This window comes from Coptis chinensis, chromosome 3 (genome assembly GCF_015680905.1).
Source record: "Coptis chinensis isolate HL-2020 chromosome 3, ASM1568090v1, whole genome shotgun sequence".
In the NCBI taxonomy this organism is placed as follows: Eukaryota; Viridiplantae; Streptophyta; class Magnoliopsida; order Ranunculales; family Ranunculaceae; genus Coptis; species Coptis chinensis.
Genome location: NC_141458.1, coordinates 40,871,754 through 41,015,932, shown reverse-complemented (window position 1 = coordinate 41,015,932; position 144,179 = coordinate 40,871,754). Strand labels below are relative to the sequence as shown.

At 37.2% G+C, this 144,179-nt stretch overlaps 7 protein-coding genes, 2 long non-coding RNA genes and 1 pseudogene across 10 annotated transcripts; 6 read left to right on the top strand and 4 right to left on the bottom strand.

Annotated features, from left to right (window-relative positions):
• Positions 1–41,743: 41,743 nt before the first annotated feature.
• On the bottom strand, positions 41,744–41,836 carry LOC147509630 (small nucleolar RNA R71; annotated as a pseudogene).
• A 16,286-nt stretch (positions 41,837–58,122) lies between these two features.
• On the top strand, positions 58,123–72,190 carry LOC147509629 (HAD-superfamily hydrolase, subfamily IG, 5'-nucleotidase). Its single transcript, XM_086597866.1, is given in 16 exon segments — positions 58,123–58,500; positions 58,570–58,706; positions 58,779–58,928; positions 60,408–60,509; positions 61,590–61,754; positions 61,910–61,955; positions 61,958–62,018; positions 63,931–63,988; positions 64,080–64,177; positions 64,898–65,021; positions 69,215–69,304; positions 70,448–70,492; positions 71,472–71,759; positions 71,762–71,785; positions 71,788–71,799; positions 72,026–72,190. Coding segments are annotated over 16 exon segments (1,650 nt in total). The 5' UTR covers positions 58,123–58,283; the 3' UTR covers positions 72,059–72,190.
• A 2,967-nt stretch (positions 72,191–75,157) lies between these two features.
• Positions 75,158–78,960, top strand: LOC147509628 (DEAD-box ATP-dependent RNA helicase 35-like). The gene is given in 3 exon segments (XM_086601904.1): positions 75,158–75,751; positions 75,753–76,154; positions 77,931–78,960. Coding segments are annotated over 3 exon segments (1,824 nt in total). The 5' UTR covers positions 75,158–75,197; the 3' UTR covers positions 78,799–78,960.
• Positions 78,961–80,128: 1,168 nt separating this feature from the next.
• On the bottom strand, positions 80,129–84,125 carry LOC147509627 (uncharacterized). 2 transcript variants are annotated; one of them, XM_086601902.1, is made up of 6 exons: positions 83,750–84,125; positions 83,449–83,688; positions 82,418–82,529; positions 82,046–82,221; positions 80,688–80,928; positions 80,129–80,611 (listed from the first exon to the last, which is right to left on the bottom strand). In XM_086601902.1, the coding sequence occupies exons 2-6, from the start codon at positions 83,467–83,469 to the stop codon at positions 80,316–80,318; spliced, it is 846 nt and encodes a 281-aa protein (XP_086458028.1). In that variant the 5' UTR covers positions 83,470–83,688; positions 83,750–84,125; the 3' UTR covers positions 80,129–80,315. The 2 variants fall into 2 exon arrangements, with proteins under 2 accessions (XP_086458028.1, XP_086458029.1); XM_086601903.1 differs by lacking the exon at positions 83,449–83,688 and having other exon boundaries at positions 83,750–84,019.
• A 4,366-nt stretch (positions 84,126–88,491) lies between these two features.
• LOC147509626 (putative chromo domain-containing protein LHP1) lies at positions 88,492–92,837 on the bottom strand. Its single transcript, XM_086601901.1, is given in 7 exon segments — positions 88,492–88,878; positions 88,967–89,027; positions 91,220–91,505; positions 91,508–92,085; positions 92,167–92,253; positions 92,324–92,349; positions 92,459–92,837. Coding segments are annotated over 7 exon segments (1,314 nt in total). The 5' UTR covers positions 92,687–92,837; the 3' UTR covers positions 88,492–88,830.
• Positions 92,838–93,031: 194 nt separating this feature from the next.
• Positions 93,032–95,005, top strand: LOC147509625 (uncharacterized). The gene is made up of 3 exons (XR_015218537.1): positions 93,032–93,195; positions 93,272–94,170; positions 94,249–95,005. It is a non-coding gene; the product is annotated as an uncharacterized LOC147509625 (long non-coding RNA).
• A 7,258-nt stretch (positions 95,006–102,263) lies between these two features.
• Positions 102,264–103,959, top strand: LOC147509624 (MADS-box protein SOC1-like). The gene has a single exon (XM_086601899.1). It carries the CDS (start codon positions 102,307–102,309, stop codon positions 103,066–103,068), a length of 762 nt encoding a protein of 253 aa, XP_086458025.1. The 5' UTR covers positions 102,264–102,306; the 3' UTR covers positions 103,069–103,959.
• On the bottom strand, positions 103,794–116,194 carry LOC147509623 (histone acetyltransferase HAC12-like). The gene is made up of 3 exons (XM_086601900.1): positions 114,129–116,194; positions 105,747–105,964; positions 103,794–104,048 (listed from the first exon to the last, which is right to left on the bottom strand). The coding sequence occupies exons 1-3, from the start codon at positions 114,234–114,236 to the stop codon at positions 104,009–104,011; spliced, it is 366 nt and encodes a 121-aa protein (XP_086458026.1). The 5' UTR covers positions 114,237–116,194; the 3' UTR covers positions 103,794–104,008.
• Positions 114,369–120,382, top strand: LOC147509621 (sequence-specific DNA binding transcription factor). The gene is made up of 3 exons (XM_086601898.1): positions 114,369–114,924; positions 119,569–119,846; positions 120,107–120,382. The coding sequence occupies exons 1-2, from the start codon at positions 114,369–114,371 to the stop codon at positions 119,838–119,840; spliced, it is 828 nt and encodes a 275-aa protein (XP_086458024.1). The 3' UTR covers positions 119,841–119,846; positions 120,107–120,382.
• Positions 115,409–118,712, top strand: LOC147509622 (uncharacterized). Its single transcript, XR_015218535.1, has 2 exons — positions 115,409–115,539; positions 118,114–118,712. It is a non-coding gene; the product is annotated as an uncharacterized LOC147509622 (long non-coding RNA).
• Positions 120,383–144,179: the final 23,797 nt, after the last annotated feature.

Below are 144,179 nucleotides of genomic sequence, written 5' to 3'. Positions count from 1 at the left end.
TTAGGGTTCCAGTCCGCTACTCCTTTCATTCCAACAAGGTTTTTCGATAATTTCGGAATTTTCGAGACTTGTGTTCTGGACCACTGGGACCCAGTAGCTAGAGATGACATTAAGCATGATAACGTACCTCCTCCTCCCCCTTCACCACGCTACAAGGTACGCATAACACTTGTCACACATGCAGCTCGATTATTCTATCCATATTCTATTACTGAGTTATAATCATCATTTCTGAAATTACGTGTAAGTCTAACTACCCTGTAAAACTTTCCTCCGTATTTTCTAACATTAAACCATCTCATTAATTGTATTTGGATATCTGACATGACAAAGACTTACTGTGGATCCCCTATGATGCTGTTCATAATCACATGGGTCATTAAATACACTTGGACTCCAGATTGGTACAGACTCATAGATTGGCTATATATCTCTTCTTTTTCAGCCATTCTTATTCAAACAATTTTCCCTATCCTTCCCTCAGTAATATTACCAATGGATCAACCAAGAAAAATAACGGCAGAGAAAGACTACCTGAAAACTTTCGAAGATGGCCGGTTTTCTCCTTATTTTGACACCGAAATCATACATCGCGGATGGACGCCTCTTCTATATCATTCAAGAAATTTGGTTATTCGAGAATTGGTTTTGATGTTCTACCAATTTAGCGGATCTGAAAATGGAAAATTCTACTTCAATGCCTATGGACAACGATCGTAATTGACTAAGGAAATGATCTCCGACATACTTCAAATCCCAGTGAATGCCCAGGGGTCCCTTTTTCAAGAGTCATCATTTAATTCCGCCAAAACTTTACTACGAGCTACCGTATCTCATGACGAAGTCGGAAATACACATCACATTGTTCTTCAACGCTCTTTGAAACAGAATCAACGTGTTGTGCTCCACTGGTTGGGACAACAATGTGGTAGGTACATCACACCAATCAGAAGTCACAAAGCCTCAACTTCACCTAATTTGGATTTTGCAGACTCAAAGAGATGACTTTTGTCTAATCCAACACCTCTGGAACGTAATCACCAAGAAAACAAGAAGGTCAGCACCCCTACCCACTTTACTAACGCAGATTATGATGTGTTGGGGTTATCCAGTAATTTCTCCAGAGACACCCCTTCAAAGAGCACAAATAAAAGTACTCCAAACAGATTACTCCGTTGGTTTTTGGACTCCTGATACTCTGATAGAGGAACAGAACAACCCAAGCTCAAATTCTGACCATTTATTTGATGAAAATGCCATGCTGAACATTATTAATCCCATAGAAGGCATTAAACTTCTTCATCATGGTTTGAGGGAACTACACGCTCGTCAGAATATCATCATCACAACTCTTCAGGATTTTAAAGATCGTCAAGCAATGCATGATGTTGAATAGGAGGAGATCTTGGAAAATCATTCTCAGTCCTTACAAAATCACGCTCTCCTAATGCAAAATCAAATTGTACTCTCTGCCAGCTAAGGGGACATTCAGATGCAACTCGGCCAACAAATGGAAGACCTAAAGCGATGCGGTGCACGATATGCGTCTCCAAGATCAACATAACAATCCATAATTTTCTACTATTACTAAGTCCATAAATAAATACTCATATATGTTATTACATTTTTCGTCGTATTATGAATTTTGTCTTACTTTTGTGTCTTCTTTTGTATGAAATGCTTAAAAGGATTGTCATCATTTGCGTTGTCACTAATATAATTTAACATGTGCTTACAGGAGGGTCTATTCTCTTATCCATCCAATTTGCCTTTGTCGTTACCTATTTCTTTACTTCATCCACTATGGCGTCTTCATCAATTGCATCTTCATCAAACATGGTACCTCCCAAACTCATTCCTGAGCAATCCTTTCAGTCTATGATGGATTCCAATACCTATGGCCATCTCTTCCGTGACTACATTACAAACATCGGATGGTCTTCCCTAATTCTTCAACCTGACCAAACTTATTCTCCGAGTTTGGCTGCATACGTTTATGCTAATGTGGAAGACACACCAGCATTCAACCATGCACATAGTTTCTACTTAGACGGGTTCACAATCCAAGTTGGTGACACACCTCATATCTTTTCTGAACAACAACTTGCACTAACTTTGGATCTTCCATATCACAATCCTGTTGCATCATGGCATTACATCTATCATAATTCTTACCGTGCCTTTCAGTGGCAAGCGTTTCGTGAAACTTATGGTGATGGTCTTGGGATTAAACGAGAAGGAAATGGCCATGTGGCATGGCGTGACGTCACCATTCCCTTAGCAAGCATGACCATGAACATGGGGACTGCGATGTTATTTGTACTCCTGAACATTATGGGAGATTGGCATTTTTCTACTGCCAATGAGGCTGCTTGCGTTGTATTCGATGCCCTAGCTCAAGGTCATACTTTTTTTAACATCACAGGTTGTGTTATCTCCAACCTAAAATGAGCTCGCACTTTTCAGGATAAGTATATACTCTTACCGGTCACCGCTTGTCGAATCATGAAGACACATTTCCCACAGTTTGCAGCTACTTTTCATGACTGGGTCAAGGTAGATTCTATGTGCCCAGCAAACAGAATCATTCATTCATTGAGGTTTAGGCAATGGAAGCATCCCCATTTCGATTACACGAGGCATGTTCGTTGTTACCCGAAAGATGAAAATATGAAGACACATTTGAGGAAAGCTGGAAACGAAGAATGGGCAGAAATTTGGCAGACTATTATTTTTTGGCAAGATGCTAAGGAAATGCATTTCCTTCAAGAGGACGCCAGAACTTCACATCCTGCTAGATGGTAAACTTGAGTTTGCCATTGTACATATATCTAGCTAAACCTTATGTTTGGTGTGCTATAAATGAAGTTTGTGAGTATCTTCTCTGGAAAACTCTCACGAGGCTATAACTCGTCCACTAGAGAATTCCTAGTGGTTTAAGGCCTTGTTGCACATAGTCAATGCAACCGCACTCTGCGAAACGAGACTTAGTTAGGACTACACATTTTTGGCCACTTATCTGTTTTAATGTCTTTTCTTTGCTTGAGGACAAGCAAAGTGCTGTTTGGGGATAGTGTGATAAGCACCCAAAAGTGTATTATGAAACCCCATTGAGACATATAAATTTGGTTAACTATGTGTTTAATAATCATGAAATAAATATGTTTTCATACTTTTGCAGGTATTCGCAGTAAACATGGAAATATGGTTTAAACCTGCGATAAAGCACGAGGAACGACATATATATGAATTCTTCCAAATCCTCACAGAAGCATCAAACTTCGAAGCTCCTACCTCTTGAACCAGGACTCCGAATGCGACAAGTGAGCTGCTCAGACAATCAGGGCGATGAACTCTATGCATAGGCGGGAAGTTGTAAAATTGCCCAAAGACCGGACCGCCACTGGACTACACATAGGACCCACTATGCGGGCCCACAAGATTGGATGAGTCATCAATCATGGAGCATGTCAAGACAAAAATGACAAATTATTGGTGCAAAGTTGACACCTTGCATGTAATTAATTAGATTAGGTGTTAATAGTGAAAAAAAGGCAAGGTGTCACTTTGTTTTAATGTGGTGGATAAAAATGAAGTAAATGTGGTTTGATGTTTCACATGGGAGGAAATGAGATGTCTCTCAAATTGAGAATAAAACAAAACAAGGGGGGGACACTCCATTTACTCCCTTGACTTATTTTCCTTTCCTTGTATTATTTTAGTTCCTTAGCCATTTTTAGTTTTTAGTTTTAGTTTTTGTAAGAAAGCTTGTAATAGTTTTTAATGGAGGAAACCTTAGCTTTCTTCTAAAAAATAAAAAGCAAGCGAGTTTAATTGGTTTTTCTTCTTCTTCTTTTTCTCTCTTTTGTTCTTCTAGCTTGTAATTTATCATCCCAAGGATCATGAGCTAACTTCTCTTTTGGGGAGTAAATCCATCTCATGTGAGGGAGAATATTTGTGGTTGGCTTGGCAGGTTGTTAGGAAGAACAACTAGACCTGCATCCTATCCCAAAATGATAGTTGGTGTAGTGCCTAGTTAGGAATCAAAGTAATGAGCTTAGAGATAAGTCATTGCTTGGTTCCACTTGCTAGCATGTATGAACTCTTTAATGAGCCATACATGCTAGGGATCAAGTTTTCTTCCATTAGGGCTTGTCTATGAGTCTAGGAAGAATCAAATGCACCTGTTCAAATCAACAACTAAATGTTATTTTCACATGAGGAGGATTAGCTCTCCACCTTTTTTTTAGTAAATTGAATTTTGTATTAATTGCATGATTTCAAATCTTAATGTTTTTTTTTCTTTAATGTTTGTATAGGAAAGAAACCTAGCAGTAGTAGTAAACTTACTCACTAGTTCCCTAAGAGTAACAACCAATTTGTAGCTGTCCTGGACTTTAGGTTGGTTCGAATCCTTATTCCAACTTTACGAAACGAAGATCGTGAGTAAAGAACTTTGAGTTCGCTTTCGCATCAAATTAGAGAGTCAAATCTCTAACGTAGTAAAAAAAGCTAATATCACACGCACTTTGAGATATTTTCCATCTTCTTATATGTCACCCACAGTTAGAATAGAGTGTTTGATGGATCATTGGATTGGAAATTCTCTACTGATCGTTTCCATAGCTCATTCGCAAAAATCGAACCGGTAACGAGTCAGGAATTTTAGTTTGAAGTTGCGCGAAAAAAAATCGAAAATTTTTGGAAATCGAATTGGGGTTGGGCCAAGTCAACAATACGAACCAAGAACGCATCACGTTCTTCTTCTTCCTCACTCCATATTTCGTCATTACCAAATTTTAAACCCTAGAAATAAAAAAGAAACCCTAAATACTACCATGCCAATTAGGATTCCCCCACCCCAAACCTTCCCCACAACATCCCCACCACCATCTCCATCAATTTCAACCACCAAAACAGTAAATTTTAAAAAAAAAACTCAAACCACCATGCCACCACCGCGCCACCGCCCAAACTTTAAGTGAGTTTGATTTAAACTCCATCCCCACATTGCATTTAAACCCTCAAATCGTTTCAAAGTTTCAATGGCGCAAAGACAGAGAATTTTGCCGGAACAAGCTTTTACGGCTGACCGCTTCGCGCCGTTTTACAATGACGAGATGATTAGGAGGGATTGGAATAGGTTGTGGTATTTGACAGATGATTTCTATCACTCCGATTTGGTGGAATACTTCTATAAGAAGAGGGAGTTGGATGGGAATAGAATTTTTATTAAGGTGGCTTGGACGAGGAGAGAAGTATATCTAAGAGGTCTTTGGTCGAGATTTTAAGCATTCCGCTTAGCGCCATCTCGGACGCCACATTGCAGGAATCTAATTTGGTGGGATCGAAGTCTTTGATGAGCGAGGCGGTTTTGGAGAGAAACTACAATGCGAGCTCGCATTGTGTTCACCGATCGTCTCTGCTTGAACCAACCACCGGTTGTAGCTCGATGGATTGGTCGGAATGTCTTTGAAAAAGAAGGTCAAGTGACATCATCGGCGAGGCTGTCTTCACGTTCTATGGATACTCCAAGAGCGGAAGTATGAATTCTGTATTCTTGAGTTTTTGATTAATATGATTAGGGGAATTGGTGATAAGTGCTCAAAAGTAATGATTTATAACCCCAATTATGTGTATGTTAGTCTCTATTTTATATTTAAATATTCTAATATGATGCAATTTGAGTTTTTGCAGGTCAAAGAACCTAAATGTGAAATATTAAGGGAAAAGAAGGCAAACAAGTCAAAAAGGAGTCACTGGGAATTACAACTAAAGGCCTAGAGCAAAAACGTCATATTTGTCTCTATAAGTGCCAAGCCTAATGGGACTCTAAAAGAGGATAATAAGTGAGTTAGAAAAGTCTTAAATCTGATCTCAAAGCCTTAATTTCGACTTCATAAAAAGAGAAGATCAACATGGAAAAGAAGTCAGAGTTTCACAAGAATTAGGAAACTGAAAGCTGTCAGAAGCTGCAGCTTGGGAAATAGCCTGCAAAACAAAGTGGGCCACATCCAACTTTGGTCCAACCGAATTCAACTCTGTAAGGAATGCTTCTAGAAAGATTACAGAGAGTTTGACACCAAATAAATATAGGATTCAGATCTCTATCCAGACGAGCATGTAAGCCAATATATAAGGCACAAAAACCTCAATTTACATCATCTAGGTAATTTAGTGTTTGCATCTTAGATCTAGAATTAAGAGAGAAAAAAGTTCAGACCTTTTCACCATTAATAGCTATAAAGATGATTCCTTTTCATATTGTGTTCATAACATAGTATGAGGGGCTAATCTCCCTTCTCTTGGGAGGGGAGATGAAGCATTTTTCGTATGTTTTAGTTTAGTTCTTCTTCTATCATGTTTTAGTTTAAATCCCTCATTGAGTTTCTTCTTATTCGTCCATTGATCTAACGCTCTTGTGGAGGTTAGGAGGTCTTAGGGAAATTTAAGATTGTGTAGAGCCAAATACCACAAACCCTAGATTCTTTTCTTCTAGTTTTTAGTGTTCTAGTGTGATGATTGGATTCTTTATGGCACCTCAATTAGTTGTATGGTTAATGCCATATGTGGATTTCCATGGCACCTAGAGTTGTATATTGAATGGCAGTTAAAACACAATTTGGTTAGATAAAAGATATTATTAGAGATTTAAGAAGTATTTAATGGAAAGATAGAAAGCACATTGAAAGCCACATATTATCATTATGGTTATGAGCATAAGGTTTGTAGGTATGGTGAGTTTCTATTGGTGATTTATATTAAGCATGATAGGTAGATCTATTAGACTAATTCTATGATTTTGGTGGATTCATCTCTCCCAAGATATTCTCTCTTGATTCATATTAATATATTTAATTTAGTTTAGTTTATGCTTATTTTACATCTCAAAATAAATCAACTATATATTCGTCATTACTTAGCCACATCTTTTACTTGCATCCATTAGAGTAACTTAGATTAGGAATTTCTATTATCATCACTTAGTTATTTAGAGTAGGATTGATACCTTGCTTGCCACTATACTAATCAATATTTAATAGGCTAAGTAAGATTTGCAAAAGATACGTAACACAAACAACGACACAAATAATTACATGTTGCGTGCTTTTTCAGTTGGGAAGAGTATTGTACCTCTCCCTGTTTTGATAACAAAGATCATGATGAGTTTGAGAGCAACCCAAAACCGAGCTGCGTACTATGATTAAGTTGCATACGAATGTCATAGCGTATACGGACTGTGTTTAGAAGGTTTGGAGGTTGCCTGGAGAGAGGGTAGTGGAAGAGACTAATTCGGATGATGATGAGGAGGATACGACATGTTTTGATGTCGATGCCTTGGAGAGGTGTACTTCTGATGCAGAACACATGTCGGTGCTTCATCGTGGCATGTGTTCTCTTAATACAATTTGTGAAAACCTTCGGACTCGCCAGACTGTCATACATCGTAACTATGAGACTCGTGCCCAGCATGAGGATGAGCATTGGGAACAGATGAAGGCAGAGATGGATGCACAGCGCAAGTTCCGAGAAGATATGCTTGAACGCTTCCCACCCCAAGGGGGTTCTTCTTTCGAGGGCGATGCGGGCCGCAGCAGCATCGTTAAGGAAGGGCCGGATAGCTTCGGCCCATCAGGAACTCAGGCCTAATCGTCATCTCATGTTCCATCCTTAACTAGTAGCGCGTGGTTTAGGGAGTTAATTGATTGATGTGTTTTTATTAGTTCGGATGTTAAGATTTTGAATTCAGTAGTTAAATTTGAATTCGGTAGTTAATTGTATTTGAATTTGAATTTGAATATAATTTGGTTCTTTTCAAATTATGCGTTGATTTTAGTGTTAATCCCACCTTCCCGAATTGTTTGGGGATGGTATTATTTCTTTTAACATGGTTTTTTATATGATCCAAAATTTATTATGTAATTTTACGATGATTGTTGGGAATGTTGTCGATATTGGCATGGCTATGAGTAGATATTGTGGTAGGATGAAATCTCAATGAGTTAGGCAGTTACTATCCTAAATTCAACCTAAAAGATATTAGGTTTGTTTTGGAATAGAGAATATAGGTTGTTTTCATTTTTGGTTTTGGAAATATTTTGTTTCCGACAATTGCCTTAAAACTTTTTGGCAACTTGCCGATTCGTTTTGGAAACTCAAAACATATATAAACTTCTTTCATTCTACACTCACAACCCACACTACATCTCACTTTCATCTCTCACCTTTCACTCCCAAGTTTCCCTCTTTTATTCTTCACTTCAGCACTCCAGCTCTACGGAGCGCGCCCTGCGCCTCAGTTGAGCTCCACCTGTAACTCGATTCAGTGAGGAGCGACCTACGTCCTACCCAGACCAAATTTGAGCAGGCCCCACGCCCAAAACACTGTAACTCGAAATTCACCTGAGTACATCCCGCGCCCATCCCAGGCTAAAAGTGAGCGCGGCCTGTGCCTAAGTGCCTGGAACTTGATCATAGCCAGAGCGCAACCTGCGCCCATACAAGGCATAGTTTGAGTGCCCCGCCGCTTTGACATCCGTAGGCACGAAAAATTCCAATTTTTGGTGGGTTGTTCCAGGATCGTTTGGAGCTGTTCTAGAGAGTAGTTTTGTGATGACATCTCCTATAATCATACTCGAGCAGTCTTTCGAAGACTTGTTGGGAAGCGAGACTTATGGAGGTTGGTTCTGCGATAGGATCTTGCAGTTAGGATGGCGGCATCTACTGATAAGTGATGACGACTCGTATTCACCTCAACTTACTGCATTTTTCTACAATAATATTACTTTCTATTGTAACCAAGACGGAGAACAAAAATTTTCCCTTGCAATTGAAGACACGACAATGGAATTCAGTAAGTCTTTAGTAGCGTTAGTTTCGAGATTGCCATTGCCTGATCCTATGCACACGTGGGGATATATGACTGATAATGCATACCTCTATGAATATATATATTTCCATGAGTATTATGGGGGAGGGGTGTTTCGTATAATGGACCAAGGGCGTTATAACATAGCCCTTGGTAGCCTGTCCCTGAATGTAGGCACCACCATGTTATTCATCCTGATGAATATTTTAGGGGAGTGGTAGTTTAATTCTGCAAATAGTATTGCTGGTGTTTTCCTTGCTTTAGCTGAGGGACGTCGCCGATATAACATTCCCCAAGTATTAGTGGCTAGTCTTAAGAGAGCCCAAAGCATGGGGCATAAATATCTTCTTATGCCTATTTTGGTTGGTCGCATCATGCATGGTTGTTTACCTGAATTCTGTACCCAGTTCAAAAGGGTTGAAGTCATGAGACCTACCAATTGGTTGATTCATTCATTTCGAGTTATGACTTGGCCGGGATGGCAGGTGTAACCTCATTTGGTTGCTCTTTACACCCCATCAGACCTAGCAACACTCGACAGGTTAGTACGAGTTGATGGCACACGACAGTAAGCTTGGCAAGTTATCATGGCATGGTAGGGCGCGAAGGAACCTCATCTCTTTGAAGAGGAAGATGAGGAGGATGATGATTAAACGGGAAATAAGGTAAATTTTTAGTTTCAGTTAGTGTCTGTTTATGTCCCAAGCAATTTAATTCTTGTTAACCCCATAATGGGTGGAACTCCTATAGAGTTGCATAAGTTTTTATTTCTTTATTAGTATGTTTTAACCTTGTTTTGCAGATATTCCAGAATTTCAGGCGTTCTCATGATATTTTTCTACCCTTTTTATTTAAATACTTTGAGGACAAAGCATGCTTCTTGTTTGGGGGTGGCATAGAAACACATGTAATTAAGGCATCTGTTAGGATATAGATATGTACAATATGCACTTGTTTTCTAGTAAAAATTTCAAAAATTAAAAAATATAAATAAAAAGGTTATGCTATATACTTAGGAATATTGGTTTTGTTTTATTTCTTTATGCTCTCAATAATCTAGAAGTCTCACGTAGCGTTTGCATTAGAATAGTTTTTAGAAACTTAGGTTAATATGTAAATAATAATCTTTGCATCTTTCTGTAAATATATTGCATGAGTATCTATGATTGTTTGGTAGTAAGTTTTTGAAATCTAGGCTAGAGTACTTATTTTACAAATCCTGTGAGAATATAGCCTAAAGCCTTATATGAGTGAAACATTTGAGAAATGACACAAGGGAGAAGTAAAATCCGGATAGAGAAATTACACGTCCACTTGCTTGATCACTATACCATATCCTAAGCGAGAATTTAGGCCCTCTTTGGATCGATATAGCCAGAAATTCAAACATTATGAAAGTATTTTCCGCTAGTTGCCCCTCTGAGCCTTTCTTTAGCCTTTCATAAACTGCAAATCCTTTAACCTTTTATAAAACAAAATAAAAATAAAAAAATCAGCCTACCCATTCTTTGAATGAGTCTGAGAATATATATGAAGAATAGAAAAGAGAAAGACCTTTGAAATCAAGAGTTGTTAGTTGCTTCAAATAAGAAAAGAAAGTTTCCATCCAAATAAAATAATAAAAAAATAAAAAATAAAATAAAGAGTTAAAACTCCAAAAGAATCAAATGAGTCAAAAGCCAAAGAAAAAGAAAAATATGGCTAAGGATGGAAACAAAGTGTAGAAACAAAAGTAAGAACAAGGTTTTCTCTAGTTACATAATATGAAGACTCTATTATCTTAGACTTTTCCTTTTTGAATATCCATTTTCTTCCTTCTTAAACCATCTCCTAATCCCCGCAACACCTAATAAAGACCTCTAGCTCAATTAGGAATAGGTTAGTGTGATAGTAAGTGGCAGATGTGTTTGATCGACTCCGGCTTCCTTGTGTGTCATTGAGATTGTAAGGTAAAGTGTGCCCACTGCACACTAGAGTATGGAAACTTTAGCAGAAAAATCAGAGTGGTTTTTGTCTTGACATTTATGTGAGGACCTACTTAAGGACGATATTCCAAGTTTTTAGAAACGGACCTGCTAGTGCATTTCATAGAATTACTCATTGTATATATGTGTATTCGTATATGATTGATTATTATGCATATATTAGCTTAGGTTTCGACATGATTATTCTGTATTCATTGCTAGTGAGATATATAGATAATTGGGAGAATAAATAAGAAAACAATAGCTTTATTTCTTAGTCGTTGTAGTATAGATGAAGTTTGTGAGTACCTTCACTGGAAAACTCTCATGAAGTTATAACTCGTCCACTAGGGAATTCCTAGTGGTTTAAGGCCTTGTTGCATATGGTCAATGCAATCGCACTTGGCGAAACGAGAGTAGTTAGAACTCTATTTTTGGTCACTTATTCTAATTTCTCATATTTGTTTGAGGACAAGCAAAATGCTGTTTTGGGGTGGTTTGATAAGAGCCCAAAACTGTAGTTTTAATCCCCTAACAATAATACTTTTAGACCAATTATGCGAGTAATAAATAAGAGTTAATGCTGATTACGTCTTTTTATGTATTTCAGGCATTGGAGTCGATTATATGCATAAATGTGTCACTTTTGCGAGATAAAGGAGCAAAGGTTGGTGTCTAAGAAGTTCTGTGATTACAGGCCAAGATTCAAGGAGAAAAAGCCTTTTTAAAGCCCGGTCAAAGCTGAAAAGTCAAAGTCAACGTGGGCAGAAACAACGCACAAAAGTGAGTAGAACTTCCAAAGGCCGTATCTTTGGACTTAGACCTTGGAATTGGGCCTACCTTATGTCAAAACGACCGGCTTGGAAAGAGCTTTCCAATGCTCTAAACCTGGACCTAATCAGAGGAGCGAAAGTGGACGAAAAGTCTATTGAAAAAAAATCTAGCTGATATGGCTCTGTGGACTGAAGAAATTGGGTTTTGGGCTCGATTTTCCAACCCAAAACATGGCTCCTCAGCCCATGTATGAAAATGTGGATCTTGTCTCCTCTATTTAAAGACACAAGACTTAACTCTTAAGCATCTAGTTTTTTAGTTAGCCAAAAAAAAAAATAGTTTTAGATATAGTTTTCTTTACATTCAATTAATTAGTTAGAACAAAGTAGATTATTATTTTAGAATCAGTATTATTATTTATTCATTAGATCAATAAAAGTAGTTAGTTATTCATAATTTCAAGTTTTGGTTTGTTAAATTACTTAGATCTAAATTCAGTTATTAGTTGTTAATCATTTCTTAGTTGTTAAGTTAGCTTTGAATTCTTGAGTAGATCAATATAGTAAAGTTATAATCTTTATATCATGTCTTGCTTAAATTCATATAGAAATGATAGATAGTTTTATGAATCAAGGCTAAACCCCCATTAGAGGAGTTTGAGGAAGCCTTGATGAAAACTTGATTGTGTAGTGTAGAAATAGTTGTAAGATTCTATTCCACTCTAGAAGGTAGTTGATTCGCCATGAGAATGGGTAGAACTTCCTCACATGCTAGTCATTAGTTGATAGAGATTGCCATGAATGATTAGGGATTAGAACGACCAATTCTTATCGTAAGAACGTAAGAATTTGATTACAACAATCTATGCTAGTTTATTAAGTTGGATTTAAGGTGGAATCAATCCCCCCTAATTTTTTATCTAGATTCAAATTTTAGTATTTGAATTCCATCATTTCATTATTCGTATCTTGTTAGTATAATTTCCACCGTAGTATAAATTCTCCATCGTACTCTCACTGACTTTGGTAGAACCGATAATCTTAGTAAACGCTAATTCTAAAGAACTAGGAGTGGAATGAATTCTCTACTCTAAATGTATTGCATTGATAAAGAGAGTAGAAAACTTTGATAATATATAGAACCAAGTCTAGTTTTAGTTTTACTTGCGTTGGGTTTTCGTAACTTATTCGTAGGTAAAACTATCGTTTTTACCTTTATCAATTGCGTTCTCCAGATGTCGAAAAGACTCTTCTCAAAGATCCAGTCTACAAAGACTAAAGATTCGCTGATGTCTTTCTTTTCAGGTGTTTAAAACAGGGAAAGTACACCATTGAGAAGAATTTTGAAAATCTCTACAATTCCGGGATGTTCTATCCATTTTTCGATGAGGAAATTGCTAGTAGAGAGTGGGAATATCTATTGCATCGAATTCCAGCCCAGTATTTCGAAGATTTAGTGTGGAAATTTTACAACAATGGAGGTTTCCGGGGTGATGAATTTTGGATTACGGCGGATGGGTTGGAACGTGAACTCACTTATTTGGAGTTAATATCGAATACTGACACTGATTCCAATAAACTCGATAGTCCGACTGTTGTTGTCTGAATATCCGACTACGAGGGACTTAATGTTTGACACGCTTCTCGAGGGAGAGTACAATGATGCCTCGAATTGCGTGTACCAGCACTTGCTCAGATGAAACCAACTAGCCGTCACTCAATGGCTGGCTTGCAACGTCATTGGAACTTCAAAGACGTCTGACGTGAACAAGATATTCTTGCACCTGATGTGGATCCTCCAGGAGAAGAAACACACTTTCTGTATGGTCTATTTTCTGGGCCATATTCTTACGACCGCGTCAAACAGGTCAGCTCCTCTTGCTGTACTTGTTACTCAGCTTATGATTAACTTAGGGTTCCAGTCCGCTACTCCTTTCATTCCGACAAGGTTTTTCGAGAATTTCGGAATTTTCGAGACTTGTGTTCTGGACCACTGGGACCCAGTAGCTAGAGATGACATTGAGCGTGATAACGTACCTCCTCCTCCCCCTTCACCACCCGACTATTTTAATGAGGCTACCATGCACCGAATCAACGCTCCCATGGAAGCCTTGAGACACATGAACACTAGTATGCGCAGGATGTTTCTTCGTCAGCAAGAGATGCTTACTTCCCAAAATGACTTCCAGCAAGAAATGTGCAATCACCAAGGCCGTTTCCAAAGAATGATGATGGCAAATCACCTGCAATTCCAAGATCAATTGCTACAGTCTATAGGCCACATTCCAGACCAGTCAGCTCAGCCAGAAGTTCGTCATGGCCGACGACGTAGAAACCCGGGTTCATCTTCTGCTAACCCGGAGGATTCCCAGTAGCTATTTATTTCCCTTATGCATTGCATTTCTAGTTTTCTTGTGATACAAACATTATATATCAGTTGATTTCTCATAATTTTGTATCTCCAGACAGTTTGAATGAGAAATTATTTATGTTATGCAATTATTGTAATTCCTACTATATTAGTTTGTCCCTTAATGCATTAGGCCTACTCTCAAAGCCCAATGGTCAGAACCAAACGGACTGATCAAAACGGTCAGATACCCAACGGTCAGAAATCAAGTTATAAATACAACTTTCCTTTTCCACTTTCACTCATTCCCTTCTCTCCCTCTTCACAAATTCTTCTTCACATATTCTCAATTTCTTGAACATAATGAATCAAATAGAGCGATGGGAAAAGGAGCAACGCGAATGGGCTATCACAATATTCGTGATAACAGTGTTTATCATTGTTCTGCTGTCACTCATGCATAACATGATCCAGAACATCTAGATCTATGTAACTATCTCTCTTTCCATCAGTCGTTTTGTATATTAGTATGGTGTGTTAAATAATTCTCACACATTTGTACGGGTTACGTATTAAATGGAGAAGTTTAGTATTAAATATTTATATATATTAGTTGTCTTTTACTCTCTAAAAAATAATAATAATAATAATAATAATAAATAAATAAATAAAACCATAATAAAGAAACACCATCCCAAACTTACCAAAATAATTAATTGATACACATGGTGTTGAGAGAAGATCGCACACGCTACAAGGTACGCATAACACTTGTCACACATGCAGCTCGATTATTCTATCCATATTCTATTACTGAGTTATAATCATCATTTCTGAAATTACGTGTAAGTCTAACTACCCTGTAAAACTTTCCTCCGTATTTTCTAACATTGAACCATCTCATTAATTGTCTTTGGAAATCTGACATGACAAGACTTACTGTGGATCCCCATTGATGTTGTTCATAATCACATGGGTCATTAACTACACTTGGAATCTAGATTGGTACAGACTCATAGATTGGCTATAAATCTCGTCTTTTTCAGCCATTCTTATTCAAACAATTTTCACTATCCTTCCCTCAGTAATACTACCAATGGATCAACCAAGAAAAATAACGGTGAGAAAGACTACACGAAAACTTTCGAAGATGGCGGTTTTCTCCTTATTTTGACACCGAAATCATATCGTCGTGATGGGCCTCTTCTATATCATTCAAAGAAATTTGGTTATTCCTGAGAATTGGTTTTGATGTTCTACCAATTTAGCGGATCTGAAAATGGAAAATTCTACTTCAATGCCTATGGACGACGATCTGAATTGACTAAGGAAATGATCTCTGACATACTTCAAATCCCAATGAATACCCAGGAGTCCCTTTTTCAAGAGTCATCATTTGATTCCGCCAAATCTTTACTACGAGCTACCGTATCTCATGACGAAGTCGAAAATACACATCACATTGTTCTTTAACGCTCTTTGAAACAGAATCAACGTGTTGTGCTCCACTGGTTGGGACACAATGTGGTAGGTACATCACACCAATCAGAAGTCACAAAGCCTCAACTTCACCTACTTTGGATTTTGCAGACCAAAGAGATGACTTTTGTCTAATCCAACACCTCTGGAACGTAATCACCAAGAAAACAAGAAGGTCGGCACCCTACCCACTTTAGTCATGCTAGATTATGATCGTTGGGGTTATCCGATGAATTTCTCGAGACACCCCTTCAAAGAGCACATATAAAAGTACTCCAAACAGACTACTCCGTTGGTTTTTGGACTCTTGATACTCTGATAGATGAACAGAACGACCCAAGCTTAAATTCTGAACATTTATTTGATGAAAATGCCATGCTGAACATTATTAATCCCATGGAAGGCATTCAACTTCTTCATCATGGTTTGAGGGAACTACACGCTCGTCTAAATATCATCATCACAACTCTTAAGGATTTCCAAGAACGTCAAGCAATGCATGATGTTGAATAGGAGGAGATCTTGGAAAATCATTCTCAGTCCTTGCAAAATCACGCTTTCCTAATGGAAAATCAAACTGTACTCTCTGCTAGCCAAGGGGGCATTCAGATGCAGCTCGGCCAACAAATGGAAGAACTAAGCGATGCGGTGCACGATATGCGTCTCCAAGATCAACATAACAATCCATAATTTTCTAATATTACTAAGTCAATAAATAAATACCGTATATGTTATTACATTTTTCATCGTATTATCAATTTTGTCTTATCTTTGTGTTTTCCTTTTGTATGAAATGCTTAATAGGATTGTCATCATTTTGCGTTGTGACTAATATAATTTAACATGTGCTACGGGGAGGGTCTATTATCTTACATACTCATTTATCCATCCAGTTTGCCTTTGTCGTTACCTATTTCTTTACTTCATCCACTATGGCATCTTCATCAATTGCATCTTCATCAAACATGGTAACTCCCAAACTCATTCCTGAGCAATCCTTTCAGTCTATGATGGATTCCAATACCTATTGACATCTCTTCCGTGACTACATTACAAACATCGGATGGTCTTCCCTAATTCTTCAACCTGACCAAACTTATTCTCCGAGTTTGGCTGCATACTTTTATGCTAATATGGAAGACACACCAGCATTCAACCATGCGCATGGTTTCTACTTAGACGGGTTCACAATCCAAGTTGGTGACACACCTCATATCTTTTCTGAACAAAAACTTGCACTAACTTTGGATCTTCCATATCACAAACTTGTTGCATCATGGCATTACATCTATCATAATTATTACCGTTCCTTTCAGTGGCAAGCGTTTCGTGAAACTTACGGTGATGGTCTTGTGATTAAACGAGAAGGAAATGGCCATGTGGCATGGCGTGACGTCACCATTCCCTTAGCAAGCATGACCATGAACATGGGGACTGCGATGTTATTTGTACTCCTGAACATTATGGGAGATTGGCATTTTTCTACTGCCAATGAGGCTGCTTGCGTTGTATTCAGTGCCCTAGCTCAAGGTCATACTTTTTTTAACATCACAGGTTGTGTTATCTCCAATCTAAAATGAGCTCGCACTTTTCAGGATCAGTATATACTTTTACCGGTCACCGCTTGCCGAATCATGAAGACACATTTCCCACAGTTTGCAGCTACTTTTCATGACTGGGTCAAGGTAGATTATATGTGCCCAGCAAACAGAATCATTCGTTCATTGAGGTTTCGACAATGGAAGCGTCCCGCTCGGTACCTGAGGCATGTTCGTTGTTACCCGAAGGATGAAAATATGAAGACACATTTGAGGAAATCTGGAAACGAAGAATGGGCAGAAATTTGGCAGACTATTATCTTTTGGCACGATGTTAAGGAAATGCATTTCCTTCAAGAGGACGCTAGAACTTCACATCCTGCTGGATGGTAAACTTGAGCTTGCCATTGTACATATCTAGCTAAACCTTATGTTTGGTGTGTTATTGTTTTTCATGTTTCGTATGCTATTGTTTTTCATTATTTCATGTGCTATGTTTAGTGTGCTATTGAATATTTTATTGTTCTTTCTGAATAATATATTATATTATGTTCTCCAACCTTTCTGTTCCAGCAATCTAGCCTTAATTTTGCTCACGGTTCTCAGGTACTTTCTCTCTTTATTTATTGATACTTCGAGGACTAAGCATCATTCTCTTGGGGGTGCTTTAACCTTGTAGCAAATATTAGGCAAATTGTAACCTGTATATAGTTTTTATTTTCATGTTAATAATTGAACTTAGTGACAAAGTTTTGTTTCCTTTTCAATGATGAAAATTGTCTAGAAATCTCACATTAGTATCCGAATTAGGATTTGTTTTTAAGAAACTTAAGATAATACGTATGCAATAGTTTATACATCTTTTCATGAACATTCATGTACTGAGTATCATCGATTGTACATAGCAGTAAGTTTCTGGAACAAACGGTTAGTTACTTAAACTATCAATCCTGTGAGAATCTAACCAAAAACCTTGACATGAGTGATTTGTGTGTGATGACACAGAGGAGTAGTTTTTCCGATTAGAGAAAATCATGCATCTACTTACTTGATCACCACCCGAACCCTAGGCGAGAATTTAGGCCATCTTTGGATCGACGTAGCTAAAAATTCTTACTTGTTACAGATTTTACCACTAGTCACTCCACTGAACCTTTCATCAAACCTTTCACTTTCAAAAAAAAAAAAATCCTTACCCATCTATTAAACCAAATAAAAGAACATACCTAAGTGATGAGTATGAGAAATAGGATGAAATGTGGAAAGAATAAAGAGAAAGACTTGTCCCAAATAAAAGTCAGTTACTTGCTTCAGGAAAGAAAAATAGAATCATGTTTTTAAGCCATCAAAAAAAAAAAAAAAAAAAAAAAAAAAATCTATTAGAGGCTTAAGAACAAGGTTGGAAAACTCAGTTAGAAGAAAGAAAGAAAACAAGGATTTCTCTAGTGTAAATATATGAAGACCCTATTCTCTCATACTCATAAATTTTGATTATCCATTTCCATTTTTTTGTACACTATCACCTAAGCCCCACAATACCTAATAAAGACCTCTAGCTCAATTAGGAGTAGGGTGGTGTGATAATAAGTAGTAGACGTGATTGATCGACATCGGCTCCTCCCATTTGTCATTGAGATGTGAGGAAAGCGTGTGCCCATTTGCATTAATGGAGTTAACAAAACCTGAGTGGAAAAATTTTGAGTGAAATTATGTTTTGACACATACCTGTGAGAACCCATTTAGGTACACTCTCCAAAGGATTCAGAAACAACCCTGCTAGTACATTTCAATGAAAAGTTCACTGCATGCATGATCATATGTAGATGTTTTAATTATTGAATACATATTAACTTGAGTTTCAAAGAAATCAATCCTCGTTCCCTGCTAAGGAGATGTATGGATTTCTGAGATTAATTTAGGAAACGAGTTTCTGTCACTGAGTCGTTGTTGTATAAATGAAGTTTGTGAGTATCTTCTCTGGAAAACTCTCACGAGGCTATAACTCGTCCACTAGGGAATTCCTAGTGGTTTAATGCCTTGTTGCATATGGTCAATACAACCGCACTCTCCGAAACGAGAATTAGTTAAGACTACACATTTTTGGCCACTTATCTGTTTTAATGTCTCTTCTTTGCTTGAGGACAAGCAAAGTGTTGTTTGGGGGTAGTGTGATAAGCACCCAAAAGTGTATTATGAAACCCCGTTGAGACATATAAATTTGGTTAATTATGTGTTTAATAATCATGAAATAAATATGTTTTCATACTTTTGCAGGTATTCACAGTAAACATGGAAATATGGTTTAAACCTGCGATAAATCACGAGGAACGACATATATATGAATTCTTCCAAATCCGCACAGAAGCATCAAACTTCCGAAGCTCCTACCTCTTGAACCAGGATTCCGAATGCAACAAGTGAGCTGCTCAGACAATCAGGGCGATGAATTCTACGCATAGGCGGAAAGTTGTAAAATTGCCCAAAGACCGGACCGCCACTGGACTACACATAGGACCCACTATACGGGCCCACAAGATTGGATGAGTCATCAATCATGGAGCATGTCAAGACAAAAATGACAAATTATTGGTGCAAAGTTGACACCTTGCATGTAATTAATTAGATTAGGTGTTAATAGTGAAAAAAAAGGCAATGTGTCACTTTGTTTTAATGTGGTGGATAAAAATGAAGTAAATGTGGTTTGATGTTTCACATGGGAGGAAATGAGATGTCTTTTATATGGAGAAGAAAACAAAACAAGGGGGAGACACTCCATTTACTCCCTTGACTTCTTTTCCTTACCTTGTATTATTTTAGTTCCTTAGCCATTTTTATTATTTAGTTTTTAGTTTTGTAAGAAAAGCTTGTAATAGTTTTAATGGAGGAAACTTTGGTTTTCTTCTAGAAAATAAATAAAAATCAAGTGAGTTTAGATAGTTAGTTTTCTTTTTCCTCTTTCTCTCTCTCTTTTTGTATTTCTAACTAGTAATCCTTTGTCCCAAGGATTATGGTTGTTGTTGGGTTGGTAAGTTGTTTAGGAAGAACAACTAGACCTACATCCTATCCCAAAATGATAGTTGGTGTAGTGTCTAGTTAGGAATCAAAGTGATGAGCTTAGAGATAAGTCATTGCTTGGTTCCATTTGCTAACATGTATGAGCTTAGAGATGAGCCATACATGTTAGGGATCAAGTTTTCTTCCATTAGGGCTTGTCTATGAGTCTAGGAAGAATCAAATGAACCTATTCAAATCAACAACAAAAAGTTATTTTCACATGAGGAGGATTAGCTCTCCACCTTTTCTTTAGCAATTTGTATTTTATCTTAGTTTCATGATTTCTAATATTAATGTTTTTCTTTAAATGTTTGTATAGGAAAGAAACTTAGTATTTGTATTAACTTACTCACTAGTTCCCTAAGAGTAAAAACCAAATTGTAGTTGTCCTAGACTTTAGGTTGGTTCGAATCCTTATTTCAACTTTATGAATACGAAGATCGTGAGTAAGGAAACTTTGAATTCGCTCGTTCGCCAAATTAGAGATTCAATCTCTAATGTAGTAAAAAGTTAATATCAATGAGCATGTGGTGCGCTCGTGTTTTACTCGAGGTCCAGGCACTTGGGCGCAGAGTGCACTCTGGTTACGCCTTGGGAGGGCGCAGGTCGCGGTCAGGTCCAACTCGAGTTCTAGGTGCTTTAGTGCGGGGGGCGCTCGAACTTTGCCTTGGTAGGGCGCAGATCGCGCTCAGGTGAAACTCAAGTTCCAGGCGCTTCAGCGCGGGGGGCGCTCGAACTTTACCTTGGTAGGGCGCGGGTCGTGGTCAACCTTAGTGGATGTCTAGTGTTTTGGGCGCAGGGTGCGTTCCGTGTATTCCTGCGAGGAAAAATTCAGTTCTTAAACAAACAACCACAGTTAGAATCAAACACGGGTGGGTGGGTTTAATGGGACTTTGGGAAGACTAACAATACTAAAGAAAACAATACTAAAGGGAACTAAGATGGCAGCGGCGCCATTTGATAAACGTAAAATGTTAGTTTTACCTACGAATAAGTTATGAAAATTCAATGCAAGTAAAACTAGAACTAGCCTTGGGACCATATGTTATCAAAGTTTTCTACTCTCTTTATCAATGCAGTACGTTTAGTGTAGAGAATTCGTTCCACTCCTAGTTCTTTAGAATTAGTGTTTACTAAGATTATCGGTTCTACCAAAGTCAGTGAGAGTGCGATGGAGAATTTATACTACGGTGGAAATTATACTAACAAGATACGAATAATAAAATGACGGAATTCAAATACTAAAATTTGAATAAGATAAAGAATTATGGGGGATTGATTCCACCTTAAAACCAACTTAATAAACTAGCATAGATTGTTGTAATCAAATTTTTACGTTCTTACGATAAGAATTGGTCGTTCTAATCCCTAATCATTCATGGCAATCTCTATCAACTAATAACTAGCATGTGAGGAAGTTCTACCCATTCTCATAGCGAATCAACTACCTTCTAGAGTGGAATAGAATCTTACAATTATTTCTACACTACACAATCAAGTTTTCATCAAGGCTTCCTCAAACTCCTCTAATGGAAGTTTAGTTTTGATTCATAAAACTATCTATCATTTCTATATGAATTTAAACAAGACATGATATAAAGATTATAACTTTACTATATTTATCTACTCACGAATTCAAATCTAACTTAACAACTAATAAATGATTAACAACTAATAACTGAATTTAGATCTAAGTAATTTAATAAACCAAAACTTGAAATTATGAATAACTAACTACTTTTATTGATCTAATGAATAAATTTTTATTGATCTAATGAATAAATAACAATATTGATTCTAAAATAATAATCTACTTTGTTCTAACTAATTAATTGAATGTAAAGAAAACTATATCTAAAACTTTTTTTTTTTGGCTAACTAAAAAACTAGATGCTTAAGAATTAAGTCTTGTGTCTTGAATTGGAGGAGACAAGATCCACATTTTCATGCATGCGATGAGGAGCCATGTTTTGGGCCAGAAAATCGAGCCCAAAACCCAATTTCTTCAGTCCACAGAGATCTTTTCAACTGGATTTTGCTTCAATAGACGTTTTGTCCACTTCAACTCCTATGATTGGGTAAAGGCTTGGACCATTGGAAAGCTCCTTCCAAGCCGGCCGTTTTAACATAAGGTAGGCCCAATTCCAAGGTCTGAGTCCAAAGATACGGCCTTCGGAAGTTCTGGTGACTTTTGTGCGCTATTTCTGCCCGCGTTGACTTTGACTTTTCAGCTTTGACCGTGCTTTAAAAAGACTTTTTCTCCTTGAATCTTGGCCTTTAATCACAGAACTTATTAGCAACTAATCTTTGCTTTACTTTATCTCGCAAAAGTGACATATTTCTGCACATAATCGACTCCAATGCCTGAAATACATAAAAACACGTAATCAACATTAACTCTTATTTATTACTCGCATAATTGGTCTAAAAGTATTATTGTTAGGAGGTTAAAAGTTAAAACTACAGTTTTGGGCTCTTATCAGCAACTCATGATAATGTGTAAGGCGTTGGCCATTTACTTGAAATTCGCTGTCATCGTTTAAATTTTTCAAAGAGATAGCCCCATACGGGTTGACAGCAGAGACAGTGAAAGGACCAGACCATCGAGTTTTTAATTTTTCTAGAAAAATGTGTAATCTCGAGTTGTACAGCAAAATTGTTTGACCAATTTTGAATTCTTTTCTTAATATGTACTTGTCATGTACTCTTTTCATGTTGGCTTTATAAGATTTCGAGAGATCATAGGCATCACTCCGAATCTCATCAAGCTCATTTAACTACAATTTTCACTTCTCGCCTGCCGCATCGGTATTATAATTTAGGCTTTTGATGGCCTATAGAGCATGATGCTCAAGTTCAACCGGAAGATGACAAGGTTTACCAAAAACGAGGCGGTAAAGGGACATGCCTATAGGTGTCTTAAAAGCCGTTCTATATCCCTAGAAGGCATCAGATAATCGAAGAGACTAGTCTTTTCTAGATGGATTAACTGTCTTTTCTAAAATTGATTTAATCTCTCTATTAGAGACTTCTACTTGGCCACTGGTCTGAGGATGATACGGAGTTGTCACTTTGTGAGTGACTCCATATTTATTTACTAATGATTCAAAAATTTTATTACAGAAATGTTTTCCCCCATCACTAATTATAGTTTTGGGAACACCAAATCGAGAGAAAATATTTTCCTTTACGAACAAAACTACCGTTTTATGATCATTAGCACGACATGCCAATTCCTCAATCCATTTTGACACGTAGTCAACAGCTACCAGTATGTATAGGAAGCCATGACTATTTGGAAAGTGACCCATAAAGTTGATGCCCCATACATCAAAAATTTCTACAATTAAAATTGGATTTAAGGGCATCATATTGCGTTGAGTAATGCGTCCTAACTGCTGGCAGCGGTTGCATGATTTGAAATGCTCATGTGCGTCTTTAAACAGCGTTGGCCAATAAAATCCACAATGTAAGACCTTAGCTACAGTTTTCTTACCACTGAAATGACCACCACAAGATTGTTCATGGCAAAAGGATAACACGTCATTATGTTCCCAGTCGGGAATGCAACAATGTATCAGTTGGTCGGAACAATACTTGAAGAGGTAGGGATCGTCCCAGAAATAAAATTTCACAGTGGATAAAAACTTTTTCCAATCCATTCGAGTCCAAGATGAAGGGACCTCCTCGGTAACTAGGTAGTTTACTATATCAGCATACCAAGGAGATGAAAAAACGGAGTACAAGTGTTCATCTGGAAATGAATCGTAGATTGGTTCGGCATCATTATCAACATCATTTATGAGTCTTGATAAATGGTCTGCTACCACATTCTCGCAACCTTTTTTTATCTCTAATTTCTAGAGTAAACTCTTGCTAAAGGAGGATTCATCAGATCAACCTCTGTTTGACATCTTTCTTTGCTAATAGATAACGCAGCGCCGCATGGTCAGTATAGACTATTGTGGAAGAACCAACTAGGTAAGGACGAAACTTATCCAGGACATATACAACTACAAGAAATTCTTTTTCAGTGGTGGTATAGTTACGTTAAGTGTCATTAAGAGTTTTACTAGCACAGTAAATGACAATTGGCTTGTTCTCTCGGCGTTGCCCTAGGACAGCTTCAATAGCGTAGTCACTCACGTCACACATTAATTCAAAAGGTTTAGACCAATCAGGTGGTTGAATTATCGGAGTTGTAGTCAGGGTGGACTTTAAGGTCTCAAAAGCTTATTTGCAATCAAAAGTGAAGTCAAATACGACATCTTTAAGTAACAAATTTGTTAAAGGTCGGGCAACCTTTGAGAAATCTTAAATAAATCTCCTATAGAACCCTGAGTGTCCTAGAAATGCATGTATGTCTCGAACTGAAGTTGGTATAGGCAAGGAAGCAATTTTTTCAATCTTTGCTTTATCGACTCCGATTCCGTCCTTTGAAACAATATGACCTAGAACTATTCCTTTTGTAACCATAAAATGACATTTTTCCCAATTAAGAACTAGATTTTTCTCTTCACAACGTACTAGAACCTTTTCAAGATTTGATAAACAATTATCAAAAGAATTTCCATATAATGAGAAATCGTCCATGAATACTTCCATAAAACGTTCAACCATATCACTAAAAATGTGGTGCATACAACATTGGAATATACCTGGTGCATTGCAAAGGCCAAAAGACATTTGTTTATATGTAAATGTACCAAAAAGATAAGTGAACGTTGTTTTTTCTTGGTCAGCAGGATCTATGATGATTTGAAAATATCCTGAATAGCCATAAAGAAAACAGTAAAATGCATGACCCGCTAACCGTTCAAGCATCTGGTCAATGAAGGGAAGTGGAAAATGATCCTTACGAGTGACTGCATTAAATTTTAGATAGTCAATGCATATTTGCCACTTCACTGGAATGCGAGCGGAGATGCATTCATCTTTATCATTTTGCATAACTGTAATGTCAGACTTCTTGGGAACCACATGTACGGGACTTACCCAAACACTATCGGAGATGGGGTAAATAATACCTGCATCAAGTAACCTTAAAATTTATTCCCGTACCACATCCTTCATGATGGGATTTAGACGACGTTGCGGTTCACATGATGTCTTGGCATTTTCTTCAAGATGTATACGATGGGTGTACACATTAGGGTCAATGCGTTTAATGTCATTGAGAGACCATCCAATAGCAGAACGGTGTTCTTGAATGACCTTAATTAAACGTGATTCCTGATTGGTAGTCAATTGTGATGATATGATAATTGGGTGACTACTATCTGGATCTAGATATACGTACTTTAAATACGAAGGAATAGGCTTTAAGTCAGGGGTAGGAGGAGTGGATATTAAAGATTCTTGAGGAAAGTCATCTTCCAGAGAGAAAACAGATTGATGTTCGTCCAAGTTGCTTGATAGGACGGTAGTAGAGTCAATTGGTGGTATTGACTCTAAAAACTCGAGTACCTCCTTTGAATAATCATCAACATCAAATTCAGAACCACTAAAAGAATGGAATTTGTGTACTTCATCTTCAAGAAAAGAGTTTGTGAAATATTTTTGTACAAGAGTGTCAATCATATTAATCTCACCATCAATGTCTTTCTCTGGAATTTATTTCATCAACTTGAACACATTAACCTCGGCCGAAAGATTTTCGAAAGACATGGTCATGGACCCATCCCTACAATTTATGAGAGTATTAGCAGTTGCAAGGAACGGACCCCCTAATATGATAGGAATGGAGTCATAGGCAACTTCTGTATCCAAAATGACAAAATCGACGGGATAAAAGAAATCTTGAATTTTTACAAGGACATTTTCTATAATACCTTTTGGATACTTAATGGATCGATCGGCTAATTGTAGAGTCATCGTGGTAGGTTTAAGCTCATGTAGACCTAGCTGTTTGAATAAGTAATAAGGAAGTAAGTTCACACTAGCTCTTAGGTCTAGTAATGTCGTGGTCATATATTTGTCACCTAATTTGCATGGAACTGTTGGTCTAACAGGGTCCTTGTATTTTACTATACCATTGTATTCAGTGATGGGTGGAAACTGTTCGGTAAGGAAGGCCTGTTGAGGCACATTTGTTCTTCTTTTTGTGGTGCACATGTCTTTCAAAAAATTTGCATGTTTTGGTAATTGTTTTAAGGCATCGAGAAAGGGTAAGTTTATTGTTAAATTCTTAAAGGTTTCTCTAATTTCATCAAAGTTTTCATAATGTTTATTCTTTGCCAACCGGGCAGAAAATGGTGCCTTAGGGCGGAATTTGGCATAAGGGTCCACTTTCTCGTTTTCCAATTTTTTAGATGGTGACATTGTTGAACTTGGTGTTTCCATCGTAGGTTCATTCTCTGAAATAGATTCATTGGAACCTCCGGTATCTTTTGTTTGATCATCTGACATACATATTTTATTGTCAACGGTTTTTCCAGATCGAAGAGTAGTGATTGCATTCACCTTACCTTGGGTTGGAGCATTTGTACCAGGTGTATTGGTGAGTTCAAATGGCTTATGGTTCAGAACTGCTTGGCCAGGAAACACGCCTTTCTGACTCTTTTCTTGCGCTAATTGTTGAAGTGATTGTTGGATAGACGTTAGGATTTGTGATTGTTGGTTCATGTAAGCGAAGAAAGTCTCGTTTGTCCTATCAGTAGCGAGAGGCATAGGTTGTGCAACAGGGACGAGTTCACGATTATTGCTTAGAAGTGGTTGATTATAGCCAGAATTTGGATTGGCTGGAACAAGGCTGCGGTTGTTTTGATAGTTAGCATTGGAATTACTTTGAAACGGATTTGGACTTTGTTGGTATTGCTGATTATTTCCTTGGCGGTATGGAATAAAATTGTTGATTGGTCGAACAGGTGGATTGGTGAAACCTGAAGGAGCCATTTGTTGGTTATTCGGGCGCCAAGCGAAATTCGGATGTTGTCTCCAAGCTGCATTAGGAATGTTGAATGCACATGCCTCCTCCTGTGTTTGGGTAGGGGAAGTATGTAACAAGGGACAATAAGCATCGGGATGGTCTGGACTAAGACATAGAACACATGGGAAAGTGTTAACGTTCATCGCCTGTTATGGAAGTTGATCGTTTACTTGAATTGCAAGAGCATCTACTTCTTTAGTGAGGGATTCTATCAATTTTTTCAACTCGGGATTGGGTTTTACCTAAAAAATAGACGTAGCTTTTGTAACACTATCCTTAGATGACCTAGAAGAATCAGTGTTACCCCAATGTGTACCTTTTTTCGCTTGTTTTTCAAGAAAAGTATATGCTTCAGTAGCTCATTTGTCCATGAAGCAACCGCCGTTCATTATATCAAGCGTTTCTTTTTGATAATCTGAAAGCCTATTAAAGAATGAACGAACAAGTACAACTTTGTCTAGTTGGTGATGAGGACATTCTAAAAGAAGATCAGTAAAGCGACTCCATGCTTCCGTAAAGGATTCATGAGGATTTTAACGAAAGAATTGAATTTTCTGAAGCATTTCAGTAGTTTTCTTCTGAGTATAAAATTGAAGTATGAAAGCTTAAACAAGTTTATTCCATGTGTCTATGGATTGTGGTTGTTGTCGTGCTAGCCAGATTGACGTTTTATCTGCTAAAGTGAATGGAAACAGCTGCAGCAAGAGTTGTTCCTTAGAGACGGCTGGATGGTGAAATGTTGTGGCCACTTGTTGAAGCCTACGAAGGTGATTGGACGGTTTTTCATGATCCAAACCATGATACACAGGTAACAAACTAAAAACGTTTGGCGGAATTCGAAAATCACTGACAATGTCCTCGAGTTTGATGCAGGAAGAAGGTTCTTCCTGTAATGCTGTATAGAAGTCCGAAAGGGGCTTCTCAGCTGGTGGATTTTCGCCAGCCATATGAATGATGGGAATGGTGACAAGGAATCTGGTTGATTTGGATTAATAGATGAAGAACTTTGTGGAGGTGAGAACTTACGCAAATGCTTATCGTATTTTCTCCTACGATAAGTATGTTCAAATTCTTTAGTAGAACCAGACCGTAATCTCATGCATGCATAAAATTAGGTCTATTTGACAAAATGAACTTATTATTACTTGAGCTTTATGATTATCTTTAAACATTAGAGTTTAACAACGTAGGCCTAAGTTGCTGCTAACGTAGTAGTAAAGCTAGGATACGTGCGCATAAACCAACAGCCAGGTCACAAAAAAGATATGAGGGAGGATTTCTGTGCAAGCATGGTTCTAATTAAGTAACCTCAATCTTTCAAGTTTCCTAGACACCGTTGGAATATGATTAAGATATATGGAATTAAAATTTATGCAAGGTCTTAATTAATTTTATTTTATTTTTATTTTTATTTATTTTTTTAATATTTATGCAAGGGTTAAAGTAAAATCTTGCCATCATGGAAATATAACTCTTACGTATATAATTGGAGTCTAATCATGCAATTATAACTGACTCATACATTATCAGATACCGTAACATGTGAGGATACTCTACTTATACGTATAGTAATACTTATAGACAGTGTTGTATCGTTAATAAATACGTCGATATGTACAGGCAAATACACATTAGTAATACATATATGTAGGCTAATTTGTAAATATATATTATGTAGACATATATCTACAGTAACAGGTAAATTGGAATTACTCATACGTATTTAGATATAGTAGCATGTGAAAATATTATACGCACGCGTATATATACTACTAAGCAAATACGTAAACTAGACATGCAATGTATTATACATAAATTAAAATATGACTATTGTATTGCAAAATAATTTGATTTCGTCAATACTCATTGAGATTGCGAATGTCGTATAGAGAGCAGCTTTACCCCGCAAGGTTTAGAAACAACTTACCCAACTCGGATTTTAACCCTCGTTGGAATGTTCTCCTCTTTCATTACAAAATCGACTTATTAAACAAGACATTTTATTTATACGTAGATAAATACTAAACATGCAACAACAGTCACTTATGCATATAGATAGAGATAACCATGCAGAATATTACCATTTATATGTATATATACATTAATATGCAATTCGTAACTACATAACCGCATATATATATTCACACGGGTATTGACATGATTCATGCATATTATTAACCTAATACGCAAGAGATAGTCCATTAATTACGACATAGTAACTATCTATGTACATGTGAATCATGCAAAGCTATTTTAAAAATTGGAACCTGCAGCGTCCCGCAAAGCCGCCAAGAAATGAAACTTTCATTTCAACCCGTAGACATCTTGAACACCAAGAGGAATTTTCAGTAACTGGTTCAAGATCAGAAACTTAGGCCCTTCACTAGAATGAACTAGACCAGTAGATGTTGCTGATGAAAATCGAGCAGGTGAAAGTTACCACCACTCGCGCGCACGAGGGATGATGGTGGACGCTAGTCCAATACCGCACACGCGCAACTATTCAGTACAAATGGCTCAAATTTTCACAGTAGTCTTACAGCAATATATAGATGATTTTCCAGGTCCTAACTTTTGGTTCCTGCAAGTGCCACGAAAAATCCGATATTGGTCAGGTCCAAAACGCGGGAAAAAATTCAAAACGACAAAACGTAGAAAAATAGAAAATTGAAATGATTGAAATGATTGAAAGGATGAGAGTGGGGGTTTCCCCTTGGAGCATTTCCAGTTTGCAAGCACAGGTCTTTGGTTCTTTAGAATGGCAGCGGCGCCATTTGATCTATACACTTCTGCGGTCGAAAGATACGAAATCTCGTTTCCGTTCGGTGTAGATTCAAGTCCTTACTCACGTCTTTGTGTGGCTAATTCGAGAAAGGATTCGAACCAACCTAAATACTAGGACAGCGTACAACTTTATTGTGCTCTCAGTAGGGAACTAGTGAGTAAGATTCAATTTTTGATTACTAACTAGGTTTAGTTATGTCATGTAAATCCTAACGAATGTTTAAACACGGGAAATACAAAAGACGGTAAAAAACTAAGATGTTTCATAAGATATTCAAAGAGAAAGAGGGGGTGGAGAATCAAGCTGCTCATGCAAGGTCATATTATCCTATCTTAGTATAAGATTATCACCATCTCTAAGTTGTTTGGGGTTCATTATCAAACCCGAACCGGCTTGAGTAGCGATCCCTAGCGAAATGGACTAATCTCTAAGTCCATTTCCCTAACTTAAGAAGTTGAACTGGGGTTTCATCTCTGAAATCCCATCTCAACTCCTGGACTCATAGAACTTAATCCTGTCAAATCTGGAAACAAGAAGCTAACTAAGACCAGCGCGCGCGGCTAGCTCAAGTATAGAAAGGGAGGCACACGCGAGTCTTCCTTCACTTCCAGGCCTCAAGTTTGGTCGGACACTACCATTTTGGGGTAGTATGTTAGATGAGTCCTTAAGTCTAGGCAATGAATCCTACTACTAAGAAATCTATACGAACCCTCATGTGAGCATCATTAACCCTCCACCTTGGAGGGTTTTAGCTCATGATCCTTGGGATTAATTAAGATGAAAATTACAAAATAGATATGTAAAAAGAGAGAGAGAGAGAGAGAGAGAGAGAGAGAGAGAGAAAAGATAAACAAGATATAACAACCTATTTTTTTTTACTAAGGAAGAAACAAATTTTATTCAAGACTAGAAAGTGATGTCCACCATTAACATGGAGCAAGAGTCAAGGGAGTTAATGTAGTGCATCCCCCCTTGTTTGTTTTCTTCTCTACTTGAGAGAAATCTCATTTCCTCCCACGTGAAACAAAAAATCCCATTTACTTCCTTCTTACCCACACAATCCAAAAACTTGACACCTTGCTTCTTTTTTATTATTAGCACCTAATCTCATTAATTACATGCAAGGTGTCACTTTGGCACCAATTATTTGCATCTTTGTCTTGACTTGCATGATGACTCATCAACTCTTGCGGCCCGCATAGTGGGTCCATGTGCTGTGTCTAGTGGCGGTCTAGTCTTTTGGCATTTTCGCAACTTTCTGTCACTGCATAGAATTCGCCGCACTGATCGTCTGAGCAGCTCACTTGTTACATTTGGAGTCCTGGTTCAAAAGATATAAGCTTCGGCAGTTTGATGCTTATGTGCACGTAATCCCGTTTCTGACTGGATTATGTACTGTTTGAGTCTTTGGGCTTTAGTCCGGATTTGTTGGGCTTCACATGGGCTTGATCGGAAGGCTTATGTATACTCTCTATTCCGTGCTTAAATGATGGTTTTATCATCATTTTTACATTAGTTGCTCTAACCTGCAAAAAGCACGAAGATGCGATTATTTCATGATTATTAAACACAAAATTGACCGAAATGTTACGTCTCTACGGGGTTTTATAATACAATTTTGGGTGCTTATCAGCAGACGCATGGTACACAAGCTTAAATTATTTGAAGACGGAGGACATCAAGTGGAAATGTGATTGGCTCTTGTGTTAGAGAAATATTTATCTACATATTCCAGGTCGACAAAGTCTTGTACTTGTTGGCCTTCATGGTTCCACTCCATATGTGCCACTTCGAGTACTACGCCAGTTTGGCTATGTTCCATTCAATCCAACCACCAATGATCTTGAAAATGACCGTGTTGATTTTACTTCATACTCCATGAAGAAATAAATTAGATATGTCAAGACATGGGACCAAAGTCGTCAATCTATTTTTTCGTTTATTCAAAACAATACCTCTACTATAAGTGAAGTAAATCAACTTGCTCCAAAGCGTAGCAGAGAATTTGAAGGAGATCAAGAAATCCCAAATAACAAGATGTCTGTTTCGACCCCCACTTATGTGGCAAACGTCCATTGGTAGGGGTCTCTACTTTATTCATTTAATCGATAAGGCTAAAGCCCAATTTGCAATACCATGAATTAATGTACATGCCCATTAACTCATGTGTCTAGGGTTGAACCCTAGCCACATGGCTTGCCACTTACGTACATTAATTTATGTCAAGATTCGTTTCTTATCAAAGAGATAATTATCAATTAAGAGTTATATTCAATTATAATTACTTGAGTTACAAGAAGTCTCTACTCTACACATATAAATATGAAATTATTTTTCATAAAGAACTACGTTTGTTAGACTTGATCCCATCAATAATTTGGGTACGTAGGCAACCGAAAGGTACAATCTCATCATTCTCTCAATCACCATCACTTTTCTCATTACTTTTCTACATAATTCATCTCTTTCATCACCACTTAGTGTTTTGATCATATTTGGGTGAAAGACGAAGCTGGAAACAGTTTGGGTGGTGCAGCAATCCGAGCAGAAGGAGCTTAGCGATCTGAAAGCTTAGCTCACTTCCGTGACGCTGGAGAAAATGGTCGCGGTTAATGAGCTGAGCAATCTGAAGGGAAAGTTGGCCACGGTTAACGACTTTGCTGAAAAGTGTAAAGCGGTCGCCCTCCAAGCTAAAGACGCGTACAATTCGATGTGCACCGGCCTAGACGAGTTGGAGTAGAAGCATGAGCAGCTCAAGGAGGAATATGCTCATGTGGTTATGTGTGGGAGGGAGGCGCCCTCAGTCGTAGATGCCAATGCCGCTCTTTCCCTTGTACCTATTGTTGCTGCTCCTGTTGATAACCTTCCTGTTGATAATGAACTGGACACTAGTGTTGTGGATCCTCTTGCTGTGACTCCGACCAAACTTGTCTCCCCACCGAACTGGACCCTCTTCAGGTTTTAAGCATGTTAATTGAGAAAGTTGTATAAGTAAGATTCCTTTCATTGGCCTTGGGCCCAAAACATTAGAGCTGGTTTCCCGGGTTTGCCTGGGCAGTTTGCCTTATTCTTGGTTGTATGGCATGGGCCATATACATTAAGAGCTGATAACCTGGGGCGACCTGGGCAGTTCGATTTATTTATGGCTTTACTTGTGAGATCTGAACGAACTAGTTTCCACATAAGTGGTAGTTCGGTAAATTTAAAGAATTGGTTTCCTGAGTGTGTTCAGGTAGTTTGTATTTTTCTCTTATGAAATGTTTGTTTACTTTGAAGTATGCTCTTACTTTTCTCTGAATGCTTGTAGCATGTTGCTTTCATATCTCAGTAGGAACTTAACCTAGAGACGTATGTTCTGTTGTCTAAGAAGACTTAGGCTACCGTGAACCATTTTAGCTCAATTGAGTAAGTGTTCTGCGATAAGTTGATCCTTGAGTTGTAGGTATCCAACTAGCGAGAAGTGTCCAGGCTATATAGCCTTTGAGCTCAAGTGAGCGTCTTGCTCTTTGATAACGTTCTTCACTAAGTCGCATCTAGCGTTGTAGGCTTCCACTAGTGAGAAGTGCTGAGACTATGTAGCTTATGGGCTCGAGTGAGCGTCTTGCTCTTAAAGAACGTTCTCCATGTTAGAGCGTTCTACTGAGAGAGGACTTTAACACGTGTTTGGCACGTGTGAGGAGGCAAAACGTTTGTGAGCAGAAATAGTAACCGCATAGTTGTGGAATTTGAAAAGATGATGAGTCATGTGGCACATCAAGGGTACTGGTTCGTCATCTCCCTCAAGCTGTTTTCCAAAGTTCTAGAGCGCTTCAAGTTAGCTTCCAACTTCTTTCCCTTTCTCTTCTTTTATAATAGGTAAGTTTTGTATGCTTATTTTGCTGAATGTTGCGTTGTCAATAAAGTGTAGGATGGCTAGGCTAAACGGTGATGACGATGGAATTTCGGTCTTTCCAACGGGTAGGGTGAGGGAGGGCTCTCCCCTCGTTTTAGATGAGATCGATTTCTTGCCGCGTCGTAGGGCCGAACTGGATAAGCGGAAGGCTATTACTTCTGACTTGAGGACCACTAAGTGGTCCAAACCTGTGGGTTGCTTTAACTCTGGTTCGCGCAGGTGAACTGGAGGTGTGGTGTTCAGGTACCCGAGCTCTACGGGTGGGGTCGACCTGAGTGCTCACAACTGTGGTGTGGCAGGCAAGGGAAAAGTTGTTGCTGGAGAAAATTTTGATACTAGCTCGTTGGGGAGGTGGGGTGGCAACCTGGGAAACGACTTCGTCTATACTGGGAAGATGGGGAAGAAGCATGCAGTGAAACGATCTGACTGCAGCTTCGGGTCGGCATCCATAGCTAATTGTCTTCTAGAAGGGATTGTCTTGGAAAGTGATAAGGAAGAGCTAGAAGGCCGAGATTTGGACAAGACTTTGAAGACCATGGACACGGCTTGCTGTTTGGTAAGTTTTAATCTTCTCTGGTCTCTTTTTATCTTATTGGCAAGAGTAACATTGTTGTTTCTATTTGTAGTTTCTTGCTAGATATTAGAAATTGAAGCACACGATCCAAGTTATGGAAGCTGAGGAAAATGATGTGGGCAAGGTAAAGAAGGAACTGGAGGTTTTAAGGAAAATGCATCAGAACGCTGCATTTGAGAGGACCTCGATGGTCAGTTCAATGCTTGACTTGTAGGAAAGACTGGGTGCAGTAACGGAGTACGCCAAGCACTGCAAGTCGGTTGCACAAAAGGCTCAGCAGGCATATGACCGAGTGTGCCAAGATTATTTGTTGCTGGAGGAGATGTACTTTCAATTGAAAGAAGAGCGTGAACGTGAGGCTCTAGGCACAAGTGTGATTGTCGTACCTGGAGATGCTAGTAACGCTCCATCTACCAGTATTGTTCCTGCTTAGCGAGCTGACGTGCCTACGGATGATAAGCATGTTACTCCTGGTGCTTAACCATTGCTTCTAGATTTCTTCTTCTTTTGTGTAAGTTGTGTGGTTTTGAATATTTATCTATAGTTTTAGATTTGTAAGTGGTTGTAAAATAATAGAACTGGTTTCTTGGGCTTGCCTGGGCAGTTCACTTTTGAAATGGTTGGGGCATGGCCCAAATACATTAAGAGTTGATACCCTAGGAAAACCTGGACATTTCATGTTATTGATAACGTAGCGAACTGGTGTCCACATGAGTGGCTGTTAGGTTATTTTGAAGAACTGGTTTCCTGAGTGTGTTCAGATAGTTCATTTGCTTTGCACGTTATGGAACGCATGATGTTTACTTTCATCGGAATGCTTGTTGCATATTGTTTTGACATTTTTGTAGGAATTTGACCTAGAAATATATATCCGATTGTCTAGGAAGACATAGTATGCTATAAAGCGTTTGAGCTCGATTGAGTGTACTGCTCAGGAGAGCGGTTTGACTATTCCAGAGAACGTTCTGCACTAAGTTGATCCTAGAGTTATATGTATTCAACTAGTAAGAAGTGTTGGAGCTACGAAGCCCTTGAGCTCGAGTGAACGTTGTAGCTTAAGTAAGTGTGTTGCTCTTAGAGAGCATTCTACACTAAGTTAATCCTTTAAATGTAGGTTTTGAACTAGTGAGAGGTGTGTGAGCTACGTAGCCTTGAGCTCAAGTGAGCGTTTGGTCATTCAGAACATTTGAGCTTTGGAGAGGGTTTAAGTTCGTTTGAATGTTTTGCTCTTAGAGAGTGTTCTGCACTTAGTTGACCCTAGAGTATAGGTCTCTAACTAGCGAGCAGTGTTAAGGCTAAGTAGCCTATGAGCTATGTAGCCCTGAGCTCGAGTGAGCGTTTTGATGTGGAGAACATTTAAGCCCTGTAAAGCGTTTTAGTTCGAGTGAGCGTTCTGCTCTTAGAGAGTGAGTTTTGAGTCGACTTGATAACATTGAGGGATTGCAGTGCATTGATGCAAGAATAAAAATTGTGTGTATAAATACTAAGAGTAAGAACTCATGGAAATGGAATTTTTTATTGATAAAATTTCTTTAATAAGAAAGTATTCCAAATACGTGGAAATGCCTATCCATCTTGGGTTTTGATCCAATATGTTCCATTGCCAACGACTCGTTCCACTATATAAGGGGCCTTCCCATGTTGGTGCTTGTTTTGAGTCATCCTTAGTCTTTTTCAAAACTAGGTTGCCAGGTTGAAAACTTCGAGGGTTAATTCGCTTGTTATATGTCTTCTTCAGAGTTTGCTTGTAGGATGCCACTCGAATGGCTGCTAGGTCGCGTCATTCTTCCAATAGGTTGACTTCTCTTGCAAGAACGGCATCATTCTGACCAGTTTCAACAATCTCTAAGCGGGTTGTTGTAACTGTTAGCTCAGTAGGGATGATGGCCTCAGTCTCATAGCATAGTGAGAACGGTGACTCACTTGTACTAGAACAAGCTGTCGTTCTATGGGCCCATAGAATGTTTTCTAGCTGCATTGGCCACTAGCTCTTGTTCTTTTCGATATTCTTTTTCAAGTTTTCCAGAATTACTTTGTTACTGGCTTCTGCTTGACCATTGCTCTGAGCGTACTGGGGAGTGGAGAATGTGTGAACGATCTTCCACTTAGCCAAGATTTCTTTAACTGTTTTTCCTTTAAACTGGGAGCCATTATCCATCACTAGTGTGTGGGGGAGGCCAAATCTGGTAATGATGTTGGTCCAAATGAAGCTTCTAACATTAGATTTTTTGACATGAGCCAAGGGAATGGCTTCTAGCCATTTGGTGAAGTAGTATGTTATGGCTAGGACGAACCGAAAGCCTGTGTTTTTCTGTAGAATGAATGGACACATGATGGCCAAACCCGACATATGAAATGGCCAAAGGCTAGCAATGTTGATCAGTTCGCAAGCTGGCTAGATGATGTTGTGGCCAAATGTTTGACACTTAATGCATTTGAGGACATACTTTTTGGCATCAATTTGCATTCTTGGCCAGAAGTATCCTTGTGAGATAGCTTTATGAGCCAAAGAACGACCTCCTGCATGATTACCGCATTCCCCCTCATGGATCTCTATGAAAATCATCTGACCTTGTTCTGGGCTTATGCACCTCAGATGAGGTCCTTCGGCGGACTTTCTAAATAGTTTGTCATTTACTAGGCAGTAGCGACCTGACTGGTAGTGAACTTGTCTGGCCTTAAGTCAATCTTCTAGTGCTTTGCCTTGTTTGACACAGTTTATGATAGGTTGCATTCATGTTTGGCTCATCTAAGTTTCAGAGAGTGGGCATAGGTTATTGACTTCCAGGACGTGCTCATTTTGGTAAGTGGGTCTATTGATTACTTCGATGAGTAGCTTCCTAGGGTCACAGTTAGGTGTTTGGGTCACTAAGTATGCCAGGCTGTCTACGTGGCGATTATCTTCCCGTAGGAAATGGTGTATGGTGACTTTCTTAAAAGAATGCAGTATTTGATTCACAATTTGAAGATACTTAGAAAGGTTACCTTCATTGGTGGTGTACTCGTTGGCGACCTTGCAAACGACCACTTGTGAATCGCTAAAAATCTTCAACTCCTGGACATTGAGTTCTAATGCCATGCAAAGCCATAATCAGGGCTTCGTATTCAGCTTCATTGTTCGAGGTCGCAAAATCAATGCGAACTAATTTTTCCACCATGTTGCCATCTGGTGGCACTATGATTACACCCACTCTGCTGCCACCTGGGTTGCTTGTTCCATCTACAAAAAGTGACCATATAGATGCATCATGTTGTTTAGAGGTCGGGATGTCGGCCAGTGGTTCCCAGTTGAGATCATCGACTGGAAAATCGGCTAAAAAATCTGCAACGGACTATCCCTTCTGTGAGGTTCCAGGGGTGAACTCTATGTGGTGTTCCCCGAGTTTTTCTGCCCATATTGCCATGCAAGTTGCTTTGTTGGCTTTGAGAAGGATCTTCTTCAGAGGTAGATTAGTTAGAACTTTGATTGGATACACCTGGAAGTATGGCCTGAACTTTCTTGCGAAATAAAATAGTGCCAATACTACCTTTTCAATTGTGGAATAGTTCTTTTCAGTTGGTAATAGCGTCTTGCTAGTGAAGTAGATCAACTTTTCAGCGTTCTGTTCCTCTTTGAAGATAACCGAACTAATGGTGAAGTCAGAGATGGCCAAGTATAGCCCCATTGTCTCTCTATCAATTGGTTTTGCTAGTACGGGTGGTGTTGTGAGGTAGTCTTTGAGAGTGGAGAACGCCTAGTGGCATTGCTCATTCCATGAGAACTATTCACCCTTTTTGAGAATCTATAGGAAGGGTCGACATTTGTCAGATGCTCTCGATATGAATCGGTTTAGAGCTGCAACCATCCCAGATAATTCCTGTATTTGCTTCTTTGTTTTTAGATCTGGCATATCCAAGAACACTCGAATCTTATCTGGGCTTGTTTCTATCCCTCGTTGAGAAACCTGATATCCAAGAAATTTCCCAGAGGACACTCCGAAGAGGTCTCGGGGTTGAGCTTCATCTGAGTTCGCCTCAGTCTAAAGAATGCTTGTTTGAGATGACCCAAGCTATCTCCAGATTTCTTGCTTTTTACCACCATGTCGTTTATGTAGACCTCCATGGTATCTCCTAACATGTCTTGGAACATATCGGTGACCAATCGTTGGTAGGTCACGCCCAGCATTATTTAGGTTGAACGGGAGGACGTTGTAACAGTATATGCCTTGCTCGCTGTTACTAATGAGGTTTTTCTTTGTCTTCTTCTGCTCGTGGGATCTGGTTATAGCCACTGTAGGCGTCTATGAATGACAGGAGTTCGTGGCCAGCGGTTTGGTCTACGAGTTGGTTGATTCTTGGTAAGGGGAAGCCATCTTTAGGGGTTTCTTAGTTGACATTGGTGAAGTCGACACATAGACGAACTGTGCCATTCTTTTTTGGGACTGCTACAATGTTAGCAATCCACTCAGGTTATTCTACTTTTCTAATGAAGCCTACTTTTTTAAGATTGTCGACCTCGTCGTTTATTGCTTTTTTGAACCTAAGAGATAGTTTTCTAGGTCGTTGGCGAACTGGTTTAGTATTTGGGTTAACATTTAACTTATTGCATGCAATATTGGGGTCAATTCCAGACATATCGATGTACGACCAAGCAAAAATATCTTTATTTAATGATAAAAAGCTTACAAGTTGTGCCTTGAGAGTAGGATCAATGTTAGCTCCTACATAAACAAACTTGAGGTCATCCTCAGTTCCTAGGTTGACATTTTGCTTCAGCTCAGTCTGAGCAGCCCGTCTCAGTGGGCTGGGCGACCTCTAGGGTCTTAGTCTCTGGCGGTGTCTCCTTTTGGAAGGGGGGGCGAACCCCTCGAAGTCCGAAGCTACGGAGGGCGTTTGGATCGATCCCCCAGTGTTCTCCTTTGTCAGTTTGCTTTGGGGGGCCTTGGTAAGGGTCTTGACCTCAGAGATAAAGTCTTCTACCAGCTTAGTGATAAGAGCCCAAAACTGTAGTTTTAACCCTGTAACAGACATACTTTTAGACCAATTATGTGAGTAATAATTAAGAGTTAGCACGCGACGTGTTTTATGCATTTTCGGGTTGCAAAGTCCATTATATGCAGAAATGTGCCACTTTAGCGAGATAAAGGAACAATGGTTGGTTGCTAAGAAGTTCTATGATTAAAGGCCAAGATTCAAGAAGACAAAGCCTTTCTAAAGCCCGGTCAAAGCTGAAAAGTCAAAGTCAACGCGGGCGTAAACAAGACTCAAAGTCGTGAGAACTTAGAAGGACGTATCTTTGGACTCAGACCTCGGAATGGGGCCTACCTTATGTCAAAACGACCGGCTCGGAAAGAGCTTTCCAATGCTCCAAGGCTTGACCCAATCAGAGGAGCAGAAGTGGACGAAAAGTCTGTGGAAGCCAACTGCAGCTGAAGAGGCCTTTTTGGACTGAAAGAATTGGGTTTTGGGTCTGATTCTCTGGCCCAAAACATGGCTCCAAGCCCATGCACGATTTTTGGATCTGGATGTATAAAAACAAAAGCTTAGCTCTTTGTTAATGGTAGTTAGTAAATAGTAGATAGTTAGACCTAGATTAGAATTAGATTAGTAGCCTCCATTAATGGATTATAGATCTAGTTTTTCATATAGATTAATTAAGTTTAGTTCCATTTCAATTATTATATTAGATTAAACCTTTGAATCTTGTTCTTCATTTTGATTAGATCAATAAAGTAGTATTTTTAGTAACTTCAATTTTTGTCATTTCCATTTCTAGATCTAATTTCAATTCCTGTCCTTATTGCATTTTAGTCATTAAATTAGATTTCATTATTGTTTAATTAAGTAAATTTCAATTCTTTATATCATGTTTAGTTTAAATTTAATCGGAAATGATTGCGTAATGATTCTCGGCTAAACCTCCATTAGAGGGGGTTGAGAAACCTTGATGAAAGCTTGATTCCAATTATCGTAGATTTGTCGTAATTTCCTTTCCACTCTAGAAACGTTTAGTTCACCATGAGAATGGGTGTAATCGTTCACATGCTAGTTATTAATTGGTAGAAATGCCATGTGTAATTAGGGATTAGGAAGAACCAATTGTTCTGCGCGGCAGATTCGATTCAATTCGGATTACGATTAAATTCTGGATTAATAGGATTAAGTCGAGTTAAGGTGGAATCAATCCCCCTCTAACTCCTTATCATCGAATCAACGTAGCATTCCCTTAGTTATATTGATAACCGACTAGTTGCATCTTGTGGGTAGTTGCATCGTAGTCTAGTTGCCTTGTTCGTAAATCTCTCATTGACTTTAAGTAAGAGTACTTATATTTAGAAAACACATCATGCGGAGGGACTAAGAGTGGAACGAATCACTCTACTCCACTATATCTCATAGGATTGAGAGTAGAATCTTTGATAAAATATAGGCACACAATACATAGTTTTAGTTTTACTTGCGACATGAGTTCATCGCTTTATTTCGTAGGTAAGACTATTCAATTTTTATGTTTTATCAAATGGCGCCGCTGCCGTCTTAGATTCACTTTCGTATTGTTTTCGTAGTATTAGTACTGTTCTTAAAGTCCCATTTCACCCACCCACCCTTGTTTGATTCATCTTTGTGGTTGTCCATTTTGAGTTGAAAATTCGGGCAAAAATTACTTGGCTGTATCGCTCTCCTTTGAGCGACCGCCCTAACTCATCGGACACGAGCGACCCACCCCCATGTGGAGCGTGACCCGCGTTATAACACTGTAATTTGAAAATTACTTTCGAGAGCGACGGCGCCAATGCTAGCTTGGAAGCCACCAGGTTAAAAAATTCGGATTTCGGCGGTTTGACTCGAACTTTGCTCTTTTTATATTTTTTTCAGTGTTCTAACATGCTATATACACCGAACAAAGCGTAAACAAGACACTATTCATAAGCGAAGCAAGGCAAATCAAGGTATTCCTTTCTTCCACACCTCGCGATCTCTCGTTAGAGGTTTATACTAGTATATCAGAATTGTTTGGAGTGTTGGCGTGTTTAGCTAAGTTGGTCTTAGCCTTGTATGAGGTTAAGGTCGGCGGGCCGAACAAAACACCGAACGTAAATACACAACAACATCAACAATCAAGTCTATCTAGTATACCACACACTACACCTCTAGCTACTATTTCACACACACCACCGATATAATGGTGAAGAAAGAGAGACTCCTCTCTCGACTTCTACAAAGCCTTGAGCGATAGCCCCAAATCTTGCATCGTTCTAGCGGACCGGTGGGGATTTCGAATCCCTCCAAATATATTTAATTTGTTACCCGCTTTTCATGGATTAGACCATGAAAAACCTTATCAGCTATCGTAGGATTGAACAAGTCCTAACAACATTCCACCATCCTACGGTTGGTACGGAACAAATTAAATTAAGGGTATTCCCTTTCACCTTAGCCGATAAAGGCGTCTTGGTTAAGCGCCCAAAGCGCTTAATTCGTGGACTCATGGGCTAAACTTGTTCAACTGTTTATGGAACATTTTACCCACCCCTAAAGACGGATGAGATGTTTTCCAAGATTCATTTCTTTTCGACAAAATCCTCATGAAACATTTTGAGGCTTGGAATCGTTTCACCGATCTCCCGATAGAGTGTCCACATCATAACTTAGTGAAAGACACGTTAGTTCGTGCCTTTTCAAAGGACTTCTACACCACCATAAAGAAGTCCTAGACATCATGAATGGGGGTAGTTTCTTAAACAAAGGAGCCTCTGAGGCTTATAAATTTTTAGAGGATCAAACTAAGCTTAAATAACAACGGGGGTAGTGGACGATTACTCCCGGCTCCGCTAGTTCTTCTTCCACAGTTAAGGCTACTAGTATGTTTGAGGTTAAATCAGATCCCCGAGCTTAAAACTCTAATTGAATCCCTCACAAAAGGTAGAGGCCATTTCACGTACAACAAAAGCCAATCCCGTCATGAATGTAAATTCAAATCCATGTAGTTTTCGTTGGAGCCACGAGCATCCGACTCTTAATCGTCCCTATAGCCTATGAACAGGCTTGTTCCATTAATAGTGAACCTAACCGCCTTGGAGACAAAATCCCAACCCGGTTGGAGAAATAACCAAAACGTCACACCTTAAGGGTACAATAATCAATATGTTAGGCCTACGCACAGCTTTAACCAAGGCCCACTACGACAAGGACAGGGTCAGGGAAATTTTAATAATTATAACAACCAAGTGCAACCTCGACAAGGTCAAGCACAAAGTCAAGGTAGTTATAATAATTATAATGCTAATAGAGGTATCGTTCCGGTAAATAATAACTATCAAAATCCACCCATAAATAATTCACGGGAAATAGTTCCAGTCACACCACCCGTGAACACTACACCCACACAACCGGATCGTCTTGACACCTTCATACAAGTGAGCCAAAAACTTTTCCAAACCATGGCTCAATCCAACCAACAGCTTCTACAATCCGTTAATAATTTAACCCAACAGTTGGCTCAAGATAAAGCCCAACCCAAAGGTGTGTTTCCAGGTAACGCAATACCAAATCCTAAAACAACAAATACAGCCTTTGAGGTAACAGATAATACTAGTAATGAATATGAAGATCTAGGTGAGCTAAAGGCTATCACCACTCTCCGTTCTGGCAGAGTGGTTGATAACAAAGTAACTATGCCTATAGTTACCCCACCAGTAGCCCCTACACCTGCTATATTACTAGATACCGAAATAGAAACTGAAGAGCCTACCACTGTAGAGGTCCCAGTTACAACACAACTTAAGAAACAAAAAGCCACGGTTAAACATCCAGCTGATACTATTGCTACATATAGACAGAAACCACCGTTTCCACAAAAATTAGCCATGTTAACTAGGGATACTAATTATGAGGAGATCAGGGATGTTTTCAAGAATCTAACTATAAACCTTCCCTTCCTCGAAGCTATAAAAAAGCTACCACACCATGCTAAGTTTCTTAAGGAGTTGTGTACTACTAGGCGTAAGACCAATATACCAAAAGGCGCTTTCTTAAATGAACAATTCCCAACTCTATCCGAACATAATGGAATTGTTAAGTACAAGGACCACGGTCGATCCCTCTTGCACAATGCACCTTAGGAGATTCCTATCACGACAACCGTTATTAGACTTTGGGGGCTAGTGTCAACTTACTCCCGTTTTATTTGTATAGACAAATAGGTCTAGGCGAGATGCAACCCACTAAAATGGCGTTGCAATTAGCTCGATCGATCTATTAAGTATCCTAAGGGTGTCGTCGAAAATGTTACGGTAAAAATTCAGGATTTTTACTATCCGCTGATTTTGTAGTCCTCGATACGAAAGTCGCTAATGACTCTGTCGATCATCTTAGGGCGCCTTTTTCCGGCAAACCGCCAATGCGCTCATTAATTGCCGTGATGGTTCAATGTCCATGTCTTTTGGCCATCTTTACGTTGAAGTCAATATTTTTAAAACAAAGACACGATTACCCGATTAGATCTATGGATGGAGAGGTTAACATGATCGAGCTTTGCTCGAGATTATTTCAACAACACGTTCCCTGATAATCATATGCCCAAATTTCTCTCCTTTGGAATTTCAGACTCCAACATTTCCATCCCTACACTAGTCGATACACATATTATGGATGAGGATGAAATAGATGACTTTCTCAAAGATGTAGAGAACTATCATAGTAACGAGGATATGACCAATCTAGATGAGCAATTCGATGAGTTTCTTCGAACAGGTGATGAATCACCCTATCCAGAACTACCTTGCACAACATCCACCTCGACTCCCCTCCTTCCACCCTTTCAAAGGAATCTCGAGTTTGCACTCGATCCTTTTGTTTCTTCTGTGCTTCATAATTTTTTAAATCCACCTAGTAAACAAATACTTCAGAAGGACAACCCATTTGACACCTTCATTTTCAGACTTGAGACAGTCCCTACACACACAATGAATGAGTTTTGTGCTAAAACCACATCCTCATTGTTTACGGATCGTCTTTTCTACAACTTATCCATATCCACCATATTCTCCACAACCATTCATTTTTCCACACTTATTTACTAGAACACCCACTCATTCAAAAATGAAAAAGAATGTGCATGCTAGGTTAAGTAATAGGGTTATCCGACTTCGCTTTTATTTTACTAAGTTGCGTCATAGGAAATCTTGGTGCTTGATTGTGTTTGAATATATTTTCTGTGATATTTATTTATGGAATGATCCACAACTATTTCAGTTGTTGATATGATATATGATAAACTGCATATTCATACATATGTTTAGATAAAGTCTCGAGTATCTGACTATAAACGACTCAACTTTTGTGTTTGGTGCATTTCCTTTCATTTCCATATATTGGTGAGTGCACCATTAAGGTAACGGGGGCCTCCCTATGGAGTGTGTGTGGTAAGTAAAGTACGGATCACGAAGTCCACGTTTGACATAATTCACGTTTTCCACTCTTGCATGTTTTTCGGATTTTTTAGTCATGTTTCTCTATGGGGTGAATTATGTCTTTATTGTTTATTGTTTTTTTTTTTTAAATTACAAATAAATATATATATATATATATATATATATATATATATATATATATATATATATATATATATATATATATAAACATATATAATATAAAGGAAGTAATATAGGAAGTCTCGAATCGACTTTAAAAAGACCATCGCTAAAACAAATTTTCTAAGCCGTTGTAAAAAATTTGTTTGGGGGTCAGGGTGTTAAATGTTTCCGTACTAAATATTCATGTCCCATTACAGTTGCTTAGGCCGTTTTTTTATATTACGATTCGGGTTGACATAATCCATGAATTTGGATTTCTAATGTTCGCATAACGTACGTCATGCACGCACTTCGAGGCGTTTTCCATTATCTTATATGTCATCCACGGTCTGAATGGAGTGTTTTATGGATCATTGGATTGGAAATTCTCTCCTGATCATTTCCATATCTCATTCGCAAAAATCAGACCGGTAACGAAGTGGCAATTTTGATTTGAAGTTCGCAAAAAATCGGAAAAAATCACAAATTTCGATTTTGGGCTTGGGCCCAACTCGCGCCCAACCCGCGCCCACCGACAGCACGACCGCGCCCTTACCTTTAGCAGCACTCGCGATCTTCTCCTCCATTTCGCCATTAACGCCAAGCTTAAAACAAAACCAAAACAAAAAATCAAAATAAAAAGAAACCAACAATTAACCCACGCCCAAAATAAATTTCCATCCCAAATCGATTCCAAACACCACCCACCACAACCTCCACCGATTTACATCACCAAAAACGACCAAAAATTCCGAATTTTGGTGCTCCCGCGCGACCACTCCACCGCCACCACTGGTTGCTTCAGTCGGTCGATTAAAATCCCACCACCACATCACATTTAAACCCCCACTACATTCCAAACTTCTAATGGCTCAACAACGCCGAATTTTGCCGGAGCAAGTTTTTACCGCCGACCACTTCGCGCCGTTTTACGGTGACGAGATGATCACTCGAGACTGGAATAGCTTGTGGTACTCGACTGAAGCCTATTACCACGAGGATTTAGTCCGACGGTTCTACGATACGAGGGAGTTGGAAGGGACTAGGATTTTTGTAGTTGTGGCGAAGAAGAGGAAGGAAGTGACGACTGGGTTGTTGGCTGAGATTCTAGGCATTCCGCCTAGAATCCATGTGGATGTCACCCTGCAGGAGTCCCAGCATAATGGGGTAGAGCCATTGATGCACGAGACAGTTATTGGAGGGGACTACAATGCGAGATCGCATTGTGTTTGACAGGCTTCCCTTAGGACCAACCAGCTGGCTACAGCTCAGTGGATTGGTCGGAACGTCCAGGGGAAGGGGAAGGTCAGCGACATCGGCCTGACCTGCCTCCACATCTTATGGATACTCCAGGAGCGGAAGTATGAGTTCTGCGATCTTAGAGTTTTTCTTGAGCATGATCGGGGAGTAGGGAGGATTGTTGCCCCTCCCCCCGTGGTTGATAACAAAGATCATGCTCAAGTTGAAGCGGCTCATCGCGATCGATCGGACATACATCGATCTCCACCATAACCCTCGTGATCTATAAGGAGTGTGTCCAACGGGTTTGGAGATTGGCCGAGGATAGAGAAGAAGAAGAAGAAGAGGATGGAGGAGCTGAGAATGCCGAGGGAGGATGGGGACATCGGGGATGCCTCCGAGGGATGAGGAGGACATGACCTGTTTTGACTCGGATGCCTTGGAGAGATGCTGGACAGATGCAGAACGCATGGCTGTGATCCATCGAGGCATGCGTTCGCTTAACACTATCTGTGAAGACCTCCGGACTCGACAGCAACGATGCATCATAACTTCGAGCTCCGCACCCGAGAGAGGACGAGAGGTGGGGCCGATGAGGGGCGAGCTAGAAGCTTCGGCCCCGAGCCCGGACGAGATGCTTACTCGATTCCCACCTCGCGAGACTCTCCTCCTTCCGAGGACACACCATCCAGCACGGCGTCGCCGCCGAAGGGCGATCTAATGGTGCTCTTGCTCTTCAGCGCCAGAGCGATCTCGGACCATGTGCCCTCCGCCACCAGTTCTGGAGTAGCTAGGGATAGTATAGTTTGATGTTTTATGTTTTAATTTCTTTATTGTTATTTATTTTAATGCAAGTTTATTTCCGTAATTTGAATTTTGTAGTGTAATGTACTCCGAATGAAAATTTTAATATAAGGGGTTATTTTCAGTATGCGTGGTTATTTCATATTCATCCCACCTTCCCAACTTGTTTGGGGGTGGTTTTATCAATTCAAGCATTATTTTTTGTATAACCCCATTATTAGAATTTATTGCGGAGTCAAGGTGAAAATATGGTTGTTTAGGCATATATATGATTAAGTATCATTGTAGGATGAAATCTAGATTAAATAGGTACATTCTATCATAAAATCAACCTAAAAGATACTGGGTTTGAATTAGAATCCAGGATATGAGTTGTTTCCGTTGGATTTGGAAATTTTAGGATTCTGAAGGCGCCGTAATTAGTTTTGGCAACTTCGATCCATTTTAGCAACTTTAAACCTATATAAACTTGATACAATCTATCCTCACAACAACTCACACTACACCTAAACTCCATCACTCACCTTTCACTCCGCGATTCCCTCGTTTCGCTCATTTTCCGAAGTTTGGCAACTCCGAAGGCCAAGCCCTCTGAGGCCTATTTTCGCTCGTGATATTTTTTCTGAGTTTTTGTCGAGGCCAAGGCGCTTCAAGCTGAGCGCAAACCGTGGCTCAAACACTGGAATTTCAATTTCTTGAGCGCCGCGCTTCTATCGAGCGCTCGGCTACCGACTCCGCGTGGACCAGAAAATTTCCAGTTTTTCGCGCGTAGTATCCGGATCATTCGCAGCTATTCCAAAGCGTAATTTTGAGATGACATCTCCAACATTGATAGCAGAATAGTCCTTCGAAGATTTGTTCCAAAGCACTACTTATGGTGCTTGGTTTCGCGAAGCGATCACATACGTTGGTTGGGAGCCGCTTATGGTAAGCCCTGATGCACTTTATTCTCCAACACTAGCATCTTATTTTTACGATAACTGCATTTTCTTTGAAAGACCAGATGGAGAACAAGTGTTCTCCATCAACATTGATAATGAACCAATGGAAATTACCAGGTTCTTGCTAGCATTTGTTCTTGATGGCTATGCCGCTGAAATACAAGACCCATGGTGCTATTGGGTCGATAATATGTATGTCTACACTTACGAAGTTTTGCATGAGTCGTATGGCGGGCATTTTTCAGTATTGAGGACCAAGGGGAATATAACGTCGCCTTTGGTAGCCCGGGTCCATGAATATAGGAACTATTATGTTTTGGATTATGCTAAACATTTTAGGGAATGGCGTTTTTCTTACGTGAATGATGCCACTTGCGGCGTCTTCCTTACTTTAGCCACGGGACGTATGTGTCATGACCTTCCCGAACCTTGATGTCTAGTTTAGCCCGATCCCATAGCATGAGGCATAAGTACCTTCTTATGCCCGTTTCTAGTTCCCCGATTATGCTATGTTTCTTCCCCGCTTTTTGTACACGCTTCCACGGATTGGATTACGGTCGACACCGTAATCGACCACCAATAATATTATTCGATCTTTCCGTAAATGACTTGGCAAGGGTGGAGGATACAACCTCATCTGGTTGCACCCTACACCCGTCCGACAAAGTGGCTCTTAATAGGTTAGCAATAATAGATGATAAATGGCGGAAACCCGGCAAATTATCATGGCATGGCGGGCCTTGAAGGAACCTCACTTCTTTATGGAAGAAGAGGATGAGTAAGATGATGAGTAATGCGGGGAGATGAGGTAAGTTTTCATTCTAGTTAGTGTCCGCTTATGTCCCAAGCAATTTCATTCTTGTTAACCCCATAATGGGTAGAACTTCGTGATAGAGTTGTGTCAGTTTTTATTTCCTATATTAGTGCGTTCTAACCTTGTTTTTGCAGATGTTCTGAATTTCACACGTTTCAATGGTATCTTTCCTACCCTCTTTATTTACAATGCTTTGAGGACAAAGCATGCTTTTTGTTTGGGGGGGGGGGGGGGGGGATAGAAACATGTGTAATTAGGGCATCTGTTAGGACCTAGATATGTATAATATGCATGTGTTTCTAGTTAAAATTTAAAAAATTCAAAAATATAAATAAATAAAGTTATGTTATACACTTAGGAATAGTGGTATTGTTTTCTTTCTCTATGCTCTTAACGATCTAGAAGTCTCACGTAGCTTTGCATCAGAATAATTGTTAGAAACTTAGGTTAATATGTAGGTAATAATCTTTGCATCTATCGATAAATATTATTACATGAGTATCTATGATTGTTATGATAAGTTTTAAATCTAGGCTAGAGTACTTTATTACAAATCCTGTGAGAATATAGCCTAAAGCCTTATATGAGCGAAACATTTGAGAAATGACACAAGGGAGAAGTAAAATCGGATAGAGAATCACATGCGTCCCACTTGCTTGATCACTATGCCATATCCTAAGCGAGAATTTAGGCCCTTTTTTGGATCGATATAGCGGAAATTCAAACCTATGAATTATTTTTCCGCTAGTAAGCCTCGAGAGCTTTTTTTTAGCCTTTCATAAACCACAAATCCTTTACCACAGTTACAAAAACAAAAACAAAATAAAAAAAAAATATAATAAATCAACCTACCCAATTAAGATAAGTCTGAGAATAGAATGAGTGAAGAAAGAAGAAGAGAAAGACCTGTGTAAACAAAAGTTAGTTGATTGCTTCAGAAAATAAAGAAAAGAAGTTTCCATCCAAAGAAAAGAAAAATAAAATAGAAATAAATAAAAACTCCAAAAATAGAAGAAAAGGGAGTCAAAAGCCAAAGAAAAAAAAAAAAAAAAAAAAATATATATATATATATATATATATATATATATATATATATATGGCTAAGGATGGAAACAAAGTATAGAAGCAAAAGAAAATAACAAGGTTTTCTAAGTTACCTAATATGAAGACTCTATTATCTCGGACTTGTCTTTTTTGAACATCCATTTCCTTCCTAAAACCATCTCCTAATCCCCGCAACACTTAATAAAGACCTCTAGCTCAATTAGGAATAGGTTAGTGTGATAGTAAGTGGCAGATGTGTTTGATCGACTCCGGCTTCCTTGTTTGTCATTGAGATTGTAAGGTAAAGTGTGTACTCACAAGACCGTATTTAGATTAAAACTCTGAGTGGAAAAATCGAGTGTTGTATCTTGACTATTATTGTGAGAACCTACTTAAGGACGCTATTCCGAGTTTCAGAAACGGACCTGCTAGACATTTCATAGTATTACTCATTGTATATATGGTTATTATAGATGATTGATTATTATGCATATATTAGCTTAGGGTTTTACTTGGTTATTCTTGTTCATAATTTGGTGAGATGTATAGATAGTTTGGAGCATGAATAAAGGAAACAATAGTTTTATTTCTTAGTCGTTGTAGTATAGATGAAGTTTGTGAGTACCTTCACTGAAAAACTCTCCACGAGGCTAACTCGATCCACTAGGGAATTCCTAGTGGTTTAAGGCCTTGTTGCGATATGGTCAATCAATGACAGCTCGCTAAACGAGAGTAGTTAGAACTCCATTTTGGTCACTTATTCTAATTTCTCATCTTTGCTTGAGGACAAGCAAAATGCTGTTTGGGGTGGTTTGATAAGAGCCCAAAACTGTAGTTTTAACCCCGTAAACAGACATACTTTTAGACCAATTATGTGAGTAATAATTAAGAGTTAGCACCGACACGTGTTTTTATGCATTTCAGGTTGCAAAGTCCATTATGTGCAGAAATGTGCCACTTTAGCGAGATAAAGGAGCAATGGTTGGTTGCTAAGAAGTTCTATGATTAAAGGCCAAGATTCAAGAAGACAAAGCCTTTCTAAAGCCCGGTCAAAGCTGAAAAGTCAAAGTCAACGCGGGCAGAAACAGAGACTCAAAGTCGCCAGAACTTCCGAAGGACGTATCTTTGGACTCAGACCTCGGAATGGGGCCTACCTTATGTCAAAACGACCGGCTCGGAAAGAGCTTTCCAATGCTCTAAGCCTTGACCCAATCAGAGGAGCAGAAGTGGATGAAAATTCTGTGGAAGCCAACTGCAGCTGAAGAGGCCTTTTTGGACTGAAAGAATTGGGTTTTGGGCCTGATTCTCTGGCCCAAAACATGGCTCCAAGCCTATGCACGATTTTTGGATCTGGATGTATAAAAACAAAAGCTTAGCTCTTTGTTAATGGTAGTTAGTAAATAGTAGATAGTTAGACCTAGATTAGAATTAGATTAGTAGCCTCCATTAATGGATTCTAGATCTAGTTTTTCATATAGATTAATTAAGTTTAGTTCCATTTCAATTATTGTATTAGATTAAACCTTTGAATCTTGTTCTTCATTTTGATTAGATCAATAAAGTAGTATTTTTAGTAACTTCAATTTTTGTCATTTCCATTTCTAGATCTAATTTCAATTCCTGTCCTTATTGCAGTTTAGTCATTAAATTAGATTTCATTATTGTTTAATTAAGTAAATTTCAATTCTTTATATCATGTTTAGTTTAAATTTAATCGGAAATGATTGCGTAATGATTCTCGGCTAAACCTCCATTAGGGGGTTGAGAAACCTTGATGAAAGCTTGATTCAATTATATAGATTTGTCGTAATTTCCTTTCCACTCTAGAAACGTTTAGTTCACCATGAGAATGGGTTTAATCGCTCACATGCTAGTTATTAATTGGTAGAAATGTCATGTGTAATTAGGGATTAGGAAGAACCAATTGTTCTCGAAGCATTTCAATCGGATTATTTGACGATTCGCCGTTAATAGGATTAAGTCGAAGTTAAGGTGGAATCAATCCCCTCTAACTCCTTATCATCATCAATCAACGTAGCATTCCCTTAGTTATATTGATAACCGACTAGTTGCATCTTGTGGGTAGTTGCATCGTAGTCTAGTTGCCTTGTTCGTAAATCTCTCATTGACTTTAAGTAAGAGTACTTATATTTAGAAAACACAGCATGCGGAGAGACTTAGAGTGGAACGAATCACTCTACTCCACTATATCTCATAGGATTGAGAGTAGAATCTTTGATAAAATATAGGCACACGTAAATAGTTTTAGTTTTACTTGCGTTTTGGGTTCATCGCTTCATTACGTAGGTGACTATTCAATTTTTATCGTTTTATCACTTAGCTTTAGCGATCTCTCCCTTGTTTTTAAGTGAAGCCCTAGTAGGCTTGTTGATTGAGAGGATCTGGTTGCAATTGTGGGCATTGAGCTGGTTGTTTCTGAGCTCCATCATGCTTCTGGGGCGAGGGAACCGTAAAACTTGATGGAGTGTTAATGGAACTGCTTACATCTTGTGGATCCAACGTTGTCCTAAAATAACAGTATAGGACAAGTTGACATCCAGAATGCTGAAGTGCGTGTTGATGCTGACCTTGTCTTCGTGCGACCCAACTGAGATAGGTAGAATGATGTCTCCTATTGGGTCGCTCGGGATCCGTTGAAGCCCGTAGGGGGCTATTGGATCGATCATGACCGACACAGGCATGTTCATCTCCTTTAGAGTTTGGTAGAATAAGATATCACATGAACTATGCGGGTCTATCGGGATCTTTTAAAAGTCGGTCGATGATCTTGACGTGGACCACTAGGCGTCATTATGTGGAGACACACCTTGTTGAGATCGGCCTCGGTAAAAGTGATGTCTCCCGAAGTTGCGGGCCATTGCATGTGGGGCGAGGAGTCGGGGAGGAGAACTAGTAGACCTCATGCAGAGCGCTTACTCGTGGAGGATGCGGCGAGTCATCTTGGAATGTGATCATGTTGATTGTTTACGTGATTCTCCCCCGCCGGAAGAGTGTTGGCGGTCTCATGGGCGAACGCCTCATTGGAGTGTCCTCTAGTGTGTGAACGAAGTCATTGGTGGTGGCGTGGAGGAGATCGGCTTCGCTCTCTGTGAGCCATGAGCTTATGGCGCAGGTCGCCATTGGCTATATCAGTATAGTGCTTGATATGACTTGCCTCAATGAGGTCTTGGAGGTAGTGCTTGAGTCCGCAGCAGTCATTGGTTTCATGGCACTTTGCTTTGTGGAAAGCGTAGTATGGCTTTCTTGGTGTGTCTTCTGGCCGCTTTACCTCAAGTCGGTAATAGGCCGTTGATTTTATTTTCTCCGGTATGTAGCTTGGAAATCTTGTTAAGACACAGTGAACTCACGCTTCAGGTAATGCGTCCTAGTACCGAACATCGTCCCTCGAGGTCCGGGTCATTTGATTGAGGATGGGGCAGCATTTGAGATTGCTGTGACTTCCTCTTGTTCACCGTCGTTACTAAAGCTTCATGTAGCTTTATATATTTGTACACGCGAGTGCACAAGTCTTCCAATTTTTCAGGATGCTCCTTCATGAGCGACCTGTATAGCCAGGTGCTTTTTCAGATTGCCTTAGTGAATGCCAAGGTTGCAAAGGACTCTTGGAGGTCACTTTTTATGGACAGCAGGTCTGTCTTGAATCGCCCTAAGGAGCAAATTGACTCATCTTTCTTCTGAGACAGCATGAAGAGTGAGTCTACATTGGTTTTTTTACGTCTGTTGTGGACGTAATGGTTAGCGAACTGATAAGTTAGCTTTTCAAAGCTATCGACGGAGTTCGGTTCCAATGAGTAGTACCAATCGAGAGCTTCTTCTTTCAGACTTGCAGGAAAATAGGCGGCACTGCAAGTAGTCGAACTCTTGCGCACTATAGAGTGCGAGGCTCTGGATGTAGAGAGCTATGTGTTGACCAAGACACGAACTTCCATCATACATCGCGAAGCACGGCTGTATGAAATCATGCGGGGAGGGTTTACTAAGTATCTCCAGTATGAATGGGGATGCTTGATAAGTTTTTAACATCTTCTGGACGATCTGAGTGGCGTCCTTCTTCACAACACTCTGGTCAATTCATTGGGACAGCTCGTTGATTTGTTGATTCACTTCGTTAATGTCGTCTTGGGCCGCGGACTCCATTGGGGTTACGAGCTACCACCGAGTTCTGAAGCGGCGTTCTCCTGTCATAATAGGGTGATGTTGTCATTCATGGCTCCCATCTATGCGGCCATGACCTTCATTTGATCTTGGAGGCTTTCCATGCTTTGTGGGATTGAAAATTAACGATTCTAGGAAGATGGTTGGAAGAAATGGAAATTTTGAGTAGATGAATTTTCAAGTAATTCAATCCACAGATGGCACCAATGTAAAGGATGTTTTTGATAATCCTTACAAATGTAGATTTGATCAAGGGATTGGGATGATTGGATTGAATTTGACCGAGTTCGTATGGACAAACTGCCTACGTATCAAGTTCTCTCTCTCTGGAGGGGGAACTTGAATCAGGTCAGACGTAGTTCCTAATTCTCTTTATATAGACAAGGTGCCAGCATCTCTCGCCTTCCTGCATCAGGTAAGATCTAGGTTTTCAGGTCACTTATAAGCCATGATGACGAGTTATAAAGAACCAATGAGCTGCGTGCCTGAAGCTTTGGTCTTGATGGTTGTAATAAAGACATACATTACGAGCCGTTGTGGAGCGAAAGGAGTGAGCGCTGTGGAGGTCGCTTCTTGGCGAGATCGTTTACTCGACTCGAGTCACTTTGAAGCGAGCTCGCAGGTCAAGTACTAGAGATCGGTTGGTGGTGACATCGCTCAAGGCGTGAGTTGAATAAGTTGCTTGCCTTAATCGAGTCACTATGAAGTGAGCTCTTAGGACGAGGACACGAGGTTGGTTGTTAATTCTACTGTGCTGGACACGTGCTTAATATTTACTGGAAGTGTATATTACTCCCTCACAATAAGGATTGAAGTTAAGTTGTAGTTAGATTTAAAGACTTGTGCCAAGAGGATTCATGTTTGAGATAACCTTGGTACACTTTCCAATCCGTTTCCTTATACAATTCTTTGGGTAAGGTGTCCCACATCACTTAGTTTTATTGTTTTTGTCTTTTATTGTCTTGGACCCATTAATCCATCTCTTTGTTGTTTCTAGTCAATATTCTGAACTTTTTCATTCCACGTGTTGATATTGTACACCAACGAAGGTGCTAAGCTATCTTGTTTACGTGTCCATGTTCCAGTACCTTGTGCATTCATGCCCTTTTGCCCTGCACTCCTGCCAATATACCTAATTTTACTTATCTAAATCCAATTCTCACGTCAGTTTTTGGCTTTGCCGCTCTTGTTATTTCTCGCTTGCCTTCTATTATATTGTTTCACGCATATTAGATTTCCCCAGTTATTTTGGTTTACATTGATTCACGTATATTTATCATATTTACCGACATTGCATTTTCATATATAACTATTCGTTTAAATTCACACAACCCCTGATTGTTCATTCTGCTTATTCTTTTCTTATTACTATTGATTTTCTTTTCTCTTCTTTGCCATATGAACCGTTCACATGCCAAAGAAGGTGATTTTGACCCCACCCACATTGGCAAACGCGTCTATTGGTAAGGGTCTCTACTTTATTCGTTTAATCGACAAGGTTAAAGCCTAATGTGCAATACCATGGATTGATATACATGCCCATTAACTCATGTGTCTAGGGTTGAACCCTAGCCACATGGCTTGCCACTTTACGTACATTAATTTATGTCAAGATTCGTTTTTATCAAAGAGATAATTATCAATTAAAAGTTATATTCAATTACAATTATTTGAGCTACAAGAAGTCTCTACTCTACATATATAAATATGAAACTATTTTTCATAAAGAACTACGTTCTTGAGACTTGATCCCATCAATAATTTGGGTACATAGGCAACCGAAAGGTACAATCTCATCATTCTCTCAATCACCATCACTTTTCTCATTACTTTTCTACATAATTCATCTCTTTCGTCACCACTTAGTGTTTTGATCATATTTGATCGACACAATGTCCACTTGTAATAATGCAAGAAGAGAGAGAATTTAATCTCTTTGTCATGATCGCATTATACATCAACCTACCACCAAAGGGACTGGATAATGATTGAGAATTTGGGTTTGTTTATGTCAAATGCATGTAAGTCCAATTTTTGACATTATATAGTTTTATTTATTTGGAAATGTATTTTAACTTTAAATTAGTAAACAAAATTATCCAAAAGGAATAACAAGAAATTAGATACACCTTTACTCTGTCATTTTCAAACAATTCAAAAAAAAAAGCAAACAAATCGTTATGTAGATTTACTTGTTTAAATATCTATATTCATGGAGCTAACCATTTTCTTTTGTCTTTACAGCTGCAATTTTTTGGTTCTAGGTCTTTGTGTTTTTATAGAAAATATTTGACAAGGTTGCGGTATGTTTTCATTCAAATATGTGGCAATTATTTGGCCTCTAACTAACCGTTTTCATTACAATATATTTCTAAAGTTATCCATTATTTGTTTTGTTCTTACAGGCTCAGTTCTTTTGGTTTTGTTTTGGTTCTAAGTCATTCTATTTCTTGGAGTTATTTGGGTCAAAAAAATAGGTATCTATTCATTCATGTATTCATTCGAATTTGCTTTGCTCCTTATTTTAATTTGTTTTGAGTTTGTAACTACTATTTACATGGTCTCCAACTTATGCGATTGGTGGAGGCGGTGTCATATAAGTCGTGCATTTGTCGTGGAGATTCTTGCATTTTTTTTCTTGCACTTTATATTCTTAATATCTCCTTATACATTAGTTAGTATTAGTGCATTTATTATGCGGGTAATAATAGTACAAATTTCATTGTTTCTTTTAGATATAACAAAGTGGTCGTATTTATGTTTCATCAAGATGTTTTAGATTTCTCATGAATGAATATCTAATATTGTTATCATGCTTAATTTAGTTGTTTTGATTTATGTAGGTGCTCTACAAAAAATGTATAGAAGGACAACTTTTGATGGTTGCTGCAAATTCACTTGTCGCTTCAGCTACTAGTTTTATATTACAATTGTTTGGACTCTTGCTACTCCCCTCCCTATGTCCTTTTTTCATATATAAGTGTGCAAGCGTAGTGGAGTATATGTAACACCAGGTGTGAGAGCTTTTGAGTTAAGCCATTTGTCAAGTAAATGACTGGATTTGTTGTTATATGCATATATAATGTTTTAGCACTTTGGGATGTTGTTACTTTAGTTTTATGACAGGTTTTGTGACTTAATGTTGAAAATACAAAAAAGACTATGGAAATTTCTATTCATAAAATGTGTTACGAATAAGAGTTGTTTGTTTGCATTGGTTCATTTGTTGGTGTTTAAGAAGTAAATGATACGAATAATGGTTCTGGATGTTGCAATATTTGCCAGACTTCCATTTATATTGTAATAATGATGCTTGTTGGTGATGACTACTTGTGTGATTATTAAGAAGAAAACATGTTGAAAAGGAGTACTTGCTATAGAATTCAATCAATTTTCTCCTTTTTGGTTTTGCCTCATCATTCTTAATTTTACTTTAGCTACTATTGATATATGCGCTCGTCCTTTATCATGTGATTACTGCAGGAAAACGCATATTGGCAAACCACAGGAGAATGCATATTGGCAGATGTATACAACTTCTCCAAAATATGCTATGTGGGTTACTTCCTATTATGGTTGAGCTCATGCTCCTGATATAGATGACCACCTATTGTCAAGAGTGGAATAGAGATATTTCAATGATAAATAGCTTAGAGCCATTCTCTGGGCATTCATGGGGGAGCCACGGTGGGCATTTGCACCTCTTAAGGAGGAACTGTGAAGTTTGTTCCATAAAAACTGTGATGAACCATAAGTCCATAACAAGGTTATTTGCTACGCTCACGCCCCACTGCAATGCAATATACTGTTAATCATATTGTTCACTCTGCACACAATGTTGGTATTTCTTGGTTATGGCGGGGGTATGTCAAAACTTATCATAACAATAATAGACCACACAATGTGGCAAGTAGGTTCAAGTAAGAACATCAAAATATGGTATGATAATTGGATACATGCTCTTCCCCTTGGAAAATACCGCCTGTCATAGCACACAACCATCTCTATAAATATGTTCTAATAGAGATTTTTTTTGCTACAGTGTATGATCTAATAGAAAAATACCGCCTGTCATAGCACACAACCATCTCTATAGATATGTATATGATCTAATAGAGATTTTTTTGCTACAGTGTATGATCTAATAGATATAAACACTAGGACTTGGAAAATTGATATTTTAAATAATATTTTTGATGTAAATACCTCTCTGGCCTGGCTCTTTTGTATCCAAAACATATATTTATCAGTTAAATCTTATAGATAAACATAGTGTCAAATCCATGTATCATCAACTGTAGACACAAAACAAACTTAGCATTCTGGCTGAACATTAATATTATTCATACTAATCAGTATCTCCATAGCCGCCAAGTTATATAGAAAAACACAGTCCTCCACCTCCTGGTATATAAAAAGCACCCGAACTAAATAAAAAACCCCTAAAAGTGAGTTAGTTGCACAATAAAAATAATAAAACGCAGCACACCTGATCATTCTCCCTCGATGGCCTTCATTCGAAAGCTTCTTCCCTTAGGCTCTCAATTTCACAAAAGAAGCTTTTCCTCCTCCTCATTATCATCATCTTCAGTATTCCCAAAATTATTAGAAAAAGAAGAAGATGACGAGATTACTAAAATACAAAAAAAATTCGACGCGGCTAAACTTAGTTTTCATAACATACCAGAAGCACTTAAGAAAATGCGTAAAATGAACCCCGAAGGTATATTATATTGCTTCATTTTACTAGTATCTTTATTAGTTTTAAACAATATTGTTTTTTGGTGTATAGGAATATATGTGAATAAGAATTTGAGGTTGGACAATATACAAGTATATGGATTTGATTATGATTATACTTTGGCGCATTACTCGTCTAATTTACAGACTTTGATATATGATCTTGCCAAAGAACATATTGTTAATGAGGTTAGTCATAACTTTTTATTTAGTTTAAGTGTATTTCTTGTTTGGGTATGTGATGTTTTGTTTTGTTTTCAGCTTAAGTATCCAGAGAGTTGTTTAGAATTTAAGTATGATCCTACGTTTCCGATCGGGGGTTTGTATTATGATAAGATTAAAGGGTGTTTGTTGAAGTTGGATTTCTTTGGCTCTATTGAACCTGACGGATGTTTCTTTGGACGTCGCAAGGTATTGCTCTTTTAACCAGCTTTTATGTGTGTTTGATTGTTTTTGTTTTGGTACATTTTGAATAATAAGCTTCCACTTGTTATTGTACCTCCAAATTGACTTCATCTGTTAAATAACTGTCATTTTTCTCAGAGTCCAATATACTTGTGGAAATCTGCCTACATAATTTGTAATATTAAGATAGGGAGGTTTTGATCTAATACTAACAAAAGCAGGAGGCATACCCTTATCCTAAAAATGTCATTGTTCACCTCGAAATAGTCCAACAGGTGGCATAGGGAAGCAGTTTCTGAACAAAACAATTCACTTTGAGATTTGTATTTCTTGTACTAAAACAATAATTTCCAAAGTATAGCCTCCCTTAACAATTCTAAATTGTGGACGCCTTTTACTTTGACCTAAGTGCCTTGGAATTTTTTTATTTTTGATCGGTAAAACGAGAATTATATTAATAAAGAAAAACTATTACACGAAGAATGAGATATTCTACAAATGCAAGAAACAAAAAGAAATACTAAAAGCTACAACTTGGACTTTGCAAGCCGATGAATCTGCTGTCAAAGCTACAACTGTTTTAGCTGGGAATTTTCTAATGTAGGTTAGGTCCTTTAGGGTTTGGAGTTAAGTGGAGGGTTTGGATAAGGAAACTTGTGTCGTTCCTGTCTTTACATTCTATTCTTCCTGGTTATTGGCTTTCTTGGCTGGCCTTGCAGCTCAACTATTCACAGAAGCTCATCTAGAGAGGGCATGTCGGCAGCACGTTGTGAAGGTCAGCTGAAAAGTGTTGGCAGAAATTTCCAGAGCTAATCACTGTCAAGTTAGCTCTCATCCATCCAGTGCCCATACATGGTCGCTTTACCCGCACCACGTGTATGTGACGAGGTATATGGCGTCGTGGCTGTGCAGAAGCCTAGCTGGATAGTATCTAGCATTTCAGACCTCCAGACCACTCATATCTTGTTGTATGTTTTGTCAAGCTAGGATGCCAATTGGGCTTAGTCTTATGCGCAAGTACAAATATACAATGTTAGGTATCTACCTAGTCCATAGGCGCATCTTACAACTCTGATTAGTTTGCCTTCTTCAGCTTTGGTCCTTATCATCTGGCATTTGACCTTCCATACGTCAGAGTACTCATATTGGTCATAACTTTACCCTCTGCCCACATGAAGTCTTTATATACTTAAGGGCTGATGATTAGAGCTCTAGTCTGTACTTATTATTCTCGAAAGTTCTTAAGCATGTCAAGCAGTTTTTGTTTGCAATAAGTAGCATGTAAGATGAGAGAAGATTTTTTGTGAAAAAGGATATCTTTTCTGTTTGGATAAGTTTGTGAAGTGAAGAAAACTGTACGTTAGTGTTTAACAGTAAAGACAAAAAAACATGGAAAGAGAGTTTGAGATCAATTGTTTATCCTTTCTTGTGAGCATAAAACATCTTTTTTTCACATTTTAAGTACTCTCACTTTTGAAAATGCAGCTTAGCAGGATGGAAATAGCAGAGATATATGGCACCAGACATATTGGTCGAGATCAAGCACGTGGACTTGTGGGTTTGATGGATTTCTTTTGCTTTAGTGAGGTCAGATATGCTAATATGTCTGTTATATGCTTCTTTCTCATACTCTTGTGAGTTGTGGCTTCATTCATTATAGCAGTCCAGCTTTTCAGTTGTATAGCATTGTGTAATGGTGCATTTTAACTTTCAAAAGATTTAAATAGGATAACCTGTGCAGGTGCGAAGTAGCTAAGTTCATGGGGTCTATGGGAGTTATTAAAAATCTGGGTTTGAAAGCTGTGCATCATTGGCTGACCACCTATGATAAAATGAGCAGCCGTTTTATGCTTAAAGCTAAACTTACATTAGAATCTAAGCATCAAAACAAGCAAATTCTATCTGTGATAATGATCTTCAAGATGAGATTATCTTCCCCAGCATAATATCTTCAATTCATTTCCATGCTTAACTCCATGAACAAGTGTCGAAAAGGACCATTGCTGGTTAATCTTAAAATGGTACTCATGGGGCCCAAAAATTGCTCATATCTTTTAGACATGATTACTGGCCCACATGTGGTATGCTTTAGTGATTAATTTTTTATGAGAATGATATTGTCATTTGTCAACAGAGAGATCATTCTCACTAAAATGACAGAATCGCACAGATAGTAAAGGACAAAAGGTAATGGTCAAATGTGTGGCTGACTAGTGATAATTTTGCGACCCAATATCAGCAGGCTAAACATATAGGAGGAACAAGCTTACCAGTTGGACCGGGTCATTGATTATTTTCCTACTTTTGGGCCGAATATTAAAGCCCACACAATAAATCCATTTTAGGTCGTGGTCTTACCAAATCCAAGTGCATATTAAATGTTTATATATGTGATCATTTTAGTTAGGGCGGTCAAGAATTATGCCGAGTTAAGCTATATAATCGTACACTAGCTAATCACAAGATGAATGAATTTAAATGTGGTAGTGACTTGGTTATTACAAAATGCCTATAATTATTTCTAAATGGTTTTAAAATTCTAATGTGCACTAGAATTTACATGGAAGTTGGAATAGAGACCCTGTTAGTTGCATGGTATCTGTGTGAATGGACACATACATATGTCTGGCGACCTAACAATGTCTTCATGATTATTCTATTCTGCAGGCATGCCTTATTGCGGACATTGTACAACACTTTGTTGATGCTAAGTTGCAGTTTGATGCTTCTTACATCTATCAAGACGTAAATCGTGCAATTCAGCATGTTCACCTAAGTGGTTTGGTTCATAGAGGAATTCTTTCTGATCCTCAAAGGTACCTAGTGAAAAATGTGAGTTACTGTTAGAGTTCTGTTATTTATGGGACATTTCCCAAGGGAGTTCAAAGGGCCTCGGCCTGACACGACTTTTTATGCTAAATTGCAGTTTGATGCTTGTGAATTTCTTCTCATTTTATTTTTGCTGATTATTGTCTTGCATACTCTAGGGCGAGCTTCTACGCTTTCTGAAGATGCTGAGGGATAAGGGAAAAAAGCTTTTCTGCTGACTAATTCTCCATATTATTTTGTGGATGGAGGGATCGTTTCATGTTGGAGGTGAATGCCATGTCATAATTTGTTTCTTTGTTTTGACAAATTCCATCTATTAGTTATGACAACATTACCCACTCAAATACAAGTTAAGAAAAATTGTTTTGGCTCTTCCAACCACCCAAGAAGAAATGTTTTTTTTTTCTTGCATGCATTAGTTCTTTGATATTTTTGTTAATACAAATTAGATGTTTGGTAATCTATTTGTCGCCCCTTACACAAATTTAAATGACGGAGCCAAGCCACTGTCAAATGTCAACTCACTCTTCACTCTAGAACAAATTTGAACATAAAATCTCTCTCTCTCTCTCTCTCTCATACCCATATATATAGAAAGAGAGAGATACAGACATCACACAAGATGGTTTTTCTATGCCCTTCCTTGCCACTTCCCATAACAACTGAACGAAAAGGTGAAGGATGTCTAATACCCTCTTTCTCTGCCGAATCTTTAGTGAACCAGAAGAGTAATTAGAACATTCGCAGATAACATCCAATAATTCTGAATGGTAGAGGTGCAATTTTTGCATAATGTGGTTTTTGCAACTCATCACTTACTTGATTTTGCCATGGGAAGCACAGAGGCCCAGCAATTAGTTTGTAGTTTATATAGCATTATTTTAAAGTTAATTAGGTGTGTTTATGACCCTTTTATGGGGTTAATAAAGAAAGAGAAACCTCTGGTGTGTGTGTGTGTGTGTGTGGGGGAGGGGTTTGTTAGACTGTTTCTGTTTGAGAGGGAAAGTGTGACACAGGATGGTATTTGTGTCACTAATTTTCAGTTCCTCCCCCGTGTTTCAAGAAACTCGTTTTGCTTGTTCGGATTATAGGGGAGGTGTACATGTACATGAAGATTTTAGGTTTCGTAGGACTGGAATTTTAAAACATTTTGTGCACATGAAATTCGACTGCTCAATAAAAAGAAAAAATAAATGAAATTCTAGAGATGTATGTAGTACAAGTCTTTTTCTTAAGCATGAAGCTTATATGTTCTGTGATCATGGTGTTAGTGAGGAAACACATTAATAATGCTTTTACTTAAGTGTGTTGAACTATAGTCTATGTAACATGGACACTTCATATTCTCAAAAAAGAGAGAAGGAAATCTGTGTTTGATGGAGGGTCAGTTAGTCTCACTTTTATCCATTGTCCTTACTCTGAGGTTTTGGTGTCATTTTCGTAGACAACCAAGAGTGGTTTGGGTTGTTCCCCGCTCTGTAAAGGAATTATTAGATTCCTGGGTCTTGAGAGTTCATTCTCTTGGTGGATATAAGCTATGGAATACTACTACTTTCACGATAATGGAAGGCCTTTCAGCGATTTTGATACTAATCGATTCTCAAGCTTTCCTTATCGGAACCAATGGATTTGATGGTCGGAACAGAATCAGAGGCATTTTGAGGATATATCACACTAATTGGAGGAGGTGATTGTTTTTGAGAAAAGGTTTTATGTTTCTTTGGTCAAGGGAGGAATGGCATGACACCCCCGCCGATGATTTTGTGTTCAGATGGGAATCTTTGTTGGGCTATGCTTAGCGAGATTTAGTTTATTCTGTTAGTTTTTTCTTACAGTTGTTGTAATTTTGTGTTAGGATATCCCATCCTACGGCTTTGTAGTCTTTGTTTAGATAGTACATCTCTATCTTTACCGATAAAAAAACAAAGAAAAAAAGAAATTCGTGTTGGATGCAGTGTTTAAACCTGAAAAGACTATGAACACAATCTATTAACGATTTAACATAGTTGCAACTCCATGATGTGCCTGTTGGATAGTAATTTGTTGTAAGGAGGTGCTTTGTAAGGTCTTGCTTGGCTAAGAAATAGTTGTGTAACTAAAGAATAGTAATAGGTTGCTATTTGTATATTTATATGCTTATTTTTCTCTTCTAGCTGTCCTCATGTCCTACTTCATATAGGTTGCCGTGTCGGACACCGACACGTGTTTTCCTGTATAAGATGCTTATGTCTGTTCTTGTAGAATTTTTTAAGTTGCCGATTTTTTAACATCTTTATTTGCTTACATTGTAATCTTATTTTGGTCACGTTTATTGAATTTTTTTGTTAGGATTCTATGGACAGCAGAGACTCTTGGAGAGATCTTTTTGACGTTGTGATTGCTCAGGCCAATAAGCCACAGTTCTATACTTCTGAGCACCCATTCCGGTATCTGTCTCCCTCTTGTAAAAATCTTTTTTATTCTATATTACTCCTAAATCTTTTTCATCAACTACATTTTCTATTACTTTTTCTATGTGAGTTCTCAGAAGGTGTCTAATGCCTTTCTATGCTAAAAGAGGTTTCAACTCGTTCATATCGTTGAGTGGAGCAAACTCTTTGGTGGGTTATAAATAGATTTAATTTCCTTGTGAGCTGTGGGTGTGAAATACACAAGGAATTAGTGGCTTTTTTTGGATATGACCTCCCCACCTTGGAGATCTTCCACACAAATAATCAGCTTATTCCAATATTTCTGACCTAGAAAAAACTATAGGTATTGCAAACTGAAAAAATGTGGACCGTCATATAAATCCTAAAACTTGAATGGTAAGAATTTCATATGAGAAGATTTTTGTGTGGAAGATCTCTATAGTGGGGGGATGATGCCCACAAAAAAAATCAGCCATTAATTCCTTGTGTAGGTAAACTCTTGGTTCGGAAGCCCTATACATACATATACGAGCATCCATTTGTTAAATATTTCAAGCATACAATCTTCTGTCACACCTTTACCTGATTGTTCAGTTTCCCGCCATTCTTTCTATGAACCCTTCTTGCATCCTTTTGAGCATCCATTTGTTAAATATTTCAAGCATACAATCTTCTGTCACACCTTTACTTGATTGTTCGGTTTCCCGCCATTCTTTCTATGAACCCTTCTTGCAGCTTCTACGATGCTGAGAAGGACAGGCTAGCTTTCTCAAAGGTGGATGAATTTCTTCCAAATCAAATCTATTACCATGGATGCCTCAAATCTTTCCTCCAGATTACAAAGTGGCATGGACCTGAGGTATGTTTTTTTCTTGTGGCATTTATGCATACCGCCTTGTTGAAGTTTCTTTTGACTAGATTTCATGTATCTGGTTTTTGCCCTAGTCAAGCAAAAGCTTTGCTTTGATATTTAGACTATTACTTTTTTAAAATAGAGTTTCTGATTGGTGACAACACTAGAATCAGGTTGGCATCCACTGGGTGTCCTGTCCTTGCACAAAATTGGTAATTAATGCAGATAAGAATGTCCATTTGCATAAGCTTCATATTAAAAACCCAAGAGTGTACCTTATTATTGCTACAGCCTAGGCCCTAGAGGGACAACAAACATCATTTTCTTGATGTGCTAAAAGAGGTTGACATATAAATTGAGGTTAGCAAAGAAAAACAAACAATCTTATAGCCTGGTAAAAAGATGACACAAGCTCAAGGACAAATGGTTATTAAAAATTCAGACTTGCTACTCTTAAGATGGATTAAAGTGGTTGTCGACATGCATCTCAATGTTGATCAAAAGGTGAATGTGATATCAAATTCTTGCTAGAGAATTTATGCACAAAAGAGTTTGTTCTAAAATGTATTGACTTCCATCATTCACTGAGGATAATACTTTCATGCATGCATGTATACTGGTTAGCAAGCTTCTGATTACATTTTTTGGAATGCCAAAATCATTTACTTCGCTCATCTTTGGAGATGGAAACACAAAATCCAAATGGGATGACTGACACTTGATTAAGAATCCCATAACCTCCAATAGTTTCATTCATATGTATAGATTAAGAGTTCACATACTCGGTTGAAAGTTCCAAGTTGATGTATACGAAGGCGGAAGCAACTTTGAATCAATAACACCAATGAATAAAATTGATAAATACTCAAAAACTAGGGTTTCAAAGGGAAAACGAATTTCCTTAATCTCATGATTAAACAATCCAAAAACAACCAACCTAACAATGAAGGCCTAGATACCTTTATATAATAAACCTTACTTCTAATTCTAATTATAGTCCTAATAGGAAACTACTACTAACATAACAAATAAAAATAGAAACTAACTAAACTAAATACTATTAATTCCATGCCCATGCATCAGACTCCCCGGCTTAGAAACAAACTCGCCCCTCGAGATTAAGAAGAAGAAAAAGACAGAACGTTGTGGCAGACCTTGAACAGCAGATGTAGGAGGAAGTGGAGACAATACAACCTGTTGGCCCTGAAAAATGAAAGAATAGGTACTGGCAGCGCCATCATAAGTTGTGTCTTTGTCATATTGCCATGGTAAGCCAATAATAGATGGATGCAAACAAAGAGTCATAGGTATCCGCGATTGCACCAAACTTCATCTTTGTAAAGGGAGCCAATGGAGAAAGGAACCAAGCAATGACGAGTAACCTCAATTGCACTACCCTTGCTCAAACCTTGTATGTTGTATGGTTCTGGAAGCAATTCAGTCTTCAATTGGAGCTTATCAACCATTTCTTGTGACACAAGATTATCACTAGAACCACTATCAATAATGACATTGCAAAGTTTGCCTCCTGCAATACAACGAGTTTCAAAAATGGCAAAACGACGTCATGAAGGTTTATCAGCATCAAAGCAGGAACACTAGAATCAGGAGGGGTAACAACCACAGGCTGAGTCATACTATGCGGCGACATCTCACTATGATCATCATGGACTAACGCCACTCTCTTTAACTGTGGACAATCACTTTTCTTATGTCCAACTCGCCACGACTCAAAACATGTAGCCTCAAAAGTGCTTCCGGGGAACGTAAAATGGATGTGGTGTAGCTATAGAAACGTAAGATTTATGCAATTCTTCAAAATTTTAAGAGCATATTTGATAGCATCAAACATATAAAAAAATATCTTTAAATGATAAATCCTTCTGTATTGATTGGTTCAAACCATTCAAATATCGTCCTACCTTCTGTTCCATAGTCTCAGCTAAATCAGCCCTGGTGGCCAATAAAAGAAACACCTCGGTATACTCAGTCACACTCTTAAGCTCTTGTTTTAAATTTTGGAGGCGCATAAATAAATCCCTCTCATAATCATGAGGTATAAATTCTCTTTTCAGCTCTCGGCACATCTTATCCCAAGTTGTAATTTTATTGTAACCCAATTTAGCACGAGTCAATTGAAGTTCATCCCACACCAAACAAGTGCATAGCCCGTTAATTTAGTCGCAACTAATTTAACACACTTAGGATCCTCCAAATTTTTATAATAAAAAACATTTTCAATTTTATTTAACCAGTCAACAAAAGCATCAAGCTGTAATTTTCCATCAAATTCAGGCACATCCAATTTAATATCACCAATCTGATTCTTCTCTAAAATGCACAATAAACGATTAATATCAAAATTACCCGTGGTGTGCTAAAAATTTCGATGTCTTGGATTTCTCGATTTCTCCCATTGCGACGAGGTGGTGATGGACTAGATGAGAAGTCTGATGGATTAGGTGGATCAAAATCATGAGCAATGCGGTGGGGCAGTCGGTGATTTCTTCGTGGAGAACTTGGTGGTGAAACGCGTCGACCACGGGCTATTGGAGCACCCTGGTGGCGTCTAAAATTCTGGTGGGCGTGACCATTAGGATTGGGCCTGAAAGCATGTTGTTCTCGGCCTTGGGCCTAGTCTGTATAAGCCCACAGTTGGAATTAGGTGCAAAATTAGAACCTGGTCCAGTGCTAGTAACATATTGGGCTTGGTCAGTAGAAGCCCAATGTGGGGTTTCAATGTCACAATCAGAAATAGAAGGAAAAGGTCTCTTTCTCCGACGAACTGGTTGTTGAAGACGAGCTGCCAGGGGTGCAAAAACTTGATTTGTGGGGTAAGCACGCTGATTTCTATGTCGACCTCTTTGATTTCGCTGGTGGAGGAACCAAATTCTAAACTTGGCGGTGGCGCTTTTTTCGATCTTCTCCTTCAAAATCAAGATTTTTGTTGCTGAAGTGCTGGGATTTCACTCTTTATCTCTTTGGCTGTGTTGGGGAGTTTGAATTCCACAAATTGGAGATGGTGGGTTTGATATGCTGCGATTGAGCAATTCGTTGTTCAGTATCGCTGGAAACTGTTGGTGAATGTGGTCTAGAAGGTGCGTGGCTGTGTTGGAGAGGGGTTGGAAGGTTGCGTACTTCGACATCGGAACTGGAACTATGCAAACTGTGCTCACTACTTTTGGCACGAGTTGCTCTTCAACAGTTGCGGTGCATTGATAATTAGGTACGAGTTTCGACAACATCTCCTTAATTTCTCGTAATTTCATCTTGCTACCTTGTAGTTCTTCTTCTACACGGTTTAGTCGTGTATTCTGCTGGTGGTCGTCCGCGTCCTCTTTGTTGAGTGTCCATAACGAGCAAACCAGGAAAAAAACCTAAAGCTCCGATACCAATTTGATGTATACGAAGGTGGAAGCAACTTCGAATAAATAACACCGATGAATAAAATTGATAAATACCCAAAAAATAGGGTTTCAAAGGAAAAACGAATTTCCTTAATTCAATCTCTTGATTAAACAATCCAAAAACAACCTACCTAACAATGAAGGCCTAGATGCCTTTATATAATAAACTTTACTTCTAATTCTAATTATAGTCCTAATAGGAAACTAATACTAACATAACAAATAAAAATAAAAACTAACTAAACGAAATACTATTAATTCCATGCCCATGCATCACAAGTACTCACTCTCTGCGAACTCAACCCCTATGGCTATGTGGATACTTTAAAACTTACTATTCTCAAACACTATTTCTGTTGATCTTGTGCAAATTTACTAAAATATGTCCATGAATATAAACAAACTAGAATTAATCGATATTGCTATGTCAGCAAGATGGACATATCCTGCACTTTAAAACATTCGCTTGTGCTAATTTTCTAATATATGCACTCTAAAACATCATATGTTTTCATTAGCTCTAAAGTTTGTTGATATTCATGGACATATCCTGCACTCTTAATTGTGTTCGCAGATGCCTACGTACACCACTAAATCTAAAGCTTTTTATAAAACTAAAGAAAAAAAAAATCGATTGAAATTCTAAAAAGTGATAGATCGTGATATTTTGGAATATATTGGTCTCAGTACCTTGAACAATTAATCGATATTGCTATGTCCCAGGATTTTGCACTATATATGTTGTTTATGCTAATGAAAACATCTTGAATGTGTAATTGCTTCGTTCATCAGGTAATTTATTTTGGGGATCATCTATTTAGTGACCTAAGAGGACCTTCAAAAGCTGGTTGCATCGCTGCTGCTATCATTCATGAACTAGAAGTATGCATTCTATGTTACCTCTTCTTCTCTACTGTTTATTGTCCCTGCATTTCCCAATGGGCAACAACATCAATTTTATACTTAAGATTTTCATATTTATAGTCCAGGTAATCTGGAATTTAGTTGTACCCATTATGTTGATTACTTAGGGTTTGGTGGGACCACTTGTTTCCTATTATTCTCTAGCATTTGTTCTTCTAGATCTATGTTGTTTACATCAGTAAAATTGTATGGTTATTAACAGAGAGGAAGTTTAGAGAGAAAAGAGAAAAAGAGGATACGGCCTTATTAGAACTCTAACATTGTCCTTATGGTTGTTGTACCACGTGATTTTTTTTAAGATTTGAAACCCATGTAACGAGTAAACTTATTTCTAATACTGAGTTATATTTCACTGTCATAGACGTACTCACACTTCAATAACTTCTTTCAATGATGCCTATCTTTCATTTCGAGTGCTTCTACTTTATTGTTATGTGACATGGAAATTGATAAAGATTTGCGTTTTTCAAATACGACAAGCTATGGAAACATTACTGGAGTCCACCCAAAGTAAACTCCAATTTTACTCCACCACAAAAGTGCACCAACGATGAATTGAGGTCAGAGGACTGATTTTGGGTGAAAATGGTCTCCCCAGTCCCCATAATGGAGATCCTCCCCACAAATGAGGACATTTGTGTTGTGAGAGAAGAACAAGCTTTTGATAAACTGCTTAAAATTTTGTATTTTGCACTCGTTTTTTTTTTATGTGAACCGTTGGTCTTTTGGAATTGGCTGTGCTTGTGTGAATTGCAAATTTTGAATATTTTTCATGGAAAAATAGAACTAGAACAGGGCATTAGTCGAGGAATTTGGTAGGTGTATGCAAATTATGATAATTAATTCTGATAAAACTTCAAAATTTTAAACGCAGCAAAGTTTGACTGGATTTCCTTCCTTTTTAATCGGATGTTGGTGGTGGAAACACCTACCAATTCCTTGGTTCATGCTACCGTGCTTTAGTTATATTTCTCCATTGAAAAGTTTCCAAATTTGCAATTCAAACAAGCACAACCTTTTTGTTTTGTTTATTTGTCGTGCACTTTTACAATTTTTATACTTGTTGTAACCAGTGTTCTTCTTTATGTTTACTTACTGCAGAGCGAAATACAAATACAAAACAATGACAGTTATCGTTTCCATCAGGTATTTTTCTAAAAGTTGTCGTTATTTCTGTGGAATGAAACTTTGATATTTGTTCAGGTGTTCTAAAGAGAAATGTGCTTTTCAAATAAATTGATAATTTTTTAACTACTCTTCTTTTGACAAGTGGTGACTTTCCCAAAATGGAAAATTGTATAAGCGGATTGTAGAAGAACAAGGGAGTTTGAAATTTTCAACTTAGCTCGGCTTCAACTTCCTTCTGCTTTTATTTAGACGCTTCAAATGTATTTTAAGAATGTAAAAGATGAAATACCCTAATAAATATGCATGATGACACATTAATTTTTCCTTCCAAATTTAACACAGAGTATACTCCGAATTTATTGCACAAAGGTGGAAATGAACTTTGACTTGATACGTTGGTTAAAAGAAATACAAGCAGGTTTTAATAGTGAGTGACCCTGTACGAGTGCCTCTGTTATGGATCAATAAAGTACATTTGTTTATTTGACTCTTTTCACTCTTCACCTTGACCAAGTTACAACTTGTAAGTTATAAATGCTCATCTCAGAATGTTTATTCATGCTTTAGTAGTTGGCAGTAAATTGTTCTTAGTAAGTGAGTGTGTATAGTTGCTATTAGCCTATTACATATTTACCCCACTTCCAATCAGTTGTACAAATAAGTGGTACATAAAATCAGGAACTACTAGAAAGTTGTACGCAGTGTTATTTTTAAATTTTAATTGGTGTAAGACGTTATTTGTGCTGTGAGGCATGGGGCACTAGAATTTAAGGTTTCTGACTTGGTAAACCAATTGATGGCTCTTGCAATTTAAGGCACTTGGCTAGTTCCATACCTATTTCAAGGAAGGAATTGTGTCTTCTTCAAAGTGGCTTAACCTTTTCTGAAGTTCTCCTTTGTTCTCCATTGTTTGGAAATTAATGCTTATTTCCTTTTGAGTCAATTATAATCACGGTGAAAACATTTCATTTATTATTTCTATTAACTTTGAATGTAGGCCAAATTTCATATTATACAAGAATTGCTTGGGAAACTCCATGCAACTGCTGCGAGTGATCAGAGAAGCGAAACTTGTGGTTCACTTTTGAAGGAGCTGAATGAGGAGAGGGAACTTGTGCGCTCCACAATGAAAAACATGTTCAATAGTTCTTTTGGTGCCACATTCCTTACTGATACGGGTCAGGAGTCAGCCTTTGCTTACAACATCCATCAATATGCAGATGTCTACACTAGTAAGCCTGAGAACTTCATGTTATATCCACCCGAAGCATGGCTTCATGTGCCGATTTTGATATCAAGATCATGCCGATATGCATCATGTTAAGGTAAACTTGTGGCTCTCAATATATTTGGAGCATTTTATTTATATAGATTTTTTGTATTTGCTCCAAAAACTGATATATCCCAAAATGTTATCGATATATATCGGAAGTGAGGGTCTTCTAGAAGTGAGGGCCCTTAGCCCTTAGAAGGTAGTGTAAACGGTTCTTAATTTATGAAACTCAGAATCTATACTTCCACTAGTTAATTTAGATTTTCTGATTATTTCAGGTGCCATCAAGTTTATTCAAGACACGGCAGTGATGGTCGTGAAACACATCCGTACAAGTTTTTACAAGGAGGGTATGCACGCAAGTTGGAGGTCATGTGTAGACGAGGGTATCCAAGTGTCTCCTTCCAACCAAATCGTTGCTATGCCTGATCTGTGGACTCTTTCAGATTCATATTTCCCTTGATTTTTTGTCGATAGGATGTCAACTGTACATTTGGTCAAGATTAAGACCTGTAACAAACTTCCATTAAATTTCAATTCTTTGGGAGTATATAGAATTTTTAAATTCTCGTTCAGTTTACTGAGGTATTTTTCTCATACTATTTCTTTCGGGGTTGCTTTGTTGTATCTTTTTCCATCCTTGTAGCCAAACCCTGAATCTAGAATGAGAAACATCTAAGGGCCTGTTTGTTTTGACGGAAAGACTATGGAAAGGAAAGGAAAAGAGCACTGGTTTACCTTTTCCTTAGTTTTTTGGGTGTTTGTTTGCACGATGGAAAGGAAAAGACTTTTCCGTATGGAAATAGAACCACAGAAACGGAAACGATTTTGAGCCCGTGCCATACCCCAAAAAAATTTTGTGGAAAGGAAAAGGGAAAAAAAAGAGAGTCGAGAGAGAGCAACGCCCATCTCCAAAGCTACGTCCTCTTCTTCACTCCTATCTTCTCTGGTCATTCTTTTGTTTGTTTCTCTTCACAAGCCAAGTTTTTTAGCGCTACAAGGTATCGATCAATCGTTTGTTATACTATTTTTTCTTTGGTTTTTGGATTTGTATTTTTTTTTTCCTCTTCAAAGAATAAATTTTTTCGAATTATCAAATGTGGAATTCAAGACTAGTAACTAAGAATTTGAGATATATTTCCTAATTCTATCAATTAAGCGACGTCATTTTTCGTATAATGGGAACATGCCTTTTTCTGACTAACTATAGATGTATGAGTTTCTAGGGCTTTACAGACAACGAGGACATTGATTCCTGTTGGTTAGTAATATAAATATGCCACCACATTGCATACTAATAAAAAGCAAGCAATCAATTTCATTCAATACACTAGCCGTTCTTGTGAATTTTTGGTGTGGTTAGAACAATTAGACTAATGGCTGGTAAGCTAGTTTAGATGCATGAACCCCTTATATCAATTTTTTTTTGTTGTAGTTCAATTGGAAAAATCTAAATAGTATAATGGGAGATTAGTGTGATATCATAGTTCTTATCGCCTTATGTTAAAGCAGCCTATATCCGCCATATTGTTTTGTTTCACTTTCTTTGTAAGAATGACCTCAACTTTATTCTGGTATGAGTTATAAGAACTGTATAGTCAACTTCTTGTATTATGCTACCTCAACTTTATTAGTTACTTCCTTATGTTGTCATATAATCTCGTTTTACTTTCACTTATTGTGAATTATGTTATATCATGTCGATATCGTATATATTTTCATGTTAGTTAATATTATATTTGTTATTCTTAATATTTTATTTGGGCTTAATCTTAAAACAGTTTATAATACATTCTATTAATCATGGTATAAATCCTTGGTAGTATTAGTCACCATTTATGTCCGCAAGTAGTTATGACTTCTCTAGTACAAAAAGGATTTATCCGACGATGTTCTGTGTTTGGTGGCATTCTGTGCATTTTCTGTTGGAACCTGCTTTCATGGTCTGAAGGTTAGTTGTAGATAATCTAGTGTAGTTTCATACCCAATTGACCTTGTACTAATCCAAGTTATACAAAAAAAGTTATGACTGTTTTAGTACAGAGAGGTCACCATAATTTTTTCTGACGAAGTTCTGTGTTTACTGATTAGGTTAAGTAAATTTCTAAGTCGGATTCAAGATTTTGAGTGTGAACAAACATTGTAGAGCTTGGAGTGTAGTTTCTAACCCATTTGGATTTGTGTCAATCCAACTTATATAGAGAAAGCTAGGATTGTTTCAATAGTGTGCTTAACCATAATTTTATTCTTGACTATATATATGTTGAATCGATTGATGAGTATTTTCCTTTACAATACCATGTCCGTTTGATTATTATTTTAAAATTGTGGCATGACATGTAATTATAAAAGTGTTACGAAGTATCTTTTGCTTTTGTGAATATGACTAACATAACGGGAAAAAAAAAAAAAATATATATATATATATATATATATATATATATATGACTAACAAGTTGTGCATATTGTGTTATGTTGGCAGGCAAACCCGGAAAGGAAAACCTATAAAGGTAAGCCAATACCTAGGTTGTTGAAGTGGGTTGAAGTATTCGGAGACTATATTGCTTGTGGTAACATACAAAAAACTAGTCTTACGATAGATAAGGACGCTATAGCGGCAAGGATGGTGCTGAAAACATGAAAATGTTTTTTCTCAAGATGAGTACGAACATGCGTGCTAGTTGGTTATTGAAGAAGCTTGTTGATAATTGAGTGGATGAGTTCTTAAGACTTTTGTGGGTGTTTTAGATACACTTTAGGTATGCTTTGATGTTGTTCTTTTTATTTTTATGGTGGAGTTCTCAAGTCTTCTAAGTGTTTTGGATGTTTTGGGGGATTACAGTAGTTTTGTATTGGTGCTTTAGTGAGTGCACAATGGTTACATGTTTGTGGCAGGTCTCTATTGTTATTGTTAGACAATATTATATATGACTTTGCAGGTGTCATACAAGTATTTGTACTCTATGTTGATAAAACATGGTAGTTTATGTCATTTTTTTTTCTATATGCTAATTTTTTTTTACAGGTGTCATGTATGTCATATATCCGCAAAACAGGAAAAGTCATGCCAATTTTTATTTTTTATTTTTTTTTCCCAAAACTATGAGTTTGGAGAAAAATGATAAATAATACGGATGAAATATTCTATTTCAGAATTTCTTTTCCTTTCCACAGCTTTTGCATAACAAACAGGATTATTCTTTTCCCCAGTTTTACTTTCTTTTCCACAGTTTACCAAACAGACACCATTTTAAAACTGTTTCCATTCCATTCCATTATTTTCCTTTCCATTAGTAAAATTTTAACAAACATGGCATGGCCTTCCTAATCATTTTAATTTCGGGCCATCTCAATATCTTGGGCCTCACTTATAATTGTTGGGCCTTCTTTTACAGCACAAGATATGGAATATCGAGATTTCACAAACCCTTTATTCACAGAAAAGAAAACATGGAAATCCAGAGTGGAGAAAAGAGGATGGAAGAAGAAGAAGATTACGTGTCAATCAAAGTACGTAGATTAAGAGAAGCCCAAAAGATTCTCATGCAAAGAAAAGCCAAATCCAAAATACCCCTCGACCAAAACAACACCAATCCCCAAGAACAAGTAGAAGAAGAAGAAGACATGGCCCATTCAGAAGCAGCAGCAAAGCCAAGTCTACTATTCAAAGCTACTCAGTTAAAACGTGACTTACCCGAGGTAACTCCGACTCAACAATTAGTTTTACAAGAAAAGGAAATGATTGAACACTTATCGGACCGTAAAACATTAATGTCTGTTAGAGAATTAGCTAAGGGGATTACATATAGTGAACCTTTGAATACTGGCTGGAAACCTCCCTTAAATATTAGAAGAATGTCTAGGAAGGTTTGTGATAGGATTAGGAAACAGTGGCATATTTTAGTTGACGGGGAAGATGTTCCGCCGCCTATTAAGAATTTTAGAGATATGAGATTGTTGGACCCGGTTTTGGACAAATTGAAAAGAAAGGGATTGTGCAACCCCTCCGATACAGGTCCAGGGTTTACCGGTTATTTTGTCTGGGAGGGATATGATTGGGATTGCGTTTACTGGGTCTGGGAAGACTTTGGTTTTTGTTTTGCCGTTGATTATGGTTGCGTTGCAAGAGGAGGTTTCGATGCCGATTATGCCTGGGGAGGGGCCTTTTGGTTTGGTTATTTGTCCGTCTAGGGAGTTAGCTAGACAGACTTATGAAGTTTTGGAGGAGTTTTTGACACCGATGAAGCAGTGTGGGTATCCGGAGATTAGGCCACTGCTTTGTATTGGTGGGGTTGATATGAGGTCTCAGTTGGAAGTTGTGAAGAAGGGGGTTCATATTGTTGTTGCTACGCCTGGGAGGTTGAAGGACATGTTGGCTAAGAAGAAGATGAATTTAGATAACTGCAGGTATTTTATAACTCGAAAACTTAAATTAATATTGATGCATGTTTTTTGCTCTGCATTGTTGATATGTTGTTGTTAAGCTATTTAAAGTATTTTTTTGTTGAGTTTCTTCTTTGCATGTGCACTTTAGTGCTTATTGGATTTTTATGTTGTGGGAAATAAGAGCAGGTAATAATCAGAGCTTGGGTGTTTTCATTTGGGTTTTGAGATGCATATGTAGAAGAAGGATGTTGGGAAGTGATTGTTTCTTTTGCACTGAACTACTGATACTTGTAGAGGATCAGTTCTGAGGACGATGATATTATTTTGTTATATCCAATTGCTAGGTTGGGAGCATATGGTCTGTAGGAGGGTTATGTCTTGAAGGCTCCTGTGTATCAAAATCTTTAGCACTTTAATGGTTTCCTATCTCTGTGTATATGATCTTGAGTGTTTAAGAGTTTGTAGCTCTATATAGACTTAAATTGCGAAAGAAAATTCATGGTATGGCTCAAAATAGGTTTTTCACTTGATAAAATGATTTGATGGAATTCAGGTACAAGTAGCCCATATGTTACACTAAGGGTAACACTGATAATGACTGCTCAATCCTCTAGGATAATAGATTGATTAGAGTCCCAAGATAAAATGCAAATGTGTTCTACACTTTTCTGTATTGGAAATATGGCCGGTAGTATCCTATATATTGGAGAATATTGGTGCTATATACGGAATTTCAGTTAACTGATAATGATACTTCCGATATGTATCCACCAATTTCTACTACTCTTTTCCGTTGACTGAATATGAGACTGATATTTTCCTGGAGATGATATGTATTGGAAATTACGCTTCCAATAAATCAGATGTAATAATGTGGGCTCATTTTAATAGAAAATTTTAGCAAGTAGAAAGCAAGAGCTTTATAAAACTTTACTGCACAATCACGTGATCTAGTTACTGTAACGTAGTTTGTGCCTCTATTCATTCTTGCCCCGAAGTTGTGTTCTTGTTAAGAGATTTTATGATGATTAGATGCTCTTTGGTCATCTTTTGCGATTTGGTATGGTGTGCATTGCATATAAGTTTTAGACATCATAGTCCGCAGATTCTTACTAAGAAGAAAACTCTTGGGCTACTATTTCAACTAAACGTGAGAGAGGGGGGGATGGATTTATATATCCATCAATTTCTACCACTATTTTTTTTCCCATTTTCTAATGAGGCTATGAAATTTAGTCTTCCGATATATCAGATTATAGTTGGGCGTTAATTTGAAGATTTTATAAAAATGTTAGGAGGAAGAAAGCAGGAGCTTCATAAAGGTCTGTTGCACAATCAAGTAAAGTAGTTACTGTAACATATTTTCTGCCTATATTCTTGTGCTGAAGTTGTGTTCTTGTTAAGATTTGACTTTGTGATTGTTAGAAAGTATGTAGCATTGCTCTTCTTCCTTTTTGGGTGGGGTGTGTGTGTGGCTGGGGGGGGGATGAGGTTTTGTTATTTTATTTCTTTAATTTATTTCGTGAATTGGAAAATTAGTGAGTGAATAAACAAATAATGGTGAGTATGTGATTTTAGCGGTAAAAATACTATCACCATATTTATTACTTTTGAAATTTATCCTACTAAAAATTTCAAGGGTGATAATTGATAATTAATGTTCTATGTTCTGTGGTAGAAAATAGAAAAGCAAATAAAGAAGAAAAGTAAGTAGCAGATTGTTGGATGTGGAACCTTATTCTTCATTTTTTTCTGAACAAGTTAGACTTGAATGCTCAATCACTACTTTATTTACAGGTACTTGACATTGGATGAGGCAGATCGGTTGGTTGACCTGGGTTTTGAGGACGACATCCGAGAAGTTTTTGACCATTTCAAAGCGCAGAGGCAAACACTTCTATTCTCTGCAACAATGCCGCCAAAATCCAGAATTTTTGCGAAAAGTGCTTTGGTTAAACCTGTGACTGTCAATGTTGGAAGAGCTGGAGCTGCCAATCTGGATGTTATACAAGAAGTCGAAAGTATGTGAAGCAAGAGGCTTAAAATTGTCTACCTTCTTGAATGCCTGCAAAAGACTCCACCTCCTGTTCTGATCTTTTGTGAAAACAAGGCTGACGTGGATGATATCCACGAATATCTTCTACTAAAAGGTGTCGAAGCAGTGGCCATTCATGGAGGAAAGGATCAGGAAGAGAGGGAGAATGCAATTTCATCATTTAAAGCAGGGAAGAAAGATGTATTGGTTGCAACTGATGTCGCTTCAAAAGGGCTGGATTTCCCTGATATACAACATGTCATCAACTATGACATGCCTGCAGAAATTGAGAACTATGTTCACCGGATTGGACGAACTGGAAGGTGTGGCAAGACTGGAATTGCAACAACTTTTATAAATAAGAACCAGAACGAGACCACCCTTCTTGATCTGAAGCACCTCTTACAGGAGGCTAAGCAGAGGATCCCACCGGTTCTGGCGGAGCTCAGTGGTCCAATGGATGATGCAGATGCAATCACAAATGCCAGTGGTGTTAAGGGCTGTGCTTACTGTGGTGGTCTTGGGCATCGTATCGCTGACTGTCCCAAGCTAGAGCACCAGAAAAGCCAGGCAATCGCCAACACAAGAAGGGACTACTTTGGGTCTGGTGGTTATCGAGGAGAAATCTAACTTATGATGTAAATGTGTAATATGGCCCGAACTATCCAATATATTGGAGAATATTGGTGCTATATACGGAATTTCAGGTAACTGATAATGATATTTTTGATATGTATCCACCAATTTCTACTATTTTTCCCTCGACTGAATATGAGATATTTTCTAGTGGAAGTTATGTGTTGAAAATTTAGGCTTTGTATAAAAAATTTAGTAGCATATACTTGGGCAAGTGGTCTGATACTCGGGCAGTTTTGTTTTGTGGAGGAAAATTTGCCAAATGTGGCTGGTACTGCATTAATATGACTTTGATTCTTTCTTTAAATTAGGGCCCGATCTTCTCAATTATTCTTTCGAAGGGCGCAAGAGGAATATCTGTTTGGGTTATTTAGGTTTTCTCATATTAAATGAGATGAACTTGTAACAAAAATTTGAACAATGCTGTTCCGTAGGCACAGATTCAGGTCATATGGGAAGCTTGTTACAGGGAGATGCCTCGCAAAGTTGGGATCTGTCATTCCAGAGCTTGGACCGGAGGGGGGATGAAAACCTTTCGACAAAAGACTTGAGCCTACATGGTGGACTTCTCCGGCTTCATGTATGAATCTCTTCTATCATCAACAATTCGAGCTACACAAATTTGGATTGTCAAGAATAAAATGAGGATGGTGAGACTGAGGAAGAATTTACAAGCTTTGGAAGTGATAGCCATGGGTACTGATTATATGCATGTGTTTATACGGAGTTGTCGAACTTGAGTGAATGGTGTAGAAGTTTGCTCCTCCTATCTATCACAATTCACAAGCCTGCTATGTTGCTTACCATATTATGATAATAATGTTGATGATAAGGAGTAATATACAGAGAACATGAAAACCATAAAGTCATTCACTTGGATGCGGCATTTTCAAGCAGTGGACCATAGGTTGCAGATCCCACACACACATGGTTACACATAAGCAGTGGACTTGTATTGTATGTATGTACACTGTTGAACCGAGCACAAGGGATGTGCTAAAATTGGAATATTTGCAACGCCTGTTACGCTAGTCATTTTACATACCATAATAAACAACCTTCAACCTTCAAATAGTAATGGCTACGAATCCTAGGATGCTAAGGGTAACACTGCAAGAGTGCAGGTGCCCACAGGCAATTGTTCGACATGCTAATGTCAAAGATTGTAAACGAGAGCACATCAGAAAGTTGCTCATCTAGGGGGGTAAGGGGGGTGTAACCCATCTGATTATAAAAATGAGTCACATACACACTTCATTATCAGTCATCGTTGTAAGCCTTGTAAGGTAACTAAAAATATATATATAATATCCAAAACAAATCGCATGCAAACCATCTTGATTACTGCTATTATCTGCAAACACGATGACTGAGTTGTGGCAGTAATACCAAGTTGAGGTGTTTTAAAACATATACAATATCACAGAATATGCAAACTCTGAGAAACTTGTACACACACTCGCACAATAGTACCACATATACACTTAAGCTTAAGCAAGTGGGGAAGTCCATCAGAACTCCCTCTCCGGGAACAAGACAGGAGCAACCAGAGACCAGATAAACAGACCAGCAGTAGCCCATCCTGTTATCACGCGAACCCACACGGACGGCCAACCCACATCAACCAGCTTCCCACTTTCCCCAACCGAGGTCGACCAACCTGTCAGGAGCATTGCTGAATACATACTAGCAAGAGAGAAGATGATATGGAAGAAGGAATAAGAGTATGTAACAGTCCTATCCTTTCCATCCTTCTTTTCATCCACTTCATCCGTCTTCTGAAATGGAAGTAAAGGCTTATCCGCACCTTCACAAAAGAGAGTAACCAGTAAGTCATTTTATGAAGATTTTGAAGTTCATAGCAATCTAAGAAAAATACTGACCAGCACGAGGTGAACTTGGTGCGAAAGCAGAGTCATTAGAAGAACCAGCACGAACAGCAGAATAGACGACGGAGAGTACTGTGGTAACAAGCCCCAAGGTTAGTGTGCCAGTGGAAACGGCTTTCGAATGATTGTGAAGGCCATTACACTCATAGTCCCTGGGCTCACTGGCAAGTCCACTGTAGCATAGGTATGTGCAGTACAACGAAATAACTGAAGCTGGTAAAAGACTTCCACCAACCTGTTGCTTACAAATGAAAATTAGGAGAGGAATATACCATTTATCACAGGCTAATATGTGATTCTATGAAGTGTGTGACTACATTGGTAATTTTTCTTGAAGGTTATATTTACTGAAAGTACACATCCCACCCCACCAAAAATGACAGAATAGTCAAGTCAACATGAATTGACCGCCATTTGTGCGGTGCAAGTAAACTTTTCACAAACATGGTTGGGGGGCATCTGTGATATTTGATATTTCAAGTGGTCCTTTTAATGGTCAATACAAGTTGACTTGACCATTCCTTCATTTTGGGGGGTCCTGTCTAATTCCATATACTGATTTCATATTATGGAGCTTAACAATTCACTTGACAGCGTCTCAGAGATAATACATAAATTTAATGTCATTAAAAGAGAAGAAGAACTCATAACACTTGAGGACAACTATAAAACAATCTCACAAACAATTTATGCATGTTTGTTATTTTCCTGAAAACATTTATGCATTTTCGACTTCTTTTATACAGTTACCCATTTCCTGTTTTATTCATATTACACACAGATTTGGCGGGCTATTACAGCCACTATTTTAAACATATTATTCCCTTACTTTAAAGGATAGATCTATAAGAAACTCAACTGTTCTTCTATTTGTTTTCATCTTGTAAGTACTAATCGGATAATACTACTGGAAGATAACATTTTCCTTCTATTTGTTCCAACTTTCAATAGTGTTATTCAAATTTTTTGTGTCACTTTTTTGTTGAATGTTGAATTGCTGGTCTCACAGTTAATAAGAAACCTAACAACAAGTAAGCAGCCGATAGTCATTCTTAGAACACAAATACTATGTCTAGACACTGGTATGGAATAAAAGAAAAACAGAAAAAAGGACAAACTCCAATCTCACAAGCCAAATTCTGGTATATCAAAGGTCATTTTTGAAAACATACATAGATGGGAGAGGAACTTATCCAGCAATTTGGACTAACAAGACGGTGTTTTCATTGTTAAGTCTAGCATATAAAAGGTCAAGTTACATGTTTGTCTTCCATGCTAAAAACATCAAGGGACACCATCTTACATGTATATAATAACTGGAATGAGATAATAATTGAAAGATAGCAACTTACAATTGGATGCAGAGCAACTATTGCAAAAACAAACACAAAAATCAGAGTCATCGAGATAAAGAAGATATTGAGTCCACAATCATGTCCAGATGGAACGAAAAAATGGAAGAGCAGCCCCGAGAAGCAAATGGTTGCAATGTAACACACTAGCTTAAACGACGAACAACGCGACGTACCTGTATTTAGATCAACGTTTATGTAATATTTAGAATAAATACTTAAATCACGTTGCAAACATGAAATAGAAGTAAAAACTTCGAATCTGTCCATTTCACTATGCAAATATTAAAGCATAATAACTAAAGAATGAAGCAGAATTAAAACGTTTTATGGTTTACAGACATATCAAGAGGATAAAGAAACTCCACTAACCAGAATTGCTCATCTTTTTTAACCCATGCGTCGTTCCATCCGTGAACGAAATCCAACAAGAGAACAACTTGAACAAGAAGAAACATTCCTGAGCCAAATTTCGATGCCGATTCTGCATTTATAGAAACTAACAGTAAGCTACAATCCAAACTCAAATAAGGTAGCATATGAATGAAAATCTATAAGCAATATAACATACTTGAATACATACTCTAACTAAAGTGGTAACAGAAAAGTCAATTTGTAACCAACTGAACTTCATCTAAAAGTTAAAAGACATGAAAACAATAAAATGAAAACAAAAATCTGCACGTCAGAAATAATGGCTCTCTGGCTAACTAGGATTTGACAAAGTTTCGCTTTACAAACCAGTGTCAGAAAAACTGACAATTTTTTCATCAACTAGGTGTTCTATCAAACCAACTAATGGTAAAGCTCAATAAAGCGAAAGGTAAGCACCAGCTGATGGGTGTCTAAATCTTAATACTGATGGAGCAAGAACTGCAAGAGAATACAGATATCGTTGAGCAATTAGACACCATTTTAAAAATGTTAGACATTGTAGCTTTGGTGGAGGTATTCAAAGGTCAGTTATGTTTCAAGAGCTTAAAAGCATTGAGATGTCATTCAGGGGGTGTGTTGAAGGAAATTAAAAAAAAAAAAAACATTGAAATCATTAGAGCATTTGCATGAACTACTGGGAGCACTGTTTGTTTTTTCCCATGTTTTTACAGACTAATAGCTGTAACTGATAAGCTGACTGCTATAGATACTATGTTAGATTGTAATTGAACCTTCTTTGTCCCTCCCATGGATGAGTAATTATCTCAGACTGTAAAGGATTTTCAGAGTCAATTGCACTTTGGGCTGCCTAAATCCAAATAATTGTTGAAAGTTGAAACGTTTCAAATAGCATCATTCAAGAGCGTCATGAAATTTAAGCACGCAAGATATTCAAGACAGGAAAAAGAAAAAAAAAAAAAAAAGGAGGTAAACAAGCATGCGTGAGACATGTATGTAACAATGTTTACCGTAGAAGCTGACAATCCCATTAGGAAGGAAGAACATAAATATAACAAGAAGACACCAGGTTACAACTTTCATCATCCATCCACCATGGTGCAAGCGGTCCCGGGGATCTTTTTGATTCTTGACTCCAACCATTATAAGAGCAAAGATGGTAAAAAACAAGAAGTTCCCCAAGCTGACACGAAGCACCGCATCAGTTTCAAACCACTCCCTATTGGGAGTTTTAGTAAAATGGTTAATCCCTGCAGATGCAAACCAATTACAATGGGCTAATATTAATTAAATTAAAATTTTGAAACTTACAAGGGATTTTTTCCATAAGAGGGGCGGCAACTTCGCGAAGAATCCATGCAACGATCAAGGACAAACCAAATAATCCACAATATGCAATTCTTGCGGACCGCCGGCTAACACTACCCGCAACGCTCTTGCACGCCTCGCACGCGCAGGCCGCACAACATGACGCCAGACATGAAGCTGCCCACATCCTTCAATTCAGATTTCAGATTTCAGATTTACCGACCTGAAAAAGCAGACTTTGGAATAAATAATGTTCAACAATGACGACTCACTAGAATTTGAAGACCAGATATTATTTTAACAAGGCCCAAAACACGTATCGGTCATTGTCGATCCGGCCCATTATGAGCTCGGGAGTTGCATTCACCCTGCTATTTTCAGTTGTCCTCATATATATATATATATATATATAGATAAAATTTGGTTTTTTTTAGCCATGCGATTTCAATCTTGGAATCATAAATTTAGTGTTTGTGATGTGATTAATACAGTTCCTTCTCACTGTACCTCTAAGACCAACTCCAATGGGGTGCTATATGGGCTGCTAAAGGGTCATTTAGCACTCCAACCACAAAAATGTCATTCCAATGGGGCTACTAAAAGAGTATTAAATTTGGAAGAGGTCAAAAACCCAAACAAAGCTAAGACATTCGCTAGTAACTGCCATAATAAGCTCCGAGTAACGGACGACATAGTTTCTCCCGTCTGTAGGTTATTTATGTACAGACGACAAAAACGTTTTAATTAAATAGACGGACGACAGACATTGTGTCGTCCGTACCTTCCAGACACTCGACACGATTTTGACTTAGCCAAATTCAACCAATTTTTCACTCACATGCATTTATTTGTCATCAAAGCCTCAACCATCAACTCCTCAACCACCAACGTCATTTCTTGTGTCAACTTTATAGACCACACAAATTTCTCAATTTTGCCTTCACTTTATAGACCACACAAATTTCTCAATTTTGCCTTCACTTACACTTTTTGCATTACTATTATCAACTTTGCAACCTTTCTTCTTACATTCAAAATGGCTTATTCTTCTCGCTATGTTGAATCAAGCTCCTCATCCGAAGATGAGAACATAGTGAATGATGATGAAAACATGTTCGTACCTATTTTCTCGTTGTTGCAAGACATGCACAAAGCTACTCGTGATCATCGAGACTCTGTCCCTAGTAGAAAGTACATTTATCATGATCATTGAATCAACGTTCACAATAGGATTATGAGGGATTACTTTATTCAAAGCCCGAAGTATCCCCTTGATATCTTCCGTAGGAGGTTTAGGATGTAACACCATCTTTTCCTCCAAATCTTGAAAGCCGTCTCCGACCATGACAAGTACTTCACATACAAAGTTGATGACATTGGAAAACCATGTTTGACAGGTATGAAAAAGGTGGTTGCTTGCATTCGTTTGCTTGCATATGGTTGTGGTGCGGATGCGTGGGATGAATACGTTCAAATCGCAAAGAGCACTCTTTTCGAAAGCTTGAGGCATTTTTGTGATGCCGTGTTGGCGGTCTTCGAGGAAGAATATTTGAGGGCTCCAAATGAAGAAGACATTCAACGTCTACTTGCACAAAGTGAAAATCATGGCTTTCCGAGTATACTTGGAAGTTTGGACTGTATGCATTGGCAATGAGAAATGTGTCATATGGCATGCCAAGGTACACATATAGGACATAAAAAAAAACCTACAATCATTTTGGAAGTCGTTGCCGATCAAGACTTGTGGATTTGGCACGTTTTTTTTGGTATGACAGGTTCAAACAACAACGTCAACGTGCTTCAACGTTCTCACCTCTTTGACAATCTGATGCGTGGTGATGCTCCTCGTTGCAATTACACCGTGAATGGTCGCCCATACAAAATGGCATGGGTTACTGTCTAGCCGATGGGATTAATATTTATCCTAAATGGGCTACACTTGTACAAACAATCTCTCACCTAACAACTCAAATAAAGGGATTTTTTGCTAAGATGCAAGAAGCATGCATTTGGTGTCTTACAAACTAGGTGGGGGATAATCAAGAGGGCGGTGTAAGTGTGGAGTAGGGATGACATTAATCAGATAATGAAGACGTGTATAATTTTATATAATATGATTGTCAGGGATGAACGAGAAATTGATATCGAAGATTGGCAAATTGACATGGATTGGGAGCCACCAGTCGCATTGCATGTTGCCAGGAATTGAAATGAGGAAATTGCAAGAAGACTCAACACAATTCATCACATTTAGAGCAGATAAATTAATGTTCAACTAAGAGTTGACCTCATTAATCACCTTTGGCAATTTCGTGCGGATCAAGGAATGTAGTATGAGTATTTCTATGTTTATAGTTTGAGTATTATCTATGTTTGACTTTATGTTGTTTCAAGGCAATTTCAATTAAAATTGAAATTACAATATTGGAAATGAACTAACAACAACAATGGAAATAAAAGAACTAAAACAACATTGAAATTAAGCTAAGTAGTAGAAGCACCACCTCCATTATAAGCACCACTTGGAGTTCCAAATGTTCCACTCTCTCTCCTTTGGCGAATTATCTCAATTTTCTTCGTCTTAAAGTATTCGGCAACTTCCGGCTCAAGAGTAGAAGTATCTTGTGCTAATATTTTGTTGTCTTCTTTCCACTTCTTGAGCTCCATCATCTTCACCCTATCGGCGGCGACATTTGTCATTTGTGTCAAATACTTCTCCATCATCTTGTACTTCTCTCCTCCTTTCTTCATCATTTCTTTCTCACCCCTTGTTCCCGGTGGTCATTTTTTTTTGGTTTCACTTCCACTTGCATTTCCACTTCCACCTCCACTTCCATCCCCAATTTGTGTAGGAAATGGATCAATTAGAAATCCACCAAGAGTTACTGACGGCGTTGTGGGTGTTGAAGGCACGACTTCGTCATCTACATCGAGAATGATGTTGGTTCGTCTCCTCGATCGATGTAGTTGTGGACCGGCTCTCCAATTATTTATTCCATTTTGGGTTATCTTTGAGGAGGACCCAACAATGCTTAAATTGAAAGTGTGTGTTATGAGCCAACATATATATTGTTTTTGCCTTGCCCAACCGATCTTGGATCGTTGTGCCACTTCTTGTGGTCCTCTCCGAAGAGGAGATAATTCTCGCCCACCGGTTGCAAGCTTTTTGGATGTGTCCAAATCGAGTGAATACCGAATCCTTGCTTCTCTTGTTGTTTTCGTCAACTCTCTCTAGAAATTTTTCTAATAATCTCTCCCAAAAATATGTGATTCGTTGTCTCGTACCAACAATTGGATCTTCATTAACATATATCCACGCTTTGCAAATTAAGAGTCTCGTCCTGACTTTGTAGATTTCTTTCATTTTGATGTGGTTGTATGTTCATTTGGATCCATTGTTGTACTTGGAGTAGTGATTGTTGTAGTTGGAGTAGATATAATTTTTTTAATAATTGGGAGCAAATGGTGAGAGAGTTGTGTGAAGTAGTTGCTATAAATTTGTAATTTCAGAAAAAACTAGCTGTTGGGATGTCTGGACTAGACAGATGGTAGTAATCCGTCTGTTACAACTTAATATACAGATGACAGAATTTTAGCCGTCCGTCTCCCAAACTTAATAGATGTTAAAAAGTGCCGTTAGAATGTTTTTTGGAACTTGGGCCGCCAAATTTGATTGGGCCTGCTAAAAGATGTATGTGACACTTTTTAGCAGCCCATTATAGCAGCCCTCCAATTGCTCTAATGATAGTACTATTAATAACTTATCTATTTTAGCCACTATTGCATATATGAATGGATAGAAATTCTCTTGTTTTTTATTCTAGTTATAAAGTTTTTAACCCATCTCAGGTGTTTGAACAAGCAAGAAAGTCTATTATTCCCACTACTACTCTGATTGTCTTAAAATATTTAATTCCAGGACAGCATATTTTTAACCTTTTTGTGCTTGCATGTGATGGAGGTTTTGAACCCTTTTCCTTGAAAGCTGGTGTAGTATATACAATCAATCAATTGGAATTATGATTTGTGCTATGCAGGAAGCAAGCCCATCTCAGCAGGTCAGCCGAAGAGGCCGAGCTGCAGGCAGTAAAAATCGGTTTGGAACAAGCTCGTCAGATAAGTGTTAAAAAAGTGGTGGTATGTTCTGATAACAAGAGCATCGTTCAAGAACTTAATAGAGAATCAGCTACTGTGTCTTGGACTTTTTTGGGTCTTTTGAAGGAGATATATAATCTCAAATCTAGGATTAGTTTCTTCAAAGTTGTATTTTGTCGCAGGGAGCTGATTAAACATGCCCGTCTATGGCTGAATCAGCAAAGTTTCCTGCATCTCTTGTTTGTAATAACCGAGTGGCCCTAACCGATTTCGTAATTCCTATGGCAGTGAAACTTGGGTTTTATGACATCCAGTCAAGTCTGTACGAACTTTTTGCTATACGTGTTAATGAAAAGTTTGGTGTAAAAAAAAAATTAAAAAAAAAAAAAAAAAAAAAAAATAAATAATAATAATAATGCACTTACAAAAATGATCTTCTTAAAAAGTTAAAATGATTCAATTCTCTAATCAGGACTTCAGGAGCAAAACACAAACGGTCAACTTTCTGGTCGACAAAAACGATTTGCCTCTCACCCAGCAAAACTTTCTCCCAGTTTAAACTTCCATTACTCTAGAAACTCGGGTGTGTGTTTCTTAGTTACGCAGGTCTCCAAATTATTTAGCAATCTTGAGCATGGAGGTAATAGCACTGGCACAAACTGCACAAGAGCTTATAAAAAGTATTTTGTACCTATCCACAATTGACACATAAGCTTTAACTAAGTTTGACGATTTTTGGACAGTGACACTGATAATGGACATCAGTATTACAGCTTTAACGGTTATGGACATGACATAACCAAGTTAGAAGTGAATACGCTACCCCTGAGGAAGAGCTTTCACATACACATTGAAGCAGATACAAAATGGATGAGCTGATACAAATTGGAGCTATATTATCAGCCAACACAACATGCAACCACATAGGAGCATGCAAAAAGGCCAATAAGGATCACGTTGTTGCTGCCCCTAATACACCTTGAAGGGGCTCATGTAGGAGGGCTGTACCGCACATGTTGTTCATAAAAGTTAATCAACTGCCACACAAAAAAAACATTGTGTGAATATCTAGTGATAATGCTTGAAATTTCAATATACTTAAATATTAGCAATGAAGCAAGTTACCATAAGAGGGTTGTTAGCTTTCAAAAATTTGTTATCCACCACCGTCTCTCGCCCATCAAATCTATAGAACGGCAAGCACGTTTAAAAAATGTCAACTCATTGAAACTTAAAAATAGAATATATAACCGATCACACTCGACAAACTACAAAACGTACAAAAAATAAAAGTTTAAAGTTAAACCCTATCACACACACACAACCTACATATCCACTTGAACAAAGCAGAAATATAATCTGACTAATAAAGCACTCATATTTGACGTGTCCATATATGGCATACATATGTAATTAACAACTCCACAAGTAGACCAGATGCTAGCCATGCTCGAAATAGAATTTTTTTGCAGTATTGCAGTGTACCATAGAAGGTTATAGAGGCACAATAAATTCTGATATTTATGCTGATTAAAAAGTGACGGTGATGACGACCAAGCCTGCACCAAATATCAGTGTAGGAGCTTATCCCAGTTATTTGGTTTTGCTAAACAGAAATTTGGACCACTACTTACATAACTTCCAACTCTGACAAGTCAAACACTGAGTATATCTGTATATATACATCTTATGGCGAGACTTCAACTAGTAGAGCCACTACAGCGTTAACGAGCTACTTCACAGGACAATCCAACAGACTCAAAATAGCTCCGCCTCAGGTTAAGACCTGCATATTTCAAGCTTGGGCACAACATGGTTACGACTAAGATTAACGGCACCAATGAACCTATGGATGGGTTTTGCCTAAAGGCCTGGGCTAGCTCAAGTCAGATCATCATATGATACATTTGATTAGTACCTTTTACAACTTTATCCTCTTTTCACTACCTACCCTTATTTTAGAAACATTCCTTTTTTCCTCTATGTCACACAACCATATGTGAATTACAGCATCAGAATCTTCAGAAGGAAAAGGATTGATATGGGGAAGAAGTTTAATCCGACTCAACAAGTACAACTCATGGTGTTATCAATTTTCAAGTAAGCTAGGTATTTAAGTTAGCTCACGCTGTGTGGGAAAACGCCTTTATTAAGATTAAACTCCTCAGCAGAATTGACCAACTAGTTTGTGCTTGTCCAAGATGCAGTGGCATAGATTACTCTGCAAGTCTGCATGTGGATTTCTTCAACACATTTTGGTATTTCATAGCCTTATCCTAGACGGTTCTTCATTGTACTGTTTAAGAAAGTGATTTCCTCCACTGGTTGTATCCTTATTCCCAGCAAACATCCCTCTTCATCTTTTTTCCCGGGAGGTTATGGTGTTTGGCTCAGCGGCTCCTTTTTACCTAATGAAGCCACAGTCCCTAAAATTTGGATCATAAATTTTCATGGGAATCTAGTTTTTCATCTAGAAGCTTTCCTTTATAGACATATTCCGATATGCTTCAAAACTTTGACATAATCTAGATTTGCAAAACTGGTAGAATTACTACGCAAGAGCTGGATCTTTTCCTTTCTTCTACTTTTTGTTTGCCTCCTAAATAATATCGACAACTTGAATTCTATCAGTCAATCTTCATCATTTAGGTTGCCTTTAATTGGCATTATTTGCCGACAATACAGTGAGCGAAAAGATTTGCCCACTACATTAGAATTTGGCACCGCCGGATTGCATTTTGAAGGTGTTGATATTTTTCACAATTGTCCACTATAGGTTATGTACCCATTATATAGTGGACAAATCTGTGATTCCAATACATGGATTTTCATTTGCCCCCTATAATTTTCCAGTGGCAAAAGGGGCATTGGCAAACATTTGGATTTTCCCACTATGTTATCGAAAATCAAACATGGCCTTAAGATCCACCGCCATCTTGGAAATACATTTGCCACTTTTTTTTTGAAAAGCAAGGGAAGCTTGTACTGAATATTGAGGTGATTAAGACAATGCCCAAAGAAAATTCAAATAATTGTACATTCCAAAAGGGAACCTTAATAGTTAATACTAGTATCATGGCATGCGATCCCCACCAGATCTTACGTTTTAAATATTTTACTTATCTGTTACAATATTAATTTTTAATATTTTCTTCTTGGGTAAACCAGAATATTGATGGACATCATGCCAAGAAAAAGTTCCCATCAAAGCCTACACTTAGTTATCTAAGCAACGTATCAAAGCAAGAAGCACAAGAACATGGATATTGTAGTCGCAAAAGGTGTTACGTCTCAATGATATTAACCCAATTAGCTAAAAAACACATATGTATTGTTTACAAAAGCATTCAATAAACATAAAGAAATAATTAACATTACCTCAATGCCTGGAATGTTACTGATACGTCTTGCACATTGTTAGATATAGAAGTCAAATAGCTAAGAGGCCTGATGATCTTCACAATAGTAGACGGATCTACTGCATCTTCCAACCGGTCCCCATCACGTGCATTATCTCCAGAGGAATCAGCGTCTTCACCCACTGGTGCTTGGGATTGATGACCAGACCCAAATGCACTCCCTGAGTTTTGATTTTGATCCCCATTCAATTTATTAGAGGCTGAGTCCATTTTAAACCTTTTAACGGACCCAGACTTCCTCCTTTCGCCCCAATGGAGCGACTACTCTGAACATTTCCAGGAAATCCGGATTTTGATTGCTCATCTGCATCACCATCTTTACCCGAAGATCTGGTATCAGGAACTTGTATGGAAAAATTTCCGTCATCTAACCTATGTGTGAGCACTCCATTAAGCTCACCGGAATGAGGGTCAGCTACATTTACTTCTTCACTTTGACTCTTTTCTAGACAAATGTGTGTATCCCCATTCTCAGCCAGGTGGTCAGTTGTACCCGCATGAGCATAATCCATTTCTTTGTCCACATCGCCGGCATAATTTGGACCCCTATTGCTGTAGCACAATTCCTTACCCACATGGCCAGCATTGTTTGGACCCACATTGCCATAACTCAGTTCCCTATCCACATTCCCAGAGCTCTCAGCTGATTTACCTTCTTCAACTCCATCGTGTGGAATAGGATGTGGTGAAGTAAAGCCTAGGTGGGTAAACTTATTATAATTTACTTTAGCAGAAGGTGAAGTTGACACACTACGCTGTTGCTTCTTCTTGGGTTGAGGTATTGAATTTCCTTGTTTACGCTTCCGCTTACGTGACTTGGATGACCTATAAAATAATCATCATAACACCAACTAGTAAAAACAAGTAATTACAATTCATAAAAAGGACAGAAAAAAGAAGACTTACGTGCGTTCAAACGCATCAATAATGTCAATACAAGACAATAGATTTTCAACAGGTTCCCATGTATTAGCTGCTTCCGGCCAACCACGCCTATAATTCAAACAAGGTTTACTTACTTACTAAGGCTCTAATCTAAAAAAAAAAAAAAAAAAAAACTTACCATTTAATAAGATATTGTACTTTCCCCTATCCATTCCATCCATGAGTTTTCATTCACACATTTATTCAAACAAAAGAAATGATCATCATGAGAAATGAGTTAAATGAAAACAAATAAAATAAGTTGATGAAGTACCTTACGGATTCTTTTCCTCCTAACATCTTCAATTTCGTAAAACCCATCATCCAGCTTAGGAGGTTTCTCTTCCACTTGTATCTTTTCTTCAGTCTCCACGTCATCATCTTCGTAGACTTCTTCTTCTTCTTCTTCTTCTTCTTCTTGACTAGTCATTGCTGGCTGTGATCGTTCCGGTGATTGTGGTGGGGTCTCCTCATTTTTTTTACTAGCACTCCCGCCCTTCATTTTTTTTTTTGGCCTTTTCTGTTTTTTATCTGCTCTTATTTTCTCACTTTTATTATTATAAATATATAGGATCAGTTCTGTTTGGTGAAGTCTTAATTCCAAGTGCTAAACAGTACAACTGTTGTGTTGGGGGTACGGTAATGTACCTGCTGGTATGGCATCTGTATCAGACCGGCATGGAAAGTGCAATATATTGTTTTAATTTTTTCTATATTTAGGTGGACTCATAGTAGTAGACTAGTAGGTAGGTGTGTGCGAGTGTGTCTGGGTACAATGGTTCATTACACTATTACAGCTTTAGGCCACAATAGCACCTACATACTCATCACCAGCTGTCATACTTCCGGGTGCATGAGCCGCTATCAATGTGTAACCTTGATCTTTTTTTCACAGCATTCACTTTGGAGGTGAAATGGTACAAGTGACCCTATTGAGCCAAAAACAGTTCCCGGTGCAAATGCAAATATCACTGAGGTTGTCTATCCCGAGGATGTTCTGATAGGAACGAGGTCTGCGTCATACAACTGTTTAGAAATACAACATCCTCTCATTTTCTCTCTCTTTCTTTTTGTTTTTGATTTTCAGACCATTGAATCACACATCTAAGGTTCGCGGACCCTCATCCCTATGAAGATATTCTCGAGATAGTTGGAGCCAAGGTCATTTTGGTTGTTGCCTCAAATAATAATGTAACTTTGGAGATAGCAATTGATGTGAAAGGTCACTTTCAGAATCTAAAGGACCTCGTTTGTGAACATGAGCAGGGCCGGCCCTAGCTTCGGTGAGGCCTTAAGTGAAACTCAGAACTTGAGGCCTTTTTCCAAACCAAATTTTAAGTCAATTACTCCATTTTTTTGTTTGCAATTCTACACTACATAGTAAGTTTTCTTTGCCTAATAGGATTGAAATTTATGCTTATTTTGATTAATTTGTTTCTCATAGGTCTGGTTAGACTTATCATTTGTAGAGATATAGTATAGAGATGGAAAATTGAAAATTTAACCATTTGAAATTTGAGGTATTTTCGGAAATTCTTTTTAACATAAGAGAAGGAGAGTTATTACCTTTTATTAGGAGACTTTTATGGGATATGTATTATGTTTTGTAGTATCCAAAAATCTTTTAGTAAGATTTATTGGCTATTTAGTAGGAATTTTATGTTGAATAGTACGATTTTTGTGGAAATTTGAGGCCTTATTTCACTCGAGGCCTTAGGCAATCGCCTAACTCGCCTTATGGACGAGCCGGCACTGAACATGAGCCAGGCGTAGTTTGTATTTCGGAAACCAAAGCAAATGAAAAGAGGATGGAGAAAATACTAGTTTGTATTTCGGAAACCAAAGCAAATGAAAAGAGGACTAAAGAAGCTCAAGTTTCAGAGAAGTTATGTTGTCATAGTAGAAGGTCTAAAAGGGGGTCTGGCAATTTTTTGGAAGAAAATTTGCAGCTGGAAATCATAGGAGCCACGCAAAATCACATCACAGGTAAAATATCAAATCTAGTTATTGCTTCTGATTGGTATTTTACTTTTATATATGGTGAACCTGCATGCTATGCTTCAGATCAGTTGCAGTTGTAAGAGTTGAAGGCTTGAAGCGCATAATTATGATACTCCTAAGCAGTGGATAGAAATGTTCCTACTCTGGCTAGATGATGAATATGAAGATCTGCAACAAAGAGGTCTATACTACTTAATTATGTTGCATGAGATCTGGAAACACATAAATAGTGTAAGATTTGAAAATGTCCCTGGGAGCCTGGGACTACGAATGTCATATGGAGAAATACACTCTCCACATGGACAAATCATCTGGAAGCCTTCAAGGCAGCGAATGGCTCACCCACCTCCACATCGATCAGTTAACTACTCAACAGTTAACAACTCATCAATTAATAATTTAGCTGATAACAAGACTTATATCTATTTTGATGTTGCCTATGACAATGTTAAAAATTTTGGAGCCGCAGGAGCACTTTGCAAGGATCAAGGTGGACATGTGCTTTAATTAATGCAGGATTCACCACGTTCAAGGCCAGAACCTCACAGCAGATAAAATTACTTGCTGGCTTGCTGCAGAGATGGCTTGCAAGCTTCTGCAACAGTCAACCCCTGAGTAAGCAACTCTTATGGGAGATAACCAATCTGTAATGAATTCACTGGAAAATGCTTCGGACTCCATTGAATGGCTTAGTCTATCTATTCTAGGAAACATTAGAAGTATGTGTAATAACTTTTCTTTCCCTGTAAGTTACAACTGGATTAACAGGACTGAAAATGGGGGAGGTTCACATTATAGCCAAGTGGGCACTTAAGTATTCAGGAATGGAGCCTCCACCAAGTTTTTTTAAGGATGTAATCCTTATTATTTTGATGTTTAATAGAAATGGAAATGGTATTATCGAAAAAAAAAATTGATGTGAAAGAAGTTACATTATTGTGAACACGGGTAGGAATGTAACATTCTGTCTCACTCAATATTCACACCATGTGGTTCTAAGATCCCATATCGCTTTGTTTTTCTTAGCTTGTAATCCATACGGAATGAAACATCTCGTCTCAATTCATAAACTAAAGTTGATAGACTTGAGTGGGGATGGTGAGCAAAATTTCTCCGATGAATTAACGACTAGTTAGATTATTAAGTGACTGGTCAAGTCATTCTCCATTCAGTTTATATTCAAAATGTTAACAATCATAATTTCAAAACAGTCAAAATTTTAGAAGTTTGGTATTTATACGCTATGTCATAGTTAGTAATTCGCCATATGGCAAAAATTCGATACAAGGACGTATTCATGTATTATTCAAGTTTCTAATGAAAATTCGTGTAAAAATTCGGCCCAAAATTTTTTTTTGTGAAAAGTTAAAATTCGTTGTTTATTCTTATGAGTAAATCCTCACCTCCAAGTGTAACATGTTCTTCAATCGAATAAAAAAACTGATTTTATTTCTATCAATTAATCTTCGCCAGCTGCAAATGGTAAGAGCATCTTTAGCAGTGATATCAACCTAGCATCAAACACCAAATTCTCAAATTTAGTGTTTTTTCAACTTCAGGAGAACTACATGTTGATGAAAACACCAAAAAAACACCAAACCAAACACCAAATCGACTAATATTTGGTTCTAAGTTTGATGTTGTATCAAATCACTTACGCGGTTTGAGAAATACCGCGCGGTTTTAGCAAAACAGCGTGGGCTTGGGCTGCTAAATGGGCTTCTATGGCGCAGTTTTGGCAAAATCGCGTGGGCTTGGGCTTTAATGGGCGCGGTTTTGCCAAAACCGCGTGCGTTTTTTCTGAAAATTAGAATTGTGGTACATAGAGCTTGAAAAATTATGAGTTGTGCATAGAAGTTAAGAAATTAACAATTGTGCAATTGAAGAAATTAAGAATTGTAATTCAAAATCGAAAAAATTAAAGAAATTAAAAACCTATGATTATGATTATGCAATCCAAAATCTATGATTATGATATAATCATATAATATCCAAAATAATCCAAAACCTATCATATTACATCAAATTTATTTATCTCTCTTCTTACGCCCCTTACCACTCGATCCCTCTCCTCTCTCTATTTGGACGTTAAAGTCGCTTCCTCTAAGTTCCTAATCGAGAATCATGATCTTCTCAATGCAGACGGAGGTTAACTACTTCACTGAAGTTCCTCATATCCCCGATGTTCTTTGCGTGTACACTTGCTGCATATCCTCATACGCTTTCCGAGTCTCGTCATACACACGCTGGGATTGCTGATATGTCTGAGAATATGCCTCATCTCTTTCTTGGCTATAATGATACAGGGCAGTCCTCATCCCATCAAACATAAGAACTTGGTTCTCATATCTTTCTAAAACCTCAGCCTAAAGATCCAAAAAAATACAATGTGAATACATATTATATATATAATGAAGAAGATAAATAAAACAATTAAACTCACCATGGTATACTGATCAATATGCGGCTCTAACTCAGAGAAACGAGCATGAGGCACCTCAGGAATGGAAATATAAGTAGGCTCCCCATCAGGTCCACACACGGCAAATATCTGAGGATTACTGGCAGACACAAGAGCTGAATGATATGCATTCAGAGGTTGTGGGTTGTAAACAGGCTGTGGCGGATGAGGAATACGTAGCTCACGTCTCATCCCTTCCAGGCCTACAAACTCGAAGTTGCTAGCCCGACCAACAGGAGGCAACAACGGACCCATGGAGACACGGTTCCACCATCTATAATCTTGATCGTGATCGCCAACAACAAAAGAAGATGCATCTGGCCAAGGACCACAACTAGCATGAACTTCATGAATATGAGTTCTACCCCACGACTTCACATCACTAACATTTGGCATGGGAGCACATGGAACTCCATAACGTCCAGTCATCTGCCTCCAACATCTGTCGCCATAGTACCAAACCTGACAGCCACGTGCGGCAAAAATAACTCTGTGACGTGACAACACACAATCATGCTGTACAACTGGATCGTCAAAGGCAGTAAACAAATGTCAAGGTCTCCACTTAATAGATGACAATGATCTAATATCAATCTGAGCACGAGCCATATAGATATTATCCCTAATCTGCCCTCTGTTACGAGTCAAGTGAGGCCCTGACCAACTAGCAAATCTAGGGCAAGTATCAGCAATCATGTTTATGTTAGGACAAAGACATCGAAAGTACTCATAAAACCAAATTTCTAAAAGTCCCGTGAATCCTGCAATCTGAGGACTTCTACTCAATATGCGTGAAGCTTTATCTAACGCCGATATCAATGTGGCATATACCGAAGCTACCCGTGTCATAATCTCTCATAGTATGCAAATCGGATACATAAGCATAATATCCCGGTTATGCAGAGTAGAATGACCATTGGGAAACAAAACATGCCCAATAAAAACATAAAAAGCCCTAATATATCGACAAGACCCTCACTACCCGGTAGAGCGAATCAAAGCTAACTCCGCCGTGTATCGGGATGTAAGAGGGGTTCCATATATGCAGATCTTAATATGAGATAGCTTAATCCCGTAAGAATCATAAGCATCCGCACCCAAACGAGGAAAACTCATAAGCATACTATCCATATTCTCATAATTTGTATGAAAATGTATCGGTTAGCCTATACCGATACTCAACCCAGAAATCATAATAAAGTCTAGTGGTGTGAACCCTAACTCCGCACAAGGGAAATGAAATGTATGAGTTCTACTCCACCATCTTTCTACTAAAGCTATGACCACCGCCTGCCCAATCATAATCCCAGATCAATCAAAATACCCAAAGGTGTATACAAAATATTATCTCTAATATGTACAAACTCATCCAAACTCCTAATAACCTTCCACCACTCTCTAACACCAAGTAAAGCCGATCTAACTCGGTAGTCAATAACATCTTTGATATTATATAAAAAAAAAATAATGCGTATAAGATAAATAATTAATTGGTCCAACTCAACTAATTAATATTCAAAATATTTAATCAAAACTAATTAATTACCCGAGTATTAGTCATCGCGACTCGACCGTGTTTTGGGTCGTGTAGAAGACACAACTTCCATATCAAGTGCTTCTCCAGTGCAAATTGCCAATCGAAATCGTTCATCTGATACTCCAGTATATAGAGATGTCTATCAGTCGGCGCGACATTCTCGGGTTCTTCTCCCCCACCGTATTGTACTTCTTCGGATTCTTCTCCCTCATCGCCAATGTCATTTGTGTACTGCCAATCATCACCATCGAAAGGTTCAAAAGGATCCATATAAAATTCTTCTCCAAGTTTTTTTTTTTTTTTTTTTTAAGGAGAAGGTTTATAATTGAGAAAAGAGTTGAAAGTGATTGAACCACGCGGCTTTGGTCCTGATTATATAATAGTAGCACGCGGCTTTAAGAACACCGCGTGGTCTTGGGCCTGTTAGTTGGGATTTAGTGGCGCGATTTTGCTCAAAACCGCGTGGGCTATATGGTGCGGTTTTGGCAAAACCGCGTAGTTGCTTGGTGTTTTTTTGATGTTGCTCCTAAAGTTGCTTGGTGTTTTTTTGGTTTGGTGTTTTTTTGGTTCAAAATTTTGGTGTTTTTTTAGTTGCTCTCCTAAAGATGCTCTAAGTCATTAATACCAAATATTACCAAGTTCTACTTTTCCATGCACTATTAAGTTTACCTTTTTCCAATTGGGTGCGACTACAATGCGACTACAACATATAGCCAGCACAAACAAAAATTGTGAAGTCATCTCTTATTGGCTGAATTGGAATGACGTGGCAGAAAATAAAACAATGAAATAATAACACCAAGAAACTGGGGAAAATAAACAAAATTTTCTATTCTCGTTTCTCTCTCCTCATTTCCCCGATTTCCGACTCTTGCTTTCTCTTCTCCAAAAAAAAAAACACTAAAATGTATTGGTAGAGAAGAAATACCAAACTATTATCAATGCTTATAAGTTTGTGAATTTATTAGGATTGGACTTTGAAGATCAAAATGAAAACGTATTGAAGTTACAAAGTTCACAATGCGAGGATTTTATTATTGGAAAATAGGATTCAATCTCTTATTTACATAGTCTCTTGTCAACTTTTCTTCAGTAATTGCTCTTCTACTTTATCCAAAACAATCCTGTTTTATATTCTTCTAACTAACGATATAGACCCACACCCTTTCCATCTCAATCCCACAACTAGTGTCATACTCAAAACTCTAGCAAAACCCACAAATTTGTCTTATTCATTTCTTCCTTTAAAATGTGGAGAAGTTGATATAAGTAATATCAAAGATGAAAATTGTACAAAAACAATGTTGGGTGTTGAAAATATGAATTCGGAGTTGCTACAACAAATTGTATATGACGCTTTTGTTTAGTGTTCTTTTCTTGGACAAGTTGGTGACAAAAATGTCTAGGTAGCTTTTTCAGTTTTAATGGTTTCTAGTTCTTTACTATTAAAATGTTGGTAGAACAGAAATGAGGAGAGAAAAACAAGAAGAGAAGAATTTATTTATTTTCTACCGGTTTATTGTTGTTATTTCATTCTTTTCTTTTCTGCCACGTCCCGTCCCTTTCCAATTATCTTTTTAAGTCCCAAAATTTTCTCTTTCTATAACAATAATCACATTTATTTAGGTATTTTAATTAATATGGACTCAGAGACTTATTATTCGATAATTATTGGGACGTTCATAAATTTGCGAATTAATCCGCGCCGTATGATTGAAAAGTGCGGCTTTATTAATTGTTTTCCGAATTAAACGACAAATCCGCGAATTACTAACTACGCTATGTGTCTTCAATATTTTCAACTCACACTTCTAGTAGTATTTAGTTAATGAATTATGGATTTTCTTTTTATGTGTTTAATGAAGTATTTCCAGTAACACATGTGCTCCAAATGTTACACATATGCTCCCCACATTTTGTGCAACATGTGTCAATATAGATAATTCATTTAATTGAAATACACTTAGCAATGAAATTAAAATATATTGGACACAAACTAAAAGAAATACATAACACTTAGTTCACTTATTCGAATTACATAGAACACACAAACTAAAATAAATATGTAGGACATATACGGTAAAAGAAATACATTTTCTGGAGGGTGGGGGGTGTTGTGATTTATCTATAATTTGTGATTCCGAACGAAACTTCGAAATACCGTTTGAAATTTCGGTTTTTCAAAAAAATGGAATTCCAAATATAAAGTCGAAATTTTGAAATTATTTGAAATTCCGATGTGATAAGAGTTGAAATTTAATGAATTTCGGATTTTGGATTTTTCAGAATTTCGAAAATTCCAAAATTCCGAACTATGGATTTATCAGACCGGCATAGAAAAGTGCAAATTTGTTCTTAAATGACCATTAATCGCAAGGGTCATAAGTTCATAACCAAAAGGGCCAATTTTACAACAACAGCGAATTGAAATATAAAAAATTAACCGTTGTAATAAGTCGGTTCCAACTCTTTTTCTGTTTCTATTTTGGCATCTAGTTTCAGAGTTTCAGAGTTGAGGGGCTATTTGTTTTTTTGGGTTAAGTTATAAGAGGGTCTTATAAGACCATGTGTTATAAGAGGGTCTTATAAGATGGTCTTATAAAGTGGTTTGTTTTTCATTTTAAGTTCCTCTTATAAGCACTTGTAAAAATAGAAAAAATAAATACATAACATCTTATAGATGGTTATTTGACAAATATAACCCTACTTTACATCAGATTTAACATGAATAGATTAATTTGAAACAAAAATATAGTTTGATTTTCGATTTCAAATCAATTTTGATAATTAGAATATCGATTTTAGAAAACTACTTTAGTTTGGGGTAGTGGTCTTAATAGCACGGTGGTAGTGGTCTTAATAGCACGGTGGTGGTAGTGTAAGTGATGATATTGGTCTTAATAACACGGTGGTGGTAGTGGTAATAGTAGTAGTAGTAGTAGTAGTAGAAGTGGTGGATATTTTAATAGCACGGTGGTGGTAGTGGTGATAGTTTTAATAGTACGGTGATAGTGGTGGTAATGGTAGTGGTAGTGGAGGTGATGATATTGGTCTTAATAGCGTGGTGGTAGTGGTAGTGGTGGTGGTGGTGATAGTCTTAATAGTACGGTGATAGTAGTGGTGGAGGTGATGATGGTGGTAGTAGTGGTGGTGGTGGTGATGGTGGTGGTAGTGGCGGTAGTGGTGGTGGTGGTTTTAATAGTTTGGTGGTGGTGGTGATGATGGTGGTGGTAGTGGTGGTGAATTGGTGATGATGGTGGTGGTAGTGGTGGTGGTGGTGGTGATGATAGTCTTAATAGTACGGTGGTAGTGGTGGTGATGGTAGTGGTAGTGGAGGTGATGATATTGGTCTTAATAACACGGTGGTAGTGATGGTGGTGGTGGTGATTTTAGTAGCACGGTGGTGAATAGCACGGTGGTGGTGGTGGTGATAGTCTTAATAATACGGTGATAGTGGTGGTGGAGGTGATGATGATGGTGGTGGTTTTAATAGCACGGTGGTGGTGGTGGTGGTGATAGTCTTAATAGTACAGTGATAGTGGTGGTGGAGGTGATGATGGTGGTGGTAGTGGTGGTAGTGGTGGTGAATTGGTGATGATGGTGGTGGTGGTAGTGGCGGCAGTGGTGGTGGTGGTTTTAATAGTTTGGTGGTGGTGGTGGTGGTGGTAGCTGGTGGTGGCTAGGGCAATTGAATTATTTGGAGAAGAAGATAATGAAAAAGAAAGAAGAGATAAATGAGGTTAGGGGTATATGGACGGGGGTATTTGAGTTATTTTTTAAGTTATAAGACTTATAGAATTGAAGTAGATCCAATTTTGGTACTTATAGAATTGGAGCCTTTTATAAGACATTTCTAGTAGAATGCCTTTTATAAGAGGCAAAAAACAAACAAAAAAAATGTCAAAAATCACTAACACATCTTATAAGAGGTTATAAGACCTCAAGGTCTTATAAGAGGCAAAAACAAATGGCCCTTAGTAACCCTGTGTTAACAGCTGTAACTCCAGTTGTCACCCCGTAACCTATAAATAAAACACACTTGCCCGCACCACACCACACTTCACTTTTATTTTTCTTCTTCCTAGTTTTCCCGAGAGTTGTTATTGCCACTGAGAGATCAGAGATGGGAAAGAATAAGATTGAGATCGAGAGAATACAAAACGCAAAAAGGAGGCAAGTCACCTTATGCAAAAGACGCCAAGGTCTCTTCAAGAAAGCCGAGAGCTTATGCAAACTTTGCAATGCTGAGATCGTCGTTCTTGCGTTTTCTGAACATGGCAAATCATATGAGTTTGGCTCTTCCTCTGTACAAACTGTTGTCGATCGGTATCTTAAATCTTCAGACGTTTCAAATAAAAATTCTCTAGTAGTAGTCTATGATGATCATCATAATGCGAACGAGGGTACTAAAAAAGAAGAAGGAAATAAGAAGGGTGAGTTCTGGTGGGAGAATGTTGATTTATCCGAATTCGATACATTGGACAAGTTGCAGAAACTCGACGTGGATTTGAAGTGCCTTAGAGAGAAAGTTTCGAGTAGAGTCGCATCCGAGGTTGGCATGAACAGTGTTGTTGATCATGCTGCTGAAGAGAGTAGTGCTCTTGTTACTATGAAAGAGGGAAAAGAAGAAGAAACATGGTGGGGTTCACTTGAAAATATTCTTGATAATAATGATGTTGTTGAAGACGGTTCAAGTCTTTTTTCTGATGATTTTGCGGCGTTTGGGAATGATTATGTTTTTTCTAACAAAGGCAATGTTGGTGATATTGATTTGGAAGGGAGAAGCGAAGAAGAGTGTTATTACATGGATGAGGAGATTGCAGCCCTTTTTAACTCTCTCCCTCATCCTAGTTACTCTAGCTTGCTTGATATTTGTGTTGGTTAAAAGTTAAATTGATTTAATTTGGAACAATTTTTCTCTAGTTTTGTGGGAATTTGGTTGGTCATTGGGATTCAATTGTACTATATTTTATGTTTAAACAAACTGTAAAGGTTCCTGAATTATGAAGTTGTACTTTCTGATTCCTTATTTCTTTCTCTCTGTTTTAAGTTTTAAGTTTCATGTTTTCTGAATTTCTGTTATGCTCTGAACTTCTGAAGCACTCATGCACCCCAGGTTTGTATAATGACGGGATTTATGAATGTGATGTTCACCCCAAAGGCCTAAACCTGTGTCTAAAGGTAACGGGGCGGCCGGGTAGGGTGACATTGGCGAGTGGCGACAATACGTCTGTCTGCCAATAAACACATACAGGGGATACACGAAATTGGGAAGAGGGACACCCTGTAATACATGTTGGGATCCCATATATGTTTGTTTGTTTAGGGCTGAAATTGCAAATTCGCAATGCCGTTAATTGTATAATTCTGTAACCGTTTATATAGGGAGAGCTTATGGTTTCGATGTCATTTAAGCCCTGAACACATGCCTGGCGAGACATGTTAATGTCTGCACGTTTAAGGCTGCAATGGCAAAGGTGTAATTCTCCCACTCCAAAAGAGAAGTGAACCATTGCTGAAATAGAAGTGCTACAGCTTACAGCTTACAGCTTCGTCATTACGTGTGAAACCTGATAGCCTACTCAGTCGCAATGCGAGATGATCCAACAATTGGTGCAACAATACTTATATAGTGTGATATTGAACAGTCTCACCTCAGTTTCTTTAATAGCAAGACTATAGGGTGAAAGTTATTGCCTTGGGTAAGAACTGTCTGAAACCAACGAAATTTGTAGAAACAAGAAGCTGAATGTAATTGTTAAACTGGAAGTGTTTTCTTTATTCATATAATTTAAGCACTGCAGCTCCCTGTCTCATCATCACCATTACTGGTGCCCTCCGCCACCACAAATGTTCTTCAGATCCCTGGAGAGTAACATTGCACAGAACATATAAATCGCTGTACAAGTCAAAATCTATGTTACATGGACACACCATATTTCAAAAATAATCTGTGTCGGATACGTATCCATGTGTCCGTGTCGGACACACAGACACATATTGCATGTAATATACCCAGTGGCGGAGCCAGGAAATTGGGTGAGGGTGAGCCACAACTAGTCACTATATAAAAACTAAAATAAGATAACACCCAATTTGTCGACTTTTTGTTTTCCCTTGCATATTTTTTAAAAGTAAAAAAAGAAAAAAACACAATTCGAATCCCATCACAAAAGATATGTAAATTTTGGAATTACAAAAGACTAGATTGCTTAATAGATCGATTTAGGAGAAAAAAAAAATTACACGGATATTTAGCTTTAGAAAATTAGGAACTTAAGAAGAAAGTGCCTACAAATATATGCTTCTTACAAATATATATGCTTATGGAAACCACTTTAAAATTCAACAAATAAAAAACAATGAATTCTTTAGAACCTGTAAGGAAAATAGTCCAAAAGGCATTGGGAAAAAAAAAAAAACACATAGGCTAATAATAAAAATATTATACAATGTTTAGACATTTTTTTTTTTGGCTAAAGGGTAATTAATATTAATAACAAAAATGGTGTTTCTGGACTTACAAAGCGTTTACAAATTCTGGATTGGGAACATAATTCTCATGTTTACGCTTTCTCAAAAATCTATAGTGGGTAAGCAAAATTTGGATTTTCAAACTAGCTTGTTAAAGCCAACATGGTTTATGATCCCACCATTGTTTTAAACTATACATGTTTAGACACCAAGTATATTTTTTTGTGGTCACTTTAGCATTTATTTTAATTGTTTTAGTTTTTCGTTTTTCATTTAATCCCGAAATTCCAATCAATGCTTTAAGTAGATTCAAAAGTAAATTTACTACAATTTTATGCAACAAATTAAAATTGTAATGGACTCAAAGTCGATGGATTGAATTCATTATTACAAAATTGAATTATAACTAATAAAATTTATTAAAAAAAAAAAAAATAAGAGTTTGGGGAATTAAGGTTTAGAAAACATACCAATAAACATACATATGAATTATTGAGTTGAGATTTGAGAATGTTATTACTCTTTTTTTTTCTCTTTCATCTTTTTGTTTTTCCAAACAAGGAAAAACACTTGCCAAAAGTGTTGTTTCTCAAAATACATAAAATTAGAAATGGAGAGCTTTCTTATGTTAGTTAGGGGAAGGAGTTTTATTTTTGGTGGATTCTGATTGAGGGTTTAGTAACAAAATCATTTTCATATATATAGTAGTCATTTTTTTTGGAAGAAATTGAGGGTGAGCCAGGGTGTACCCTGGGCCCCCCCTGGCTCCGCCACTGAATATACCTAGTGTTCACAATTCTGAACGGAATGTCGGAATTCCACTGGATATTTCAGTTTTTAAAAAAAAACGGAAAAAACAACATAGGGTCGAAATATTGATAATTCCAAAATTAGTCGAAATCAGAATATGACATGGGTCGAAATATTGTGAATTTTGGTTTTCCAGATTTCCAAAATTCCAAAATCTTGAACTATGAATATACCTCAATTTTTGATATCTCGCCGTGTCAAATACGGACACACGTGTCCGTGTCAATGTAACTTAGGTCAAAATGCATATACAAATACTTGAAAATGAGTGGTACTCACTTGCAGCGTGGTACATGACATCCTGGATCTTTACATGCTCGAGCATGCAGTTGAAGGATATACCACATTTTCTTGCAGAGACTACAGCCCCCTGTGGCACGAGTTCTGCACATCTGGCCATGCTTGAATAGTCCTTTGACCTTACGGCAGTTCAGGTAAGGGCAATTGGCAGAGCGACACTGAGAAGCATGTACCACAAGATCGAGCATTTTCCTAAGCTGTAAAAGAACCCCAGAAATTGTCATGTTAGAGCTTATAGAAGATGGGCATATTTTCATGAAAGTAAAACTTTTAAGAATAATAACAATCGATGACTTCCCACAAAGATAACACAAAAATCCAAAATCACGAAAGGCGAATAGTTAATTACAGACAACTCCTTGACCAATATAATTATGCCTCTAATTGCAGACAAAAAGATAGATCAATACTACGATATAATTTAGAAGTAAAATAGGCTTTCAAGCATAAGTGTTTAACTAATTTCAGTCAAACACTTCCAAAGAAGATAAATGAAAGAGAAGAATCACTGTGTGCCATCCTCATATACACCAGCTTTCAATTCAATTCACGGCACCTATGTACTCTTATGTACTAGGTTCAGTAGAACACTCGTTAAGGGTTCCTCAGCGAGATAATGCTTACTGAGTTACTGGTTCAAGTGAGTGACCAAGTGACTCATTTCAACAGTTATATCAATATGAAAATTGAATAACAAATTGGAAAAAAATATACTGCCTATTAATCATTAGATTTAATTTGACTTACAACATGGTAAGAAGTCTTTATTTATTTATTTTTATTTCATAGGTAAAATTCAATTAATTAGCTAATGTGATTAAAATAGAGTATTACAACTAATAGGCCACATAGCAAGGAGCTAAGCAATGCCCAAGAAGATCCCCTCTACCCGGTTACAAGCCCTTTTATAGTACAACGGTATTTCAATTTTAAATAAAATCTTGGTAAGTCACCTCATTGAAACTTGGGTTAGCACATGTCCAATCATGTAACTCCTCTTTATCCCTCCACTATCCTGTGAATGTTTTTCTCTAGTTGCTAAAAAATTCTTGTGTTCCTCTCCTTCCAAAAGTTCCAAACAATAGCTCTAGGGAGGTATTCCGCAATCTATGATGCCTTGTTAGACAATGGTGGTAGTATGAGTTTACTATTGGAAAATCTAAGTGTGAATAAAAAATAGTCCTATATATAAAAGATGGTGTATTTGAACTTTAAAAAGTTGGTCTAGTGGTACACATTTTGGAATCCAAGTTGGATATGGAAGGTTTAAACCCACTCCCCAACAAAATAGACATAGGAATATATTGAATATTCTATGGTCTATGATTGGGCCTTGGGGGACTTGGACTTGTATGGTTGGTACTTAGTTTTTATTTTCGGATAATCAAGAAGTTACTAACGTTTACTTTTTGGATAATTATCATTATCTTTTCAAACTCTTTAAACATGGTCTTGGAGAGACATATGCTTGAAGAGACAAAGTGACCCATGGAACAGACATGGTGGCTGTTTGAAGACACTTTATTTTTATTTAAACCCCTGTCTTGTTCATTCAAGAGGATCTTAAATCTAAGAGAAATACTTGAAAATAATCATCCTCTTTTTCTCCATTTTGATTTTCTGAAGTTTTCATAGAGTACAAAAATCCATTCAAAGGTTCGCTAGGATTTCGAAGTTGTGGTGCTACACTTTGGAGTTACTGATTGTTGTATTCTGGCAAGACGACACTCGAAGAACTGTGAGCACTCGGACAGGGGTGAAATTCGTCTTTAAGACATTGCATTTGCAATCCTCAATCATCAAGAGTAATTTCTTTTATTATTGTTATTTCTTTTATTCTGTAAAACATAATTTTCTTTATTCATATAGTTATCAATAAAATTTTATTACTTTGTTCAATTTTCCATATAGTTGAAGTGTGGTTCAAACATTTACTACTTAACGCATCTTTAACGTTAGAAGGCATCCTCCAAGGCTTAAGGAATGATGAGAAGCAAATTTTCCAAATACCCTTCAAAAATAGTCAAGTAAGAAGGAGATGATCCACTCTCCGACTCACTTTGCAAGTGGACAGACATTGTGGAGCTCCATACCTCTTCTATTGAAGAGGTCAATGGTTTTAACTCTCCCTAATCCAACAAAGGAAAGCAAATTTTAACAAATTTTCTTTTAAGGAAATCAAAATCATTTCTTTACTTTCTAGATTGTGCAAGCATACAAATCCAACACATAGCAGAAAGACTGCACCGAGAACTCCTCATTGTTCTACCCACCTTCCCAAAATTATCCCCTTGTGTAGCCAAAAGTGACTCATACGACTCGATTTCCCAATCAATTAAGGGTCGGGATATATGTTTGACATATAATGATGTAGAACATTAGTCGAAGTCTGTCTGTTAGTGTCATAGGGGTGCACCTATGTTCCCTCTACATGTTATGGGCGTGAGCCCCTTAGTTGAGTCCAAGCCCATGATTCGAGTCCATTAATTAGTTGGACACATGTCGTGTTCCTATTGGTTTATGCTCTTTAGGTTTACTTTAAATAACGGGCTTGTAGTTAGGGTTTCAGTAGTTGTGTTTATGTGTATGAGAGATTCAATAAAAGAGTGATTTTTAAGTCGTCTTTTAATTTTGTTTCAATTAAAGTGTAGATTCAATTAAACTAAAGCTTTCGCCAGTAAGATCTACATTATTTGGTATCGGAGCAGATTAATTCCAGGAGTTACTATTCATGGTACTGTTCTCCGAAAACATTGTTCGTGAAACACTGTTCATCGGGCACTTTTCACCTCGTCACTGTTCACCCAGGTTACTATTCACGGTGATTTTTTTTTTCCCTCGAAAAGTCAATTTTTTTTGTGTTGTTATGATAAATCACAAAGCAACTTGAGGTCGTCCTCCATCCGTAGATACTCGCATGTCTCGTTTAGAAGAAAGCATAAAGAACATGACACAGATGTTCAAAAACCTGATGGAAGCAAAGTTTCCAGTCCAAAGAGAGATGCAACAACCACCTCCACCACCACAGAATAATGGTTCAGTGGCTAGTACTAATGATGCATCTCAGGTTGATGGTTCAATCCCTCTTCTGAACCCTTTTGGGCCTACAAATCTAGAAAACAGCAGAGAGAACAGAGTTGGCATGAAAGATAACACCAACAGGGAACCTCCTCTCAATGAGGAACGTGAGGGTGTACCCCTCAATGATGGCGCTGCTCGACTGCTAGCAGGTGTTGAAGCCCCCCTATTGGGCACTCCACCAATCTTTGATAAGTATAAAAATGAGTCTCTTTTTGATAAGTACGAAGATCTAATTTGGGAAAATTTTGTGACTCACTTTGATAAACGAAGTGATTTGTTTTTCAAAAAAGCACGATTGCAGATTTGGATTTCCTTAAAAAAAGTCACATATGTTGGTGAAGTTACAAGCTTTCAAGATGAGCCATTGGTACCGAAATTTTTTAGTGCATCTTCTGGTTATTGTTTTCATAATCTGTGTGCAAGAGCATGTTGTGGGTTACTGATTTTAAGCTAGAGAAGCTGATACAAAGGAAAAATTCATAGTCGGATTCCTTTCAGTTGGGGTATTGGCCGATTTCCTAAAACTTGTGGACGTGGTTCTCTTTACCTAAAGTTCTTGTTGATTAGAAATTCGATGACGAATTTTTTTCGGTTGGGGAGAGTGATATAGAACATTAGTCGAGTCTGTCAGTGTCATAGGTGTGCGCCTATGTTCCCTTTACATGTTATGGGCGTGAGCCCCTTAGTTGAGTCCAAGCCCATGGTTCGAGTCAATTAATTAGTTGGACACATGTCGTGTTCCTATTGGTTTATGCTTTCTAGGTTTACTTTAAATAATGGGCTTGTAGTTAGGATTTTAGTAGTTTTGTTTATGTGTGTGATTTGTGATTGAGAGATTTAATTAAAAAGTGATTTTTAGGTCGTCTTTAATTGTGTTTCAATTAAAGTGTAGATTCAATTAAACTGAAATTTTCGCCAATAAGATCTACATTATATAAATTCACTCAGGATGAGCCAAAAGGGTGATTCTTTTCCTTTCTAGTTTAGCTCTAGCCAAGCCAAAAACACACTTGCCCCACTATAACACTCCTATTTTTTTTATTCCCCTTTTTAATTAAATATATGAAGTTAAGTAATAATAATAAGAAAAAAAGATAAAGATAAAAGAGGAGAGAGAAAACGTGGGGAGAGAGAAAAGGGGTTTAGTTACAACGAACCCTCTTTTGCTCCCTCTTGGATATTTTCAGGGGTTTCAAAAAAAAAAAAAAAAAAAAGGAAAGGAAAGAAAACAAAAAGAGACGTAAATAGTGAAAAGAGAGATAGAGTGCTATTGCTTTGAGAGTGGTAAAGAGAAGGTTTCGAAGGAGAAAGACTATCTTAACGCCGGTTTTCGAGTTTGCCTGATTTCAAGTTTGTTGCGTAAACTAACGTTTTCGCTTTTCGATTAATTCCGGTGAGTAGTCTAAACCTTATTTTTATATAATTGATTTATTACTAGGGTTTAGATTAGTTGTGTATTTAATTATCTATAATGAAACTTTGAGATCGAAATTATTTATTTAATCAAAGACTTTCGATATACTGAGTTACTGGCACCAAAAGTTTAGTTTTGATATATAGGTGTTGTCGTGTTGAGGAGTATTTGTATACGGTAGTGAGTAAACCATGTGTTTATTGATTGATTGGTAGTATTATATAGGCCGGCAACTGTTTTGAATGATGTGAAGTCATTGGATTCATGTTATAGGGTTTTGATTTTCAGAATTTAAGAACTGTTCTTGGTAATTGAAGCATAGAAAATTCGTTTTTGATCTTTTTGATATGAATCCAACGCCTGTTTACTCTTGTTTACTGTAGACACGCATATCTACAACTTTCGTGTTTTGTAAAATTTCATATCTAGTCGTTTTGCATACTAAAATTGAAGTTGAAGTCCGACGCTAAACTGGACCTAAACCGAAAGCGATCTGCAATAATAAAATCATATAAAATAAAAATTTACTCTTTTTGTGTAGACATGCACATTTCTTGTAGACGCGATATCTACAACTTTCGTGTTTTTGTAAAATTTCACATCTAGTCGTTTTGCATCTTGAAATTGAAGTTGAAAAAAAACTGGACCTAAAACGAGTAGAAACGAATAATAAAATCAAAATTAGAATCAAGACCATTAGAATCTAGAGATACAACCTCTAACTTTGACCCGAGTTCATATTCGTGTTTAAGATTATGAAAACAGACTTCAATATATGATGACTGTTTGTGCATATATTTTGGACATGTTGCATTGTAGGAAGTGTAGGACACTATACTTTGTAGATTTGTGCGAAACCAAAACCTAATGAAACCTTAGAGAGTCTTTTATCCGACATAGTGAGCCTCATTTAATTTGGATGAGTGACGAAAAAGATATGACCTCGACAATTCTATGCGTCAGAAATTCTATTCGTCAGAAAACAATTTTCTACATATTGATCACAAATTGCATAAAGCTAGGGGGAGAAGTAAAACATGAAAATGTGAGTTTTACGAGTCTTCTTTCTAACTCAATTGGCCTCGTCACATTCCGAGTTCTGTGGAGATAGATATAATGTAATGCGGAAGTTTGGTTGTGAGAAAACAATCGTCGAGAAATCGGGCCACAAGACCGTGTTCAAGTCCAGTTTTAATATAGTTAGAGTGAGAGTCTTCTTTTCAACGCAAAAAGCCTTGTCTCGTTTGGAAACTTGTGGAAATAGTTGATCTCCATTCGAAAAATAGTCCGTCAGGAATCTAGTTTGTTGAAAATTAGGATTTTTACTGTTTTCGACCTAAGTTTTCTTTTAGATGGGCTGAGGTTAGGATTTCGAGTTATACATGAAGAAGTAGGTATAACTATCCTAGTTTTCAAATAATCAAGTGGTGTATTATTTTGGATGACTGTAGAAAATGTTATTGCTTTGACAAGTTGGCTAGAAAACCTACCGTGTTATCCTTTATGTGTATGAACCTATTTTGGAAAATATGTCTAGTAATGAACTATGAGTCTCTTAAACTCTTTTAGGTGTTTTATATAGTGTTTGCAGCCTACTTTTAGACTGTGGTTTTATTTGGAACCGACATGGTTCATAAGATCGTGTTTTTTAGAATCAAAAGTAGAGAAAAATCCATTTGTGAGTTTTTGGATTTAAAGGTTCATAGTGTATCTTTGGATATAAAACTTTACGTATATGATTGTGGTAGTATTTGAAACTTATTGTATGTGATTTTATATAGAATAAATTGTTGTTTTCTTCAAAAGTACATACAAGAATGTTGACATTTATTGGTTAAGAGCTACGTAAGACTTGATTCTATTCTTGAAAGATTGGATACGTACAGGTGTAGCCACTATATTATATATTATATATTAGTTTTTGTGATAACTATATGTGTATAATGTTAGTATTTAATTGTGTACGTGATTGTGGCTGTTTGAATTGTATTTGATTGATGATCATTTGTGTTGCATTCAATGATATTTAAATGCGTGATTGATTTGCGTGAAATTAACTTTCTGCATGTGTGATAAATTGTTGTGCATGATTAATGCTAATACAATGATAAGTGGGCTGAGAATAATATTTTTAATAAGTCGAGCACACCTTTAGAACTCTCCATGTCTCAGGATTTGGTAATGATAGGAATGTATTCATTGAATGTGCCATGAATGACCTGTTAGTGTATGATGGATATTCCTTAAATGTGGTGGGAATAACCCAAGGTATTTATTGAATATGCCATGAATGATATAAGATATTGAATGCCCATAGGAGGCTGTGATTATGCGCATGGAAAGCCCAGAAATGGCTGTGACTTATAAGTTACGAGTTTGCAAGATGTAAATATGTTCCTGGAGGCGATATCTCTGCTTGGGACATATATCTTGTAGTGGTATTCGGTGTGAAAGAGGCACACGGGTATGTGTGATTTGACAAATATGTAAAGTGCAAATCGTAGAGTAGGAACTAAATGTGAGGTCAGTAAATAAGTGATTAATAAACAAGATATATTGTGAAATTGAATGAACTAAAAGTATGTGAATTTGTGTGATGTTATAAATGTGAAGTGTGACTGTGAATAATATTAGTGAATGCTTGTGATCTTTTATGTGATTGCGAAATGACTATAACTTGATATGTTATTACGCAAATATTAATGACTTGTGATAGTCTAAGATTTATGGTTATGCACGTAGAAACTTTATAACGTAATGATGTCATGTGAATGACTACCCTTGATATAGTTATTATGATAAGTGATATTCCCCAAATATGCGGGACGAATTAGGTTGTATCAATTAAACTTAAGTGTCTTAAATGTGGTTTGATTATGAATGAAAATTTGACTGGCTGAGATAAATCATTTTATTGTGATGTCTAACTCTGTTTTGCAGGAGGGTAGGATTTATTATTCTTTTATACAGAGACGTAAATATCCTACCCTAAGGCGACGTGTTGGCTTAAAATTAAAGTGTATTAAACTCATATTTAATTAGGTTATCATATGTGCATTTAATAAGTGGAATATAAGTGATATTTATATTGTGAGTTATTTTGAAAAGTTAGAATAATGAGTACTGTTATATGAGATTTTTGGAATTATATATTGGGAGTGAAATATTACTTGGGAAGAAACTACATACCGTTTTGAAAAAAACGGAACTAACTTGTTTTCCAAGTTGAAATTATTGTAATAGTATATTCTTTTATTTGAAATATTGAACATGTTTTTATTTTAGTCTTACTCATACCAGCAATTCAACAAATTCAATTTTCTGACCCATATTTGTTTTGTTTTACAACATGGGTGTATTCTTGAAAATATAGATTGTGGAGTGCAGTGGATGAGGACACGTGATTTGGATTTGCTCTTGGAGTTTTCTGATTTAAGTTTTTCTGAAATGTACGGTTTTGTTTTTGAGACAGATATAATACAGTTGGTTAGTTTCCTTGTAGTTTAATAATGTGATTGAAGGATTATTCATTTTGGTTTTAAATTTGATCTCGGATTTTAATATCCTGATTGATAATATGCTATTAGAGTTTCGTTTAATCCTGGATTTTCAGATGATTAAATAGGGTGACGATTGAGATAATTATATATTGGATAATTCCCAATTTTAAATATTCTAGAAATTTGGGGTGTGACACCCACCTTTTGCTTTGGTACTCGAGTAATCTTCTCCCATAACCTATTTTCTTATTATATCTAAGCTACAACCAAGTCCCTCAAGTTAGCACACTATTAGCAAAGGGTAATTCCAGTATTAACAAAGAAATAATCATCATGACAAATCAGTTAAAATCAACTAATGTGTACCTTACGGATTCTTTTCCTCCTAACATCCAGCTTAGGTTTCTCTTCCACTTGTTTTTGTTCCTGTATCTTTTCTTCAGTCTCCACGTCATCATCTTCGTAAATTTCCATGTCTTCTTCCTCTTCTTCTTGACTGCTCAGTTATCTTTTCATTTTTGTTTTTTTCCCTAATTTCTCACTTTTCCATTATTATTATTAAAGTTGCACGTGGCAAACAGTCCAAAATGTCGTCCACACCAACATATGCCGACATGTATTTTGCTTAAAGAGCGATATATTATGCCACAAACTGTATCTTTCAAAATGGAACTTCGGATGAAGAAAAATAAAGTAGAAAAAAAAGCGATTGAAATTAAAGCAGAAAGAGCAAAAGAAAACGGTGAATGCTCAGAGATAAAAAAGTCATTTCGCAGAAGACGTTCTAAAGCAGCGCCTAATTGGACACTAGGAGAAATGTTCGTTCTAGTAAACGAGGTGGCAACCGTTGAATCAGATTCCACAAAGACAATATCGAAATGGAAACACATTTCCGACAACTGCAATGCATTGGGAGTGTCGAGGTCGTTGAACCAGTGTCGTAGGAAGTGGGAGTTGTTGTTTGATCAGTATAGTAGGATTAAAGACTGGGAAATGCAGTCTCGGGTTGTTTCTTATTGGTCATTGGATTGTGATAGTCAGTTGGAATTACAACTTCCGCTTTTGTTTGATAAGGATTTGTTTGGTTCTATTGAGGAAGCTGTTCAAGCCCAGGAGGAGACCGATACTGATTCGGATCCTAATTTCACTTTGACTAAATCTGGTACCACTTTTTATATTTTAGCCCTTACTTTTATGCAATTGATCTCTATGCTTTTAGTATCAAGAAATTATCCATTGATTCAACAGGTGTGAGATCTTTGCCCTTTCTTCTTTCCAGGGTGGACTAGAGATACTTAACTACATTTTTTGTAGAGGGATTGCTTGTAGGCCTCTCTATGTACCATTAGTAAAGTTGTGCCACTCTAAGAAGAAAAGGGTGGCCAAGCATCACTTTTTTTCTATGATAGATCTCTGTTTGATAATTTTATGGAGGACAAGATAGCCTTGGGAAGAAGTTGTGGTGCTTGAGGTTTGCAGTTGAGACTTGTTGTAAAGTGGCTCCTTATGTAGACCTAATGGGTGCGGTGTAGAGAGCATAATATTCTCCTTTTACAAGTGGGTTAGGACTTTATGAGTAGAGAAAGCCTTTCTTGCGGTTATCCTACTTTGTCACCATAGCAAGTACGATGCATACACTGATACACAGCCATTGATGGGTGAGGCTGATGAGAATTCAAATTTTCACTTGAGAAGGAACCTCAATGCATATAAGTTTACGACTGGTTTATTTGGATTTTATTTCTCCACAAATGAGACAGAGAGTAGACACTCAAAGGTGGTCCCTAACATAGACTATAAGTTCTCCTCTTTCTCCTTTAGTTTGATTGTTATATTGTCCTTGCCAACTCTATATCAGCATGGATACGATCTTCCCCAAGGGAATAATTTAATATCCCGTTCAGAACTTCCTTTTTGGTTTGTTACACATCTTTGATAAATGCGGTTCTCACCATTGATCCAAGAAAATTTGTGGTGAATTAATACTCTTTTTCTTTAGTATGATGTGAATTTTGGTTTGCTATACTCTTTTGCTGGATCACGACATCCTTCTCTATAACATTCCGTCCTGACGGCCTGACCTACAGTGGAGCTCTCACAAGCAAGAGATATTCGGATTTTTGGTCACCTTGGCAATATCCTCAAAACAAAAATGATATGGAGGATCATCCCTCTTCTCCATTTTTAAGGGGTGTGGTTGAATATAAGCAACAAAATTCAAAGATACAAATGAATGCCTTGTGAGAATTAAATAAAGCAAGTTGATTCTTGATACTTGGTCAAGTAGATGTTTGATGTCTCTCAAGTTTCCATCTTTTCGGTTAAGGTTGTGAACACTTTACTAAGGAGGTGCTACTGAACATATTGCTGCACATCTAGGGTAATTACATCAACAAGTGATGTGGTATGATAGGTATCATATCACTACCAAAGACAGCTAAGTGGGCTAACTAAAAGAAATGAGGAAAAAAAACTTTAAAGGCGGAAGATACACAAAGAAATGGATGCTCCTATTCCAAAGAGAATCAGAACCATGGTAAATCTATATAGCCATTCCCAAGGAAATCAGAACTCAACAAGGAATATAAGTTTAAGATAAGTTTAAGACTTCACCCTTTGGATGGATCTGTGGTCCGTGGTCCAATGAGAACCATGGTAAATCTATATAACTCACTTTCCTTTTGACTCACTTCCGAAATGGATCATCCTTTTATTTTGAGTGGAATTGTGATGATTCTCTCAAACCTTTTTGCTACACTAACTAGAATTGTGAAGAGACATGTTATTAGTAGGCAAATAAGTTTCTGTGCTTTTGATAAACGGGCGAACCTTCCTCCTTTTGACAAGTACTCCATTTTTCATGTTGTCTTGAAACAAATCTATGGCATGGCTCCGCTAAAGTGTGCCATATTCTTTACAGGGAGTGACTCTCAAGGACAAAACTGTCGAAAACGTAACTGTCAAGGACACCATTTTTTTTTTCGTAACTCACAAGGACCGGGTAGATGAAAGGTCAAGTATACCCTTGACGCAAAATAAAAAACGGATCGGGTAGATGAAATGTCAAGTATACCCCTGACGCGAAATAATTAATGGCCCGGCCCAGACGAAACGACCTGGTGTATTTAGTATGAACGTCATACCCCCAATTACAAACATTTGCTATGAACAATGAGTGTTCATACCTATTGGAGCTATGAACAATTATCCAATAGGTATGAACATTGATCCAGTTATGAACATGAATTGTTCATACCTATTTGGGAGTATGAAAAATCACTGTTCATACATCAAAAGTGTTCATATATCAAACATGAACAATCATTGTTCATGACTACTTTTTTTTTTTTTTCAATTGGTAGGTATGAACATTAATTGTTCATAGTCTTTGGGTATGAAACATTCAATGTTCATAGTCTTTGGGTATGAACATTGATTGGGTATGAAAAATCACTGTTCATACATCAAAAGTGTTCATATATCAAACATGAACAATCATTGTTTATGACTACTTTTTTTTTTTTTTTTTTTTCAATTGGTAGGTATGAACATTAATTGTTCATTGTCCTTGGGTATGAACATTGATTGGGTATGAACATTCAATGTTCATAGTTCTTTGGGTATGAACATTCGATGTTCATAGTCCTTGGTCTTTTGGGTTTGGTCCTTTGGGTATGAACATTCAATGTTCATAGTCTTTGGGTATGAACATTGATTGGGTATGAACATTGAATGTTCATAGTCTTTTTGGTATGAACATTCAATGTTCATACATCAATATATTGTACATTCACCTATTTGGATATGAACAATCATTGTTCATACACCAGCAGAAGGTATGAACACTCATTGTTCATAGTAAAATGACAGAAAGGGTAAAATCGAAAAATATTTATTTTAAATCCGGGCCATTTGTCCTTGAGGGTTATTTTCACGGAAAGGTATAACTGGCATTTAAAAAAATGTAAAAAGGCGGGGCCTACTTATTTTGTCCTTGAGGGTTATTAATTTTGAAATAGTAGGTTCGTGAGTTACTTTTTCCCAAAATTTGTCCTTGTGAGTTACTCACAAAAAACCATGTCCTCTAGACTTCATTTTTCCCAAAATTGGGCCTTGGGGACCAATTTCTTGTATTCTTGAAGGCAAACGTGACTAACCTCTTTGACCAATTGTGTTTGGGGGAACATAACATATGTATCATTTTACAATGCACTGGCATTATCTGTATACTTTAAGTGGCCGTTCTAGTCGTATGAGCATTAGTCTTTATCAATTATTGGATTGTTTATAAAGAATTAACTGTTTATCTAAAGATGTGCAGTAATTTGTGGATAACTTGCTCTTTATTCAGAGTTTTACAAGGGTCAGGACACCAAAAGACTTTCAAAAAGCTAAATCATCCGAAGTACCTTCCGGTTAGCACAAGATGTCTTAATGACAGCTGAGTGTGCAGTATGAGGTGCACTCATAAAATGGGAAAAATGATGCACCACAAAGGCATATCTTGTCGTGGGATAATTAAATACGGAAAGTCTGAAAGAGCCAATTAAGCTGCTCTGTAGCATCAGGAGGAACACAAGTAAATGCTGAGAGCTAAGACATTAGCATTGGAGTTACATTCAGTCATTCATAGAAGATCAGTTGTATACCAACATCTTAAAGAAGCCTTATAAGACACCTCAAGACCCAAAATAGTGAAGAGGACTGCGATCCTTGATCTTGAACCCATTCTCAAGAGTGGGTAAAGTAGGTGAGAAGTGAACGTGTGGTCCAAGATGAGCACAAAATTATCTGCTTTAGGAGTATTACGAGTACTGGGTCACATGGTATATTAACTAGAGTCGGTCACTGCTGAGTCTTCTGGTCCCTCTTGTATAACAGGAATTATGTTGCGTAATCTAATACATATGTATTATCTCAAACTCTCAGTATACCATGTTTCTTATGTGAGTTTATGGGTTATCAACCAACGCAATTTATATCTAATACATCATTATTTGCTTTATATTGTTTGGTGACTTTTAATTTTATTATCATTACCATAGAGACTAAAGGGAAAATGGTCCTAAATCTGCATACGTCTTTTTACCATTTATATAGAAAATTATTCATTTTTTCTTCCAGCTATAAGCCTATATGCGGTTGTGGAACCAAAATTGGTACTGAAAAGAGGAGAACTATTTTCTACTAAGGCAAGAGATAAGTTTAACAGTTGTTCGTCGATGGAGAGAAAAGCATAACTGATATTTTGGTCCCCTTTTGGCATCTTGGTTAGAGTTGTTTGTATCATACTCCCTTATGTTGGTGGTTTGTATACCTAAATGATAGCTCGTACCCCTAGTTCATGACTCCAATAGGTACCAGTCCTGGCAGTTATGGCTATGCCTACAGGAGGTTGTGGGAAATGCAGTAATCTGGGGTGTGCTCCTCTTGTTGCATTTGATTCATCTTTGGATTATGAAAGAAGTCTCGGTTTGCCCATCCAGAAAAAAGAAAAAAAAGAGAGAAAAAAGTGGCCCAGTGATGAGAACTTCTCCTTGCCCTCCTTTATATTTGTGATCCAATGAGGGTTGAGGAACTAGAAGCCTGGTCAGACTGCAAAGAACTGTACAACAGTCTTGTAAATTCTTTTGGTAGTGTGTCATGTTGTGACTATGTTGTCTGCAAACGATTAATCATGCCAAGAATCGATATATTTTTGTCAATCCCAGATATGGTTCCTTGGTCTAACTTATCTGAAAAGCATGTTTTTCTTTTCTCCTATATCTTTAGCTTTGACTGCACTATAAAATTAGGGTTTTCCCAGGTTTGAAGAAAAAACGGCGCTGGCAAATTCCTCGGGAAAGCAAGAACGATGAGAAGGATGATGAGATGGCAGTGAAATTGCGTGAACAAGCACGGTTAGTCCATGCTATTTTGAGAGGAGATCCCGAATGCAGCAGCTATAGTGACATGAAAGGTCCTGGAGAATCCCAATTAGAATTCAAGAGATGGCAAGGAAATGAGCTGATCAAGGTTCTCGGAAGTCTTAATGGAATTATTGACCAGCTCTCCGATTTAGTTCAAGACGGTGGTTAATTGCTTGTAAGATTACTATCCTTTTTGTGAAATCTAACTCTAGCTTATAATTTCCATAATCCTACTGAATGAAATGGGAGCACATGTTCTTTTGTTTAAACTGAAAATGGTGAAAATAAAACGTGGGAATAAAAATTGTTGGAAGAAAACATGGCTGTGGGTAAAGTCTTAAAGAATGCTGCAGTGGTACTTGGATCATTTTGGTTACTATTTTTGTCTAGTTCATTGTTTAAGTGGCACCTATCTTGACCTTGGCTTTTACTCAGGATGATGATGCCCCCAATAGTACCCATCCACGGCAAGATACAGTCATACACAGTAGAGTTGCTCCAGTTGCAGTAAATGAATGTCATGAGATGGAACCTTAAGATTTGCTTGCTTGTAGAACATTTTCTCTTCAACCTGAGTAAATTTAAAATAGTTTTGTGTATGACAGTATGTGATGTCTCTGAATGCTGTGATGATGAGACATGGAACCTTAAGATGTGCTTGCTTGTAGACTGTTCTAAGGCATTTTGTGATCAACAGGGAAAATTTTAACAGGTTTTGTGTATGAGAATGTTGCAAGTCTCCACCCCAAGTGGATCAGTAACAACCTCTTTATATCATTTGAAGTGCTTTGAGTTATTCTAATGTTATAACTTAGAATAAGTAGTTTGGTTTTCGGTGAAGTTGTTCGAGATCCCCCCAAGGTGTCATCCCATAACTTCTCCAAGTATGGATGTCACAAGTGGATCGGTGGATGTTTGAACGTTTTCACAAGAATTAGACATTCCCTCTGACTTGGTAAACCAAATGTTGAGGTGCAGGCAAGTATGCGATAAACAAAATTGACAAACTTGAATCGGTTTCGATGGGCCCTGGACAGACCCATTGCCCAACATTGGATACCTTCAATACAAATCCACCAATATGATATGAGTCCGAATTTGTGGACAGACTTGTCCACAAACAGCAGATTTCTATTGGTTAAATCCATTTTCGGTCAGTTTAACAGTGTTTTTGGGCAGTCACTCCACCAATCAGAAACTAAGGTCTTGTGGACAGCAAACAGTTGCTTGTCCACAAATTTATTCTGATATGATATCTGTTTAGAGTTCACTTTAACAAGCTACATATATGTAACAGAGAATGGCCCGTAGGATAATATTGAGTTTTAATTTTGGTTTTAGTTAGGGTCTGCATATAATTATGGCTCAAGGGCAGTTTTTGTTCAATGACCTTTCTACTCTCCACTTGATGATTTTGGGCAAAAATATGTCTCCACTTTGTTTGACCGCTTTTATCTCTTCTTTCTTTATTCATCTCCCTCCACTAATTTTTGGAAATCAAATTTAATTACAGAGAGTGGGTGATTCAAATTTTAGCAACGAATTTACATGTATGTTTTAATACACATGCATAATACTGTTTGCATGTGTGTTATACACATGCATAATGGTGTGTACATGTGTGATATACACATGCATAGTAGTGTTTGCATGCGTGTTATACATATGCGTAATGATGTTTGCATGTATGTTGTACAAATGCATAATGGTGTGTGCATGATGTGATATACACATGCATAGTAGTATTTGCATGTGTGTTATACACATATGTAATGATGTTTGCATATTTGTTATACAAATGCATAATGTTGTGTGCATGTTGGAATACACATGCATAGTAGTGTTTGCATGTGTATTAGACTACTACTCTCAAGTCCCAACTTAAAAATATTATCGACGATAACAATATTGAAATCGAGATAAATCACATGATTGATTAACAAAAGATTCTAATATTTGAAGAGGAAATTCAATTGTTGTTCAATTACTAGTCGAGCCAATGTCGAAATCGACCAAATTATTCTTCAATCAATAATAACCTAGAATTGAAAAGTGAAAAAGTAGATTGCAAAGTGAGAAGAGTATTTGTCATGAGATAATAAGATGTTTTCTAACCTCTTAAATCACTAATCACATCACACTAATTAACTAGCTCAAACATGGAAACAAGTAGATCTCAATTTTTTTTTACAAATTTATAGTTGAAAGGGGTTTTTTTTTTTTTTTTTTTCTAGATGGAGAAGAATGTAGATATTTGTCATGAGATTTTTTTTTTTTTTTTTTTTTTCTAGATGGAGAAGAATGTAGATATTTGTCATGAGAGAATAAGGTGTTTGCCATGAGAGAATAAGAAATTGATCAATAGAAGTGGAATAAAGATTTGGAGAATAAGAGTTTGCTCACATGAAAATTGGGTTGAGTCCAAAAAAATTCAATTTATATTATGTAAGGAGCAGAAGGATATTATTGAAAAAAAAGAGACAAAAATAGAACCTGAAACCATAATTACTAACACTAGCCATTGATTTGTCCTAAAACCATAAATAAAGTAACCCGATACTACAACCATAATTATTGTCATAGATTTAGGCCCAAATACATAAATTGAACAATAATTTCGGTTTTAGGCCTGGTTGACCAATAATTATAGTTTTAGAACAAATCAACTGGTCAGTGTAAGCAATTACGGTTCCAAGACAAATTTTTCTATTTTTGCTTTATATAATTTCAATAATAACCTTCTCCTCCTATAAATAATAGAATTATAAAATTTCCAGAGTAAACCTAACTTTCGTACGCAAACTCTTGTTATGTTTACTTTCTGCCATTCCACTTCTCTCTATCAATCGTTGCTCATCTAGGTTCATTTTTGTTTTTCTTATTTTTCCATTTTATCTCATCTCATATTCTTTTTCTTTTTATTTTATTGTTTAGCGTTATTCATAGTTAATTCATTGTTTGTTTTGATTTTTTATGGTGTTGTGTCATTTTTGTTGTTGATTGCTTATGACATGCAAAACATGTCTTTATATGAAATATAATGAGCTTACTTTTAATGAAAATAAGTTTTTTTTTCCTTGCAGTGATTTGAATATTTCAGTACTAGTAGTGTTTTGCTATGACCATGATAGTTTAACTTTTCGTATCGGAATAGATTTAACAGTTTCTAAAATTAAGGAAGAGATCCGAAATAAGTGGAATGAATTGTGTACAATGGATTTTAATGTATGGATTTCTCGTGATGGTAAACAATCTATTATTGAAACTGATGCCGAGCTCCAAGCCATTGCTTGTTATAGTTCCCCAAAGCATATAAGCATGATTGATTTTAATATAGTGTTGGGTTTGTCTTCTTCAATTATTGTTGGGAATTGTGAGGGGTGAAGGGAGTACTAACTCAGGTGGTTCTATTTTTCTTGATCATGATATTGAGTTTACTCGTGAAAACAAGATAAAGACTTGGGCTAAGGTGTTTACGCATGTTGGACAAAAATGTAAAGGACCATGTGATTTCCGTGTGAAGCTAACCATGTACTCAATTGAAACGGGATATAAATAATTGTATAAGAAGAATGATTTGCAGCGAATACATGCTATTTGTAAAAAGAAAGGGGAAACTGGTTGCTTTTGGGTTGTCCATGGTGCTTTGAAGTTTGGTTCTTTCGAGATGAAGAAGCTTAACCTTGAACATAGTTGTAGTTTTGCATGTAAAGACGTTAGTAATTGTAAAGTTTCGAGTTAACTTGTGAAAATCCCGATTCTTGAGATGATTCGTGATAATCCTTCTATGAAGCCGAGAGAAATTATGCACTTGATTCATAGAGAGTATCACCTTGATATATCATACTATTATGCTTATATTGGTAGAGATCGAGTTGGCTTTGAAAGACATAAATGATGAGGATGGTCTTTCATATTATCAGCTGTGTTAGTTTGAAGATGTTTTAAGGGTTTCGAATCCTAGTAGTTATGTTGTGCTTGAAATTGATGAGGGACTTTATAAGTTTCGTAGGATTTTTATCAATTTTGGAGCGTGTATCCATAGGTTCAAGTATATATTGTCGCCTAATGATCTATTTGGACGAGACTTTCTTGAAGGCCAAATTTAAAGGTTGTTTGTTAGCAGCGACAATTAAAAATGGAAATCAAGGTTTTATTCTAAAACAACTATCTTTTTGTTGAACGTATGTTTGTTATTTTGATATTGTTTTAATAGTGTCTTATCGTGCTTATTTGTCTTCACATATGCCTTGTTTACGTTGTTTGTACATGCATACTTCAATTTGCATGTAAATGTTGGTGAGCTTTCCCAGTGTGACAAAAAGTGATTGCAAAAATTCGATATTTCTGGACCATTAGATTTTTTTTAAAGATAATAACAATTTTTATCTATGTTAGAAGGTTTCAAATGAGTTGAAATTTTGTGGAGATGATCTTAATGTTGAGTATATCATATCCACAAAATATTAGGGTTGAATTCATTTTCTAGGCTAAGTTTTACTTACGTATTTATTTTAAGTTAACTTAAGTAGATACTTTTTATATATATGGCTCCTAAAAGGACCTTAAAATTGGACCAAATCTAAAACAACCAAAACTTCACCTACAAAATGATTTAAAACCTAATCTTTTGCACATATGATCTACTAACCATAAAGAACATCTCTATAAAAATTCAACTCGTTTGACAATTTTTAATATTGGCAAAATATGATTGCAAAAACTAGACATTTCTGGACCATTAGATATTTTTAAAAAATGGACAACAATTTTTATCTAAGTTAGAGGATATCAAACGAGTTGAATTTTTATAGAGATGTTCTTTATGGTTAGTAGATCATATGCACAAAAGATTAGGTTTTAAATCATTTTGTAGGTGAAATTGTGGTTGTTTTAGATTTGGTCCAATTTTAAGGTCCTTTTAGGAGCCGGGCTATATATATATATATTATGTTTTATATTGGTTATATTTGTTTTTTTTTTTCTTCTTTAGCTTTGTTTCAAATGGCCATGGCTGTCGTGGCTAGTTAATGAAACAGATGACAATTGGCGTTGGTTCTTGGAGAATTTGAAGTTGGTTGTCCCTTGTGATAGGAGGTACACATTTCTGAGTGACAGATATGCTAGCTTAGTTAAAAACATTCCCATTGTTTTCCCAACTTCATTCCATAGCTATTGTTTATGGCACCTAAAGAACAATGTGTCTACGACTATGTGTGGGAAGAGTGCAAATATACCGCATGTTGTGACTTTGTTCTCGGAGTGTGCTAATGCTCCTACAATTGCTGAGTTTCGGGACAAGCTTACTTAGCTAAAGAGAATTGGAGGGCCAAAAATTGAGGAGTTCTTAGTGAAGATCCCATTTGAGCATTCGGCTAATGCGTGCTTTCAGGGATGCAAGTATAGTAAGATGTGTTGTACTCTTGCCGAGTGCTTCAATGGGTGGATTAAAGAAGAGCGTTTTATGTCTGTCACTGCTATGTTGTATCATATCCGTCGAAAGATGATGAAGATGTTTGATGATTGCTGTCGTGAGTGTTTGTCTTGGCGTTCGGAGTTGTGCCCTTTAATGGAAAGTATTTATCGTGCTAAAGTTGATGTTGCAAGATTTTTCAGGGTTGTTATATCAAATGAGGTTGAGTTTGAAGTTGAGGATGTCATAGTTCATTATGTTAACGTGGAACGCAAGTCTTGTAGTTGTCATTGTCGTTACTGGCAGATTGACGGTTTCCCCTGTGTACATGCAGTGGCGTCTATTATTAGTTCTGGTGGTTCATTATACTCATTCATTAATCTGGCTTTCGCTGTCTCTTCTTTTTCCCAGTCGTACTCCCAATCAATTCATCCTATTGCAAATATTGAGATGCCTGAAAATTGTGATATAATGCCACCTGATGTTAGCAGAGGTCCTGAAAGGCCAAAGAAAAAGAGGATTGAAAGCACAGGAGCAAGCTGGAGACGTATTCATTAGAAGCTATTGCAATTGATTGAACTTATTGTTTTTTGTTAGAGATATTCTTCTTTTGATTTTTTTTTCATGGATGGATAATATTAGTAGTTAAGACATACATATAACAAATAGTACTAAATATTAGACTAGAGTTGTTTAATTCATTACCATTCTCATACCAATATATATGTAGTATTTATTTTCATGGTTGGAAGTTTGTTTTTACAGGTATACGATAAAGACCAAATTTATGTACTAAACTTATACATGCATATTACCAATATGCATGTGTATATTGCACATGCATACACCAGTTTGCATGTGTTGTTCTTTCTACCGTGCATATGCATAATATTAGTTCTCCCACTTTACTTATTCCTAGTATGTAATTATTTGTTTTTTAATTTCTACTTTAAGACTCCAAAATTTTATTGGCTTTTATTAAGTGTTGTGCTGCACGCATATATACACAACAAAGACCAAATTTATGTACTAAACTTTAGAATATCTAGTTGGTGTGACATACATGACAACATTGGACTGATAGAACAATCGTAGAAATGATGGACAATACTTTACGAGATAAATGGCTAACGAGTGAAGCTTTAAAATACATACAATTTGTAATACATTCTCTTGTTAGCGATTCTTTTTTGTTTTTGCTATTTAATTTGCAAGTCTCTTTGGTTCAATATCCCCCGCTTATCGTTGCTACCAAATTTATGTACTAAATATTTACATGCATATACCTGTATGTATGTGTATAATGCGCATGCATATACTAGTTTGCATGTAATTTTCTTTCTACTGTAGACCTGTAAATAAACACATGCATATACATGTATGCATGTGTATAATGCACATACATATACCAGTTTGCATGTACTTTTTTTTTTTTCTACCATAGACCTATAAATAAGCACATGCATATACCTGTATGCATGTAAAATCAATTTGCAAAAATGGACATGCATGCATGTACAACCAATTCGCAAAAATAGTTTCACTATTAAGTGGAAAAAGTATTTATCATTTGAAAAGAAATAGCATTCAAAAAATTGAAGCATTGTATCAGAGATTGCCTCAACCATTTACTATTACTAAAAGACTATTACTAACAGCAGACACTCAAGCTAAGGATCTATCTTGACCAATTCAATATTTGTCCAATGCTTCATTCATGACTTCCTTGTTTTGCCTTCTTTTGCTTGTCTTTCTCTTGATTCTTGACTGTCATTGATTTTCAGCTTCCAACTTCTTGTATCGTCACACAACAATTGGTATGCCATTTCTGCTGTCAAGAAGTCCACACCATGTTTCTTCAACTTTGAGGTTAGAAACTTACCGGCCCCCATGATTATTGTTCCCATGAAAAAACATATGTATATAGCACAATCATTCCTGAATGGTGAAAAAGTATTAACATAAATGTCAAAGAAAAATCATTTCTTAAAAGAATATATATTCATCCAATTCTTAAAAGAATGGTACTTACGGGGTTTCTTGGTGGTTGCAGGGCATGCCATCCAATTTTCTATCCAGTATCAACTTTTCTATTGGGTTCTCCATAGCTATACGTTTGTTGATTGCAGCAAGGACCATCATTGTCTTCTTCTTCATGCTCACCATCAATTTCATAATTCATAACTTCTCTTGACGTGTCCTCATTATTCAAAACACTATGCACATGACAATAATTATCATTCGGAGCACACTTCAACTCTTTACAGTGAGTTGATTCTCCACTATTATAGCAACATCGTAGGTTTGGATCTATGTCTTCTTCATTTTGTTCTCTATAAACTTTGAGTTTCAACTTCCTCTGACGATTTTTCTACACCAACAAACAATAATACGATACAAATGATTGAAAACTTCTAAAAAAAAAACAACTTTTTAAATGTAATAACCCTGAAAAATTCATGATACTTCATTCGCTAATTTCACGCAAGTACGACACACATGCAAATAAGATTATGCATGTGTGTTAGAACATGCAGACAACTTTATGCATGTAAATTCGTTGCTCAAATTAGTTGTAAATAAAAGTAAAAATGGAATAAAGACATGCTAATTACAAATTATTATTCTAATTTTTTTTAGACAACTAACTCACAAATAAGATAATTCACAAAAGCTAGGGTTTTACCTTTAATGGTAATTCATATTTTTCATTGTATGAATCTTCATTTCTTCCCAAATCTTCATCACTATGTTGATCCGAATTTCTCATTCTCAAATTGTTAGAAATTAGGGTTTTCAAATTTCGTAGATTAGAGTTTTAAATTGGGTATTGAAAGAAATTTAAAGTTGTGTGTGTTTAAAAATGTTAGCTTTCTTAAATTAACAAAGGTAGATTGTGAGATGAGGTTGTATGCAAAACTAATCATGGTGGTTTTTGAGCTTTCAATTGGTGTGACTTAACAGAGATGAAGAGTTGGGTTCAAAAGCAATAAAAGGGCAATACCATATTTGCAACCCGGTTTGTCATGTAGTTTTAATTATTTGTTGAACGAAACTAGAAGCGAAATTAATCCCAAATTCTGTTCTATGGGCCTGTTCTCTGAATTATTGTTCAATTTGTGGGATTGGGCCTAATTTTGTGATGCAATTACATGGTTGGTTGGCTTTTGAGCTTGAATCTTCAACGAGTTCAAGGCATTTCACCATAAACCTTGCACCGATAATCTGATAATGACAAAAAATTATGACCAAGCATAAATATGGGCGCTTGCACATTGTCAGGACACATTCCTTTTGAGTATGTAGCAAAGTTTCACCCAGACTTGTTTTCTTCATGTAGGAAGATGGGAATGGTATGGGGTATGAAGTTAACACATGGTGACATGGTTTAAAACTTCAAATTGGCTTAAAATATGGGTTTTTTTTTTACTTAACCCCAAAGTTTGTACCCCTTTTGTGAATACCCCCCATTTTCAAAATCCTTAGTGATTACCCCCCACTCCATCAATCAATTGTTGCCCAAACGTTGATATTTTAGATAATGACAATTTTACCCTTAAAAAATAGCCATTGCATTTCTTTTTTTTTTTTTTTCCCTTTTCTATATTATTTAAGTCCAACTTGGACCAACTTGAACCAAACATGCAGCAAAAACGAAGACCATTCTTCTCTATCTCGATTATTCTCAAAATCAATTTTTTTTAGTTTCATGTGTGGTAGATATGGTCTTAACAAGGTTGATCCCTCTTATTTTATGTATGATTCGTCTTAAATTAAATATCATCTCGTTTGTTTCACTGACTTTGAAAATGGGGGGTTATTACTGGTCAAAGGTGTATGTTAAAAATGGGGGGTTTTTACAAATACATTATTTCATTTTGGGGTGTTTTAGAACATTATGTTTTAAAGAATAATTTAAGTTTTTTGTTGGTATTTCAGGAACCTATTGCAATGTCATCAACAAACAATGGATTGTGTTTTCTGTGTGAAGATGCTGATCACTAGAAGTGTGATTACAAATGGCTTAACTACCTTTGTGTTAAGGGATGTGGAGATACCATGATGGTTCGTTGGAGTATCCAAGAGTGTAGTAATGGACAGATCGAGGTTCCTCAGATGTAATAGTGCACCAAGATGCAGTGGTTTCAAATGGATTGATCTAGGAACCTGTGAAGCAAAAGGAAAGGCTGTTGATTTGGAAGTTGATTCCAATTAAGGAAAAAGATAAGCCGAAAGAGGAGGGGAAATTGAAGTTGGGTATTGATGGTGCTATTAAGATGCACATTGAAGACAGTGTGTTTAATGTAACTAAACTTGTAAAGAAACTGACAATGTAATTTATGTAATTTGGAGTTATTGCATTTTACATGTATTGAAGTCTACATTTACATGTTAAATCAAAATAGGCTAACATGTCAGTACCTTACATAACAGAATACAGAGCACTTCAACTTATGTAACAAGCATAACAAAACAGAACAAAACATAGCAGTATTAGACCGCTTCAACTTATGTCTGGCATAACAAAAACATAAATAAGTACTAAAAACACAAATTTATTGCTCAAATTCAATACTGCAGTCAACACTCTGCAATTTTGTATATGAAAGATCATAGCTTCCATGTATCTTCTCCATTGCTAGGTTCCTAACATGCCAAGCTTGCCAATACTTAATCCCCACTTGAAATTTATGCATAATTTCTTCTTTAATGTTAATACGAGTAAAGGTCCTATGATGCATCCTCATTTATATCTCAATTTGACTTGCTATCCGGTTAGCATTTGCCATTGGATTCCTGTCTTCTGCATCACCTACACATGTATGTATATCAATAAACTTCATACACTCCATCTTATCACTATCATTTCTATTTTGTTTCAGAATGTACTTATCAGTAATTGCATATAGTCTCATGTTATCTCTTAATCCATACCTATCTTTCCAAGTCTGACAAACAAACAACTTCACTGGTTGTGGTTCAACAATAACACCTTCATCAAATGGTATGTTGAATGTTGTGTTTAAAAGCTCATTAACTCTAGCAACATTGTTTACATCTTCCACTTGTTCTCCATTGTTTTCTTCAACATAGTCATCAAATTCACTATCATTATCACCTACAGAAGGGATGTATTCCTCATCTGATGATGCATAAATGTGATATCCCTCCTCTGCAAAATTAATCAAACATCTAGTAAATATATCATCACCTCTATCTTGTACAATACAAATCAAATGAAGAACAAAATAAATGAGAACTATACCTACAACTTCATCTGCTTCAGCAACATTGCCTTCCACTATAAAGCTCAAAATGTCTAAGTTAACAGTGTCATCAAACTTACCATGGCCAGATTCATCTGCTAAAATCAATGAAACATATACACAAATATGAATACATCTCAAAATGAATAACAAAAAGAATGAGAAGTATACCTGCAACTTTGGAGCAAGAGCTTTGGGACTGGGAACTTCTCCTACTCTTCCTTTGTTTAGAGTTGCTTTGAAACTTTTCTCCTTCAATAGAACAATTTGCTTGACTTCCCACACCCAATTGGTCCCCTCCATGTGCTGTATTGCATTGGCTATTGGGCCCTAAAGTATTGGACTCCGACCCATCATCCACAATATTATACTCCAAGAGTTGTTTACCCTAACAAAACCCACTTGTCAAGTCTAGCAATCTATCCACTTCTTCAACTGTTGGCCATTCATCAAGATCAAATTCCTGTCCTTTCTTGCATGGTATTCCTTCAACATATATGACATCATCATCACTTTCTTCTGCTTTATAGTCTGTGGGTGGGTAATCACTAGAATTATCCTCATTATCACTACTTAGTTCCTCCACCTCAATAACATTGACATACAAATGACTATACCCTCTCCTATCTCTACTTGCATAAGCCCACATATAAAACAAATCATCATTAGACACTTTGTTTTATATTTTCTCCATCAGCCCAACTAAGCTGAAATATAGGATTTGGGAGACAATCCATTTTACGTGTGACCCAAGCAACCAATTCCACCATAGATGCTTTATCTCCATCTATCATGTCTGTATCCACTGTTTCCCCACCCATATAGACATTGCACCTAACACCATCTCTAGTTGCTTATCTCCATTCTCCATTAATATGTATCCTCAAAACCCTATATCCTCTAACAAACATTTTTCTGAAACACAGTACTATACAAATTAAAAATTAAAAATTATGTTTTGCTTAAACATAGTATCACGCATTACAGATCAAACAATCAAAGTTACAAACCATTAAGAAGTACAACCATCATTACACAGGAAACTTGCCATAAAACAAACAACAAGGTTTTAAAGATGGAATTTTATTATACTACATTAAAAAAGTAAATCTTTTTAGCGAACTTACCAGTGCGAGTGAAGTGAGAGAGAGAGTGTGAGAGAGAAGGGGGAACGAGAAGTGAGCACGATCAATCCAGATGAATGCGAGAATGAACTTCAAGTGACCACGATCGATCCAGATGAGTGCGAGAGTGAGAGAGAAAGAACAATCATATCAATTTAGGGCATAATTTAGGGGGTTTTCACAAAGCATTGTTTGTTTTAATGTGGTGGGAAACCCAAAATATTCTCGCTCTGAAGTAGGGGTAAAATTGCCATTATGCTAAATATCAACGTCCGTTACATAGAAAATTGAGGGGGGGGGGCAATCACTAATGATTTTGAAAATAGGGGGTATTCACAAAAGGGGTACAAACTTTGGCTGGTTAAGTAAAAAAACCCCTTAAAATATTGAAGTGCTGGTAATCAATATCTCTTTCTCAATTAGCATCACACACTTCGATAAACTCAGTACATAACAGACTTACATTGTTGAAAAACACGGTATGTCTCATTCTAGAACTGTAGCCCCAAAACATTTTTCCAAATCTCGGGATATTTGGCTGTAAATTTAGAAAAGATAACTCTAGCTTTCTTATAACGTGTTTTTCTTCGTCCTCAAGTTTCTATCCTCTTCAAATCTTAAATAAAATAGTCCATGGCCCATTTATGGAATATATTACTTCTTTGACACCCATCGAAGAGGATTTGAAGAGTGTAAGGGACATCCTATCAAGCATGTGATGTGCACGCAGTCCACACACAACTACTCCGCCATCTTGACTCAACTCCAAGAACACAAGCACTCGCTCACTCATCAAGATTAGTTCAGCATCAATGACTCGTCACTTAACTTCATCTCATGACATTATCACTTGCCACCCTCAGTATTATCATTAGCATCAGACATTTATCCACTGCAACACTCAAATCATTGCCATCATCATATCCTTAACCACACTCTTTCTATATCAGCTCAAATAACATAATACCTGGAGCCACCGCACATGTGCAGCCTGTGAGGACGTGTCACTCATCCTAGCAGCGCACTTGTTCATACCACCACACGTGTCTTACTAACTACTCATTCACAACACCTATAAAAGCCAACCCTAGAACTAGGTTGGCTTGATTCCAGTCTCACCCAAAGGTGTTGGATACGTAGACAACTTCTTACTCATAAAGAGCAACCATTTCCACCCACCAAAACCATTCCTTTTCTTCATTTAGATTAAAACTAAGTCATAAATATTTGGTGTAATGTCTTGTTAATCCCAAAGAATAAAAATAGACATTTACATTTGGCGCCGTCTGTGGTAGATTTCTTGAAAATACGATAACTCACACAACTCTCTTCACCTGTGGTTAACTTCCCTTCCACTCAAGCTTCTACAATGGATGTTGATTAACCTCCTCCACCCACCACTACCGAACTTGCAGCTCAGCTACAATTACTACAAGAGCGGTATGAGGCATTCAGAGCCACACATCCCGATCCACCAGTCAACGATTCTGAAGCAGAAAATCATGGTGATCCTACCAACATCTAAGCAAATATTGAAACTGCCACCCTCGCAGTAGCACAACACCCTCCCACCATCACAGAGATACATGAAAGCAAAGACATGTCTTAAGCTGTCCTCCAAACGCTGCAGAAATTCAATGGCTTCCCCCTAACCAAAGAAATACAAAAAACAATTACACCTATATTTCAAACAACTAAAATTCTTGATGTATGATGGCTCCACCTGCCCTTTCGAACACATCAAAAGCTTCATGCAATGTTTGACAATGTACACTCATCTCAACAGAGTGCTATGCCGTCTCTTCCCATCTACTTTCAAGGGACCCACACTCAAATGGTTCGATCTTTGACCTACTTGCCTCATCCATTACAAATTTCTGCACGTTCAAAACCATCTTCGCACAAGAATTCTTTCACAATCAAGCCAAACAACCAACCATGACCACCATATTTAAGCACACTTAAAAGTTTTTTAACATGCATGCAATCAGTTCTTGCTACATTTTTCTCTGCCAAATTCAAGTTATACATTGATTACACATACATCCACAAACTGTTATTTTCCTCAGCTATCACAAGTCAAACAATATGTTAACCACAAACGTCCTATGTACATAGACCATACTATTGTTGCTAATGCTACTCTTGCTTTAAACTGTCATTTTCCTATGTTCTTGATGATGTTGCTACTGCCACTATTGCTGCTATTGTTATTGCTACTTGAGCCACCAACTATTTCGCCAAGGCACGCACACACTCACACGATATCATTTGATGAGGCAGTTCATTAGACCTCCAACTTAGTATCACACAAAGGCAAGAAATTGAAGTGATTCACATGTCTTCACTACTATGACTCATAGGCAATTTGTAAGTCCTATCTATTTATAGAGGCAGTTCATAAGCCTTCTTACTTTTTCTCTTCATATCACTATATGTCAAGCAAGCTCATTTTTTGAGGCAATTCGTAAGCCTTTGCCAACTCGTATTTTATCAAGGTAAACCCTCTCCAACTTTTATTTTGTTAAGGCCATTCGTAAGCCCTTAGCGCAATTTATACAAGCCACAAACACTTCCATTTTGCCTACTTAATACAATCAATGAAAATGCCCTACACTTATTGGGTTCACAAACTATCATACGAGTTTGATACTCCTTATAAACTATCATATAGGTTCAACATTCCCACAATAAAATTTCATACGGGTTCGACATTTCCACAATAAACTGTCATAGGACATCCACACATTAAACTGTCATACGGGTTTGCTACTCCCCACAAACTATCATACGGGTTTGACACTCTCTTGAATTGTCAACTCATTCTCAAACGCTTGCTCACAGCGCCTCGACCAATTGTTCACTGGCAAAAGAGCACCCTTGTATGCTAGCTGATAAGCACCAAAACTGTAATATAAAACCCCATAGAGATATAATATTTTGGTTGATTATGTGTTTAATAATCATGAAATAATCGTATTTTTGTGTTTTTTGCAGGTTTGAGCAATTAGCGTAAAAATAAGGACAAAGCCAGTATTTAAGCACGGAATAATGTGTCTACCTAAAGCTTTCCGATTTAACTCATGAAAAGCTAAATGAAGCCTGCATAAATCCCATGAACTCCAACGGGATGATTCCAAGTCAGAACGGGATTATGTACATAAGCATCAACCTTCTAGAGCTAATACCTCTTGAACCTGGACTCCGATTCCGGCAAGTAAGCTAATTCCCAGACAATCAGTGCGACAAGCTCTACTTCAAGCCAGATTTTGCAGAAATTGACTTGCGGACCCGCCACTGGATGCATCATGAAGACCCACATTGCGAGCCCACAAGAGGGGATGAGTCATCAATCATGGAGCAAGTCAAGACAAAAGTGCCAAATTATTGGAACAAATTGACACATTGCATGTATTTATTACCTTGGTTAGACTTTTTTATGCCAAATAGTGTTTACATTTAGATTTGTTTGATTTGGAGATAAGATAGAATTAAATGTGAGTAATGGTGGGAGGTGAATCACGTGGGAGAAAGAGAGAAAGCTCTTGAAATGGGCTGATTTTGGAACAACTCTCATTCATTCTCACATTCATGCATGTTTCATTTTCTTAGCTTTTGTAAGTTATTGTATTATCTTTAATGGTGGCAACACTTGTGTTCTAAGAAGAATAATTCTCATTTTTCTTAAGTAAAATCAGGTCTTTTCTATTTTTCTTTTCTTCCATTCTTATATTATCCTAGCATAATTAACATATAATTTCAATTCCCATGATCATGAACTAAAACCTTCCAAGGGGAGGGTTAATGATGTTCATGTGAGGATTAGGTTATGAATTAGGATTCTAATTTCACTACTTAGCAAATTTGGACTTATTTGACCTCCTACCCCAAAATGGTAGTGTTCAACCAAATTAAAAGTCTGGAGCTCGAGATGAACTCGCGTGCGCCACCCATGTGAAGATGGGATGCATCACGCGCGTGAGCTTCTGGAGAATTCAGACTTCTTTATTTGCTAGGTTGATGTAGGATGAGACCAGGAGTTGAGATGGTATTTCAAAGATGAAATATCAGTTCAACTCCTTATGCTAGTAAGATGGACTCAGAGATGAGTACATCTTGCTAGGAATCGAGACTCGAATTCATTTTCTGGTTTGTCTATGAACCCAAAACGGATTAGAGATGTAGTGATCTTGTTGCCTAAAAGCTATGTAACTATTCTTGCATGAGTAGATTTACCCTCTCCTTTCTCTCTCTCTAGTTTCTTGTTTAAAACAATTAAAGTTTAGTTTTTTTTTCACCTTGTCTTGCATGTTAAGTCATCATAGGAAGTCAAAACAAAAAGTTCAAAACAAAAATCTTTCTCACTAGTTTCCTTTAAATCTATTTCGGTTGTGCCCTTAGCCTAGTATTTAGGTTGGACGAAACCCTTATTCTAAGTTTACACAAAAGACACGTGAGTAAGGAAAAGAAATCTTGAAAATTTGTACGTTTATAGTTCATTTGGATTTCATACAATAAATAATCTACAAAAGTGCATACATCAAATGGCGCCGCTACCATCCTAAAGACGCAAGGACCACAAGTTACAAGCCGGAATTGTTCCAAGGGGAACCCATCCCTCTCCTACCCTTCCATATCTTTTATTTTTCATTTTTAGGTTGTTTTCATTTTTATCTTCTTCAAGTTTCGCTATTGATCCATCTCCTGGATATTTTTTTTGCTGACAAGTACCACAAACAAAGACCTGGAACAGAAGTTTCACCAATATCTAAGAATGCTGGGAAAATTTTAGACGTTTATGAAATTTTTGGCTCGCGTGCACTAGCTCAATTTTAGGCTATTTGGGTCGCGTGCACTGGTGGTTTTATCTGGTTTCCAAAATTTTGCAACAACAGAAACTCCTGTTCTGTAGAAATCCAGTACTGATTTGAGTCCAGGCCATTTGTATTGGATTCGTCCAGTACCTTCGGAGTTCGACACGTTCACGTGGTGAAACGACGTTTAAATTCTAAGGCAGACTTGTGGGACTCTTACAGGTTCTAATTTTAAATAAAATTTTGCATGTTCCACATGTGTTTATCTATTATGTCATAGGTAATAGATTATTACTTGTGTATTAGGTTAGAAATATGTATGAATCATGTGAATACACCTGTTAATATATATATATATATATACATTTGAGTGATTATGAGTTGCATCTTAATGTCTATATACATGCCCGTGATAATGTTTTGCATGGTTATATCTACATATATGTATAAGTGGACGTTGTTGCATGTTTAGTATCTATCTACTTATAGGTAAACTGTCTTTCTTAATAAGTTGATTTTGTCATGAAAGATGAGAACATTCCAACGAGGGTCAAAATATGAGTTGGATAAGTTGTTTCTAAACCCTGCGGGGTAAAGCTGCTCTCTATATGAAATTCACAATCTCACTGAGTATTGACGAAATTGAATTATTATGCAAAACACGAGTAGTATATTAGTCTATATATAATACGTTGCCTGTTTAGTTCTTAAGTATATGTTACGTCTTTGCCTATCAGTATATATACACGTACATAGAATATCTTTGCCTACTACCATATCTAGACACGTATGGGTAGTTTCAATTTGCCTATTAGCGTAGATATACGTATACGTAATATATATTTGCATATTAGCCTCTATATACGTATTACTGATATGTATTTGTCTGTTCGTATAGAAATATTTATAGATGATACTTCTTTGCCTATTAGTATTTATATATATTTGAGTCGAATATCTTCACATGCTACAGTCTCTAGCTACATCTGAGTATATTATTTATGCATGATTAGATTTTATATGCCTATTTAGTAATTAAAAAAAAAATAAAAAAAGTAAGGACCGTGCATAAATTATAATAATAATAATAATATTTTGCGGCTTTATCCTATCCATAAATTTTAAATAACTTCAATAAAAATATATTAAAAAAAAATCACATAAATCTTAAACATATTCCAACGGTGTCTAGGAAACTTGAAAGATTGAGGTTCCTTAATTAGGACTGTGCTTGCATGGAAAACCTCCCTCATATTTTTCTTGTGACTTGGCTGTTGGTTTATGCATATATATTCCTAGCTTCACTGCTACGTTAGCTAGGCCTACGTTACCAGCAACTTAGGTTTATGTTGTTCACTTCTAATGCTTAAAAAAATAAATAAAATTCAAGTAATAATACGTTCCTTTTGTGCATCAGATCTAGTTTTATGCTTGCATGAGATTAAGGTTTTGTAATACTAAAGAATTTGAACATACTTATTGTAGGAGAAAATACGATAGGCAATTGCTTAAGTTCTCACCACAACAAAGTTCTTCATCTGTTAATAAAAATCATCAAGGTCCCTTGTCACCATTAACTTCATTCGTTATGGCAGACGAAACTCCACCAGCTTAGAAGACCCTTTCGGACTTTTATACTACCTTACAGGAAGGACCTTCTTCCTGCATCAAACTCGAGGATATTGCCGGTGATTTTCGAATCCCCCCTAACGTTTTTGGATTGTTACCTAATGGTTTAGACCATGAGAAACCGTACAATTACCTTCGTAGGATTCAACAAGTAGCCACCACATTTCACCATCCATCTGTCTCTACTGAACAAGTCTTGCTAAAGTTGTTTCCTTTCACTTTAACTGATAAAGCTTCAGTTTGGCTAGCAGGACAACAACCACAATCCATAGAAACATGGAATAAAGTTATGCAAGCTTTCATGTTCCAATTTTACACTTAGAAGAAAACTACTAAAATGCTTCAAAAAATCCAATTCTTTCACCAAAATCCTCATGAATCCTTTATGGAAGCATGAAGTCAATTTACTGATCTTCTTTTAGAATGTCCCTATCATCAGCTCGACACTGCTGTCCTTGTTCGTTCATTCTTTAATGGACTTTCCGATCATCAAAAAGAAACACTTGATATAATGAATGGAGGTTGCTTCATGGACAAAGGAGCTATAGAGGCGTACAATTTTCTTGAAAAACAAGCAACGAAAGGTACACATTCGGGTAACATTGATTCTTCTAGATCATCTAAGGACACTGTTACAAAAGCTACATCTATTTTTGAGGTAAAACTCAATCCTGAATTAAAAAATTTGATAGAATCCCTGACTAAAAAAGAAGATGGCCTCGCAGTTCAAGTGAACGATCAACTCCCAAAACAAGTCATGAACGTTAACACCTCCCCATGTATTCTTTGTCTAAGTCTTGACCATCCTGATGCTTATTGTCCCTTGTTATATGCCTCCTCTTCCCAACCATCAGAAGAGGTTTGTGTGTTCAACATTCTTAATGCACCTTGGAGACAGAATCCAAATTTCACTTGGCACCCAAACACTCAACAAATGGCTCCTCCAAGTTTTGCCAATCCACCTGCTATACCATCCCCCAACTATATTCCATACCGTCAGGGAAATAATTAGCAGTATCAACAAAGTCAAAATTAGTTTCCAAGTAATTCCAATTCTAACTATCAAAACAACCGCAGCCTGCTTGTTCCAGCCAATCCTAGTTACGGCTATAATCCTCAACTTCTCACCACTTGGCAACTCGCTACTGATAAGACGAGTGAGACTTTCTTGGCTTACATGAACCAACAATCTCAAATATTGACGTCTATCCAACACTCGCTTCAACAATTAGCTCAGGAAAAGAGTTAGAAAGACGTATTTCCTAGACAAGCAGTTCCAAACCTTAAGCCAGCTAACACTCCCTTTGAACTCACCAATACACCTGGTATAAATACTCTGATCCAAACCAGGGTGAGGTGAATGCAATCACTACTCTTCGATCCGGCAAAACCGTAGACAATTAAATACGTATGCCAGATGATCAACCAAAGGTAACTAGAACTTCCAATGAATCTGTTTATGATAATGAACCTACGTTGGAAGCACCAATTTCAACCAAGTCACCAACTCAAAAATTGAGAAACGACCAAGAAAATCCCTATGCCAAATTCTGTCCTAAGGCACCATTTCCTGCTCGTTTGGTATAAAATAAACCCGACGAAAATTTTGATGAAATTCGAGAAACTTTTAAGAATTTGATAATCAACTTACCTTTTCTCGATGCTCTCAAACAATTACCAAAACATGTAAAGTTTTTGAAAGATATGTGCACCACCAAAAGGAGAACAAATATTCCTCAACAAGTGTTCCTCACCGATTAGTTCTCTTCCATCATTGAATCCAATAGAATTGTCAAATTAAATACAAGGACCCTGGTAGACCAACCATTCCATGCACATTGGGTGACAAATATACTGCTAATGTATTACTATACCTAGGCATTAGTGTGAATTTACTTCCATATTACCTATTCAAACAGCTAGGTCTTCATGAGCTTAAACCTACCACCATGACTCTGCAGTTAGCTGATCATTCCATTAAGTATCCAAAGGGAATTATGGAAAACGTCATCGTAAAAGTCCAAGACTTTTATTATCCTGCCGATTTTGTCATTATGGATACAGAAGTTGCCTGTGACTCCATTCCTATCATCTTAGGGCGTCCTTTCCTTGCAACTGCTAATGCCCTCATAAACTGTAGGGATGGTTCCATGACCATGTCCTTCGGAAATCTTTCAGTCGAGGTAAATGTGTTTAAGTTAATGAAACAAATTCCAGAGGCTGACATTAATGGTGAGGATAACATGGTTGACAGCCTTGTGCAAGAGTATTTAGTAAACTCTTTTCCTGACTATGAAGTACACCAATTTCTTTACTTTGGTGTTTTCAAATTTGATGTCGATTCTTACACTCAGGAAGTAAACGCGTTATTAGAGTCAATACCATTATTTGACCCTACTACCGTGATGTCGACCGATTTGGAAGAACATCAATCTATTTTCTCTGTGGAAGACGACTTTCCTCAAGAATCTTTGATACCCACTCCTCCCACCCCTGACTTAAAGCCTCTTCCTTTGGATTTAAAATACGTACATCTTGATCCAGATGGTAGTCATCCAATTATCATATCATCCTAATTGACTGACGATCAAGAATCCAGTTTAATTAATGTCATTGAACAACACCGTTTTGCTATTGGATGGTCTCTCGATGACATTAAGGGCATTAACCCTAGTGTGTGCACCTATCGCATACATTTGGAAGAAAATACAAAAACATCGCGTGAACCGCAATGTCGTCTAAACCCAGCCATGAAGGATATGGTAAGGGAGTAAGTTTTAAGGTTACTCGATGCAGGTATTATATACCCTATCTCTGATAGTGTTTGGGTAAGTCCAGTCCATGTTGTTCCCAAGAAGTCTGGCATTACAGTTGTGCAAAATGATAAGGATGAATGCATCTCGACTCGCATCCCAGTGAAATAGAGAATATGCATTGACTATCGCAAACTTAATACGGTAACTCGTAAGGATCACTTCCCACTTTCTTCATCGACCATATGCTTGAACGTTTAGTGGGTCATACATATTACTGTTTTCTTGATGGATATTCAGACTATTTTCAAATTATAATCGATCTTGCTGATTAAGAAAAAACAACGTTCACTTGGCCCTTTGGCACCTTTGCGTATAAACGAATGCCTTTCGGCCTTTGCATTGCCCCTGGTACATTCCAATGCTGTATGCTTCACATTTTCAGTGATATGGTTAAACATTTTATGGAAGTCTTCATGAACGATTTCTCAATATATGGTAATTCTTTTGATAGATGCCTATCAAATCTTGTAAAGGTTTTTGCGCAATGTGAAGAAAAAATCTCGCCCTTAATTGGAAAAAATGCCATTTTATGGTTACAAAAGGAATAGTACGTTCTAGGACATACTGTTTCAAAGCACGGAATAGAAGTTGATAAAGTGAAGATTGAAAAAATAACATCTCTTCCTATACCAAGAACAGTTCGAGACATTCGTGCCATTTTAGGCCACGCAGGGTTCTATAGGTGATTTATTCAAGATTTCTCTAAGGTTGCTCGACCTTTAACAAATCTCCTGATTAAAGATGCCATCTTTGACTTCAATTTCAATTGCAAACATGCTTTTGAAACCTTAAAAACCACCCTGACTACAGCTCTTATAATTCAACCACCTAATTGGTCTAAACCATTTGAATTGATGTGTGACGCAAGAGATTATGCTATTGGAGCCATCTAATTAGCTCCCAAATGTGCATTTTATTACCAGTATATTGCTACATTACAGTCCTTCTTACACTTAACGAAAAGACAACTCATTGCTTTTAATATTTTTTTTTCAAGTTAAGGAGTATTTCAGATCACTTATCATAAAAGCTACGTCTTAGCACCAAAATGAGCCTTAATCATGCTTATTATGAAGACCAGTAGCTGCTGTGGAAAAGTGCTAAAAAAGTCAAAGTCAACCGGTCAAACTCCTAAATTCAGAAGACCAAAGATGGAGGCCCTTATATCAAATTATGAAGATTTTCTCCCTAAACCTACCTTGGTCATGAAGAAATCAAAAAGCAAAAGCAAAAGCAAAAGTGAAAGGGTGAGGTGTCTAGTTTGTAATGGAGAAGGGTAAATCTGTATAAAAGCAAGAGAGAAAGAAACTCATCCATTGTCTTAGGATCCAAACCATTTGGTTTGTTTAATTCTTGTCTTGTTTTTCAATTTATGTTTTTATTTTCCTTGTTGTTTTAATTCCTTTCAATCAACTTGTTATTTCCTTGTTCTTTATTTCAATCAACTTGTTATTTACTTGTCTTTGTTTCAATCTTCAAACTTATTTGCTTGCTTTCATTTCAATGTTTTAATCAATCTTCCCCTTCATGTTTTCAAGTCATTTCAATACAACAATCTAGCTTTCAAGTTTCAATTGCTTAGAACTATTCTAATCATTTCAAGAGTCTACCTTTCTTCTTCACATCTCCCTTACTCAAACTCTAAAAAATTTAGGATGAACCTCAACTTCTAATCTAAACTCTTTTACAATATACAAACCATTATTAAAACTTCATCATCTTAGGGCAACGCCGAGATGACAAGCCAGTTGTCATTTACTACGCTAGTAAAACTCTTAATGAAGCTCAACATAACTATACCACCACGGAGAAAGAGTTTCTCGCTGTTGTCAATGCCTTGGATAAGTTTTATCCATACCTAGTTGGTTCTTCAACAATAGTCAACACTGACTATGCAGCACTTCGTTACTTATTAGCAAAAAAAGATGCAAAACAGAGGTTAATCTGATGGATCCTCTTCTTGCAAGAGTTTACTCTAGAAATTAGAGATAAAAAAGGTTACGAGAATGTTGTGGCTGACCATTTATCACGACTCATTAGTGATGTCGATAATGATTCAGAACCTATCTGTGATTCCTTTCTTGATGAACACTTGTACTCAGTCTTTTCGTCTCCTTGGTACGGTGATATAGTAAACTACCTAGTTATCGAGGAAGTCCCTTCATCGTGGACTCGTGCCGACCGAAAAAAGTTTTTCTCCACTGTTAAATTTTATTTTTGGGATGATCCCTACCTCTTCAAGTATTGTTCAGACTAACTAATCCATCGTTGCATTCCCGACTGGGAACACAATGACGTGTTATCCTTCTACCATGAACAATTTTGTGGTGGTCATTTTAGTGGTAAGAAAACTGCGGCCAAGGTTTTACAATGTGGTTTTTATTTGCCAACACTGTTTAGAGATGCACATGAGCATTGCAAAGCATGCTCCTGCTGCCAGCAGCTAGGACTCATTAATCAACGCAATATGATGCCTTTAAATCCTATTCTAATTGTCAAAAAATTTGATGTGTGGGGCATCGACTTCATGGGTCCCTTTCCAAATTCTCATGACTTTCCCTACATCCTGGTAGCTGTTGACTACCTGTCAAAATGGATTGAGGCAATGGCATGCATGTCGGGCTAATGATCAGAAGACTGTCATTTTGTTTATAAAAGAAAATATTTTCTCTTGTTTTGGTGCTCCTAAAGCTATTATTAGTGATAGGGGAAAATATTTTTGTAATAAATTTTTTGAGTTGTTAGTAAAGAAATATGGAGTCACCCACAAGGTGGCAACTCCATATCATCTTCAGACCAGTGGTCAAGTGGAAGTCTCTAATAGAGAGATTAAGTCCATTTTAGAGAAAACAGTTAATCCATCTAGGAAAGATTGGTCTCTTCGATTATCTGATGCCTTGTGGGCATATAGAACGACATTTAAGACACCCATAGGGATGTCTCCTTATCGCCTCGTTCTTGAAAAACCTTGTCATCTGTCGATTGAACTTGAGCATCGTGCTCTATGGGCCATCAAAAGCCTAAATTATAATACTAATGCGGCAGGCGAGAAGTGAAAATTGCAATTAAATAAGCTTGAGGAAATTCGGAGTGATGCCTATGATATCTCAAAGTCCTATAAAGCCAACATGAAAAGAGTGCATGACAAGCAAATATTGAGAAAATATTTCAAAATTGGTTAAAAAGTTTTGTTGTACAACTCAATATTACACATCTTTCCAGGAAAAAATTGAAAACACGATGGTCTGGTCCTTTCATTGTCTATGTTGTCACACCTTATGGGGCAATTTCGTTGAAAAATTTAACCGATAACAGCGAATTTCAAGTAAATGGCCAATGCCTTAAACATTATCATGAGTTACGCTTCCCAGATGTCGAAAAGACTCTTCTCCAAGATCTAGTCTATAGAGACTACTAGATTTACTGGTGTACTTCCTTCCATGTG

What these genes read in the sequence shown, in the direction of transcription:
- LOC147509621 (XM_086601898.1), top strand. Translation starts at nt 114,369, where the DNA reads ATGCCGACATGTATTTTGCTTAAAGAGCGATATATTATGCCACAAACT. An exon ending in TTTCACTTTGACTAAATCTG is followed by an intron (nt 114,925 to 119,568) that starts GTACCACTTTTT and finishes GGGTTTTCCCAG; the next exon opens with GTTTGAAGAAAAAACGGCGC.
- LOC147509624 (XM_086601899.1), top strand. Translation starts at nt 102,307, where the DNA reads ATGGGAAAGAATAAGATTGAGATCGAGAGAATACAAAACGCAAAAAGG.
- LOC147509623 (XM_086601900.1), bottom strand. Translation starts at nt 114,236, where the DNA reads ATGGAAATTTACGAAGATGATGACGTGGAGACTGAAGAAAAGATACAG. An exon ending in GGAGGAAAAGAATCCGTAAG is followed by an intron (nt 105,965 to 114,128) that starts GTACACATTAGT and finishes GTTCTTTTACAG; the next exon opens with CTTAGGAAAATGCTCGATCT. An exon ending in TGTCATGTACCACGCTGCAA is followed by an intron (nt 104,049 to 105,746) that starts GTGAGTACCACT and finishes GTTACTCTCCAG; the next exon opens with GGATCTGAAGAACATTTGTG.
- LOC147509627 (XM_086601902.1), bottom strand. Translation starts at nt 83,469, where the DNA reads ATGGGATTGTCAGCTTCTACG. An exon ending in AAAAAAGATGAGCAATTCTG is followed by an intron (nt 82,222 to 82,417) that starts GTTAGTGGAGTT and finishes ATCTAAATACAG; the next exon opens with GTACGTCGCGTTGTTCGTCG. An exon ending in ACCAAGTTCACCTCGTGCTG is followed by an intron (nt 80,612 to 80,687) that starts GTCAGTATTTTT and finishes TCTTTTGTGAAG; the next exon opens with GTGCGGATAAGCCTTTACTT.